The following is a 144,179-nucleotide window of genomic DNA, read 5'->3' on the forward strand; positions in this document are numbered from 1 at the left end:
CCCCACATTCAGTTATTTGACCCCATGTGAGGGCTTGAGATACCCCCCCCACCCCAGTTTAAGAAGCTTTGCCCCAGAGAACAAAGAAGCTCTTCCCTATTCTCCCCCTCTCCTGTCTTTGCCATCTTGGCCTTCTTAGGCCTTGCTCCCAACCCCTTGATTTCCCTGGCCTGGCAGTCTCATGTTTTTTCCTGGTCTCCCTGGCCTAGATTTCCTCCCCCTCTCTCCCAGACCTCAGCCCTGAGCTCTCAGTGGCAGGGCCCTGATCCCCCTGGCTGCCTCCCTCCTACAAGGAATCCCCCAAGGGACACCCCTTCTTGGTTCTCACCCAGTCTGCCTGCCGTATTAATTGCTAATCTCTCTCATTTTCTCCCCCTCTATCTGCTTGCCTAGCCTCGTCCTGAGCTCTCATATTAATCAGAAAGAAGGACAAATCCAGCATTTGCATGCTTAACTGTCCAGGCTCCCCGTATCAGTCATGAAAAACCACCCCCAGACAGGAATCCATTGCCAAGCAAAGATCCTCAGGGACTAGGAGCAAGGAAAAGGGCAGCGGGGAGATTCAACTCTCCCTCTTTCTTGATCTGGGGAAGCTATGTCACACATACAAATAGGTCACTGATACAGGAATCTATAAAGGGTCACGAGTCTAGAGAAGTGTCCAATGTAGAATAATGTTACAGATCTGAGAAACTGAGTCACACGTGTTTAATTTGGAAAACTTGCACTTGTGTGGATTCCAGATGCAGGAAACTCTCATCCTGGCCATTCTCCATAGCTAAGCTCTCAAATAGTACCTACTATGTGCTAGGTACTATTTTAAGCATTTTATGAATACTATCTCAGTTGAGCCTCATAACAGTCTTGGGAGGTAGATGCTACTATTATCCCCATTTTACAGTTGAGGAAACTGAGGCAAATAGGTTAAGTGACTTGGCTAAGGCTGGAAAACTGGTTAAGTGTTTGAAGGAGGATTTGAGCTCAGTTTTTCCTAACTCAGAGCTCACTCCACTGCACTACCTGCCATGCATGTCTAGTAACAGTTTATTGAGGCCGTTCTCCTTTTATATGGAAAGCTGAGGTCCCCACAAGGAGGATGCATACAGGTAAAAAATGGTAGCACCGGGACTCAAACCTATGGCTCCTCCCGGCTCCTGGTTTAGTATTCCTTCCTCTACTAGGAATTCTGGGTTGAGTCTGTGGTCCTGGGAAGGGTGGGAGTGTCTCACTCCCAAAGTTATTTATACGCTTGATAGGATCAGATCTCTAACCCATAAATACAGTCAGCCTGGACCAGCTCAGCCTCTCTGGGTGGGGTGGGCTAACCTGCTGTAATTAGTGGCAAGTCTGAATTAGAGGCTGTTTTTGCTTTGTGCTGTCCCACTCTGTGCCTCCTCTTCCCCTCAACCCCTCTACGGTTGCCTCATTCTTCATGGCTCTGTTCCAGTTCCCCTCCTTCATAAAGCCTTCCTTGGTCACGGACCCCTAATACAGTTAATGGGGGGAAGGGGAGAAGTTGCTGTCATAGGGTTTAAAGGGACCTTAAGATCCAGTTTGTAACTCCACCCCTCCCACCAACCCTCATATTACAAGCAGCAAATTATAGCTCAAACTATAGGTGACTTGTCTAAGGATTCAGAGGTAAATTTTGCTATTGTTCAGTTGTACCTAAGTTTCCTGGCCCCCATTTGATATTTTCTTGGCAAACATACAGGGGCCATTTCCTTCTCCAGCTCATTTTATAGATGGGGAAACTGAGGCAAACAGGATGAAGTGACTTGCGCTGGGTCATACAGCTAAGTGACTCCAGGCTCAGTAGTCTACCCACTGTACCACATAGCCCACAGAGATAATAAGTGGCAAAACTGGGATCTGAACTTTATTTCCCTAACTCCAAATTCCCCATTACTTTCACTGATTATTATTTTGTGTGACAAGACCGTAGACCCCTTATACATAGAGTCAACGGCTCTGAATTTGGAGACCAAAGCCCCCATCTCTCATTTGCTGCCCCTGTGATGCTCTGGAAACCTCAATTTCCACAAAATGAGAGGATTGGGCTGAGGTCCTTTCAGCTTCAGAGATCTGATCTCAGTCATTTCTGTAACCCCTATATGACAGGAGCTCAGTCAATCACCAATTGCCTGAATTTGAAAGAAATGTCAGTTATTGCCTGCAAGTATAGACTTGTTTTATTACTTTGCTGTGAAAGCTGCTTCAACACCTGTGGAAATTTGTGCATCAAATGCTGGAAATTCTGGAGTCTTTTAAATTAAACATCTCACTCTGTCCTTTCAGCCCACTCTTCACAGGGTTAGCAAACTTCTTTCTTTATCAAGAATGACAAAGGTTAGCCTCCAGTGTGCAAATTCTGAATTTGGGAAATCCTGATAAATGAGGCTCTTCTGCAGTATGGACTTATGGGGTTATCTCTCCCTTGCTGAGCTCACAGCACTTTATCCAGGTACCATGGAGAAGTGGAGAGGACACTGGGATTAGGCTCCCCAAACTGTCTTTATGATTCTAACCTAAGAGTCTAGAATTACAAAAGGGTAAGAAAAACTGGGATTCAGTGATTCTAGGTTCTTACGATTCTATTATTTTAAATCAGGATTTTAGTTTTTCTTTTTCTTTCTTTCTTTCTTTCTTTCTTTCTTTCTTTCTTTCTTTCTTTCTTTCTTTCTTTCTTTCTTTCTTTCTTTCTTTTCTTTCTTTCTTTTTAGAATTCCATGATTTTAAGAAACAAAGATTCTATGTTTGATTCTGTCATCCCTCCACTTTGGTGGAATTTGATCTAACATAGGAGTCCCTGCAAGAACCCAGGCTTCCCAGGTCCCAATAGAGACCACACACACACACACACACACACACACTTTCTCAAAATTATTCCCTCCAAAGGATGCTGCTCCAGTGGAAGATTTTTGGATCCTGGCCAGCCCCTCTCCTCTCCTCAGGGTGGATTTTCCCTCTCTCTCTTGCCTCCACCCAGGAAAAAGTGAGACAGGCAGAGAAATAAATGTGGGTCTGTTTTCACATGAGAATACCATTCCTTCCCCCCCTCCTCCCCTTGCTGCCCACAGCTTCAGCGTCTAATTGACATGAGCAGATGGTATTGTTTGGTGAAAAACTTGAGCAGGAGGGGAAAAAACTCGGCTTTTCAGGATAATGTAGATTAAAAGTTCACAAAAGCAGGAGCTGAATTTGAGGGTGGGAGACTGAGGGAAAATACCAAAGGCATCTTGGCAGGGGCTGTCTGGCCTGGGTTGGGAAAGGCCCAAGGGTGCCAGGACTAAAGCCTTCCACGTTTTCATGTCCCCTCTGCCACCTAATACCTTCAGGCCTGACAATGGACGCCACAGCCTCCAGCAAGGGGCTGAGAGCACATTCAGGGGGCACAGATGGGATTTCAGAGCAGGGCAGGAGCTCAAAGATCTCTTCTTATACTTCACTCCCCTCCACACTCTCCAGGTTCCAGAGACTGGCCTTCTGGCTGTTTCTTACAAGGGCTATCCATCAGGCCTGAAATGCAGCCCCTTGTCACCTCCACCTCCTGGAACTCGGAGCAACTTATAAACCTCAGTTTAAGGGTCTTTACTGATCTGTATACTGTCCTCAGCTGTTAGTGCTTACTGGCCAATTATTTATTGCATTGATTCTGAACCTGTTTCTTCTCTTTCATAAAGTATAGGCTCCTTGAAGGCAAGAATTATTTCATTTTTGTGTTTGTGACTCTTACCTGGTAGAAAATCTAGTACAGAGTACTCTAGTATAGGCACACAAGGAATGGCTGTTGAATGGAGGGAAAGTTATAAACTAATAGAATGATAGAACTTGAAAAGACCTTTGGATATGGAATATGAGAGCTGGAAAGACAATTAGAACCCAGGATGTCAGAGCTGGGAGGGTCCTTAGAAACCAGGAGGTCAGAGCTGGGAGGGCCCTTAGAACCCAGGATGTCAGAGATAATTAGAACATCTAATGAAGAATCTTAGAATAAAGAATCTCAGAGGTATCAGGGGCCTTAAAAGATATAGGGACAGAATGGAATGGAATTTTGATCACAGAATTCAAGAGTTGGATGGTCCCATAATTACAGAGGTTAGAATCAGAAGTGACTGGGTCATTTTGACCAGGTTTAGAGCTGAGGCTTTTGTCTTGACTTGAAACTCTTTCTTTGTACCAGGTGCGGACACAAAAATATCCATCTCGTCCTTGAGAGGAGTGGTGGCTCCTCTCCTATCGATTTAAGAGTGGGAACAGGACCTTTGCCCTCTGATTACCTGAAGGCTAGGGAGATGATTGATTGAGTCAAGGTTGTTGTACACCTCACTTTAAATATACCAGACAGATCTAAGGATTATAGAGTTGGTGAGAAAAAACGAGAATGGATAGAAACCAGAGGTTGGAGAGGTTTTACTTTCTAAGACCTGACTTGGATTACTGGGAAATAGGGAGGAGAGAGGGAAAGACAGACACAGAGACAAAGAGAGATAAAGGCAGATGGAAACAGAGAGACAAAGATAGAGAGAGACAGACACATACACAGAGAATGTGTGGAAAGTGTGAGACAGAGACAGAGAGAGACAGAGAGGGGCGAGAAAGAGACACAGAGGAGAAAGACAAAGAGGTAAAGACAGAGATAGAGGAAACAGAGCGAGACAGAGAGACAAATAGGGTATATGTGTATGAGAGACAGAGACAGAGACAGACAGGAAGAGAGATACCCACAGAGAGACAGAGAGGAGAGAATCTGCCTTTTCACATACTCTTCTCCAGAGTCTCAGAGATATCAGCCATGGAGAGATAGTGACTGATTCCTCTATAGAACACTCTATATCTGAACATAAATTATTAGCAGGAGAGGGACCCTTAGAATATTATTTACCAATATTTGAGCTAAGTCATTTCTATTCCACAGGTCTCAGGCCAGGTACTGCCTAAGTAAGCCCCAATGGGAGTTAAAGAACCCTGAGCATCAAACAAGAATGGCGTAAAGAAAGAGAATGAAAGAAGGATAGAGAGATAAAGAAAGAGACTGGGAGAGAGAAACAGACAGACAGACAGACAGACAGAGAGACAGAGAGACAGAGACAGAGATAGAGACAGACAGATGTTCAAAGGGACAGAGAGACAAAGACAGAGACAGAGGCAAAGAGACAGAGACATAGAGATAGAGAGGAGGAAGGGAAAGGAAGGCAGGGAGGGAGAGGGAGAGAGGCAGGAAGAAGGGAGAAACGAACTGACCAGATGGTGCAAAAATCTACCAGAGAGAGAGAGAGAGAGGCTGAAGGAGGCAAGAGTAAGCAGAGGGAGAAGGATCAAGGGAGGTGCTAGGGTGGAGTAAAGATCTGTTGTCAGAGGCTCTGGGTTCCAATCCGAGCTCTGCTTCTTACAGCCAGAGAAGACATTTTTCCCTTCGTACTTCAGTTCTGTCCTATGTACAATGAAAGGGTTGGAAGAGATGATTTCTCAGGTCCTTTTCTGCTCTAAATCCTCTGATCTGATGAGATGACATTAGCCACAAGCCAAAAGAGAGGCTTCTAGGAAGAGAGAAGAAAGGCTTTGGGGGAGAGAGAGAGAGATCAGCTGAGGCTCGAACTTGTGTGAAAGCCCTGTGTTCCTACAGCCTGATAAGCTGGGGAAATGAATTCTGATCCCTCCAAAACCCAACCCTGGAAAATTTGTGAGAGAAGGGTCTCCTTTTCAGGCAAATGGGAAATCCTCAGCGCTTCCTCCAGCCGCCCCGGTAATGCCAGGATGTCCCCAATCTGCTTTGAGGGATGGAGAGATTAAGAATAATAAAAAAAATTGCAATAAAATATGTGTGAAGGAGGGGGTAATTGTGGACAAATGCAGCATTCAAATTCATTTTTCAGCTCTTTTACACACCATTTCAATCTTATTTTCTGCTTGTTAATGAGATCTTGTTGCTTGGGCTGGGCAAAGCCTTCCAATATCAGGAAGTAATTGCACATAATTTTCTCTCCTACTAGTGATTTGCATCTGTTTTTTTTTTTTTTTTTTAAATTCTGGGCTCTTTAACACCTCCCCCTCCCCTGATCCCCCCCTCCTCAATTTCTTTATGACAAATCTCTCTCTCCTTCTTACATTTCTCTGGTCCAGCCCCACTCATTTTAAATGCTCATTATAAACATGGTGTTATCAATAGAAATAAACAAATAAAATCCTAAAAGCTAGAGGAGAAAGAGCTGGAGGGAGTCCCCGAGGCCTGGCCGAGAGATATATCCTTCTTGCAGTAGGTGGCTACTGTTCACTGGGAAGAGAACACCAGTGGGAGATTCTGAAGATCTGCCAGCTCCTAATTTTGCTCCTTACTAGCTGAGTGATCTTAGGGGGATTACTTTCCCTCTCTGGGCCCCCATTTCCTTCTCAGAAAAATGAGAGGAGGGAAGGAGATTATCTCTTAAGGTATCCTTCCAGCTGGAATATCTTCACAAGACTTCCACAAACCCATCTACTCTCAACCCAAGTCATTCATTACCTTCTGTGCTCAAAGTCTGCATCCATCATTGTTTGCTTTGTTATAGGTTTCTGTAGACACGGCTTTCCCCCGACTAAGTTATGAGTTCCTTGGAGAGAGGAACCATGTCTTATTTAACTTTGTATTTCCCTTGACACCTGGCATAATACATACACTATACAAAACAGATGATTAATAAATATTCATTGAACAAAAGAATAAATGAATAGCAGATCACATTTGTACAGTGCTTTAGGAGAAGCAAAGCATTTTCCCTACGAAAGTCCCTATGAAGCAGGTAGTACAGCTATTACCATTTTACAGATGAGAAAACTGAATCTCCAGTGTGAAATGACTTGCCCTGGGTTAGATGTAAGGATAAGAAAAACGATTTAAGATCAGATCTATTCCAACTCCATTCAACTTGATTCAACAAAAATTTACTAAGTACCTACTATGGGCAAGACACTGCTGGTTCTACTAGTTCAGAGCTCCTTCTACTGCTCTAAGAAATTTCTGTCTCTAAAGGAAGGAAGGAAGGAAGAAAAAAAGAAAGAAAGAAAGAAAGAAAAGAAGGAAGGAAGATAGAGAGAGAGAAAGAAAGAAAGAAAAAAGAAAGAGAAAGAGAGAAAGAGGGAAAGGAAGGAAGGAAGGAAGGGAACAACAGGAGAAGGAAGGGAAGAGAGAGGAAGAAAGGAAGAGAGGGAGGGAAGAATGAAGGGAGAGAAGAATGAGTGAATGAATGAAGGAGGGAAAGAAAGAAGGAAGGAAGGAAGAAGGGAATGAAAGAGGAAGGATAGAAGGGAAAAAAGGTAGGGGGAAGGGAGGAAAGAAGGAAGAGTGATCTAGAAGAAAAAGAAAGATGATAAAGGCAATGGTAAGAGGTAATGCAGATAGATTTTAGACAGTTTTATTGGTCAGATGATTTAATTCTGTGTCTACTAATCCAGTGGAAGGCGTCCTAGGCTGAGAATCTGGAGAGATGGGCTTGAGTCTTGCCTTAACCACTAATTCCCTATTTGACCTTAGGAATGTTAACTTTAACACTCTGGGCCTTGGTTGGGAATCACAGTATCTAGAAATTTCATTTTATAAAGTATCCCAATAAAGAACGTCAAATCCAGAAGCCTTAGAACAAAGAATATCAGGGCTAGAGAGTTCTTTGAACACAGACCATCTAAATTAGAAGGGATCTCAGAACAAGACTTTTACAATGAGGAGGGACCATAGAATAGCTAGAAATCTTTAGGGATCCTGATTTCCTTTTCTTTGGTGGAACTCTCTGTCCTTGGCAGGAGCCACATAATCAGTTCTCTATTGGAGAAGATGCTCAGTGTATGGCTCCCTGGGGTGCAGTCACACAAGCCCCCTTGTCTACCAAGGGGCTGTAGAGTGACTCAGACACTAGGAGCAATAAGACAGTGACGAGATGAATCTCTGCAGACCAAGTAATTGCTGTATTCTTGAGGGCTTCTCCTCTCTCCTGAAAACCATTGATACAAATGCCCACCGGACCAGACCCAAACCCTTAGAGAAAAGAAGACTTGGGCACGGGATGGGATGGGAGGCAATAGGATGACCCAGACTGCTTTCATTAGGTGAAGAGTCATGGTGTAGAATTTGGATTAGACCTTCTGCTTGACCAACAAAGGTAGAATCAGCAGCAATAAGATAGATAAGAGTTCCATATAAAGAAAAAATCCCTAACAGAGCTGTTCAACAGCAGAAAGCGATGGCTCAGGAGATACAAGGTTGCCCATAACTAGGAAGACTCCAGATGAACAGACTCTTATTAAGCACCTACTGTGTTGTGGGTGTAGTAATCTTGATGGTTTACTGACAAAAATAAGCAGATATTTATTAAGCACCTACTGTATGCTAGGGGTAGTAATCTTGATAGTTTACTAACAAAATTTGTCTTTTATTAAGGACCTACTGTGTGCTAGGTGCAGTGATCTCTTAAGGCTCACTATTAGAGATGATATAGAGAAAATTTCTGCTCTTACATGAAGGGCCAAGTAAACAATAACCTGGCTTCTGCATATGAGACTGAGAATCCATGAGCCATTGCTGGGCATTCTGAGCATTTCACTCCCCCATCCTTTAATCTTGTCTTTCATTATTTTCCCAATATGGTCTCTGCTCCACCTAGACCTGTTTATCTCTTTCCCTCCCACTCTGTGACAGGGGACTATTTCCTCCAGGTCTCTTCTCTTACTCTGGGGCATGATGTGTCCCCCAGAGTGCCTTGTTCTTGTAGGGATCCATCCCCCATTAGTTCTTGAGAATTTTGTTAATGTAAGAAACTCGAAATGCTTCTTGGAATCTTCAGTATTTAGAACTTTGCCCAGCACACAGTAGGTACTTACTAAATGCTTATGGACAGATGACTTTGTTCAGACTCAGTTTTCTCATCTATAAAATGGAGAGAATAATGCTTATACTCTCAACCTCACAGGGTTTTTATGAGAAGAATGCTTCACAAATCTTAAAATATGATGCCCGTTTGAGGAAATCCTTTGCTGCAGTAGAAGGCTCTCTGAAACTGTTATCAGGGGAACTGGGTATAAATCAAGGCTGTGCTGCTCATTAGTCATGTGACCTTGGACAACAGCTCTACACCTCAGTCTTTATAAAACAAGTGGGATGATTTTTTTGTAACTTGAGGGAGTGGAACATCAAAAGAAATGTCAGGGTCTAGGAATGTATTGCCTGGTTTTAGAAAATTTCTTTTGTTCTTTCTCTTTTTTCATTCTTTTTTTTTTTTTTTTTTTTTTTTTTTTTGCTGAGGCAATTGGGGTTAAGTGACTTGCCCAGGGTCACACAGTTAGGAAGTGTAAAGTGTCTGAGACCAGATTTGAACTCAGGTCCTCCTGACTTCAGGGCTGATGCTCCATCCACTTCGCCACCTAGCTGCCCCCCATTCTTTGTTTTTCAAGGCATGGCTTGCTGGATGGGTATGATATATTTGAAAATGGAAATATTTTTAAAGTAATGTGTTAGAATGAAGGATTTCTAGGTCTTTTTCAGAGTAAAGGCCATGGGTGTCTAATTAGAAGGAACAGGTCTGCGTTCTGATGGGAAAAAGAAAGTGGAGAAGAGTGTGGGGTAGGAGCAGCAAACTTCCTTCCACCACATCCCATGCTCTATCATCCTCTTCACCATCTCCTGAACAAGAAGGAAGACCTTTTTATCTTTAGGCAACAGGCAAGACTGGCTGCAGGGTTCTGGTGGAGATGATCAGCAGATCATCTGCTGATTTCCTAATTTCTTTTTTCTTCTGCAAGGCTGAAAAATACCCTCCCTATAGAAAATTAATTACCAGGATTGAAGTTGTTGGGGTTCTGGCCAAGACACCCAATCCTGGGGTAACTGGATAGGGCACTAGGGAAGTCACAAGGCCACAGATGGTCACTGCCAGACACAGCCTGTGCCCTCCTCCTTTTCATCCAGCTGAGGGACAAAGTAACTCCCTCCTGTTTGGTACATCACCATGGAACCTCTGCATGGGAAGGACCTCAGGGACCATCTAGTCCAATCTATATCTGAAGGAGGAATCCCATGTTGGACAGCTCTCATTGTTGAGAAATGTCGTCTGACAGAAAAGTTCCTCTCTGTAATTTGCCCTTCCCCATCCCCCTTTAGTTCTCTGGGGCCAGCACAAGTCCAACCATGAGAGCCCTTCCAATAACATGACTAGAAGACAGTATTAATGTTCCTCTCTCCCAAAACATTCACCTTGAATTTTCTTTCTCTACATTAAATATTCCTAGTTTTTTTCAGTGCTTACAATGTATGATCTCCATCCACTATCTTGATCACCTCCTTCTGGACTCTAGCCTGTCAAGGCCTTTTGTAAACTTTTGTAAAAGTTAGAACTGATGCTGGAGAGAGAGAGAAAGCGAGAGAGAGAGAGAGAGGGAGAGAGGGAGGAAGAGGAGAGAGAGAAAGAGAGGAAGAGAAGAGAGAGAGAGAGAGTGAGAGAGAGAGAGAGAGAACTGGGCTTAGTGCTACACGTCTATAATCTCAGCTAACGGGGAGGTTGAGATGGAAGATTTGAGCTTGAGAGTTCTAGAGTAAGCTAGAGAGAGCTAAGCCACTGGGTGTTCTGCACTAAGTTGAGCATCAATATGGTTATCCCCAGGAGCAGGAGGAGGGCATCAGTTGATTGTATAAGATGAGGTAATCCAACCTAGGTTGGAAATGGAGTGGATCAAAGGAAAGGAAAAAGCAAAGTAAAGCAAAGGAAGCAGAGGTAGCGGTAGGAAAGAGAGGAAGGAGGGAAAGAAGGAAGAGAGAATAGATTGGAAAAAAGAAACATAGAGTGGGACATGAGTTGATGCCATTCCCCTGGCTGAAGACCATACACCTACATCCCTGCCAGCATTGAGAACATCACTGTTAGATTTGCAGGTCTTCCTGATTCTAGGCCATCACTGTCTCCCCTATACACAAGTGCTTCAAAATTCCATTTCTCTGACTCACTGTTCATTCCCTCCTTATACTAAGGTCCAAAGGTTAAACTGGATGATCTCTAAGGTCTAAAAAGCTCTGATTTTCTTTGTTCTAAGGTCTCTTTCAGTTCATAAATTCTCTGTTCCAAGAGCCCTTCCAGCTCTGACATTCTCTGTTCTAAGGCTCTTCCCAGCTCTGACCTTCTATATTCTAAGGTTCCTCCTAGCCTTGATATTCTCTGTTCTAAGGACCCTTCCAGCTCCAAAATTCTCTGGTCTAAGGTTCTCCTAGGTCTAAAATTCTATGTTCCAAGGGCTTCCCCACTCCTCTCAGAAGAAAAACACTTCATTGATACTACTTACTGTTTTTAACAAACATTATCTAGACCACTAACAATCTTTCCTAAGGAGCAGAACCAATTTTCCCCCCAACCCCCTCCAACTCCTGGGTCTTTACAATCTGCTCTCACCCATCCTTATTGGAGTTTCTGTTGTGTCTATCCACCTACTTCTAAAGGTTAACTCAGCTGGTTAGTCCTCAGGGCTAATGAGTCCAAGGTCATGGGTTCAATCCCCACTGGGACCAATTAGCTTCCATCAGAAAAGCTTAGCTCTACAGGATATACCTCCTAATGTAAACCTTGAATCTTGGGGTGAGAGGTGTGACTGGCTTGGGGCAGCCTGGACATCCCCACTAGCTAGATGTAAAATCAAAGCACAGGCCCTGTGGCTGTCATGCCAAAAGTATCATTTTTTGATATAAAGAATGGAACAGGAATAAATACTCATTGCTCTAGATGAAGACCAGGAAATTATATTCCGGAGAATATTTCAAATATCACAATTGGAAAATCTGAAGTCTACTAAATTACAGGCACTAATGAAGAGGCACATGATTTATCCAGAATTATGGATAACTAAAAAAATTTAATATGACTTTGGAAGTCCTATTTTTAGGGAACAATAAGAGCAGTCTAAATATTAGTTAAGGTTGAGACTCTGGAGTTTTGGTTTCAGACAGACTGGAAGATCTTGTTTTTTACATTTTCCTTTTGCTGAAATGGAAATAAGTTTACATTTCCTGACTTCTAATCAGTTGATAACATGGGGAGGAGACTTGGGAGCATGGTGGATAACAGTGAAAAACCATGTGTAATTTAAAAAAATCTATTGCAATCCACAAAATATTCAAAGTAGCACTTATTTGTTATAATCTAAAATTGAAATCTAAGGGGGATACCCATCATTTAGAGAATGGCTGAACAAATAACTTTATGGGTATGATGAAAGACTATTGCGTTATAAGAAATGATAAATGAAATGGTTTCAGAAAAACATGGTAAGACTTATATGAACGGATGCAAAAGGAAGTAAACAAGACCAGGAGAACGATTAATGCAGTAACACTATAAAGACAACTTAAGACTTAGGAAATGTGATCAATTCAGTGGCTAACCACAATTCCAAAGAACTGATGATAAAGAATACCAATCATCTCCTGGCAGAGAGGCGATGGACTACAGGGATAGAATAAGACAAATTTTCAGTTGCAATTAATATGTGAATTACTTATACTCAATTGTTACATGGTATAGACCATGTAACAGTTTTATTTACATGGTATAGGCTATGTAACAGCTTTATTTACATGGTATAGACCATGTAACAATTTTTATTTGTTGAGGAAAAGTCATGTAAGGAGGGTAAGACATTAAAAGCCAAAAAAAAGGAGCAAAAAAAGAAGCATCAATGAAACTATTCAAAATACACAGAAAAGAGAAAAGGAAGAAGTTCAAGAGGGAACATAGACTAGGAGAACAGAATTGTTGGTACTACTGTGTTAAATTTAATCCTTAAAACCAAATTTCACATAGAATTCATGGTGTGTACAGAAAAGTTTCTGTTTATTGATGCTTATAAACTGCAAAATAAATAAAAAAAAATAGAGAGAAAAAATTGCCTTGGAAACTCAAGAAATGACTGATAACCCAATATGGATTTAGAAGATGCTTTAAAATCACCTGTACCAACCTCTCACTTTCACCATCTAAAGCAATCCTAACTTGTGTCTAGGACAGGTCATCCCCCAGGAGCAAAGTTCAGGGTCCCACTCCCCCATTCAGGCAACCAATCAACATTTCCAATGGGATAATTCCAAAAGGCAAGATTAGGATAAAGCTCCAGTTTTATGGACCTTTGTTGTATCGTCCCCTGGAAATAAGATAGCTTGCACCAGGCTTATTTGTTACTGCAGACCACGGGTAAGTATAAAAGGTTCTAGTCTTAGACCCCCAACAACAAACAACATTCTACGAACAACATAGGGATGATTCCATCACCAAATGATGCCCTCATTAGGCCTTCTTTTCGTTGGCTGACTATTTAGGAAATCAAATAGAGCAGCACAAAATAAAACTGGTTCTTTGGTAAGGACCATGTGAGTAGGCTGGGCCAGAGGAATGGGCTCCTAATGAGACCTGGATTCAATTCATTCTAAACGTTTGCTGCTTGGTACCTGGCTGATAGGAAGCACCAACAAGTACAGAAACTTTCTCCATGTGAAAACTAAGAAAAAGTAAGAAGAGACTAGGAGACAGCTGTCAACACCACAACCAGACACAACTTACAGCATCAAAAGCTACAGGTCTACATAAGAACACACGGTCTTCATTTCCTGAAACTGCCCAAGGACTGGGCAGACTCTGTCCATCTCATCCCTCAATAAGACCTTTAAATAGGTAGGAAGGTGAGAAGAAAGGTTTTTATATAGTGTCTACTATATGCCAGACATTGTGTTAAGTCTTTCTTCAAATATTATCCCATTTAATCCTCATATCAACCCTGGGAAATTGGTGCTATATTATCCCCATTTTACAGATGGGGACCGAGGCAAACCATGGTTAAAAACTTGCCCAGGGTCGCCCATCCATTTGTTTCCACCAATCAACAGCATCTCTGTCTCATTAGGAGGTACCTTGCACCAATGATGTTGTCCAAGTATGATCTCTTCTTTTCTAAATGGAATAAGAGTCCTGGGAAAAATGAGAAACGACATAGGAATGATGGTACATACCTGGGGAGACAGTCCACTGCTGACAGCATTCATGTGGTTAGTGGGGGCCGCTGGGTTCATGAAGCTGTCAGAATAGCTGGAGAAGCTGTGGCGGGCCCCATAGGCAGAGCTGGTGTCCGCGGCAGCGGCGGCTGCAGCAAGACCCCCCTGGTGCATGGTGGACGGTGGGAGGGGCTGGGGCCTGTGTACGGTGCTTCCTCCATCTGCCAAGAGACCAGGGAGATGCCTTAGAATTATGAGACCAAAGCACGTTAGGGGTGGAAGGGGCCTTGGAAAGTATAGTGCTAGAGCTGGGAGGGCTCTTAGAACATAAGATGTCGGAGCTGGGAGGGCCTTAGAAAACAAGATGTCAGAGCTGGGAGGACCATTAGAACATAGTTTGTTAGAGATGAGAGGTGATTAAAGAACTCAGGTTTTTAAAGGAGGAAGTTTCTTAAAGATAATCTAATTCAATTACTTTATACTGAAGAAAATTGAATCCCATAGGGGGATCAGTAAATTATCTGAGGTAACAGAGTACACACCAGAGCTGAGATTCAGTTCAGGCCTTCTAACTCCAAACCAGTAGAGCCCCAGCTACGGAAAGGCAAGCCGCCTTTCCTAAGCAGACTTAACAAATTCTCATGAATCCAAAGCCACTGTGTGAATGAGATCCTCATACATATCTCAACTCAAATGGATTTAATAAACCAGAAGCTTTATTTTTCTTGCACCTGCTGTAGATTTGGGAGACTAAATGGTGCAGACAAATTGTCCCGACCTTCTCATCCCGGCCCCCCTTCTCCAGGATGGCCCAAGCTGTGTCTGTCCACAATGCCAAATTCCCAGATGAGAAATGTTTCTGTCAGGTCCCCTGAGCACTGGGCTGCTCTCTGCCAAAGAGCTAGATGCCCTGGAAACATCTGGAGGCTGGGCCAGGCCTTTAACACTTCTTCCTTGGAGTGGTTTGGCCCTGTGTGGCCACAGCTGCTGTTTGACGTCATGGTTCCGGGACAAGATCTGCTGCAGCAGGTGCTGGGTCCTGGGGGATCTAAGGGAGGAGAAGGGGGGAGCACAGGAGGAAGACCAGAAGAAGATGGGAAAAGGGTACTTGATAACTCCTGGGCTCCAACTCACCTTGGGAAATGGTGGTACTGGAGTAGGTGGAGTCCGGCAGTTGATACGGTGGGATCGTGGGCATGCCCGTGGGTGGGAAGCCTCCAGGGAGAAGGTGGTTAAATGCTGCAAGTTGATTGGCACCTGCCTGCTTGCGCCACCGTGCCCTACGGTTACTGAACCACACCTGGGAGGGAGAGAAGGGACAGAGAAGGGAGGGGGACAGAGGATGAGATGTGAGTGTTAAGGAACTTGCTCCCACTTCCACCTCTCAACTTTTCTCAGGATCCTGGACACCGGGCTAACATTAGCTGGTAACCAGAGAAAAACAGCCCACTTTACTTATTGGCCATCCAGAAGCTCTGGCATGGAGATGCTAATATTTACGTCGCCCTTTGTGGTCATCAATAATTAGTCAGCGTGCATTTATTAAATACTTATTATGTGCTAGGCACTGGCAAATAGAAATAAACTGGCACCAGTTCTTGCCTTCAATAAATTTTCATTCTATCATGTGAGTAGGCAGTCACACATATAAATATATTTTAAATCAACTTTTATAGGCAAAATAATTTTGGTCAGAAGGCTCTAGAGTCTGGAGCAAGAAGGAAAGCATCACTAAGGAAACAACATTTGAGATGAATTTTGAAGATGAACTATAGGAAGGGAAAGGGAGAGAGGGAGGAAGGGACAGAGAGAGGAGAGGGAGATGAGAATGAAGAGAGAAAGAAGGAAGAGAGGAAAGATAAAGGAAAAAGATAAAAGGAGAAGAAGAAGGAAAAGAGAAAGAGAAAGAGGAGAGGGGAGAAAAGAGAAAGGGGACAGAGAAGGAAGAGAAAAGAAAAGGAAAGAGATGAGAGAAAAGAAAGAGGGAAGAGAGAAAGGGAAAAAAGAGAGATAAAGAAGAAAAAGAGAGAAGAGAGGGAGAGAGAGAATGAGAGAAGAGAAGGAGGGAGAGAGAAGAATGAAGAGAGGGGAGAGAGAAGAAAAAAGGAGAGGGAAAAGGAGAGAGGTACAGAGGGAAGGAGGGAGGAAGAAATGAATGGTGGGAGAGAGAGAAAGTAGAGAGAGAAGGGAGAGGGAGAGGGTTGAAGAGGGAGAGAAATAGAGGAAGAGAGAAAAGAGTGATAGAAGAGTGAGCAAGACAGAGAGAAAGAAAGCGAAAAGGAGAGAAAGAAACAAAAAAAGAAAAAAGAAAGAAAGGGATAGAGAAGTATGAGGGCTAGCTAGTGGTGGTGGGAGATGGAAAGTGGAAAGTCAAGTGTGAGGAAGAGCAACGTCAATCAATCAATCAATTAATTCTTACAATCTCATTAGGTATTTGTTGGTTGATTGAGGACTAAGCTGATCAGTTTGACGGGACTCAGGAGTGCTTGAGGGATAGTGATGGATTCTAAGGAAAGGTAGGCCAGAGCCAAAGCTAGTTATAAAGTGCTCTCCATCTTTTATTTTATTTCTAGGACCATAGAATTTGGATATGGAATAAACCTTAAAAATAATTTCACCTTTTTCTCATTTTATCAGTAAGAATATTGAGCTTCCAGAAGGAGAAGTAAACTGCTTGTCATCACACATTTACCAAAATAGCAGAAGCAAGGTTTGAATTCAGGTACCCTGATTCCACATCCTCTCTTGTGAATTAGGTGGTAGGAATATCATCACCCCCATTTTAAGGAGAAGGAAACTGAAGCCCAGAGAGGTTCCCCAGCTAACTGGTTGAAGAGCCAATCCTGGAATCCATTGTTTCAGACTTCAGTTAATAGCCCTTTCCAAGACCCTATGTGGGGTGGCTTCCCTCCCCCTTCCCTCCCCACCACTATCACTCCCCATCATAACAAGAAAATTACATTTGGGGACACACTGGGTTGGTTCAAGTTGATCCATTTGCACTAATGAAAAAAATTACTCATATATCTTGTCCAATAGCTGGGCCAGGAAGAAGTATTGACAGAGAAACAGAGGAAGAGTAGCGTGATGATGTGGAAAAAGCAAAGTCAAAGTCATGGTCTTAGAAAGTCAAAACAAGCAAGGCCCTTAGAATTTGAACTGTCAGAACTGGGAGGGCCTTTAGAACCCAGGATGTCAGGGCTGGGAGAGCCCTTAGAACCCCGGATGTCAGAGCTGTAAGAGTTCTCAGAACACGGACTGTCAGGACTGGGAGGGCTCTTAGAATAAAGAATGCATCTACTCACCCTCTAGGATTCCTTCTATTTTTTAACCTATAAACCTATGACCCTTTATCAAAGCTGGACTTTTGGAATTACCTAAATTCCCTCTCACTCCTTTCCTCCCTTTGAGGACCTTTTGTCACACAGCTAGTAAGTGACTGAGCCAATACTGGACCCAAAGTCCCTTGATTTTAAGTCCTGTGTCCCCTCTGTTCTAGCTTGTTAGTGAAACTTCCCCCGGAGGGTTAGTCACCTGTACTAGGTGAACTACATCCATGCAAAATCCTTCCGGGAGGTACGAGGTTATAGCAGCACCCCAGCTTTGGAGTGGGATGTTTTGTCTAACTCCCTTCACTTTTCAGATGAGAAAACTGAGTCTTAGGTGACTTCCTCAATGTCACACAGTTAGTCTGAGATCTCAAAGGCGCCCCGCTGTCCCCTTCCATGTGCCCTTGAGAGGACATGATGGACTGACTGGTCCTCAACTTTCTTCCTTCTACTGAGTGGGGAAACCCCTTCCAGCCCTATGCTCCCCCACCTATCCCAGGGCCCTAGTTTAGGGTTCCCCACTGATCCCCTGTATTTATTTTTTCTCCCTTGTGGAGGGAGGAGCAGGATAAGCTTTTGAGCCAGCTGAAAGAGCAGCTGCTGGTGAGACCCGATTAGGTTTCACATCCAAGGCAGAGGGCGTCAGGAGCCAGCTCCAGAGTGCAAGCCAGGCAGGCAGAGGCCATGCTCTCCCCTCCCCCAGCTTCCCACGGCCCGGAGGCCCCTTGGAATGGTTCTGGGGGGGGGAAGAATTGGGCTAGACAGGCAGTGCCTGGGCAAGACCAGGCCAGCACCTGCAGCCAGCGTCCCTGGCTAGCTTGGGATTCCAACTGAACCACTGACCACAATCCTGGGTGGGGCCTCTGCTTCTCCATAGGAAAAATGGGCAGAAGCTCACCCTGTCCCCCCCAGGAGAGGGTAAGGAGAAGTGGGATCATTTCACCTTTGAACTGATAAGTATCTTCCCCTTTGCATTAATAAATACTTTAGGTATTTTGCTTTCTGTCCTTCAAGGGTCTACCACAATGATTCATTCCCCAGAAAGTCTTTCTTTCTCCCCTAGAATGGAAGGTAGTTCTTATTTGATCTTAAAATATCTAATGTATATATGGATGTGTGTGTGTGTGTGTGTGTACATATATAAGTGTGTATATATATAATCTTCAAATTCCCTATTTCTCTGTCTCTTTCTCTCTCTGCCTCTCTCATTCCCCCCCCCCCGCCCTTTCCCTTTCTCTGTATTTATCTCCCTGTATTTATTTCTCTCTTTCCCCTTCCCTTTCCGTCTCTTTCTTGTTCCTTCTCTGTCTTCCTGTCTCTTTCTGTCACTCTCTCTCTTTCTTCATCTTTCTCTCTCCCTGTTCCATCACTGTCTTTCTCTCTCCATCTCTCTTCCTCCCCCCCCCCCTCCACATTCACACATACACAAACACACATGACTCATACTTGGGGCCTGGCATGGTGCTGTAAACAAAGAATTAGATCAGGAAGACCTGGCTGTCAATAAAATTCTGCTACTCGCTTTTCCTATCTCTGTGACTGGAAGTTGTCTAACTAAGACTCTGGGTCCAGTCCCTTGTTTTACAGCTGAGGAAACTTGAGGCCCAGGGGGTTTACGACTTGTCTAAGCTCATATGGTAACAAGTATCTCTCAACATATGTGAGAATAATAACAATGAACGGAACCAGTTTGGGGAGCAGGCTGGAATTATGTCTAAAGAATTATGAAATTTTGTATGCTTTTTGACCCAGAAGTATCACCGTTAGGTCTGTTTCCCAAGGTGATCAGGAAAAAAGGAAAAGAGCCATGTTCTAAAATACTTATAGCAGCTCCCTTTGTGGTGGCAAAGAACTGGAAATTGAGGAGATGCTTGTCAACTGGGGAAAGGCTGAACAAGTTGGGGTACATGAATGTCATGGATACTATTGTTCCATAAGAAATAATGAGCAGGATGCTTTAGAAGAAACCCGGACAGATTTAGATGAACTGATTCAAAGTGAGGTGAGCAGAACCAGGAGAACAATGTACACACTAACGGCAACATTGTATAGAGATCAACTATAAGTGACTTAGCTTTTGCGGCAATAGTGATGCTGATGAAAAATATTATCCAACTCCACAGAAAGAACTGATGCCTGAACACAGATCAAAGCATATTATTTTGCACTTTCTTTTTTCCTCCCTTTAGATCTGTGTCTTTTTTCACAACATGACTGTTATGGTAATAAATGAATGAATGAAAAACAAGCAAATAAATAAAAGATGGAGTTGCAAAGACTGAAAACTTCTCTAAAACTGTTTTTTTTTAAATAGAGAAGCTTGAACAGAGAGAAAACCAAGTCCTAGAGTTGAGAGGACAGAGAAAACTCCCATTTTATATATGATGAAGCAAGAGTGCAAGGGGGAAATGACTTTTTTTTTTAGCTCTTTTCCTTTTTTTTCCTTCCATATTTCTTTTTCCTCTACTATTTCCTCCTTTTCTCTATTCTTTTTTCTTTTTCTTTTATCTCCTTCCCCCTGTACTTGACAATTTACAATCCACACATCATTTATTAAGCACTTACTGCATGCAAAACACTGTAGCTAGCATTCAGGGAGAAATGAAGTTGACTTAAAGACAAGGTCCTAATTCTCCTGGATCTCCAATATATCCAGCATGACATATTGTGTTAGTCCCGGCATCAGGAAGACTTGGATTCAAATCCCAGTTCTATCACTTTACTACCTGTGTGATCTTAGTCAAGTCACTTTCCCTTGCTGAAGCTAGTTACTTATTTGTAAAATAATGGGACTGGACTAGGATTTTTTGATTCTGTCTAGCTTTAAATCTGTAAGACTATGGCTTTTTGCCATGGAGAGGGAAAGGACAGAAGGCCTCATGAGGGAAAGATGCCCTAAGATACCAGATGTTAGGTGGAGGCTGCAGAATGATAGAGCAAGAAAGGGCCAGAGTCAGGGAGGATGCTAATGGCATCTTATTTTAAGCAATTATTCTTTCTAACCGATAGTTATGCTCAATTGTTTCTGCTAGGCTAAAGAAGTCAAATAAAGCCAACAAGTCTCTTAGTAAACATGATGCACTGTGCTAAGGGCTGGGGATACAAAGAATGGCAAAAGACAATCCCCGTTCCCAAGGAACTCGCAGTCCAACAGAAGAGACAAGAGACCAAAAACTATTAGCAAATGAGATAGAGTTAGGACAAATTGGAGGAAATCAAAATGGGAAGACACTAAAATTGAAGAGGAGTGGGAAAAGCTTCTTGCAAAAGTTTAGACTTTAATGGAGACCTGAAGGAAACCAGGAAGCAAAGATGAGGAATTTGTGGTAGGGAAGACAGTCAAGAGATGGAGTACTGGGTGAACAGAACAACAGAGAGGTCAGCGTCTCTGTATTGTAGAGTATATGTGGGTGGGGTGGAAAGTAAAGTGTAAATATTATTGATGCCCTGGGAATAGAGTCTGATTGCCTCACCCTAATTACAGCTCTGCCTCTTACATATTCTTGTGTGAATAATAAGATATCTCAGTTAATAATAGGAGGTCATGTTTCTATGATGCTTTAAGGGTTACAAACTATCTTCCCCAAAGCTCTGTGAAATGAGTATTGTAGTGAATACTCTGGGTAATGCAAATAACAGTATTCCTGTTCTACAAATGAGGAAACCCAGGCTCGGGAGAGAGACTGGGACACCTCCGCATTCATATGGGAGTAAGTGTCAGAGGCCGGGTGCAAGGACACTTGTCCTGATTCAAAGAATAGCCTTCATTCGACCAACCCATGCTGCTTTGCAATAATCATGAATGATAACTAGTTATATGATAAATGTACAATAATATATGATAAATATAGAATATAATTGATTATCACAATTAATGATAACAAAAAGTATAAATAGAATGCTTGGACCAGAGCCAATAGGCCCTTCTATCTATATTCACCAGGTCTGTTTCCTTGTCATCCTAGGGAGGATGACAGAGTACTTGCTTACTGTGTACAGTCCAAAGGGCAGAATTCAGGGCAGGGGTTGAGGCAGGGGGGAGCAAGGTAGTTAGAGGGAGCTAGTTTAGGTTTAATATAAAGAAGAGCTTCTTAATAATCAGGGGTACCCAACAATCAGATGGCCCATTTTGTTAAATACTAAGCTCTCCATCACTTGGATATAGGCAGCTAGCTAGCTGGTAAGCTCTTCACTGAAATCTTTTTTTTCCTTACTAAGCTGTGTGATCCTGAACAAATCACTTGATCTCTGACTCGGTTTTCTCATTTGTAAAATGGGAATAATAATAGCATCTACCTCTTGGAGTTATTGGGAGGATAAAAAAAGAGATGTTTGTAAAGTGCTTTGTGAACCATAAAAACACTATACAAATGGGAGTGGCTAGAGGGTGCAGTGGCTAGAGTACCAGCCCTGGAGTCAGGAAGACCTGAATTCAAATCTTGCCTCACATTTAACATTTGCTAGCTGTGTGACTCTGGACAAGTCACTTAACCCTAATTGCCTAAAAAAAAAAGATGTAAATGCGAATTATTACTGTTACTATATATTACATATCCAGTGTTATATGCTCAGATACAGGCTAGTACCTTTCAAGGAAGCTGCTGAGGAGTTTATTGCACTAGGGGAGTCAGTCCTTCTGTCAGTCCGTGCTCCAACATACTTGACTAACTGACTTCGGCTCTGACATTCCTGGTTCTAAGGGTCCTCCCCTCTCTGAAGTTTTCTGATTCCCATTCCTTCCCTTGATCTTCTCCCTAAGCCTCTCTGAAGTCTCAGCCCAGAACAATGATACCTAAATTGGCACCCACCCCTGCCCCGACCTGGCCCCTAGCGCTTAGGTCATCCCGTCAGCCTTTGTAAAAACCCAAGCTTTCATCAATAATTGTTAGGGTTTCTGGGAATTTTGCTTTAGAAACTCCAATACAATGAATTCCAGCGAGGAATTCATTTGTGGAAAGAAGTGCATTCTGGGAATCTACTAGCCATTTAAAATATAAGTGCGTTCCACTTTAAGCAAATGCATTTAAGAAAATGATCCGGCCTTAAATAGGGAATTCCATAACGTATTTGGGAACACAAGACCACAGACCTACAAACAGAAGGCATCTGAGAGGCCATCTCGCCCCCATCCTATTTTATAAATGTATATACTGAGGTCCAGCTGGATTAAGGCTGTAAATGAAAATGGGATTTGGTTTATAAAAGTTGTTTGGGAACTTGGATGGCTATTAAGCAAATCAAATTACCGCCACAAGCTGTTGTCTGCTATTGTTGATCAATCAATTAATCAATCGACAAGTGTTTATTAAGCACCTACTCTGTGACCGGAATAAGAATGGTATTTCTTCATGCTCAGCTAAGCACATGAGAGCAGTTCACATTGGCTTGGGATCAGATCAATCCCAAGAGTCTGTGTTTCACAGGGAAACACAGAGAGACATCCAGCCGGCCACTCAGGACACGGCTAGGTTATTGTCCTTCAGGGAAAGTACATGCTGGGCAGTCCCCTGAGAAAATAAAAATTAAACCCCCTCCCTAGAGAAAACTACCATTACAGCTAACATTAGGAAGCTCCTCCTCCCTGCCCCCACCTCTTCTCCTCCCCTCCTCCTTCCTCCACTTCCCACAGGTGGGTCAGGCTTCCTGCTGAGGGTAGGCATCCTTTTATTGGCAGATCAGCCAAATCGAGGGGAAAGACCATGTAATGTGGGGCCGGCTTCAAAGGGAGGCCGCTCCTGCTGGGGCGTGGGTCAGGTCTGGCCAGCCCTCGAGGAGCCCCTTGTGAAAGGATCTCATTACCCCTTGGGAGGGGACTCCCACTGACCTGGAGGGAAAGGGCGGGCGGGTGGAGGGGGGAAGGAATGACATATCTGCTAGTGTAGGTGAGACTAATCACAGTTGGAGTTTCTTAGAACGGGGCTAAGTATCCCCCTAGAACATTAGAACCCTGGAAACTTAGAATCATAAAAATCTAGAGAAACAGAGGATCTTGGAATCACAGACAGCACTGGATGGTAGGATTTTAATCATCAAGCAGAGTCAGGACGACTGCTCCAGTGGCTCCCTTTTGCTAAAAGAATAAAATACAAACTCCTATCTTTGGTCTCTGCAATCCTCCAGCTCTCCTTCTCAGGTTCAGAGCCAATCTCCTTTGTGAATTCTCTGGACAAATTGTTTTTCTTGCTGTTTTCTATAGACACTATCCTACCTCTATGCCTTTGCACAAGCTGTGCCTTTCTGCTTGGAACACTCTCCCTCTCCTATCTCCACCTCAAAAAGTCCCTATTTTCTTTCAAAGATCAGCCCGAGGACCCCCTCTTCCAGGAGTCTTCTGATTCTTAGTCACTTCACTGGAAATTGGTTTGTATCTAATATTAAATTTTCCCTTTGTGTGTATTCCTTTCCTCTAACCTTGAGGGCAAAGCCACACTTAGTAGCTATGTGATTTTAGGCCAACTCCTGTCTGCCTCAGTTTCCTTATCTGTAAAATGGGAATAATAATAGTACTTCCCCCCCCAGGTTGTGGTGAAGATAAAATTCTATAATATTTGCAAAGCAAACATTAAAGCTCTCTCTATAGATACTAGATGTTGTTATTGTTATTATTATATATTATTTCTATGTAATATAATATATTATGTTTTTTGTAATATATTGTAATCATTATTAGTAGTAGAATGTTGGGCAGCTAAGTGGCTTGGTGGATGGAGTGCCAGACCTGGAGTCGGGTGATCAAATTTAGCCTCAGAAATTTCCTGGACATGTCACTTGATTTCTGTCTGCCTCAATTTCCTTATCTGTGAAATGGGGATAAAAATAGTACCTGCCTCCTAGGTTGTAATGAGGATAAAATTCTATCATATTCACAAAGTTCTTTGCAAATATTAAAGCTCTCTCAATAAATGCTAGTGTTATTGTTATTATTAAATGTTATATTATTTCTATGTAATATAACATTATGTTTTTGTAATCTACCTACCCATCTAATCTAATACTGATTATAATTATATAGTTATAATAATATCATAATTATATAATATAGATAGAACACAATATAATTACATCATTAGTATAATAGAAGGTTGGGAATCGAGGTGGGCTCAATGTTTAGAGTGCCAGGCCTGGAATCAAGAAGACCTGAGTCCAAATTTAGCCTCTGAAACTTCCCTGACTGTGTGACCCTGGATGAGTCACTTAATCTGATTTGCCTCAGTTTCCGTATCTGTAAAACAGACGAGAAAAGGAAATGGCAAACCCATTCCGGCATCTCTGCCAAGAAAACCTCAAATGGAGTCACGGAGAATTGGACAAGACTGAACAACCCCAAAGAATGCCGAGTCCTTGAAGAAGAAAGTGAATTTGCTTTTCTGACACATAGTGTGTATTTAATAAGTGCTTGCTGAACAAGTAAATAGAATTCCAAACTGAGGGACTTGGAAGAACACTGAAGGCACTTTTTGTAGGTCCTGGACTCCTTTCAGAATCAAGCAGGGAAAGCCTGTGGACCTCTTCTCAGAATGAGGCTTTTAAATGCATTAAATAAAATCCAGAGGATGACAAAGGAAGCCGATTCTATTAAAACACAGCAATCAAACCCCGAGCAGCAACAAATCCCCGGAGCCCAGGTGAGGGATTTTTGATCTTGTCCAACACCTGCAATTTACACGTCAGGCAGTTTTTAGTGCCTTGCCTCGGGGTACTCAAATAGTTGCTCCCTAAGGAGCAAACCCCAGGTTTTCTGCCTGTATAGCCAGTCCTGTTTCCTCCCATCACAATAGAAGCTTCAAATCATATAATCTCATTGTCGATTGATTTTACTGAATGTTTCCCCCTCTCCTTCCTCCTTTTCTTTTAGACATTCTCTGGCTGCTAGACATGTAAAAATAGAAGCTATCAATGAAAATCTGTGTGAAAAAATCTCATTGACTGAATGTGGATTGAAGCAGAGTATTTTCACTGTCTGCTTTTTCTTTCTCGTGGTTTTTTTCCCTTTTGGTCTGATTTTCTTGCACGGCATGATAAATATGAAAATATATTTAAAAGGATTGCACGTGTTTAACCTGTATCAGATTATTTGCCGTCTTGGGGAAAGGAGGAGGTAAGGAGAAAAATTGGCAATATAAAAACTTACAAAAATGAATGTTGAAAACTATCTTTATATGTATGTGGAAGAATAAAATGCTATTGAGGGAGGAAAAAAAGAAAAAAAAAAGATCCCATCATCCTAGATTCTCAGAGTTGGGACCAGGGAGATTGCACTTTCTCAGCGCAGGAAATCTCTTCTCTAGCATCCTTGACAGGTGGTCACCCAAACTCTGCCCCATACTGGTATATTGGGGAGCCTCTATGTCCCATGGTCCCTTCCCTTCACCCCCCTTTACCCCAGAACTTGATTGACACATGTTGTCGGCTCCCACAAGCCAATAAAAGATCCCCTCTGATAGCCAGAAAATTTTACAAGGGGCGGCAAGGCTTAAAAGTGGTGGGAAGCACTGGAGGCTGCCAGGAGGCTGGGATGAGAAAGCCTCGTGGAATGTGCCCTGGAGAACAGCTGCTTGGAGGCTTCTGGCTGCTGAGTCCCAGGGGCCCGCCAAGGGCTAAGGGGTGGAGGGAGGCGGGGTAGGGGGCCTCTGGCGACTCAGATATCACACTTTGGGGATGGGGGTGGGAGTGAGGGTTGTGATATGTTTTCTCCTTTCCCAGTTGGACTCCTCTCCAAAAGCAAAAAAGTGTCCTTCAGAAGGAACTGGAAAACCATGGATAAGGAAACTGATTTCTCCTCCTGAGTGACTTGTCCCATAACTTCTCTAGGAAAACCGTGTAATATAATGGAAAGAGCCCTGAACTTGGAGTCAGGAGCCTGAGTTCCCATCCTAGCTGTGCCGTGAATTTGCTGTGTATTGGATCAACTCAAACAACTTCTCTGAGCCAAATGGGGAACAATAATCACGCTACCTATTTCCCAAAGTTGTCTAGTGAGATGTCTACCATCTCCACCCAAGTCAACCTTCCCTGACTTCTCAAGGAAGCTCACTTTGACTCCCCTCATCCAACTCTGAAAACTCCGTGAGTCCATGTTCTTTCAGCACTTAGACATACTTACTTAGATCTTACTATATTGTTCTCCACATCTTTCCCAAATTTGGTTTATATAAACTTGGTAGTTGACACTTTATCATTTTTGAGTGCAAAACTCTATTTAGTTCCTTTCAAAGAGATTTCATTTTAGGGGGTAGTTTCTATTTAGCCATAGGTTTTATTTAGACCAGAGGGTTTTTGTGTGAGGTCTGTGGACGTTTAAAAATATTTTTATAACTGTATTTCAGTAATGTTAGTTTCTTTGACAATCCTATGCATTTCATTTGATGCATTTTAAAGTGTTATACCGAGAAAGGGTTCTACACGCTGTCTGACTGGCAAAGGGGCTCGTGGCGCCCACACACGCGCACACACATATATGAAAAACCCTTGATTTAGATCACTATACCACATGTTGTAGGTGTGAATCCTAATTTTCCCTGACTTAGAATAAATTTGAACCGTCTTTGAACACCTCCCACAGAGGCTCATCCAGGGTGCAGACATAGAGCAGCCCAGTCCCTAGTGCTGACAGTTTTGACATTCGAACTTACTTTGTCAGATCATTTGATTTCTGAGTCTGATTTTTCCCATTCATAGAATGGTACAGAGGAAAGAGTATCAGGCTTGGAATCATAAAACTCACCTTCCTGAGTTCAAATCTGGCCTTAGAGAATTATTAACTATGTGACCTGGGCAAGTCATTTTACCCTGTTTGTCTCAGTTTCCTTTTCTGTAAAATGAACTGGAGAACTAATGGCAAAATATTCCAGTCTCTGCCAAGAAAACTCCATATGGGAACGCAAAGAGTTGTACACAATTGAAAATGACTGAACTACTACCAAACCAGAGTCCCTTTCAGCTTGGACATTCCATTGGGTGTGCTAAAAAAAATTAGCTCTAGCTCTAATATTCTACAATCTAAACTTCCTTCCTTCCTTCTTTCTCTTCCTCTTTTTCTCCTTCCCTTCCTCCCTCCCTTTCTCTCTTTCTCCTTCTTTTCTTCCTTCTTTCTCCTTCCTTCCTTCCTTCCTTCCTTCCTTCCTTCCTTCCTTCCTTCCTTCCTTCCTTCCTTCCTTCCTTCCTTCCTTCCTTTCTTTCTTTCTTTCTTTCTTTCTTTCTTTCTTTCTTTCTTTTTTTATTTTCTTTCTTTCTTTCCCTTCCTTCCTCATTTTCCCTGCTTCTCTCTCTCTCTCTCTCTCTCTCTCTCTCTCTCTCTCTCTCTCTCTGTTTCTCTCTCTCTCTCTCTCTCTCTCTGTCTCTGTCTCTTTGTCTCTCTCTGTCTCTCTCTGTTTCTCTCTCTCTCTCTCTCTCTCTCTCTCTCTTTCTGTTGCTCTGTCTCTGTCTCTTTGTCTCTCTCTGTCTCTCTCTGTTTCTCTCTCTCTTTCTCTGTCTCTGTCTCTGTCTCTCTCTCCTAAATTATCACATCTTTTTGGAGTCTCAGAGCTGAGAAAAGATTATAGAGGGTAACTGGTTCAGTTCCCTGCTCATTACAAGAAACCATGATAGCGTTCCAAAAGAGTTCTTGGGGCAGCTAGGTGGTACACCAGCCTTGAAATCAGTAGGACCTGGGTTCAAATCTGGCCTGAGACACATAACACTTCCTATCTGTGTGACCCTGGGCAAGTCACTTAACCCCAATTGCCTCAGCCAAAAAACAAACAAAACACAAAGGCATTCCTGTCCCCATGTCCCCCTTGTCTCTAACCTTCCGGGACCGGGCTCATCCAGTTTTTGACTCTGGAGAAGGCTGGGCATAGAAATGTAGGGTTGGGGCTATATAATTGATCATCCAGTGATGATCCACAGTTCCTCAAACAGCACACTTTGTCTCCATGGGATTTGCATTTGGTCATTCTCCATATCTGGAATATTTTGACTTTGAGCTTGCCTGGCATCCTTGGAGACTCAAGTCAAACCCCAGTTTCTGGAGGGGGTCTTTCTCAGTCCTTCTGCCTGTGAGTCTCTTCCTCCTAAGATTTCTTTCCATCTGCTCTCTATTTATCTTGTTTATAAACATCTTGTCTCCCGTATTCGAATGTAACCTACTTGAGGGCAGGGACTTTGCTTTTGCTTCTCTTTGTATCTCAACCTACACAGTGCCTGATACAAATGATGCTTAATTAATGACTATTGATTTAACTCATTTGAGGATACTTCCTTGGAGACCCTTGATGGACCTGCCCTCTCTTTGGGGTCTCTGCTATCCCCACTAAGGAATTCTTTGTTTTAATTTAATTTTTTTTCAATTAATAAAAAGTATTTTTTCTTTCCCCTCCTACTTCTACTCCTCCACTGGAAAAGAAAAAAAGAACACTTGTAACAAATATGAGTCAAACAAAATATCTTCCCTCGTTGGTCATGTCCAAGAAATATATGTCTCAAGTTCATCCGTCTCTGTCAGGATCCCCCTAAGCAGTTCTTCATCTCTCTCTGCCACATACACATATGACTATCTCCCCATCAGCCCCTGATGCTGGTCTGACACCCCCCTCCCCATACACACAAGGACACATCCATTGCGGAGGTGGGGCCAATAGCTGGAGTTCCCCCAAAGGGCCATTTATCATGACTTTGTCCTAAGGCGGCGCCCCACCCCACCCCCTTCTTCTACTTGGCTTTCCTAGCAAGGTCCCGGGAGATGCAACTTCACACACTTTTCACGTGGAGAATCTGCAGGCCTTGCAGAATGTGATATCTTAGCCCAGGAAGGAAGATTAAGTGATCCCCTTCCATCCCCTCCTCCCAGCACTCCTCTCTGGGCCATATGGTGCAGGTCCTGCGTCCTCCCTTCCCTCTCTTATCCATATTCCCTTCCATCCTCTCGAAGGTTCTTAGGGCTCTGTCCTGTCTTGGTGACCACTGAATCAGAGATGTGGAAGGTGCTAGGACACCCTCTCATTTTACATATGGGGAAACTAAGGTCCGGGGGAGGGACTTGGCCAAGATCACTTTGCTTATAAGTAGAGAAGGTGGGGATTTGGATCCGACTTTAGCGGCTGGTACCGACCGGTGATTTTTCTCCATGTTAGTCTATGTTTTCTACCCACAACTCCTGTTCCCCAAGTATTGGGCAGAACATTGTGTGCCCTTTCCCTCACTGAACACACAGATGCATAAATGAGTGATAATTTGGTATAGCAGATAGAATTTGGGATCAAGAAGACTGAGACTTAGACCCTGAATCTAATGTTGACTTATCCCCAGGAAAATTCCTTCTCCATTCCTAACCTTAGTTTCTTCATCTGTAAAAAATATACTGGATGGTCTCCGAGGTCCTTTCTAGCTCTTGACTATGAATCAGAGATTGCTCGGGCACCAATGATCCCATGACCCAAGACTTATTCCCTGTGCCCACAGTGAGACTTGCTCCAACCTTCGCTTCCCACAGAAGCTGCACCTGGCCCCGGACATCCCCCCTCCATCACAAGACCCACTTTCTCTCTGGGAAGGCCCATCCCTCCCTTACTTGGACCCGGGCCTCTGTCAGCTTGGTCCTCTGGGCCAGCTCCTCTCGGGTGTAGATATCGGGGTAGTGGGTTCTCTCAAAAGCCTTCTCCAGCTCCTCCAGCTGCTCGGCCGTGAAGGTGGTCCGGCTGCGGCGCTGCTTCCGCTTCAGGGGGAGGTCAGGTTCAGACTCCACGTCAGAGCCTTCATCCAGCCGGTTTCCTGGTGGGGAGAGAGGAGAACAAAGGGGCTTAGGGCTAAGAAATCAGAGCCAGACCAGAGAGGGCCAGGGGTACCTCTGTCACCACCCAGAGGGGGTCCACACTTGCTCCCGCAGTCTGTGTCCAGCAGAAGTCCATTCTGGGAGGCTGGTAGGGTTTGGGGAACATCCAGTGAGGTAAGAGTCAGTGAACCTGAGTTCAAGTTTGGACTTTGTGACAGATTACCGGCATGAACTTGAATGAGTCATTCAAGGACATTGAACTATAAAATCTCAAAGGTCCCTTCTGTACTTTAATGTCGTTCCCAGCCCTACTGGCCTTCTGTTCCCAGGTCTCTTCCAATTTTAAATTCTACATTCTAAAGCTCCTTCAAACTCTTGATTTGAATCTTAACTATTACTTATTACCTTGGACAAGGCATTTGCAGTATCTGAGCCTCAGTTTTCATATATGTAAAATGTGGAGGTGGGATACATAAAACATTCTTTTCTAAGGCCCTTTTTCAGATCTGACATTCTCTGTCCTCAGGCAGCTTCCAGGCTGTGATATCCTGTGTTCTAAGGGACCTCCCAGCTCTGACATCCTGGGTTCTAAGGGCCCTCCCAGCGCTGAGAGTCCTAGATTCAAATTCTCTCAGACATTGATTAGCTTTGTGACCCTGGACAAATCTTTTCTATTTCATTTGTAAAATGAAGGGTTTGCATTTGGTGGCCTCTGATCGACATTCCATGTTCCCTTTTAGCTTTAACATTTTATGTTCTAGCTTGCCTTGATCCTCTCCAGTTCTTAAAAATGCCACGACTCTGGAAAAACTTGTATGTAGCATAATCCAAAAAACATCCTATCTCACCTAACTTCAAAAGCTACCTCAAAAGCTAACGGAGCAAAGATTTGTGGAGATGATCGTTGTTGGTCCCCCCAATTCTCTCCATTGTGGGGATGGGGCCAGGGGAAGATGGTAGCTCTACATCTTCTGTAGAACTGGGTCATGTTCTTGGTTCAGTTTTGCTTAATTGTCAATTTTTTTTGCCAGGGGAGGGGGAATGTTGGGATATGACAGTGGGATGTTAAAAAAAAAGATATAACATCCTAGTTTGTTTTGAAATATTAAAATGTGTGTTTATGGGCCCCTGGGTGTGAGGATCAAGTGTTCTGGGCTCTTGGCAAAGCAGTATGTGTTTGTGTAAGAGGGCTGGCACCCCTAGGAATCGTGGGAGAATCTGGGATGGGGTAGATTGAGCCAGGGAGGGGCCAGATCGCCTCCTTAAGGCATTGACCATAAATCCTTCTGCATGATTCTTGAGCTGGCCCAGTGAAAGAGGCCCAAGAAGGCTGACAGCCAGCTCATCTCCTGCTTGTGGACAGGACTATCAAGTGTCAGGTTAAGAATCTCCTCTTCCTCCCCCTCCCGGTTCTCCTCCTCCTTCTCCAGACCTCAGACCCTGGGAGCTCCCAGAAAAGGTCAGGCCAAACTCCTCAGCTGCTGGAGGGTGAGGAGGCTGCTCTGGCTCGGCCGTTTTCCCCAGCTACTGTTCTGGCTGTCTACCCGGCCATCAATCTCGCCCAGTTTTCCTGGCACTGACCCGAAGCAAGCTCCAGCTGGGTCTTCCCTTAGCCCATGCCCTAGACCCATTCTCAGAGTGGGATGTGTTCAACCCACGCTTTAGGAACCTTCCACCACAGAGAAGGAGCAGGAAAAGAAAGGAAGAATGAAGCCTTTTTTTCCTACCATTTTCTTTTTTCTCTCTTCTATTTTTTATTTCAGTTCTTTCCCTCATAGTGTCACCAACCTATCTTCCTTCCTTCTTTTCTCCCTCTCCTTCCTTCATCTCTCTCCCTCCTTCATTCCTTTCTCTTTCACCTCTCTTTCTCCCTTCCTGCTCCCTCCCTTCCTCCTCCCTCCCTCCCCTCCCTCCCTCCCTTCCTTCCTTCCTTCCTTCCTTCCTTTCCTTCTTTCCTTTTTTTTCCCTAGAGTGTTAAGATTAAGGTTATATTTACTCAGGAAAGCATCTGTGGGAGTGCTGAATCTTAAATGAAGCATTGTTTAAATTAAAGAGAGACCGGAAGAAGAATATTAAAGATGGACAGGAAGAAGAAGCCAGGGACTCCTCTCAGAAGCAGGAATAGATTTGGGGAGGCTCTGTTCTCTGCCCTTAACCCCTCCCCAGAGAGAAGGGAGCCCATCTAGAGGACAGAGTATATTTGGAGAAGAGTGAGAACTAAGTTTGACCACGTAGGCAAAGCCTTGAACATGAAGCTGAAGACTTCTGACTCAATCTTAGAGGCAAAAGGAAACGATTTGAGGTTTCTGAGCCATGGACGCAGCCAGGTTCTGAGTCCGCTTCAATTTCCCCATCTTTTCAAAACAAGGTCCTCAAGTCCCTTCAGACCTAAGAAGATTCTGGTAAGATGAATAGAAAAAGAGAGACAAGGAATTGAGTGCTGGAAAGGGCCTTTGAGGTCATTGAGCCCTAATCCTCTCATTTACTGAGACCTATTGAGAGTACATTTCTTATCCAAGGTCACACATGCACTATAAGTAGCAGAGCTAGGACTCAGAGTGGGCTTTCTGCCTCACTTTCTAGCTGTGTGATCTTGGGCAAGTTATTGAAGGTTGTCTCAAGGGCCTCAGTTTCCTTATCTGTACAATGAGAGCAGCGAGGCACAATGGGAGAGGCCCTCGGGGCCCTGTGTCTGGGCTCAGGTCCGGCTGGGATTCCTGCCTGTGTGATCTGGGAGACACTTGACATCCTGGATCATGGCTTCCCCAACTACAAAATGAGGGAGTGGGAAAAGATATTCCATTCTGTTTCTCTGCCCTGAGGTTGAGCGGAAGCTTCCCCCTGCCTTCCCTTTGGCTCGGGCTCCCGCTGCTCCATTTTCACCTTTGAAAAAAGAGCCGGTTCCCCCAAAAAAACCTTAGGGGTGGACGTCCCTACGTCCCTCCCGGTTTCTTCTTGTTCCATGATGAGTAAGCAGTGCCATGATGGGGGAGGGGAGTAATTAGTTGCTACTTCCTGATTGGTTGGGGGAAGATACCCAATCAATTCGGGATTTTCCTGTCCCTTCCAAAGAAGCAGTGAGGAGAAAGACTCTCTCATCCCTGCCCCCAGGCCTCTTCTCCTGCACACTGTCTCCCTGTGTCCAAAAGCGAGCCGCTGGGGAGATCCAGGACTGGGGTCTCCCTCGCTCCTTCCCGCCATGTTGGGTCCCTCCGGATGTGCAGGCCCTCCTGGCCTGGGCTGGGGGCCAGATCCTCCTGACACAGTCAGGGGGCTACAGCTGGCGTCCCCCGGTCAGGAGGCTGGGAGCCAAAGAAAGCTAATCCCCGGGATTAGTTCCCTGGATATTGGTAACACTGACAACACAGCTTTAATTTCCTGATTCAGGATTCCTGACATAGACTGGGGATGATAGGGAGAGGGAAGAGGCCTTGAGATGGCACTGGAGGGAGGAAGGAGGGGGGCCCGGAGAAGAGAAAAGGACAGGGATTTTCTCTCTCTGCCCTTCTTCCCTTGACAATCTCATTCATTCCTGGGGCTTCAGACACTGGCTGGATGCAGATGTGGCTGCCATCTATAACACTGAGCTTTGGAGCTCTGGGACCCTTCCCAAGACTCCTTCTTGCCTCTGTGGCACCTCCAACCGAGCACGTCCCCACTGGCACTTTCCCTCTGCTTTCCTGTTCTTCCTTCTAGCCTCATTGGGGGGGGGGAATCCATGGCACCATATTCACCAGGTCTCTCCTGTTCGGTCTTGGGATGGCCACTCTTTCTTCTCACATCCAATTACCAGGACTTAATGGTTTCCTCTCTGCTCTAGCTCAAACCTCCATCCCTTCCGGAGGGGTGGGCCTTCTTCTCAGAATATGACAATCACTTCCTAGGGTCTTTCCCCTTCAAATCTCTCCCTCCTCCAATTCATCTTTTACATCATTACCCAAATAATTTTCTTCAGAGATATCAACTCTTCAAAGGCTCCCTATTGCTTTGAGGGTAGAATTCAAAGCCTTTCTCTGATTTCAAGGCCTTCTGCCATCTGGCAACATCTAGCATTTCCTGTCTTATCTCAAAAGCTCATGGATCTATAGTAGGGAGAGAGAGAGACAGAGACAGAGACAAAGAGACAGACAGAGAGAGAGAGAGACAAAGACAGAGAGAGACAAAGACAGAGAGAGACAGAGACAAAGAGACAGAGAGAGACAGAGAGACAGAGACAGATAGAGAGACAGAGAGAGAGAGACAGACAGAGAGAGACAGAGAGAGAGATAGAGAGACAGAGAGTGAGACAGAGACAGAGATACAGACACAGAGACACACAAAGAGAGAAAGACCTCAGTTTCTGATTGCAATGATTACAGAGATTCTGTCTCCGGCTTCATGAGCTTCTACTTTTTACAATAAGAGCTCCCATTTTAATGACAGAAAGGGAAACTGAGGCTCAGAGAAAAACAATGGCTAGACCAGCTTCATGGAAGCAAAGCTGAGGCTTGAACCCAGGTCTTCTGGTACTTACTTCCCCCTTGTCTGTACTTCTACCACTTTAGATCTCGATAAGATGAGGCAGCTAGTAGAGTCAGAAAAACCAGAATTCAAATCTGGCCTCAGACACACTGTGTGATCCTAGGCAAATCACTTAATCTTGATTTGCTTCAAAAAAATATAGTTTTCATTTTGGAAGGCAATATGTTAAAGCAGAAATAGCATTTGTCCTGGAAATAGGAGCCCTGGGTTCATATCCTACTCTGATGCTTCCTGGCTCTGTAATCCTGGATGAGAGAAAATCTTAAAGGATCATGGATTTCAATTCATAAACCATATGTCACTGAGCAAGTCACTTAACTGCTTCTTCATCTGTAAAATGGGAATAATAATAATAGAACCCAGCTCCCAAGCTCGTTTCTAAGGATAAATGACATAATATAGGTAAAGCACTTTGCAAACCTTAAGGCTTTTAAAAATGCTAACTATTATAGATTTAGAGCAGAAGAAATCTCCAGAAACCATCTGATATGTAGCTGCCCCAGGGAAGTCAGATGAAGGGGTTGAGGCCAAAAATCTGTAAGGGGGAGAGGGATTGTTACTCAATTCTTAGGTTCCGGCACCCTTTTCTCTTTCTGAGAGGGACCTTAGAGACATCAGGTCCGGTGCCTTATTTTACAGATGGGGAAAATGAGGTCTAGTAAGTGAGGCGATGACTCAGATCATCAGTCAGCAGAAGAGACTGGGATTTGACGGAAGGAATCACACAGTGTCCATGAAGCATCTCTTAGTGGAGGATAGTCTATTTTCTCAGGGCCTTTCCTTCTCTGGGACTCAATTTTCTCTTCTATGAAATGGGAGGATTGTGACTTTTGCTGCCTGTGTCCCAGGCTACTATGAGATCAGAATCGAAGGCTGGGATTAGGGGAAGGTGTTTGAGTGTGAGCTGTGGCTGGTGGGAAGGGGGGGGCAGCCAAGGAGGGGCACAGCCATGGCTCAACAGGGGCCTGGAGCAAAAGGGCTCAGAAATGGCCTGCGCCCCCCTCCCTGCTCCGGCCCGGGCCCATCCCCCTCCTCCCAGGGCTCCTGGTAGCCTCTTAGCCTCGGAGTTAAATTAATCAACAGGATTAGGGGGAATCGGCCACAGTGAAGCCCCGAAGATGAAGCTGAGCCCTTGACGCTCCTCGAGGACCCGCTGCCTCTACGTGTGAAGCACCCAGAGGCTGGCCGTGGGGATGTGCAGGCGGCAGCGGCGTGGGAGCGCATTCATTAAAGCCCACTCTGGACGGGAGGGGAGAGGGAGGGGGAGCCGGGCAGTAGTGAGCCTGGGGCAGCCCCCCCATCCTCCTTCCCCCGAGACCTCACTTCTCATCCCTCAGCCCTCTCTGCCTGTCTCTGTCTCTGTCTCTGTCTCTGTCTCTGTCTCTGTCTCTGTGTCTCTCTGTCTGTCTGTCTGTCTCTGTGTCTGTCTGTGTCTCTCTCTGTCTGTCTCTGTCTCTGTCTATGTCTCTGTGTCTCTGTCTGTCTGTCTCTGTGTCTGTCTGTGTCTCTGTGTCTCTATCTTTGTGTGTGTCTCTTTTTCTGTGTGTCTGTGTCTCTGTCTCCGTCTCTATCTGTTTGTGTCTCTGTGTCCCTCTCTGTCTGTCTGTGTCTCTCTCTGTGTGTGTCTCTGTCTGTGTGTGTCTCTGCGTCTCTGTGTCCCTGTCTCTGTGTCCCTGTCTGTGTCTCTGTCTCTGTTTGTGTCTCTGTCTGTGTGTGTCTGTGTGTTTCTGTGCCCCTGTCTGTGTCTGTGTCCCTGTCTCTGTTTCTGTCTGTCTGTGTATCTGTTTGTTTGTGTCTCTGTGTGTGTCTGTCTCTGTGTCTCTTTCTGTCTCTCTGTGTCTCTGTATCCCTGTCTATCTGTCTCTGTGTCTCTGTTTCTGTCTCTCTGGCTCTGTCTATCTGTCTGTGTCCCCGTCTCTGTCTGTGTCTCTGTGTCTCTCTCTGTCTGTCTGTCTCTGCGTCTCTGTCTGTGTCTATGTCTGTCTCTGTCTCCATCCAATTCCTCCATCCTTTAATTTTTTCCCAAACAAGCCAAGCCAGAGACAAGGGTGCTTAGGAGCAGGGTGGGCGAGGAGAGCGGAGGGGGCCGGCCGTTCTGGGAAGGACTTCAGTCCGGCTGCTCCCAGCCTCCCATTGCAAGGCTAAGAAGCTGAGGTGCCCGAAATGATGCCGACACTAAGTGTGAGAATAACGACAAACTTCTCCCTCTCAAGTTCTTGGGCTCGAAATATTTCAAAGGCAACATCACTGCCATTTTCAAGCCTCCTTTTGGGGAAAAGAAGAAAAAGGGGGAGGAAGCAGTCCAGAAAAATAGAGAAAATTCAGTGAAATAGGATGAACTCATTTCACATATAGGGAAACTGAGTCCAGAAAAACAGAGAAAATTCAGTGAAATAGGATGATCCCATTTCACAGATAGGGAAATTGAGTCCAGAAAAATAGAGAAAATTCAGTGAGACTCAACTCCAGGTGGCAACAGAACATATTACTGGGGCTTAGACTTGCAAAGCAATGGGGATGACTGGGAGGTCCCTAAGAAGGGACAGCTACAGGCCATAATGAGATATTGGAGTTGTCTTCTCTCCCACATGCACCCAGTGAACCCTTGGCTTTTTAGGATGCCCAAGCTTCTCCCAAATGCCAAAGAGCCCCTTAGCCCCTTATCTCTGGGACTTTCTGTAATTTCCAGGATTACTAAAAGCTGTCCAGAAAAGAGGCGGCTAGATGGCCCAGTGATGGAATGCCTACCCTGAGGGAGTGAGGAAGACCCAAATTCAAATGTGATCTCAGGCACTTCTTAGCTGTGTGACCCTGAGTAAGTCACTCAGCCCTATTATCTGTAAAATGATCTGGGAAAGGAAATCGTGGACCACCAGCGTCTTTGCCAAGAAAACCCCAAATGGGATCCCAGAGTCAGACCTGAGGGAAATGGCTCCACAACAAAAGCCAGAATAGGGAACTGGCATCTATAGCCTTGGGATTGAGTCTTATTTCTTCATTTAATACAAGTGTGAAAGTCTCTTCCCTTCAGGGCCTCAGTCCCTTCATCTGCCAAATGGGAATCGTCACCCTCCCAACGGCTGCTGCACAGTGGTTTTATGGGTAGTAAATCAGCACATTAATGAACTAGGGGTCATGGTTTGTGAGGGACCCACACGACGGGCCGACCGAGACCCAGAGGAAGCGAGTGACGTCCAAGGTCATCATCAGCAGGTTGAAAGACTTGCTAGGATCATTGCTCTTGGAGCACCTGGCCTGGGGGTTTCATTTCGGAGCCCCCTTCCTCTCCCCAACATCTGGAGAGCCCCTCCATCCCTCTGCCTCCCTCTCCCTCTTATTACAGTTAACTCGGGCCCTGGTGTGGAGCTGTTGTGGCAGAGAAGCGAATCGCATAATAGTTGATATGCGTTTTAATCAAGTAATTCGGGCCTAGTGCAATGATGGGGAGAGTGGGCAGGGTGTCCCTGAATACCAAGCAGCCCGGGGAGCGGGGCTAGAAAAATAGAAAAATCATTTTGAGCTCAGCTGGGGACCGAGTGCTCTGCGCAGCCCTCTCGCCGGGGCCTTCAGAGATGCGCTTTGCAGGGGTGATTTTTTTCAGACGCCAAATTGGTCAACTGTAACCAAAGCTCAGCTCTCTGTAATGCCCCTGATGGACCTTACAACTTGGGAATCAACAGGAACAATAAGCCTGAGGAGGGGGAAGAGAAGAGGGAGCGCAATGGCGGCGGTGGGGGCAAAGGTGGGAGCGGTCGGGGCGGGGAGGGCCCCGGGGAGCCCTCAGTGCCGGAGAAGGGCCTTCCTCAGGTTGGGGAGAGGGATGGATGGCAGACACCGGCCCCGGTGGCAATAGCTCCGGTTACATGGCACTGGTTGCCAGACAAAGGACCTTCCTCACAATGCCCCCTTCCTGGAGGAAGGAGAGCCGGAACGGGTTATTATCCCCATTTCATAGATGAAGAAACTGAGATTCACCACTGTTGCCCAAAGCCCCAAAGCTGGTAAATGTGAGAACTCAGTTTCAAACCTAGGACCTCCCTAGTTCTTTCTTCTCCTGGGTTTGTGGCCAGTTGTCTCCTCCTCTCTTTGCTTCTCTTGTCCCCTTGCCCGATTTGAAGCGCAGGTGGAGGTCACCTCAATGCAGCAATTTAACAAACCTTTGTTAGGTGGCTCCTCTGTGCCAGCTACTGGGCTAAGTGCTGAGGGCACAGAGCTTGTCCTCTCGTAGCATCACCCTCTGGGAGCAGCTCGGGGCTTGCCCTTCCCATGGCGACGCCCCCTTCCCAGGGCTCCTAGTTCTAGCTTAGCTTGCTTTGGCAATGGTGCCGTTTCTTTGAATTCATGGGGAGCTCCCTCATTTGACTGTAAGCTCCCAAAGGCGGGGCCAGGCTCTGTTCTCTACCGTGCAAAACATTCATTATCTATAGGACTTTGCAGAAGGTCACAAATTGGGGAGTGGGGGGATTGGGGGTGAGGAAGCTTCCCATCTGTAAGATAAAGAATAAACAGTGGTGTCTAATGGACAAAACAAGAGTTCAGAGGGCCCCCCAGCTTCGATAATCAGCTTCTAAGGTCCTTTCCAGCTCAGATTATTTTATGGTTCCTTTCCAACATTAACTTGTGTTCTAAGAATCCTCCCAGCTCTGACCTCCTGGGTTCTAAGAACCCTCCCAGCTCTGACCTCCTGGGTTCTAAGAACCCTCCCTGCTCTAATTTAGAAGATGATATGAGTAAATAAATGCAGCTTCCAGAGGCTATTTCTATGGAGGATTCAGAGGCAGTGCCCATGAACCAAGGAGACTTCCTGAGGTCTACTGAGGCCTCAAACCAGCCTCCTGAGGGAAATGGATCCTCCCTAGGAAGAGGAGGTTGGATTCTGGGTCCTCTTCTCCCTGACCACTAGTTTCTCTAACTCCCTTCAACAAACTGTGAAGACAATAGTAGCTGATTTTCACTTAAGTTTTCATTAGAATTTACATTTATTATCTCATTTGGACCTTACAACAGGAAAGGGCAATAGATATTCCCATTTTATAGATGAGGACATTGAGAACCAGAAGCTTAAATGAGTCAGCCCAGAAACTAAGTATTGGGAAGTAGGATTTGCATCCACGCTCTGACATCCTGTGTTCTAAGAAATCTTCCTCCAGATTCAGCTCTTTTTTCTTTCCTTTTTTGGGGGTGTGTGTGTGAGGCAATTGGGATTAAGTGACTTGCCCAAAGTCACATAGGAAGTATCCATGGCCGGATTTGAACTTGGGTCCTCTATCCACTGCCCCTGGAGATTCAGCATTTTAAAAAATCACCCCATGGTACCATTTGAGGATCTGGCCATAAGCTGGCACCTGAGGCAACTCCGGTGTTGCTGCTCTTTCCCTCTTCGCCGGGCCTTCCCGCCTCCCCTTACCAGACTAGACACTGAGGATGGTGGGATGCTGTCTTCAGAATCCAGATCCTTCTCTCCAGGAGCATCCCAGAGGAAGCCCGAGGGGGCCCTTCTTGGCTCCTTCCTATGACCTAGACCTCAGCAGATGGAATATCCATCAATTCAGCAGTCCCGGCTTCCCTGGCTGCATTCCTGCTGCCTTTTCTTGCCCTTCTCCTCTTCCCGTGGGCTCCCCCTCCGCCTTCATCTTTCCTGGATTCCATTTGGACTTTTAATGGACCCACAGGAGTTGCGATCCATCCTGAATGGAGTGGACATTTGTGCAATCTGTCTAAAGCTCCCACTCTGTCCATTGCCTGGCATTCAATGCCTTCCACAGTCTGAACCTTTCACATTTTTCCAACTTCACTTCCCACTGCTCTTCCGACCTGCTTTTCGATCCATTAAAAGTGTCATGTCATTTTCCCTCCTTGGAATGACCTCTACCCTCCCCCTCCCTATCCAAATTCTATTCATTTTTCAAGGCCCATCTGGGGTCCCACATCTTTTCCTGACTGGAAGAGTTAGTTCTCTCCAACCTTGGTCACTTACTAGCTATGCAATTCTGGATGAGACATTTGCTTCCCTCAGCCTCAGTTTTCTCCATCAGGGAAATGGGAATAATGATAGCACCTCACAGAATTGACAGGAACAAATATGATAATATATATAAATTGTGCTTATCAGCAAACCATAAAGCACAATATAAAAATATTGGGGTTTAGGGCTCAGTTTGCAGATAATACAGAACAGGGAGTCGGCAGTAGCTGTCTGGCTCTGAATCTTATACATTGTAGAGAATTTTTCAAAAATTCTGCTTCAGATATGGTTCCTTGCGGGTCTGGAGAGCTTAAGAGGCTTCCTAAGATCAGCCAGAGATAAGAAGTACAGACTAGCCTTGAACCCGGCCTTCTGGCTGCAGGCCACAGTTTTTGCCTCCCCTCTGCCCAGTCTGGGGAAGGGGACTAAGGAAAGGAAAGCTAGCCCGAGGGAGCTGGAAGAAGGGAAGGACAGACCCCAAATAGAAAGAACAAAGGATTAAAAAAAAAGAAGAAGAAGCCAGCTTGAATGGAGGGGATTGAAAGAAAGCAAGATATCAGTGGGCTCTGGGGCCTAGCTGGGGCTCTGTCCCACCTCGCACAAAACCTCAGGGCCTTTGGTAGCCCCGCTCACTCTGATGCTGGCAGCCACCCTAGGGGGCCAAGTGGGGCTGAATGCTGAGCTGACAGCCCCTGCGCCTACAACTGTGATCTCAATAAAGTCCCCAACGTCAGCGCTTCAGTCCCGCTCTTGCGGAAGGGACGCCTTGAATATTAAAACCGGGAGCCGGGACCCAGAGAATAGGCGTGGGATGGGGGAGGAGGGCCGAAGAGCAGGACACAGATGGGCAGGGAGAAGGCCCAGTGGGGCCTCCAGCTAAGGGAGACCTGTTCTTGACAGGGTCATTAAGCAACTGGATGTACTGACAATAGCCATGGAGGGACCGACGATCACAGCTGGAAGGGACCTTAAAGATCATCTTAGGTAGGCTCCTTCAGGAAACTGAGGCACAGAGGGGAAGGGACGAGGACCATGTTTCACAAAGAGATCATCTCTCAGGCTTTCTCCAAGTGTGTGCTCTGAGAAGGCTGAAGGAGGGAGGGGGCTGGGGCCAGTGGGGAGAGGAGAGGGAAGGGCTTCCTGGGAATGGGGAATGGGCTACCCGTTCTCAGCCCTCTTACTCAGGCCCCAGATCTACGGTAACAGCATCCCATTTATGTAGCAATTAAGGCAGTTATAAAGCACTTTCCTGCCATGGGTTCAGTATATGATTCCTGCTGTTAATAGCTCAACGTACCAATAAATTGTGTCTTTGAATTCTGAACTGATTTTTCTAAGTTCCCCCAGTTGATAAGCCAGGATTCCAACTCAGGACTCTGGATACAACAACCCTTGATTCAAGCTTTGCCATCTGCTTATTTGGGAGCAGCCCCCCAATACAGTGTCTGATGCAGTCAGAACAAAGATAAAATCGGGGCGGGGGTCCTGCCTTCAAGGTTCTTACATTACACTGGAGAGAGATAATAAAACAGCTAAGAATATCCCCAATACACAGAGGAGGGAATCAACACTGATAACTAAAGAAACATATAAGACCATTATGCTCTCTTGGATATATAACCAAAAATTTCATGAAGTCACAAAAAGGATCTAAGAGTCAGAAGGGACTTGAGAAGGTCCCACGTAGTCCAAGCCAAACACCAAAGTTGTTGCTGTTGTTTGTCCTTCCTAACATGGGGGTGGTGATGTCATGACGTGCGAGCGAATTAGATTTAATGAGGGAGGGTCCATGCAAGGTCAACTGCCTCACTTTCTCCTCCAGAGCCGTCTGGATCCAGTGTCCAGTAACCTCCACTACAGCATAATATACAGATGGCTCTGCAACCTCTGCTTGAAAACCTTTGAAATGAAGTCTTCTCTCTCCTCTGGTTAAAGGGCTCCCAAGTGCCTCCCAATGCCTTTCTTCATAGAAACTGGACTCAGCTCGCTCTGCTTTGCATCTGCTACTCTGCTTGGGTTCAAATCCACAGAACAATATGCTTCTAAGCCGGCTGTCCTCTGTATTGTGTCTCCTCTATTAGATTTTAAGCTCTTTGAAGGCCCTCGAGCTTATCCTAATGCCTGGCACATAGTAGGCACTTAATAAATTAATAATTATTATATAATATTTATATTTATGTATATTATATATTTATGCATATAATATATGTAATAATAAATTAATAATTTATTGGATTGGATAGATAAAGGATACTCTCCAATTTGTCAATGTCTTTCTTAAATCATGGTGCCCCCAACTGAATACAAATCTCTAAATGAGGTCTGATAAGGGTGAAATATAAAGTGACTACTATGTGTCAGACATCAAGTTTAAATCAATCTTTTACCATTTTTACTCCAATCCTTCTGGTTCTGCAGAAGATATCAAATTCTCTCCTTCATAGGACAACCCTTCAAATAGTTGAAGACATTCTCATGAGTCTTCTCTTCTCCAGATGGACCTTCTTAATGGTCCTTTCCTGGAAATGTCCAATTTGTCAATGTCTTTATTAAATTATGGTGTCTCCAACTGAATACAAATCTCTCAATGAGGTCTGATAAGGGTGGAATGTAGAATGACTATCTCTTCCCTATCTTGGAAGCTATGTCCATCAAGGCAGCCCAAGGTTACTGGGATTTTTCTTTTCACTGCTTTATTACAGTATTTGCTCATTGAGTTAGTAGGCCACTCAAACTCCAGGTATTTTAGGACACCTATTGGCTAATCATGTCCCCTCTGCCCCCCTCATCTTTTACTTGTAAAGTTGATTTTTTTCCTATCTAAGTGTAATATTAATGTTTATTATGATGGAATTTCAACTGGTTTTGGCTTAGTCCTATGCTCTATCCAATCAAAATTCCATTGGAAATATGTCATAGAGATTACCTTGGGCTCTCATAGAGTACAAGGCTTGGTAGGTCCAACTAGAATAGAAATATGTTAAGTTAAACTCAATAAAACCTATGTTTTGTGGGAAAAAAATCCATTGATCCTGATTCTATCATTGAGTGTATTAGCAGTCCTTTCCAGACTTATATCATCTGCAAGTTTGATGAGCATATTATCTCTGCATTTTTCCAAATTATTGATTAAAAAAGGATAAAACACAGTTGCTTTTCATATCTCTTTGAGAACCCATTTGGAGTTTGGTTTGTAGTTGTAGTTTGTAGTTTGCCATCTCTTTCTGCAGCTCATTTTACAATGAGGAAACTGAGGTAAACAGAATGAAATGATTTGTCCAGGATCATATAGCCAGGAAGTATCTGAAGCCAGATTTGAACTGAGGAAGATGAATGTTCCTGACTCTAGGATTGACACTCTGTGTAAGACATTGCCATCTAACTTTCCAGAAAACAACGCAAGGTTTTCCACAGGGAAACATCCTGATACATTGATATAGGTCCCCTATTCTCTAAACTTAGCTATCTGACCAGTTCTGAATCCTGTTGATTTTATTCTCATTTAACCTATATCTCTCCCCTTTCTTCACAAAAATAGTAAGAAATATTTTATCAAGCTTTGCTAAAATCCAGGAAAATGCTATTGATGACATTTCCCTCATCTACTAAGGGCAGCTGGTAGGACAGAGGATTGAATACCTGGTCTAGAATCAGAAAGAACTTAATTCATACCCAACCTCATACTTAGTCATGTGAGTCTGAGTAAATCATTTACCCTCTATTTGCCTCAATTTCCCCAAAAGTATAATGGGGACAGTAACAACACCTGCCTCCCAATGTTGTTGTGAAGACCAAATGAGAAAATATTTGTAAAGTTCTTAACATAATGCCTGGTATACAATAGGCACAATATAACTGCTTATTCCCTTCTCTATTAATTTAGTTATCTTCCCCATTGAAAAAGATTTGTCACTACTTCCATTTCTTCATGTTCACCAACCATCCCTTTAATAACATATTCTAGAATTTCCCCTCAAACTGAAGTCAAGCTCACTCGTTGGAACTTGGAAGACTTTGTCTTTTTCCCTTTCTGAAAAATTGTGACAAAGTTTGCTCTTCTCTAATCTGGTGGCACTTTTCAATCTTCTATGATCTTTAAAATATCAGTAATTGGTAGCTTAGCATCACATCTGCCACTTCTTTCTAGACAGAGGATGTAGTTCATTTGGGTTGAATGGAACTCAAAATGAACATATGAGTGCTCAAATAGAATGCTGGCCTGGGGACAGGAAGATTCATCTTCTTGCTCAGACACTTACTATCTGTGTGATCCTGAGCAAGTCACTTCAACCTGTTTGCCCCAGTTTCCTCACTTGTAAAATAAGCTAGAAAAAGAAATGGCAAACTACTGCATTACCTCTGCCAAGAAAACCCAAAATGGGGTCAGAAAGAATTGGATATAACTGAAAAATGACTGAAGAGCAAAATATGTTGAGTACCCATTCCCTGTTAATTGCTTTTGTGCTGTCATTTCCAGAGCAAAGACCATTCTCCCTGGCAGAGAAAACAAAAATTGGACTATTCTATTGTCAATTATTACTGTCCTGTCTACACTATTCAAAAGTCCTATCTTTGTTTTGATTTTTCTCTTCTTCTCAATGTTGCTGAAAAATAAAACCAAACCAAAGTATTTCCATCTTTCCTGGAATGACTTAGTCTATTGCATTTTAATGCATGTGAACCTACATATCTTCCCTCCAAAGTCCTTGAAATCTATGTTCCCCAAATCTAGGATTTATGTCAGACTGACTGAATTTCCTCCCCTCTTTCACAATCTCTAGGAAGTGGTTACTTCTCTCCTGAAATTCCTGTCATTTCCACCCCAGAAACGAATTCTTTCCTTTGAATGAGAATCAGATCCAGAATAAATTCTTCACATTCTTGGTTATTCCACTTTTTAAAGGATTAAATTTTCCTAAGGCAAGTCAAAATTATTTATTAGCTATTCTGCTTTTGAGTGAGAAAAAGAGAAAGAGAGAGACAGAGAGAGAGAGAGAGAGAGAGAGAGAGAGAGAGAGAGAGAGAGAGGAGAGAGACAGAGAGAGAGAGAGAGAGAGAGAGAGAGAGAGAGAGAGAGAGAGAGAGAGAAAGAGAAGAGAAAGAAAGAGAAAGAGAGAGAGAAAGAGAGAGAGAGAGAGATCTAGACAATATCTGTATAGCTGAATTCTCTCCATTACTACCAAATAGCTTCTGTGTGGGTCTTGTGATTTATTTTCCAAACTCATCAGCTATTTAGTCTTTCTGTCCAGGTGGTCTGTAGCATACTCCAATTACAAAATCACTTTTGTTTATTCCTCCATTGATCTTCATGCAAATATTCTGTTATACTTCCTCCCTTGGTTCTGTGATTTCTTTCCAAGAGAATATTTTCTTAATAGACAATTTAAAATCATGATACAGCCATGGACTTTATTCTACTAAGTTTCAGAGATACCTGTGAGATCAAATTTGTCTCTTTGAGTTAGGACTTCTAATTCCTCTTGTTTCGTTGTATACATAACTTGCTTTTGTAAATGGAAACTTTGGACATTTGTGTATAGATATTTGAGGACACAAGTTTTACTGTTGGTTCCTTTCTTGTATTTTATATCCTGTGAACCTCTGGATATTTCCACTTAATTTATTCTCCTTTAGGTAACTGTTCTCTTAATGGCATCTACCTTTCAGTATAAATACACAGATAGCCATCTCCTTCCTCTACCTTTTTAGTTTAAAATACTTGTGATTAGATTTGCAAGATGCTTTTTTTTTTTTTTTTACCAGCCTTTATTAGGTATATTCCATCCCTGGTCCGAACTACAAACCCCCCCTCTCAGACACAAACTCCTTAACAAGCTCTTCACTTTTCAAATCACTTTTTCTCTTCCCAATCCCTCGTCTTCAAGGGGAGATTGTTGTTGTTATTATTCATCCTTTATTCTTAAAGAAAACTAATGACATAAGTGTGATGTCTTAAATTGAACAAAAATTGGATTTGAGTGAGGCAGAATTGCACAATGCTCTCCCCTCCAGAGTCCTCAGTGGGTGATTAAGAAGAAAACACAATCTTGCCCTTATTGTCTTATTTTTTTTTTTTTTTTTTTTTTTGTTGCTCAAGATACCATAATCTTTGGCAATACTTTTCAGGTCCCTTTTGGCAGAATCATTTGTCCTAACATGAATCACTGGGAGAGGGTAACTGTCATACTTTTTGATAAGGCTTGGAATGTTTTCTGCTGCGTCTTGGAAATATGCCCAGGGAAAATAACAGAACCACCTATTATTATTGTCAGATCAACAAATAGCTGCCTGAGTACTCCAAATACCAAACCACCAACTTTTTTCTTCCTCTGACCCTTTCTGGATTCAAACATAGAACAAACACTTCTGAAAAGAATTACAAATGGTTAACAACTATATTAAAGATAGTTCCAAATTACCAATAATAGAAAAAATGCAAATCAAAACCATCCTAAGTTTGACCTTACACCTAGCAAATTGGCAGATGACAAAAGAGGGAAACATCCTTATCGGAGGGCCGGTAGGTTGGTAGGTTCTCTAGTACATTTTTGGTGGACTTGTGAATTGGTCTAAAAATTTTGAAAAACAATTTGAAATTATACTAAAACAGTGACAAAGTGACAAAAAATTAGATCTTTTTATTCAGAAACTCTACTGTGTCATGGAGGTCAAATGAAACTAAAGGGCTCATATAAACCGAAATATTCACAGATATATTTTTTATGGTAGCAAAAATCTAGAAACAAGGGAGGCTCCCGGCAATTATTAGGAAGGCTAAATAATTTGTGATTGTAGAAAGGATGAATATGAAAGATACAGAAGAATTATATGACGTGAGATGAATGATATGACTTTTATATAATATTGATGGGAGGGATGAGATATGACTTGATGCAACAAGAAGTAATTAGAACCAGGAAAATAAGATATATAATGAATGCAATTCATTACCCTTCATTGAAGTGGTAGGGAACTATGTGTGTAGAATATTGCATATACTATGAGGCTTTGTAGATATCTTGTCAAGTTTTGCTTATTTTTTTCCCTCTTTTAATTTTTTTCTTTCATTTTGAGGCATTTAAGTGATTTGCCCAGGATCACACAGCTAGTAAATATTTGAGACTGGATTTAAACTCAGGTTCTTTTGACTCCAGGGCCAGTGAATTCACTGTATCACCACCTGGACTCCCTTTTAAATATTTCTTGCAAGAGATGACTTATTGGTTAGAGAAGAAGGCATAAATTAAAAATGAATAAGATATAAAACAAAGATCAATAAACATAAGGTAATTTAAAAAACAATTAAGGAGATAAGGAAAGCTTCTTCTTCCCTTTCTTCTTTTTCCCCTCCTCCTCTTCCTCTTTCTCCTCTTCCTCCTCCTTCTTTGCAGTCGGCATGATCTGATCTTTGAAGGAAGCTATGTATTCTAAAGGGCAAAAGTCATTCCAGGAATGGGGGAAAGACTATTCAAGTCAAATTGAGTTACTTTCTAGTAACTCCGACATAGAGTAGGAGAAAATAGGCTGAAGCCAGACTACAAAAAGGATTTAGGTGCAAAGCTGAGGCAATAGGGAGCCACTGAATATTCTTGAGCAGAGAGGGGTCCGGTAAAAACTATGCTTTGGGAAAGTGACTGTGGTAGGGGTGTGGAAGAGAGAGAAGAGATTGCTTCTTCTACCTTTCCATAATGTCTGGAAAATCAGCCATTAAATACAACCCTACCAGCCATGCTCGCCTTTCCTCTCCCGTCACTTAAATAGGTAATACCAAGTGTTGACACCTGAGGTGCCCTCCCCTTCTCACCCCCTATCCCTAACTTCCTGGGGGCAAAGATGGGGTGTCTTCTATCAGACTCTCCAGGCAGCTTTCTCTCCTTAGTCACTAGAGACACACACTAAGAGGACACTCCAGTGGTGACCAAGTCAATGGCTGAGATGACCTCCAAAGCTCCCGACCCATGGGGACATGACTATTTGTAAGGCCGCAGTATTTCCACTGGGCAATAGAGGGCACTGGTTTCACAGGTTGAGGGGAGGCAAATATGGAGGAAGCAGGGACGAGGTCAATATTGTTTGGAATTATGCCGGATTGTTGTGCCCATGGTCTAAAGTCACCTTCCAAACTAATCTGGCCATAAACCACTTTGGGGCCTGGGATGTACTGATGGAGGATGTCAGGGAGAATGGGGAGAAGCAGGGATTGAGCCATAGTGTGTTAGGGGAGGGAGGAAAGGGCTCATTACCACAGGAGGTGGAGGAAGTGGGAGTGGGGTGAACGGAATTGCTCTGAAGTTCAGGGTGCAGGATGTTACTTTAGAGCCCTTTAGGTCCCTAGCTCTCATTCAAGCCCATTCAAGGGCAAAGTTTACCCTGAGAATCCTCCGGTCTGCCTATCCATCCAGAGCTTCTCTTTGCCTTCCATCCCTCTTGGCCATCTGGCCATTCATATTAAATCAAAACAGCAAGTATTAGGTGCTAAGTCCCCAGGGCTGTACTTGATACATGACTATGGCTGTGTCTCTACTTCAATAAATCTCTGTTTTCTCCTCTGGAAAGTTTTTTCTTATCCCCTTAGTTATTCGTTTGTTTTTTTAATTACCTTATTTTTATTGATGATCTTTGTTTTATATTGTATTCATTTTTAATTTATGCCTTTTCCTTCCTTAACCAAAGTCATCCCTTGCAAGAAATATTTAAAAGGGAGCTAGGGGGCAGCTAGGTGGCACAGTGGATAGAGCACCAGCCCTGAAGTTAGGAGGATCCGAGTTCAAATCTGACCTAGACATTTAATATTTCCTGGCTATGTAAGTCACTTAACCCCAATTGCTTCAGAAAAAAAAAAGGAACCAGGTGGTGGTACAGTGAATTGACCACTGGCTCTGGAGTCAAAAGGACCTGAGTTTAAATCCAGTTTTAAACATTTACTAGATGTGTGACCCTGAGCATAATAATAACTTCCCTACTTTCCTCAGAATGCATTTATGAGGATCGAATTGAAAATAGATATGAAAGCCCTTTAAAAACCCTATAAGAACATAAAGATTATTGTTATTATTGTTACGGGATCATTTTCTCTCTTACAAGGAGGAGCAAAGACTTGGCCCCAGTCACACAGCCCAAAGTAGCAGAGATGGGAATTTAACCCAGACGCCCAATCTTATATCTCATATTATCTGCTGTCATTATCATCAAAATTGCACATAACTCATGAGAATATCATAAGTATTATAGATTTAGAGCCGGGAGGGCCCTTAGAACATAGGATGTCATATTTAACATATATTGGATTACTTGCAATCTAGTGGAGGGGGTGGAGGAAGGGGAGGAAAATTTGGAATACAAGGTTTTGCAGGGGTCAGTGTTGAAAAATGATCCATGCATATGTTTTGAAAATAAAAAGCATTTTTAATAATAAAAAAGAACATAGGATGTCAGACTTGTGAGTGCCCTGTTGAAAGTTATGCATCCATATGTTTTGAAAATAAAAAGCTTTAATAAAAAAAGAACATAAGATGTCAGAGTTGTAAGGGCCCTTAGAACATAAAATGCCAGCGTTTGGACAGGAAAGGTGAGATGATTCTTAGAAGATAAAATTATCAGAGCTGAGAAGGATCTAGAACACAGAATATCATTGCTAAGAGAGACTCAACGAACAACCACTTCATTTTCTTGGTGAAGAGACCAGCCTGTCTAATGGCAAAGGACACATGTTCTTGCCTTCCAGAAGCTGCCCTGCCTGAGTCCTGAGAAGGGCACCTGGGTTCCCATGGCAGGAGAACAGCAAAGAATGAGGAATACAGCAAAAGTCAGTGCTGTGAGGAAGCTGACCATTTGTTTCTGTGTAAGCCCACGGAAGCCTCCCTGAATGAAATTCCCATAGAAATTATCCTTATCCTATTGTCTCCCCTCTGGCCTCTTCAGAACTGCAGGAATCTTCATTACTGGGAGCAGAGACAAGGAAATAAAGTTTGGGAGGAGGGGAGGAGAGAGGAAGGTTGTGATGGGGGTGGTTCCCTATCTGGGAAAAGGGTTTCATGGAGCCTCCCTGACCCTGTGCTATAATTCAAATCAATTTATGGGATCACCAAATGTCAGAGTTGGGAGGGGCCTTCGAACATGGAATATCACAGCTGGAAAGGACTTAAGATCATGAAATATTGGAGCTGGAAGAAACAGAAAGACAGGCAGAAAGAGAGACAGAGACAGAGGCAGAGAGACAGTCAGAGGTAGAAAGACAATACTGGGAGAGAGACAGAAAATACAGCTTCACTGATAAGAGCGTACCCTCTTCTAGTAACAAGTCCAGTCAGTGGCTGTTCCAGTGAAAGCTGGGTATTTTAGCTTTGCTTTGTTTTTTTGGATTAGCCAGCTGCCACCTTACTGGAAGAAAGGACCGGGGAGTCTAGGCCAGTTTTGATGGAAATGTTTAGGAGATCCAGAGTGTGAAATATATAGCCCCAGAAGACATGCCCGAGAGTGTTTCAATGTAAATCACAGGCCAAACATCCATATATGGTTCAAAACTTGGGTTTGGGTCACCCCTTCTTGTCCTACAAATCAAAACACTGTTTTTCATTTTTAAGGGCAATAAAAGAGAAATGTCTTCTAATGAAAAGAGTATGCTGCTGGAAATCCAGTGACCTGGGATCAGAAGGTCCTTGCCTTGTCACTAAGTCACAGTCACTTGTCTAATCAGTTAACTCATCTAAAAAGAAAAAGGATTGGAGCAGGTATGTTCTATGAGTCCTCCCAGTTCTGACATGTTATGTTCTAAGGGTCCTCTTAACTCTGACATTCTGGGTTCTAAGATCCCTCCTGGCTTTGATATTCTGTGTTCTAAAGGCCTTTTCTGGGTCTGATATCCCATGTTCTAAGCCCCCTCTCAGCTCTGACATCCTGGGTTCTAAGGGTTCTCCCAGCTCTGACATTCTCTCCTAAGGTCCCTCTCAACTCTGACATTCTATGGCACCGTGTTCTGTATCCTGTCATATTGCTACACAATCGGCCATTGATTTCTGTCTCCTGTCACCAAGGGATACCTTTCAAACCATATTTCTCTAGCTCCCTCTTCCCTTTCCCATGCTCCTCCTTCTCCTGTCACCCTCGTCTGCCCCTTGCCTTATTCCTCTGCACAGCCCTCCCTAGTCAATCTCTGTGTAAGCCGGCCCTCTTCCAGCTGGCCCCTGTCAGGTCTGTTCCTCAGCAAGGCCAGCCCATAGTGGAAGGTGGTGGAAAAAATGTGGACAAATTTCTGATTTGCAACACTCTGGGAAAGAGTTTATTGCCATTGTTTGCAAGTCGATGTATAAATAAAGCCCCACGAAGACTGCAAGGAGAGACCAATGAAAAGCAGAAAACGAGAAATTTTATGGCCCTAAGTAGCATAGGCTAATGGTGATTTTTGAGTCACTGGACCATGGTAGTTACTTAGCTAAATGATTGCTGTGAAGCTGGGCAAGAAGGCTTATTTCTTAATTACTGTTACACATTATGTCAGGCTGATGTAGCAAACCCAGCCTTGGGCCTGAAAAAGTTAGCCCATAACCACTGAAGGGCTGAGCCAGGGCTTGGTGTCAGGCAGAAGGCCGGTTTCTGGGGTGGAGGCGATGAGAAATGGAGCAGGGCTGCCTCTTGAGCTCTCAGAAAGAAGGAACATCATCCAGGGCTTCCCAGAAGAAAGGAAGGGCCTGTTCTTGCTTCTAACCTACTACCCACTGCAGACAGCAAAAACACCGGAGGATGAACCAGTATTACCGTCATGGTGAGAGGCAGCTTGGTATTTCAGATTCAAACCCTTTACAACAGAGACTGTGAGAGCTGGGCAAGGCCTTAGAACATGGGATGTCAGAGTTGGGACATATCTTAGAACATGGAACTCAGAGACAGAAAGTATCTTAGAACACAGAATTCAGAGACAGAAAATATCTTAGACACAGAATTCATGACACAAAGTATCTCAGAACACAGAATTCAGAGAGAAAAATTATCTTAGAACACAGACTTCATGGACAGAAAGTATCTTAGAACACAGAATTCAGAGACAAAGTATCTTAGAACAGATAATATTAGAGGACTAATATTATAGAATAATAATAATATGGAAAGGACTGTAAAACAGAATTCAGAGACAGAAAGTATCTTAGAACACATAATATTAGAGGACTAATATTATAGAATAATAATAATATGGAAAGAACTGTAAAACAGAATTTAGAGGCAGAAGACATTTCAGAACATAGAGTATCAAAGCTGAAATAGAGCAGAGTTTACTGAATTGAACACTGGCCAAAACAAAAACATTAGGGCTGTGGGGGAAACAGACACAGTCAATCACATACTACTAGTTGACTTATGAATTGGTTCAGCCATTCTGAAAAATAATTTGAAACTATGGCCAAAAGAAACTGTACCAACCCTTTGACCTACTGATACTACCATAACATCTATACCCCGAAGAGATCAAAGAAAGGAGAAAAAGGAAACATACATTCAAAGATACTGATAGCAGTGTTTTTTGTGTGATAGCAAAGAAATGGAAACTCAAAGGGAGGGCCATTGCTTGGGGAATGACTGAATAAATTATGGCATACAAATGCTCTAGAACACTATTGGGTATGAGAAATAATGAAGATGGTAGTGTCAGAAAAACCCAGGAAGACTCGAATGAACTGATACAGAATGACATGGGAAGAGCAAAGAACGATTTATGCAATGACAACAGTATTGTAAAGAAAAACAAGTTTGAAAGACTTAAGAACTTTACTATCTGACTATGATTCCAGAAGACTGATGATGAAGCACGTGACTGACTACATCTTGAAAAGAGAGGGTGGGATAAATAAGCAGAATGAGATGTTTTCATACACATCTAATACAGGAGTTTGATTAACTATGTGTATTTGTTACCCGGGTTTTGTTCTTCTTTTCCATTGGAGGTGAGAGGTAAGTGAATGCTTGCGAGTTGAAAAATATACTTTAAATTACATAATTTAAATACTTTAAATTTATGTGTTCAGTATTTCTCGGTCCTCACCATTCCAAACTAATGGCCTTTTCTATGTCATGGAGCAACTTCTTTACCCATGATTACATTGGTGTGGTCTTTCTTTCTGTGCAACTGTATCCTTTCAAGGTTACTTGGCCAAATGGTTATCTGTGAAATAGTTGGTCCATCATCCATGAAAATAACAACGGTCACCAACGTGCATGTGGTGCCTTTGGGTTTACAAAGTGTTTTCTATCCTTTACTTCCACTGACCCTAACAATAAAGCTGTGAGTTAATGCTATCGTCATTTTTATAGTTATGGAGACTGGACAAGTGTAGTGGCCCAAAACCCACAGCTGGCAAGTGTTAGAAGTGGGCTTTGAATCTAGCCAAGTCTCTCCTGATGGGACAAGCCAGAGCAAGTGGGATACCTTGCATACCCCTTAGGGGTCTGTCTCTCTCCTCTTTCCATTCCATCCCCTTTATTCTGGCTTCCTATGTAGGTTTGACCTTTCTAAGGACTTAACTCTAGCTCTGTGATCTTTCTTAGTAGATGTCAAAGTTGTCTGTATCTTGAGTATTTTCTTGGGAGAGGGAAGGGAAGGCTTGCAGAAAAAGAAAACAAACATGGCCCTCCCATTGATCACAATCAGTAGGCAGAGCATTTAACTGTGGGGGCCAGAAGATACTGGCTGCTGCCAATAGACTTAAGGAATACACCAATCTCTTTCTTTCACTCAGAAGATGCCTCTAAGCAAACAAATAGAGCAAGAAGAAGCTCGGCATAATGATAGAGGGCTGGATTGGGAATTAGAATACCCAAGTTAATAAATCTGACTCAGACATCAACTACATGGCCTGGGTACATAACATCTCCAGTCTCAATTTGGTTTTTTTTTTTTACCTGTAAAATGGAGGTAATAATGGCATGCACTTCACAGAATTGCTGTGAGAATCAAATGGGATAATATTATGGAAAGTGTTTTGTGAACTTTAATGAGCTATATAAGTGTTAGCTATTTTTTTTTGCTGAGGCAATTGGGGTTAAATGACTTGCCCAGGGTCACACAGATAGGAAGTGTTAAGTGTTTGAGATCAAATTTGAACTCAGATCCTCCTGACTTCAAGGCTGGGGCTCTATCTACTACAAGAATTAGCTATTCCTGTATTAGCTATTTTTATAATTATTATGAAATCAGAGAAAGTCCAACCAGACTATATATTACCAATTACATTCACAAAAGGGAAAGCATTAGAGCCAGGTGACATCTTGTTATACAAGGACAGTATACCATACTAGGAGGAAGCATCTTCATGGATAATTTTTCTTATGCTCCTTTTGTCCATGACCATGCATTGGGAAAATCTTATGTTTGCTATTGGAAGGCTTGTGCATGAAGAACATTGAAGGGTTTGGGCAATGGTTCTCTGACAAAAGCTTAGCAGTGTCAATATCCTTGGTACGTTTTCTGAACTTTGTAGTGAGAATCATGGGACCCTGACACCTTTTATCAAGTTGATTTTAAGGATAAGATCGACACCTGTCTCACATTTCCAGCCTTGAGTCTGTATAGTTGCCATATTTCTGGGGACATGTTTATGTCATAATGAGTCATATTATAACAAGGGTTTACTATATTTGGGTGTTTGTGGTTTTGCTTTGTCAAGTCAACAAAACTCTTGAGGAGAATTTTTAGAAGTGACCTATAGAACTCTTTTAGCAATTCATTAATTCAACAGACACTCAGAAGCTGGTGCTTCCACAGAAACACAGACACCAGACACTTCTAAATCTTCAAGTATTTGACACTTGAGTTTTCAGCTTGATCTTTGTACCCCTATAGTCATTCCTGTGCCTTTTGAGTGTTTTTCATCTTGCTCTCCCATCATCTCCCACCTTTGTACATTCTCATTAGCTAGCCCTCCATCTGTGGTATCTCCTTCTTTCATATCCATTGTAAGGAGATTCTTCTCTTCCTTCTAACTCAGGTGATTCTTTTTCCATGAAGCCTAGACTGTTATCCTTTTCTATTCCCTCAATTAAAGTTGATTTCTCCCTCTTCCATTTTGTTTGGAGCATTGTATTTTCTTTTTCGTCCTCTTTCTATTCTTCTGTGCATAATCTTTTTTATTTGTGGATATGTGCTAGATTGGAAGCTCCCTAAGGGCAAGAACAGCATGATTTTTTTCATTAGTGAATTATAGTACATTGCCTATAGTAAGTGCTTGCTACATGTCTGTTGAATACAACTACATGAAATGCAAGAACCAGCTTCGTGGCTCAGTGGATGAAATATTAGGCCTAGAGTCAGGAAGATTCTTCTTCAAACCTGATCTCAGAGGTGATCCTGGTCAACTTACAAAATCCTACTTGCCTCAGTTTCTCTCCTGTAAAATGAGTTGGAGAAAGAAATGGTAATTCCCTCAACTACCTTTGCTAAGAAAGCCCCAAATGTGGTCAGGAAGGGCCATATGTGACTGAAATGACTCAACAATAAAAATGTCTGTTAAATATAATTGAATCAATCACCCTGAAAGTCAGGTTTGAAGGGAAATTGGTGAAACTGAGGAGAGAGAAAGAAGAAGGGGGGAATGATAAGAAGTATGAGGAAAAAGTAGAAGAGGAGGAAGAACAAGTGGAAAGGCAATGTGATCTCTTTGAAAGTAGGAACTATTTTCTTATTTTAGCTTTGCATAATGTTTTACATATAGTCATTGGTTTAGAAAATATGTATTGAATTGAAAGAAGGTTACATATATATGTGTGTGTATATATATATCATATATATATATATGTTATATATATGAGGTCAAACAAATGTGGAGAAGAGAAAGGAAAAAGAAATAAGTCACAGAAAATGGATGGAGAAGTAGAAGAAAGGGGTGTTCAGAGAGAAGAAATAAGTTTTAAGGCATTCAAAGTGCTTTACAAGCATTATATTTTGATTTTGACAAATGTCAACATTGTAGGGGTCCTGAGAACAAATATCAGAATCCAGAATGTCAGAGATAGAAGCAACTTTACAACATAGAACAGCTAACCTAAGAGGGTCATTAGAACATAAATATCAGATGCAGAGGTCTAAAGAACAAAAGATGCCAAAACTTAGAATGTTCCAAGTAGAATGAAACTTGGAACACAGAAAGACAGAGCTGAAAGCCTTAGGGCTTAGAGTGTTAGAGCAGGAAGAGTTTTTAGAACTAGAAATGTCAGAGTTATGATGTACTTTAGATCACTGAATGCCGAGGTTTCAGGCACAGCATGACAGAGATGGGGGAGCCCTAAGAATACAGAATGTTAGAACATAAGAAATCAAAGAAACTTGAGAATATAAAATTATCAGGCCTAAAGAGAACCTTGTTCTCTTTTTAAATTTTCTTTATTTTCTTTTCTTTTAATGTATTTGTTCTCTTTTTCTCATTCAGACTATTTTTTTCATTTTGCAAATGGAGATACTTAGTGAGGTGACTTGCCAAGTCTATCTCCATTCTCTATAGCTTTTTTAGTTGAGAGCCCCTCTCAACAATGAAAAGTTTCACAAAACATTCCCTGTCCCCACCATGATAAGATTTTCCTAGAGCTAAATGAAGACCAAAATGAGAATGTTCTGTGTACACACGGGCTCTTGGGCTTCTTGCAATAACCCTGTAGACTCTCCAGGAATCCTTGGCCCACAGCATAAAAACCACTGATCTAGATTATATATGGATGGGAAGGTCCCTGGCCTTGATTGGCAGGGCCTGGCTGATCTTGGAAATAGTGAGGATTCTTTCAAAACTTGAGGAGAAAAGGAAGGTTGAGGAGAAATAGAGGTTGCAGAGGGTAGGAGAAAGAGAGAGAAGGAGGACAGAGATAGAGAGTCACACAGACAGAAAGAAACAGAGACAGAGAGAGGTATAGAGAGCAAAAGAGTGAGCGAGAGTGAGACAGATAGATGGAGAGACAGACCGAGAGACCAATAGAGAGACAGATAGAGACAAAGACAGAGAGACAGAGAGAGGAGAGAGAGAGAGAGAGAGAGAGAGAGAGAGAGAGAGAGAGAGAGAAAGAAGCATTTTGTTCAACTTTAAGATTCATTTGCCTCCAAGAGAACTGGACAGTCTCCAGCACTTTTGAGGTAGGAAGCTGGGTAAGATTGGAGCCTTTATTGGATGCATCAGGTTCCCGTTACATGTCAGGGGATAAATCATAAACAAATGGCCAACATTTACATTTCTGAAGTTGCTTCCAGGCTCCCCTTCCCCCACTCCATTTAAAGGTACATCATCTTAAGTAGTGCCTGATGGGAAGAGGAGCCAGGTGGTTCCATCAGAATATAGGACACCCTTTTTACCTCTCCAGCCCCCTCCTCCCAATCTCCACCCCAGAACCCTCCCTCCCTCTGGGTCCCTGGAGCAAGGCCAGCCAGAGGTTTCCCGTGTGAGTTGGTTGGCTTCAGTGGAAGCCCCTGAGGGCTGCCAATCTGGGCCTTGACTCAACAGGTTTCCTGAATTAGGATGTGGGAGCCCTGGCCCAATGGAGAGGCAAGAGGGTGGAGGGATGCTGAAGAAGGAGACTAGATTTCAGGGTTGTGCAGACTCCATTGCTGTTTCAGCCCAAACTATAGGCTACATTGTTGGGAGAAGAAATATGCTAAAACTTCTGGGCCTTCAACTGAAGGAGGATTATGGGGAATGATGTCAAACAATAGACCCAAGAATAAGTCTATGAGTGACCTTTCCTGATCTACATAGTTTTAGAAATCTGAGTATTATTTAGGCAAAGGAAGTTTCATTTTGGTAGAATGAGAGTTGGGTTTGGAGGCAGAGAATTTGAAATAGAGTCACAATTCTGTTGCTCTTGATGTGGCCTTGGACAAAACCTATCCTTTCTGAGACTCAAGTTTCTCATTTATAAAAGGAAAGTTTTGGTCTCCAAGGTTGCTCCAGCTCCAAATCTGGGATCCTGTAACCTGGGATCTTGTGAGCCCTTCCATTTCTAAATCCATCATCTATATTTATCTGGAACTCTCTGGATCAGGTCTGTGAGACCCTTTTTATTCTCCCACTTCTGACTTACCCCCTTCCCTATCTCTCCTACCTGCAACCAAGCTTTTGACCTTGAACCACTGAGCAAGTTCCCATTCTGTTCCATCCCAAGGCCTCCAGGGCCTTCTCTTTTCGATTACTCTTCTTGCCCAACTGAAATCTGGGGTTACTATCCTCTAACAAAGACTTTGATCCATTCTGCTGACAACAGAACCTCCCTTAAGCTGGGTCCCACCCTACTAAGATTCCCTGGGGAAAAGGAATGCTTTGAACATTCTTAAACTCCCAACATTTGTCATCAAAAGTCTCAGGGTATGGGAGAAAATCTCCATCTCCTCAAAGCTAGAGCAACATTGCCTTGAATGCCTGGACTGAGAGAAGACATGGATTCTGGACTCAGCTCTGGCGATTTGAGCTTGGACAAATTACCTTCCTAGGTCTCAATTTTCCCAATCTAAAAATTAGATATTAAAACAGAAAATAAAAAACATTTTCTGTGCTTTCTTTTAAAAATTCCTAAATGCTTCGTTCCCTGATCCAATTAGCTTCATCTAGTGAAAAGTTTGCTGGAATTGGAATAAAGAAAACCTGCGTCTCAGAGATTCCATTAGTTAGGTTTATATTCCAAGCAGGTCATTAATAAAGCAAAGATTCCGTAGACCTAAAAATATTTATAGTCATAATTGCATAACAGCAAAAAATCAGAAACAAAGTAACTGCCCATTAACAGGGGAACAAGTAAACAAGTTGAGGTCCATGAATGTAATAGAATATTACTGTGCAATAATGTGTGCAGAAACAACAAATATGATAAATACAGAGAAGCACAGAAGACTCATGAACTGATGCAGAGTGAAGTAAGCAAAACCAAGAAAACAACGTACACAATGATTACAACAATGTAAATGGCAAGAATAGCGGTTACAAAATAATGGAAAGTAAGTGTTACAAAATTACAAAGAACAAACATGATCTCAAAGAAAATGAAAAGTTATCTCCCTCCATTCCTTTGTAAAGGTAGTGTGGATCCATAGGAACATGATATATATTGTTGAATTTTAAAATGTATTAATCAGTTTTGCTAAGAAAGAAAAAAAAATGTTTTTTTTCTGATTTTCTAAATTTTTTTTTTGTCCTATTGGATGGTTCTCTGGGAGGAGGAGAAAAAAGAGGAAGGTTACAGGGGGAAATTGAAGTGATCCAAAACCAAAAGATATCAACATTTTATTTTTATTTATTAAAAAGAAAAACCTTAGCTTTAGTCCTTATTGAGCCACTTACCAGTTGTGTGACCCTGGGCAAGCCATTTCCCCTGTCTCTTTAGTTTCTGTATCTGAAAATCTGAGGCTAAGAATCCGAACATTTCTTATTATCCAATGTTATAAAAACCCAAAATGTTTTGTACAATTAAAGCCAATGGAAATGGGAGCATTTATTATCATCCCTAAGTACTAGCAGATCTTGATGAGGGACATCAAGTAGAGCTAAAACTACAAGTTAAGTTTAGAGAGGGAGTAGTGCTGAAGGAGAGGGGAGCTCAAAATTTTTCACACCATGTCCAGATTTTCTCCCTTAGGCAGTTCCTTAAGAACTATAGGGGACAGGGGCAGCTAAGTGGTGCAGTAGATAGAGCATCGGGCCCTGGTGTCAAAATTGATCTCAGACACTTGACATGTTCTAGCTGTGTGACCCTGGGTAAGTCACTTAACCCTGATTGCCTCCCCCAAAATAAACAGACTAAAGAATTACATGGGTTGAGGGTACTGAATATCACACCAAGAATAGAAGGGGCAAGGGGCTACAAAAATGATAACAATAATAACTGACATTTATATAGCATCTTTTCAGTTGGCAGATTCCTTTGTATAATCTCAATTGAGCCGTGACCAAAATCTTGTGAGATAGGAATCTATAAGTATCGTAATTCCCATTTTACAGATAAAGAAACTGAATCTCCCAAAGGGTGACTTCTATCAGAAGTCAAGTGTCTAAGTGCCATCTTAAGAATACTCCAGCCCTATCCTGCTCCCCTAGCATGCCTGTCCTTGATATGTCAGTCCCTCCTCCATCCATATTCCTCCTTTGCGAACCCCTCCCCCTCATACACACATTGTCTCTCTCTCCTTCCCTCCCTCTGTTCTTCCCTCCCTCTCTCCCTGTATGTTTGTTTCTCCCTCTTTCCCCCTCTTCTCTTTCCTTCCCTCCCTCTATCCCTGCCTCGCTTCCTCCCTGTCTGTTTGTTCTCCCCCTTTCCCTCTTTTCTCTGTCTCTCCCTTCCTCTCTCTTTCCTTCTCTCCCTCCCTCCCTGTCTGTCTGTTCCTCCCTCCTTCCCTCTCTCCCCTCTCTCGCCCTCCTTCCCTCCCTTCTTCTATCCTTTTTTCCTTCCTTTCCTCCCTTCCTTCTCTCTTTCTCTCCCTCTTTCCCCTCTCTCTTTCTCTCTCTCCCCCCACCCCTTCTCACACACACATACGCCCTGCCCAGGGCCCTTAAGGGAAATGGCACAGGTTTTTACCAGACCATCTTGAGTCTGGACATGTTGGGAGAGGAAACCCAAAACAGATAAATGTGGAAAGACTTAGGAAGCAGGAGAGACCAAGGAAACCATCGGACTCTGGCCAACATACTGAGTCACTGTTTGCTGAAGGTTACCTAAGATGTGCTCCAACAAGAAACAGCCTCAACCTTTCCTCCATTCACAAACACACACCCTGTCCACACCAGGCTCAGTGAAATGGCTTTGGAGGTAAAAGGGGACTCATTGACCTTGGTTTCAAGAAACCTGAATTCTCATCTTGGATCTGATGTTGCTCTGCTGTAAGACCGAGCAAATCATTGCTCCTCTCCAGGCCTCACTTTGCTTGCCTACATTATGGGGAGGGAACGTTGGACTTCTTAATAGGAGTTCTCAATTTTTTGCTTTCAACCTATAGCTTTCAATAAACTTTCCCTAAGGTTACCCTTTTCAATATGAAAGGAAATAAATTTTAAAGCTTGCCACTCACAAACATAATAAAAAAGAGACTGAGAAAAGGACTGAGAATCCCGTCCTATAAATAAGCTATTATAATCAGAATGAAAGCCTTTCCAGTAAAATCATATATTTATCTACCAAATATTTCTTGTAACCACTTGACAAGGTTCTTGTAACCTCTGAGTATAAGGTATAAGGAATATAAGACTCCTTCTAATATTTTATGTTCTAAAGTTCTTTCCAATTCCAACATTCCATATGCAAAGGTTCCTTCCAGCGCCGACATTCTGTGTTCTAAGACCTGTCCCAGCTGACATTCTGTGTTCTAAGGACCCTCCCCCAAAAATGTTATGCTCTTTTTTTTCTTTTAAAGTATTTTATTTCCCCCATCCTTAGTTACATATCAAGAAAAATTTTAGCATTCATTCTTACAAGATTCTGAGTTCCAAATTTCTCTCCCTCCTCTGAAGATAGTAGACAGTTTGATATAATTTATTCACTAATATATATTTTAAAGTCTTACTACCTCTGATATTTGGTGTTCTAAGGTATCACTCTTTAAGAATTGTTAATCATGAAGTTGAGTGGAAAAGGAGAAACTACTTAAAATGGGTCAGGCAGATTAATGAAGACTGATGATGAAAAATGTTGCCCACCTCTATATAGAAGGGCGATGGATCAAACAGGCAGAATGACACATTTTTGGACATGTCGAGTATGGGAATTTCTTTTGCTTGACTGCATTTGTTGCAAAGGTTTTATTTGTCTTTTTTTTCCAGTGGAAAAGAAGAGGTAGGAGAGAAGGAAAAAAACAAATGTCTGTTAATTGGGAAAAAATAAAATTGAATTTTAAAAGATGGAAGTCCAATCTTCATTGAGAGGTCAATTCCCAGTTCCACTCCTCATGACTCATTTGACATTGGGCAGGACCTCAGACTGTTTACTCCCCTAAATGGGGAGGGGAGAGTTGGACCACTTGATTTCCAAGGTTCTTCCAACTGGAAGTTCTCTGATTTGAAGACATAGCTATTGTCTCTAGATCTGGAGGCCAAAGTCTTTCCTTATAGAGTTGTAAATCAAGCTACTGAGTCTACCAAAGTGGAGAGAGGGGAGGATGAGTTCTGTTTATGAAGTTTTGTGAGGAGGTGGGTTTTTTCTTTCTTTTGGCTGAGGCAATTGGGATTAAGTGACTTGCTCAGAATCACACAACTAGGAAGTGCTGAGTGTCTGAGATCAGATTTGAACTCAGATCTTCCTGACCTCAGGGCTGGTGCTAGGAGGTAGGTTTTCTCCATGATTATTCAAATCCTTCTGACTGCATCCTAGCCAATTTCCATGAGAAGGTTCTTCTCTCCTGTGATCAGTGTTCCCTTTCTATTGACTAGAGTATGAGGATTCAGCCTCCTTCTAGATCCAAACTTCATTATGGGTGCCATGTCATTTTCAGAAGCTCTCCTGTTAATAGGATAATGAATCCAATTTTTCTAGCACTTTAAGATGTACAGAGGGCTTTCCTCCTCGCAATAATCCTGAGAAGTCAGAGTGCAAGTGTTATCAAACCAATTTTTTTTTTTAGAGCTATAGAGACTAGGGCTTTGTAAAAGGGAAGATGATCTGCTTAAGAATGTCAGATCTTGGAGTGAAACTCAGGTATCTGGAGTTCAATGACAATGTTCTTTCTATGAACAATGCTTCCATTCACAGTCATACCAAAACAAGACTCTGGACTCTTAGGAGTGAGAGGGATCTTAGTCTAACCTGTTCATGTTACAGAGGAAGAAACTGAGGCTCAAAGAAATGAAGGAACTGGCCTAAAATCAAACATCAGGCAAAGTATTGAAATGTCAGAGAGCCCTTAAGACACAGAATGGAGAGCTAGGAGGGCCCTTAGAATAAGGTATCAGAGCTGGAGAGGAAGGACTCTTAGAACATTGGATGTCAAAGCTGGGAGGGTCCTTAGGACATGGATGTCAGAGTTGGGAGGACACTATCTCAAAGCTTGGAGGATCCTTAGAACAGAGTTACAGAGCTGGGGAGGACCCTAGAACACAGAATGTCAGAGCTGGGGAAGATTCTAGAATATGGAATGTCAGAAATGAGTGGGCCCTTAGAGCAGAGAATGTCAGAACTAGAAGGGGTCTTAGAACATGGAATATTAGAGTTAAAAGGCATTTGGATGATCATACAGTAATAGATCTTAATCTATTTTATGTCATGGTCCCTTTTGGCAATTTGGTGACTCCAGACTCTTCTCAGAGCAATGTTTTTTAAATGTGAAATAAAACTACTACAAAAGAAACCTATTATATTGAAATAAAGAAACCTATTATATTGACATATTGTCATCAACCACATATCTCTCCGTTATCTTTTGCGTGAATTGAGATTTCAGAGACTCATGTATTTCTTAATCATGTAACCTCATCACAAGAATTTTGTTAAAAAATTGGATTTTAGTTTTAGAAGTTTGGGATCACTAAAAAAGCAAGGTACCGAGGCGAAAACAAATATAGCTATCAAAATCTTTTAACGAAAAAATGAGTTTTCAGAGCCTTATCTAGTCCAGCCTCCTTATTTGAAGAATCAGAGGCACAGAGAAGGTTCTCAAGCTGTTTAAAGTCAGGTCAATAGGAAGCACCTAAGCTGGACACAAACCCAGCTCCTCATCTCTCCATTTAGACCTCTCAAAACAGGCACATTTCTTCTACTTTTGCCCCGTTCTGGGCCCCATCACCACCTGCCTATGTTTTTAACCAGGTGAGTCTGTGGGGAAACTCAATCCTGCTTTCATTTTCTCTCATTTGCCCAAAGCATATTTGCTAAGAACACTTTGAGGGTTCAGATGCCTTGGGATCCTTATTTATAAAACAAAACAAAACAACCACCCGAAAAAACCCTCTCCCCCCAAGCCTTTGATCTAGGTGGAAGACTGCCATACCACAAGGAAAAGGGAGCCTTTACCAAGGGCCTTGCCCTTCCCTGTGACTAGCTGGTTGACTGGTTCCCTTAGCCCCATTCTCAGCTCCACTCTTCTACCTCATTCCCATTCTGTGTGAACTACCAGAGTAGACCCAACCTTCTCTGACAATTTTGGAAACTCAAAATAATGGAATGGAGCTTCCCGACTCAATTACAAGGGTGCCCACTCTAAGGGTCACTATAAAATGAGAGAAGCTAGTAAAGGAAGGTGTTTTTCCTACTGCAGGATTGGGTCTGGCAGTACCTTAGATCTTAAAACAGATTAGCTTAAGCTAAGGGTTGGGTAGAAATGCAAAAGGATTCTGGAAAGGGAAGCTGAGAGTTCTAGGATGTAACTCAATATCCAAGTGGATATGGATCTTTTTCTCACCTCCCTGGCTCAGTTTCTTCTCATAGTAGTAGAAAAAGGAGTGAATATGGAAGCAGCAAAGTAGAAGAAATTGGGGACTCTTCATTCAAATCCTGGCTCTACTAAGAGAATTGACTGCGTGACTTTTTGGACAAGTCACAGAAACACAGAATTTGAGATTTAGAAGACTCTATAGTCCAGGCCATATGTGAAGGGAACCCCTTATATTCACACCCTCAACTAATGATCATCCAGCCTCCGTGGAGGATGGAGCTCACACCTCTTCAGGCAACCAACCCTACTTTGGGACAGATTTCTTTATTAGGAAACATCAAGTGTAAGATTGCTTCTCCACATCTCCCACTCTTTTCTCCTGGGTCTTTCCTCTGGGTCAACAAAAAAGTCTAATCTGTCTTCCAGATGTCAATCCTTCAAATACTTGAAGGCTGTTATCATGAGGGAAGCCTCACTAAACACACTTCAACTGATCAAAGTCCTGAGCTCTCTGAGCAAAGGACATCAGGAGCCTTTTTCTATTTCTGGAGACCATACTTTTACTTCTTGAGACTTTAGTGTTTTCTTCCTAAAATTAAGGTTTAACTAGATGATTTCTAAAAATCATTTTCTTTTCCTACTCCTAATCTCTAAAGAACTCTCTTGGTGGAGGAACTAGTAATAGCCCACTTTCATATTCCAGATTATGCTATAGTTGTATATGCTTTCAGCTATCTCACAGAGAGAAAGCAAATCTCATGGATTCTAATCCCTTTCCTTCAAGGTTCAGGTTGAACCAATGAGCTTATTGAGAGGCCTGTGCCCTCAGTGGTAGCTATATTTGGGGCCTGGGGCATGAAGCCCACTCTTCATGTCTTTGTTCAAGCCATCTTCTATTGCGGGAATGAAGCCCCAACACCATGACCATCTGTTGAAGTCTGCTTTATTTAAAACTATGGGCTACCCACTCTATGAAGCCTTCCCTGGAACCTTCCTCACCCTCATGCCATCGTTATATTGCATATCACAGGATGTAAGCAGTTAGAAGAGCCTTAAAGATCATTTAGTCTAATCCCATCATTTGCCCAAAGTTGAACAGTTAGTCAGTAACAGAGTTGGGGTTTAAACTGGGATGCCTTTTCTTCAAATGTAAAGATCTTCTCATTGTCCCCAGGGCAGCTTTGAAATATTCCCACCTCAACCCTTAACTCCCCTACCAATTGATTCCCAAGCTCCTTGAGGATAGAGACTATTTCCCTTATATTGCCCCTCGTGACACTGCAGGGCCTAACAGATAACAAACATATCTTGCAGAATTCAAGTCAATATTTTGCTATTTCCTCAGTGTGAAGAAGGGAATGGTTTCTTTTGGCTGATGACATCTAGTCTAACCCACTCATTTTACGGAAGAGGAAATTGAGGACCAAAGAAATTAAGGAACTTAGGCAAAGAGATCACATTTGAGATACCCTCAAAAATTCATAGAACATCAAAATGCAAAAAACCTCGAAGCGGATAGGATCAATTCAGGGTCATGCAGGGAGAAGACATTTTTTGACTTGACTTGTCTCTTCCCATGAATCTCTGGCATTCTTTTCCCTCAAAAAATTCAATAGAGGTCAAGGAGATAGAAATAAACATCCTGATGGACAAGTGATCTTCTCTCCCTTGGCCTCAGTTCCCTTTGTAATAAGGGGAGAGGATTGGTCCAGATGGCCTTCTAGCGCCTCCTTTTCAAGCTATGCCATTGACTTTTCTATTCTAACCAGTCCTGCTTCTATGGATCCTTTAGGGACTATTTCAGAAGCTACTTCTTGCTTAAAGCCTTCCCTCGATCCATCACTCTAGCTGCAAGTGACTTCTTTTAGTCACCTTATAATTTTGTGCTTCTCAAACAGGATTTTCACATTCTACTTTATGTTATGAGTACTCATATACATGTCTTATTCCCCCCTGAGGACAATCAGCTCAAGGGATGACTTGATGTAAGTGAAAGGACATAAGTCTAGGGCTCAAGATTGGATCGGAGGCCCATCCTCCAGCATCCTAGAGACCCTCGTCTATGTCATTTTCCAATTATAGAATTTCCCATCCATATATAATCATGATTGCACTTTCTACTCAAATAATGATTGCCTACTACCTCAAATAGTCAATTGAATTGAATCTTATAAATAGCAAAGTGCTATGTTGAAGCTAATTATAATGTTGTTATTATTAATTAATATTGTTATTTGCCTAGGCTATAAGTTCCTTGAGGGACTGAGGCATATTGTCAGTCGATACACATTAAATACCTACTATGTGCAAAAGCACCATGCCAAATATTGAGGATATAAATAAATAATAATTTTTAAAAGAAGGTTCCTGTTCTTAGAGAAGTCACAATCAAATTGAGGGGGAGAGGTGGGAGAAAATCATAGACAAAAGGAACCTGAAAAAAAGAGTCAGGTGTAGAAGGTATGAATGCTGAAGAAGGCCAAAGAGGGAATGAATAAATGGCAGGTGTAAGCACCCTTGTTAAAAAAAAAAAGAGTTTCTGGGAGGACCCTCATCCAGAGGGGCAGAGGATGCTGACCGAGTGTGAGTACCAAGGCACTTTTCTATTCTTATAACACAGAGCCAGGAACTTTTGTTGAATGACTGACTGCTGGGGATCTCTAAATCTGACTCCATCACAAAGTCATTATGTGATGTTGGCTTGAGTCATGTAGTTTTTCCAACTCTCAATTTCCTCATTTAAAAAAATAAACAGATTATATTATAAAATGGTGGTCATCAAAATCATGTGGTACTGCCTAAGAAAAGGAATAGTGGATCAGTAAGAAGTTAGGCACACAAGATACAAAAGAGAAAGGGGAATCATAGACCTAGAGCCAGAATGAACCACTTGGTTGAACCCATTGTTTTATAAATGAGGAAACAAGTGTAGAGAGGGAAAATTACTTATTCAGTCATACATGCGTGGCAACAGCATAGATGGAATTTAAATCCAGGCCTTCTGAGTCAAATTCAATGTTTTTCCTCCTAAAGATTCTGCTTCTGGGCCTCAGGTTCCCCTTTGGTATCCTTTCTGCTTAATGTGGGAGGATTGGACAAGATCAACTCTAAAACCCCTTCTACCTGTAATATTCTAAATTCTAGGGTCTTCTTTTTTACTAAGAATCAATGTTTATCCCTAAGTTCTGGACTCCTATAATGGCACATAGATAGAGCTCAGGCCCGGAGACAGGAAGATTCATCTTCGAGAGTTCAAATCTGGCCTCAGACACTTACTAGCTTTGTGACCCTTGGTAATTCACTTAACCCTGCCTCAGTTTCCTCATCTATCAAATGAGCTGGAGAAGGAAATGGCAAACCACTCTAGTATCTTTGCCAAGAAAACCTCAAATGGAGTCACAAAAAAATCAGACGTGGCTGGATAACAACAAATCTCTAAGCTGCAATGGTCTATGTTCTAAGGGTTTTTCTACCCTTTCATACTTTATATTCTAAGTTCCCTCAAAATTCTGACATCCTGAGTTCTAAGTCTCCTCCCTGCTCTGATATCCTGGGTTCTAAGGGCCCTCCCAGCTTTGATATCTTGTGTTCTTAGGGTCCTCCTAGCTCTGACATTCTGCGTTCTAGGTCTCTTCCAGGCATTGTGCTAAGCTGTGAGGCACAAAAACAAAGATAAAACCTGTCTTGCCCTTTGAGAAGTCTATATTCTACTAGACATTTCATGTGCTAAGAGCCCAGTCAGCTGTAATAATAGAATTTAGATAGGAATATAAGCAAAGAGACCAGACTTTGCATACCAAAATGAAAAAGGAAAATCAGAGCAGAAAAGAGACTTAGAACTCAGGCCGTCACAAGTTTGACAAATATTATTCCATGACTGGGTAGAATATAAAAACAATAAAACTTCCCCTGCCAGGTCATCAATTAGTTACACAGTCATTGAACCCTTCCTCCTCCTCATTCTCCTTTGATTCAGACTACCTTAGGGCAAATTGCTGAGATAAGAGTTGTACCACATTGTCCTAGAGTTAATTCCTTGGAGTTTGGACAGTTGAGCTGGGCTTTTAAGTCCAAGCCTCCCACTGCAGGGGAAGATTTTGGTATTGACAGTCTGGAATACCTGCCCCTCTCACATCTTCTCCAAGTGCTGCCTTTAGATAGATAATCCTATCTAGAAGGATATAGGAAACAAGTCTGATATTTAGAATGGTTGTAGAGGCCTTAGAACACAGGATGTCAGAGCTGGGAGGACCCTTAGAACTCAGGAGGTCAGAGCTGGGAGGGCCCTTAGAACACAGGATGTCGGAGCTGGGAGGGCCCTTAGAACACGGGATATCAAGGCTGGGAGGGCCCTTAGAACCTCATAAAACATTAAAAGGAATCTCTGGGCCTTGTGTTTCCAAACAAGCAAAAGGTATCCTCCATGTGCTGAGGCCCATCATTAGGGGACACTGCTATCATCGCACTCCCTTATCCAGACTCTAAGGAGCCCACTAAAGCAAAACAGGGATGGCTAAATCTTGTTCCTGGTTGGAGACTGAAATAAACTTGGTCATCTTAGTCCCTAAACCTAGGTTCTCTCACGGGAGAGAGTCTCTCCCACACTGGGACCATCTCCTCTCTCCTCTAAACCATCCTTTATATGCTCTCAGGTTCATTTCCTTTTGTGTAGACCAACAGTCCAACATAAATTTGATTAAAAATCTTTGGGTCAAAAATCTCCACTGTTTCCTTTTGCCTAAGTAGCATTTAAACTCTCAATGTGAGTCTGGATGCCCATGATCTGGAGTCCTTTACCTTTTCTGCTTTGCCTTCTATTACTTCCCCCTCTGTACTTTATGCTCTAAGCCAATCTGGGTTCCTCTTTATACTCCTAAACTTTCCTGGGCCTTCTCCTTCATTCCCATCTTGAATCCTCTCCCATGCTTTAAAGAACAATTCGGAGGCCATCTCCTCCAGGAAGGCCTCTTTGCTTTCCCCCTCTTTGCCCATTCTCCTTCCCCCCATCCACCCCATCTTTCTCTCTCTCTGTCTCTCTCTCTTTCCAGATCTGGTACTATGTGTACCACTAAAATGCACTCACCAAATAATGATGCATATTATTGTTATCTATTTAATCACCCTGCCCTCTGATTGGGCTGGAACCTCCATGAAGGCAGCCATTATATTTTATCAGGCAAGCAGGTGGTTCTGTGGCTAGGATGCTGGACCCTCGGGTCTGGAACACCTTCCTCAAACACTTAGTAGCTCCGTGTCCCTGGTTCTTGTCCCAGTTCCACTGTGAATTACCCTCAATCTCAGACAAGTAACTTCAATCATTAAATCAGTGTATCAAGCACCTACTATATGTCAGAAAACTGCTAGAAGCTGGAGTTTTTATTCTCCTTCTCTTGCATAGACAGACAATGAAGGAAGCTGCACTAAATTATCTCCAAAGTTCTTTCTATCCCTGGTCACAACTTCTTGTTCTTGTCCCTTTCCCTTCTGCCTCTGACCCACCGCAGAGATCCTCTTTCCTGATTTTCAGGGCACAGGCAAGCTCTCCTCCAAGCTTTGAGGTTGAAATTCTATTGATTATTAGTTCTGCTCTAGTCCACATCGTACAGTTTGTTGGTCCTGAGTCTGAGACAAACTATTTTATATCTCTCAGCCTCAGTCTTTCTCATCAGGAAAATGGGGAAAATTAAGGTACCTTCTCTACAACCTAAGATCTTAGATTAGCAATATAAAATGGAGTTGCATAAAGAATCTTCTTGCTGTATCCTGCTGCCTATATGGAAATGTTTGGATTTTTTTGTATTTAAATTCAGAATAAAAAAATTAAAACCCACAAAATATAGAGTCATAGAAAGTCCTGTGTGCACTGAGAGGAGACAGGATTTGCCCAGAGTCTCAAAGCTAGATCTGGGGCTCCGGTCTTCCTGTCAGACACTCAGCCAGCCAGTAGCACCGATGTCCACCAGCATCCCAAACACAGGGGAATAAAACGTAATTGGAAAATATTGAACGAAAAACTTTCAAATACAACAGAACATAAATAATGTTGCTATGTGGTTTTCTAAGTCAATATGGGGCTTTCCCTGCCCCCACTCCCTTCCTTTCCTTTGCAGCCACGTGTTCCCCAGCACACACGCTTTAGCCGGAGAGTTGGGTTGCCGGGGTTTGCCCCAACCCTCTGCTTTTTCACTCAGGACCATCTCTGGCTGGTTTGTTTATAACCCTGCCCTCCCAACTTAGGGCAGCTCTCCAGGGGTACCGGGGGCTTTTGAAAGTGCTAAGTACAGGTTACAGAGGTCAAAAGTCACAGAGCTCCCCTTGGGGGAAGTTCGGCTCTAGTCATCCATGAAATAGCAACTGTTCTGTTCAGAAGAGGGGGAGGGGATGGGATTTTTAAAATTATAATGATTCTCCATTGACCTCCCAACCCACTCCCCCCTCCTAAGTAGTCTTGGCTCCAGCCTTGATAAACAGGACCCCATCTGGATTTCTAGTCTCTGTGCTTGTCCCTTCTCACTCTCTCAAGCCAATAGATCCATCCTAGAGCCCGAATGATGGGGAAAGACCTCAAGGAGGGGGAGATGTGTGAAGGGGAAGGAGCCCAACCTGGATCACTGAGGGAATCCTTCTTCCTTCCCAGCTTCCAAAAGGAAGGGGAGAGAAACCCAAAGAACAAGACAGGGAAACTCAAACTACTTCTAAAAAGGAAAATCAGGGAGCTAGCTCCTCCCCAGTTTCAGTTCCGCTCTCAATAGCTAAGGTTGAAAAGAAACATTCCACAAGAGTTTGAGGACTCAGCCCCAAGACAGAGCCATAAGTGACAGAATGCTAGAAAATCAGAGCTGGAGGGGCCATTCAACACAGGCTATCAGAGCTGGGAGGGTCCTTAGAACCCAGAATATTAGAGGTGGGAGGATTTTTAGAACACAGGATGTCACAGGTGGGAGGGATCTTAGAACAGAACATCAGAATTGAAAAGAATTGTGATGGCGCACAGAATGTTGAAACTGGAAGAGACCTTAGAATATATTACATGAGGGATGGAAGGAACCTTAGAACATAGAATGTTAGAAGTGACAGGGACTTTAGTCTAACTTCAACTCATTTTTCAGAGGGAGGACATTAAGGCCTGGGTAGGTAAATGGGCAGGGAGAAAGGAACCAAAATTCCTTTTTAAAGGAAACGGGGGTAAATTGCTTCACGTTCGGGGAGGAAATTGAAGTGGAGGGGTCCCCCCCGGGGGGGGAAGCGGAGCACAGAAAAAGTGTTTGTAGAAAGAAAAAAAAGACGGGACAACCCAAAAAAGGGAGCCCAAAGGAAAAGGAAATTGGAAAAGGGGCCCAATCCCAAGAAAGAACAGAGGAAGAAGGGAGAAAAAGCAAGGAGAAATGGAAGGAAGGAATGGTTTGGGGAAAATTTTCAGCCAAAGAAGGAGAGAAAGAAAAAGAACAAGACAGGGGAAACAAACGGAAAGGGGGGAGCGGAAATAGAGAATGTAAGGGAAAAGAACAAATAAAGAGGAGGAAGAAACAGAGAAGAAGACAGAAGCAGAAAAGAAGGGAGGAAAAATTCAAAACAGGCACAGAGCAGAGACCAGAAGATGGAGAAAGAACAGGTAGAGGAAAAAGAAGACAGAAATAAAGAAAAAAGGAGACAGAGGAAAGGGAAGAGACAGAATAAAAAAGAAGGAAAGAAAAAAATGAGAATGAAGGGACACACACAGAAGAGACAGGGAAAGGAAGGAGGAGAGAAAAAAAAAAACAGAATGTGAAAAAAAAAAGACCAACAAAAACAAAAAAGAAAAGAAAAAGAACAGAAATAAGGGAAGGAAGAATATTAGTAAGGGAAAAAAAGGGCTACACAAAAGGAAAAAAAGAGAAGAGAAAGGAAAAAGAAACAAGGAGGGAAAAAGACACAGGGAGGGAAAAGAAAAAGGGAAGGGGGAAATGGAAAAATTTTGTAAGGAGAGAGACACACAGAGAAGGGAAAGGGGGAAAAGGGGAAAAGAAAGAGAACAGAGAAGAAGTGGAAAAAAAAGCAAAATACAAAAAGACGGGGAAAAAACAAAATTTTTTGGGGAAAAAGAACACAAAAGAGAAAAAGAGAGAAAGGGGGAGGAAGGAAAGGAGGGAGAGAAGGACAAAAAAAGAGAGGAGAGGGAAAAGGAGGGAAAGAAAAGAGATAATTTGGAAAAAGAGAACAGGGATCCAAAGAAAGAAGAGAGGACAGAGGGAGAAAACAGAGACACACACAGAGAGATAGAATGTATGTGTGAGAGAGAAAAATAGAGACAGAGACACAGAGACACACAGACAGACAGGGAGAGAGAAGTAGAGAGACAGAGAAAGAGACAGAGACAGAGAATGTGCGTGAGAGAAAAAAGAGACAGAGAGATACAAGACAGAGACGGATAAGTAGGGTGATGTGTATTTATGGGGGGGCACAGCCCCGACCACGGGCACCCCTAGCGCAGCTGTGGCCATCTCCCTGCCACTGAACCATATGGCCAATCCCTCCCCCCTCCGCGGCTCCCACCCCCCAATCTGTCCCTCCCCCTGCCCCCCCGCCCCGCCCTTCTTCCCCAGCAATGCCCATCCCGGCCTTCCTCAAAGACCCAGGGTGCCTCCAGGACGGCCGGGTCTCTGATGTGCAGCATATGGAGCCAGTGAGGCCCATAGGCCGGAGGAGGATGGAGAAGAGAGGGCGATCCAGCTCGGGGCTGGGGGGAGGAGGGAGGAGGCAGGTCAGGGAGGGGGTGGGGCAGGGGGAGGAGGGCGCATTAAAAAAAAAAACCTACAGAATCCCCACTGATTATTCCTCCCCCTGCAGATGTACATTAATGCAGGAGAAGGGGGGACAGATCCTTTGGTTGGAAAAGAGAGGAGCAGGGCCGCGATTTCTTTTTAACACGCCGTTGTCTGGCTTGATCTTGTCACTCTGAAGAGGGCCATTGAAAGGTATTCAGGCCTCAGCCTGGGGGGGACAATAGGCCCCAGTATATAAACTGACTGTTCAGTTGCCTGCAGCTTTTGACTGTCTTTGTTTTCGATTCTCTTAATAAACTTTTGGGAAGAGTTCATCAATCCACTTCAATGGCTGATGTTCTCATTCTCAGAGGGGACAGGAAAATAGCAGAAGGGCCGGCTTCTTCTTCTTTTTAAAGGGGGCCTTTTGAAGGGGGAGGAGGAGGAGAGAGCAAGGAGGCTGTCGATCCCCCCACTTAAAACATACCCACACACAAACCCCCTAAAAGGGAGCCCAGACAAAACCCCCATTCATCAGGGGCCCCTGAAATCGACCAGTTGGGCTCGGCTGGCAGCTTTCGGAGGCCCGGCCAAAGCTGGGCTTTAGAGCTTTGGGGAGATTGGGGAGAAAAGAGGAGTCGGCTGAATGGGAGAGTCCCGGCCCTGCCTGCTGGGAGCCGGCCGTGCAAAGTCAATCCTGGCTTCCCTTTAACCCCAAGATTAAACCCAAGAGCACAGGACTTGGAGCCGGGAGGGGCTCTGGGGTATTCTCGGGTATAACCCAGAGCGTCGGGGCCTCAGAGCATAGAATGTTGGGACACCGAATGCGTGTGTGCTGGGAGGGAAGCCAGAACATCCTGTACCCCAGCCCGAGGGGCTTAGAGTAGAATAGTGAAGATCTGCACAGCCACTGGCAAAGCTGGGAGGGAAAGGGATCTCCAAGTACAGAAGATGAAAACGTAAGAATTAGAAAGGGCCTTAGAAAATGGGCAGAAAAACATGGTGTTTAACGAGCATTGTTGAGGTAAGCACAGAATGTTGGATATTAGCACTGAAAGAGACTTTGTTGGAATATGGATTGTGAGATCTGAAAAGGGCCACAGAGCAGAGAATGTTAGAACCCGGAGGATCCTTAGAACCCAGGAGGTCAGAGCTGGGAGGACCCTTAGAACCCAGGAGGTCAGAGCTGGGAGGACCCTTAGGACCCAGAGTGTCAGAGCTGGGAGGACCCTTAGAACCCAGGAGGTCAGAGCTGGGAGGGTCCTTAGAACCTGGGATGTCAGAGGTGAGAAGGACCTTAGAACTTGGAAGGTCAGAGTGGGGAGGGATGTCACCTAATCCAACCCTTTCAGTTACACTGAAGTAGGGGCCCTAAGCTCCCAAGAGATGAAGTATTTGTTGCTTAATTAGAGCTAAGTAAAAGTTTGTTGACTGACTGACTGACCAACTGTCTTGCCCAAGGTGATCCAGCGAATTCATTTGCTTGTAAAATTTTGTGACTCAATAGGATCAAATCTCAACTTCAGCTTCACCTCAGTGAGGAAAAAAGACGGAGAGCAGTAACGGAGGGCCAGAAGACTCAGGCTGCCTTTAGCCGGCACTAGCCATTCCCCGGAGCCCTGGTTTCATGGCCTCGGAGCCTGCCTCTCCCTGTCGTGAGGAGATTGGAAATGCAGGTGGCTCAGGCCCTCTGCAGATGAAGGTGCCTAATTAGCATGCTATCAATATGCAAACAAGTGCCAAACTGGCTTTTAATCAAATTTCCATTTGGGTGCCAGGCGCTGGAGGAGGGGGAGGTAATGAGTGGGGAGGGCTGGGATGGGAGCTGGAAGGGCCCAGGAGGAGGATGGGGGAGAGTCCCCCACGCACCCTTGGGCTCTGAGACAGTGAGCCGGCCTCCCGGGGGCTGCCCCGGGCCTGGACACTGGCCCGGGGCCCAGCAGAGGCCCAGAGAACCTCGGGCTGATGGCTCCGGGCCCCGATGGCGCTGAGCATTTTCAGAGCTGTCAGCTGAAGTTTGGCTGGCCTGTGCTAATGCATTTGACTCGGAAATCTCAACTTGACCGGGAACCCTCCTTCTGATTTAAAACAAACTCATTAAACTTGTCAACACTCATTAGGCCTGTAAAACGCTGAACTGCAGCCACTTGGGACAGAAGACTGTGTGTGTGTGTGTGTGTGTGTGTGTGTGTGTGTGTGTGTGTTGGGGCTGAAACACATTAAATAGAATTCAGAGGAGAAAACAGGCAGGAGAGAGACAAATATGGCCCCAGAGAGACTGGCCTTGGGGAGAGGTGGGAGAGGAGGGAATGGGGAGAAGGGCTCGCTCTTCCTTCTGAGGGAGGGGGGGTGACCCCCCTGAAAGGTGCCCAGGCTGGGGAGAGGCCGGGGCTTCCGTGTGTCACTATGGCAGGGAACCATCACGATAAAGCACATTTTTTATAACACCAGTTTAAGGTTTGCCAAGTACCTATAGGCTGCCTCATTCAGTCCTTAGAATAACACTGGGAGAAAATGGACTCAGTGACATTCAGGGACCTGGCCAGGATCACCCGCCACAGGGAACAGGAGTCAGAATCACAGAAGCATCAGAGAACACGATCTGCCCGGGTCTCCCTGATCCTGGGCCAGTCACCTGATCCCGGGCTGCCTTTCGAGTAGTCAGGGCCTCAGGGTAGCAGGACTCGGAGATGAGGGGGAGCAGAGAAGGAATAAGGGATTAGGACTATTGAGGGAAGGAATAGTGTGGGGTTTGGGATGAACCCTGGGTATTCTGGGTGTGGTCCTTGTGATGCAGCCCTGGGATAGGGAGGGGTGAAGGCGGGGAAACAAGAGCCTAAGGAAGCTTTATAAAGGGATGGTGAGTGGGAGTGGGGAGGGGAGTTTGGGGGATGATGAGGTGGTATAGTGAGAAGAGCTCTCTGTTAAACTGAAGGCAGAAGACCTGGTTCTAGACACTGTGTGGCTAGTGTGGGATAAGTCATCATCACTCTATGCACCTCAGTTTCCTTATCTGTAAAATGATTGGGTTTGATGATGGTCACTTCTAGCTCTGACATCCTCGGTTCTCAGGGCCCTCCCAGCTCCAACATCCTGGGTTCTAAGGCCCTTTCCAGCTCTGACATTCTGGGTTCTAAGGGCCCTCCCAGCTCTGGCCTCCTGGGTTCTAAGGGCCCTCCCAGCTCTGACATCCTGGGTTCTAAGGCCCTTTCCAGCTCTGACATCCCAGGTTCTAAGGGCCCTCCCAGCTCTGACATTCTGGGTTCTAAGGAACCTCCCAGCTCTGACATCCTGGGTTCTGTCTTAATTCTAGTCTATTCTGACAGTCCAAGAGTCTGCTGCTGCTTCTTTAGCATGCATGCTCTTACTGTGGAAGAACATGATAAAATTCTTAGTGCTCTTTCTTCACAATCAGCCTGTGAAGGAGAGTACATGTATAAATAGAAATAACCCATGTAAAAACTAATGGTTATGGGACTCTATCAAAGGAGCCAAAGCCAAATGAGAATGTTGGTTTAGAATTGATGATTCCAAATACCCATTTTAGAGACTGAGAAAACTAAGGCCCAAGGAGGGAAGGATTTTGGCAAGGTTCTACAAATAATAAGTGACAGAGCTGAGATTCAAACGAAGAAACTCATCCAAGCAAAGCTAATTCTCCTCCTGGGTCAATTCTGAGGGGAGAAAAAAGTGCCTTGTGAGCCTTGGTAAACAATACAAAGAATGATTTCACTTTATCTAGTGCCTTTTCTGGGTCCACATCTTTCATTTCATCAGTTGAAGGAACTCCCACAATAGAAACTCCCTTTACTGATGCAAGAGGCCACATTTCTGCAACTTATTGTCCTTAAAATTGTCTGGGGGCCACTGAAAGATTTAAAAACTTCCTGATTGATCCCATATTCAGTACTATATATTTTAATAATAACAACTAATATTGAAATAGCCCTGGCTATATTCCAGACTCTGTGCTGAACTCTTTACAATTATTATCTCATTTGATTCTCCCAGCAGTCCTAAAAGGTACTATTATTATCCCCATTTTACAGATTAAGGAACTGAGGTAAATGGAGTTTTAAGTGATATGCCCAGGGTCACACAGCTAATAAGTGTCTGAGGCAGGCCTTTCTCACTCAGGTTATTCTGTGTCACTTCCTTGTTAAGTCAGTACTTGAAGTATTAATTTCCCTCTATATGGCATTTTAAGGCTTATAAGTCACTCTGGCTGGACAGTCTGTTCTCATTCTCCCAACAGCCTTATCAGATCAGGCATTAGGAACTTACTTTAAGGAAACTGAGGCTCAGAGAAAAAGAACATTTTGTCCAAAGTCACACGGAGGATAATCCCCCCAGATTTTCCAGGCTCCAAGGCCATTGAGGACAGTCAGGGGGCCTAGAAGATGAAGCTTCTGATCTGAAGGCAGAAATTCTAAATTCAAATCTGACATCAGATATGTCCTAGCAGTGTGATCCCTGAACAAGTCACTTATTCTGTTTGCCTCAAGTTCCTCATCTGTCAAATGAGCTGGAGAAGGAAATGGCAATCAGACTCCAGTATCTCTGCCAAGAAAAACTTCATCGGGGTCATGAAGAATCGACTGAACAACAAAGCCATTGCTGCTTTACACTGTGAATCTTGTCACTTATAGACCATCTCTCATATCTGGATAGCAGCATTTTAACACCTTCCAAAGCATGAAGAGATCTTCATTAAATTCAACAGTTCCTTAAATAAGGAACCATTATGAAATGCATTGACAATGGAACCCTTAAAATCATTTTTTAAAAATTCTAATCAACAACATAAATAGATGTACATCTTAATTATTAGAGCACTAATCGAAAGAATGCAATATATCATTGGGAAGGAGAAAGGAATAAACACTTATATAGGGCCTACTAACTTCCAGGCACTATAAATATTGTCTCATTTGATTCTTACAACAATCCTGAAGAGCAAGTTTTGCTAATATCTCCCTTTTTTGGCTGAGGAAACTGAGGCAGACAAAGATTATATAAAGGTTATATGTTCCTAGAGTCACACAATTGATAAATGTCTGAGGTAAGATCTGAATTTAGGTCTTCCTAACTCCAGTCCATTGGAGTTGCCTTAGTTGATTTGATTTTTCTTTTTACAACAGATTTATTCTCTCCTCTCCCCCACAGCCCTCGCACAGCCTTGTGTGTGTGTGTGTGTGTGTGTGTGTGTGTATTCATGTATACTTTCATGCATCTATTTATTCACTATTTCATGTATGTGTGTATATATGTACATATGTATTTTTGCTTTAACCAGCCTGCTCTGCTGCTCAACAGCAGAGTCTCCAATTCCCATCGCACCTTGTCAGGGAGATGGCACACTATGGCTGGAAGCTGTCCTGGATTGCTGGCTCCTGCTCAGCTGCTAACTCACTTCCCTCAGTCTAGGGTCAGTTTCTTCATCTTTAAAATAAAGAAATCAGACGAAATTGTCTCTATGGTACCTTTCAGTTCTAATATTCTAAGGCCCTGACAATTCTCCCCCTCACCCAGGGCTATGAAGTTTTTTTATTTAAAAGCCCACAAAACAAAGTTTTTGTTTTTACTATAGTCCGGCCCTCCAACAGTCTGAGGGACAGTGACCTGGCCCCCTATTTCAAAAGTTTGAAGACTAAGGCCTCTTCTCACTGTTCTGTGTTCTCATGTCCCTCCCAGCTCCAATGTTCCATATTCTAAGATTCCTTTCAATTTAAACATTCTTAGTTTTCATATTCCCCCCAGCTCTGGCTTTTTATTTTTTAAGGTCCTTCCAAGCTTTGGCAATATGTATTCTAAGGTCCTTCTAAGCTCCATCATTCTGTGTTCTCACGTCCCTCCTAGATCTGCCTTTTGTCATTCTAAAGGCTCTCCCAGTGTTCATATTCTCAGGCCACTCCCAGCTTTGTCATTCTCTGGCTCTGTGTCCTAAGTTGCTACCTCCCCTAAGTATAAGGTATAAGGAAGGAAGAAGGGGTTTTGTCATGATCTAGCTAGATCTGCATTGGTTCTGGGTTGCTGTCCTTGTCTTCCCTGATTTGGGGCAGCTCTCTCCCATGGATCTGGTCTGAAGCCCTTCCCCCACAGCTCTGTCTTTCCCCCTACATGTTCAAGGGACCCTCCCCTTCTTCAATCTCACCCCTAAACTCTGGTCAAGGCTAGGAAAAGGGGGCAGTGAGCCTTGTAAGAAACTTTCTTCCTATTGAGAATTTCATTAACTGCCCAGTGTCCTCTCCCCTGAGCACCCGGATCTTAAGCTGGCGAGGGGGAAGGTCACATTCAGTCCAGCTTGATGGCTGGGGAGAAACTGGGGAGTTTTCTTTTTCAGACTCGCCACTTCTCCAGTCTCCCTATTGTTGCCACTCTCCCAGGCTGCTCAGATTAATCTGTTCTTATTTGCAATCTGGCAGAAGAAAGATTCACATCCTAGAGGGCTTGGTGTTGTCTTGCTGTGAGGACCAGGGGCCTGAGATGCTAAGATCACATGTGTTTGCTGTCTCCTGACGCTGCTACTTACGTCTTTTATCATTCAATATTGCACATGTTTATGTACGGGGCTGAGAGGAGCTGAGAAGGTTGTTTGTTCATATCTGACCCTTTATGACCCAGTTTAGTGTTTGTTTTTTTTAGGCAAAGATACTTAAGTGGTTTTGCCATTTCTTTCTCCAGCTCATTTTACAGATGAGGAAATGGAGGCAAATAGGGAGAAGTGACTCGCCCAAGGTCACACAGCTACTAAATGTCTGTGGATAGAGTTGAACTCAGGTTTCCCTGAACCCAAACCTGGAGCTCTGTCCACTGTGCCCTTGGAAATAAGAAATCTGAGTTCTAATCCCATCTCTGCCAATTACAGGTGTATGGCTTTGGGCCTACCATGCCATTTCTCTAGATCTCCAATTCCTCAGCTGTACTATGAGGGCATTGAAAGAGATAATATCTAATCTTTCCCAGACCTAATGGTCCACACTCTAAGGTTCCTTTCAGGACTAAGAGTTTATGTTCTACAATTCTTCCGAGCTCTGATATTCTTTGATTTAAGATCCTTCCCAGCTCTTACTTGATCCTTCCGAGGTCTCACATTCTATGTCCTAAAATTCAGCTTCAGGGACTTAATAACTGTGTCACCCTGAGCAAGTGATAATCTCTTTCTGCCTCAGTTTCCTCAACTGCAAAATAGAGATAATAATAACATTCCCCCTCCTAGGGTTGTTGTGAGGATCAAATGATATATTTATAAAGGTCTTGGCACTGGGCCTGGCATATAACCTGGCCCTAAATAAATGCTTATTCCCTTCCCTTGTCTTCTGTGGTTCCTCACATCTCTAACATTCTATGTTCTCATGGTTTTGCTAGCCCTGACATTCTGCATTCTAAGGGCCTTCCCATCTCTGACATTCCGTGTTCTAACAGTCTTCCCAACCCTTATATTATCTGTTCTAAAGACCCTCCCAGCTCTGAGATCCCGTGTTCTAAGATCTCTCCCAGCTCTGACTTTGTCTTCTAAGGGCCCTCCAATTCTAACATTCTAGGTTCTAATGATCTTCCCAACTCTTATATTATCTGTTCTAAGAGCTCTTGCAGCTCTGACATTCTGTGTTCTAAGAGCTTTCCCAGCTCTAACATTCCATGTTTTAAAGACCCTCCCAGCTCCAACATCCTGGGTTCTAAGGGCCCTCCCAGCTTTGACCTCCTGAGTTCTAAGGGCCCTCCCGGCTCTGACTTTCTATCTTCTAAAGGCCTTCCTTGCAGCTCTGACATATTTATTATATTCTAACAGCAAGTGTTCCAAGGTCCTTCCTTGGCATAAAATTCTAGGTTCCAATTAGGGTAAACATTGAATTCTCCAGATATAGTCTAACTTCTTAAGCTATTCTAACATTCCACATGGTAAAGTCCTTCTAGTTCTAATGTTCTACATCCCTCTCAACTCTAAAATTTGATGTTCCTATTTTACCTCCCAAGTTTCCTTCCTCCGCAAAGAGGAGCTAGGATATTTAGAGGCTTGAAACAATAATAAGATCCCCACTGATAAATGCAGTTAAGCCAGGGTTTTCTGATGAAAATACCTTCTAAAATCTTCCCCCCTCCCCCCTTTTTCCCCCTCCCTTTGCCTTTCCCTTGTCCATAGCCCACATACCGTCCAAAAAACTACACATTTTATGGACAAAATGCCGAGGGGGCAGCTAAGAGTTGAAATGACCCCAGGCCGGTTTAGTTACCTCCTGGAGCTGCCTTCTATGGGGTTTTATTAATATTCCCGCTGGGTGGGGAGGAGGGAGTGTTTGCTGGGGAGTCTATCTGGCTAGCCGCCTGCCTATTCCTGGCTCCTGTTTTTGTCTTTATTGGTTTACTTAGGTGTTAATCCCTGAACAATTGGGCTGGCCTGACCAGAGAGTCTTGGCCCTATTCTTGTTTACATCTCATTAAAGGGTCTAAAATGGCACTTCCCCTTTCAAACCCTCTTGCTTTTGAGATCCTGGGTCCAGCCCTGGCCCTTTGAAGCCACTACCCAGGAAAGCCCCCAAGGTTTGCAACTGGGCAGGTGCAGGAAGGGGGAGAGGGCCTTACAGAGCCTTCCCGGATAGAGGGCCTTCCTCAGTCCAGTCAGGAGAGAGAGAGTGTGTGAGTGTGTGTGTGTGTGTATGTGTGTGTGTGTGTGTGTGTGTGTGTGTGAGTGTGTGTGTGAGTATGTGAGTGTGTGTGTATGTGTGAGTGTGTGTGTGAATGTATGTGTGTTAGTGAGTGTGAGTGTGAATGAGTGTGTACGTGTGTGCACTAGAAAAAAGATCTGGGGGAGGGATATGGTGGTCACCAAGGCAAAGGCGTCCAACCAAAGAAATTCCATCTTAGTGTGGGAGGAAATTCAGAAGACAAGAGGACAGACAAATAGCTGGGAGACAGAGTGATGGGCTCCCTTGTGGGGATAGAAGGACCCCAAGACTTGTGCTTCATTACAGGAAAGGTTAGCAGAACAACTGAGAATTGTTATTAAATGTTAAATTTCTAGAAGGCAAGGAGCATATTTCATTAGAATTCGAAGAATTAAAGTCCAGTCTTGTCTTTTCTGTCACTGATTCTGTGATCCTGGACAGCTCACTTCTGTCTTCTCCCATTTCCACCCTGCTCTTCTACCAAATCTTCTACCCACCTTAGTTTCCTCCTTGTAAAACGAAGTTTAACTGGATGATTTCCAAGAGTCCTTTTGGTGCTGACATTTTCTATTTCAACATTGTCTTTTAAAACTGCTTCTGGCTCTAACATCTTCTAGCCTATCATTCTATCTTCGAACTCCTCTTCTAATTTTGGCATTTTATGTTCTTAGGTTCTACATTTATGTTCTAGGTTCTAACATCCTATGTGTTGTGGAAAGTTCCTTTATTTTCTAATCTATATTTCAAGACTCCTTCCAGCTCTGATATTCTATATTTTAAGGCCCCTCCCAGCTCTGACATTCTGTATTCTACAAGTCTCTCTCAGCTCTGATTTCTCTGTTCTAAGGGCTCTGCCAGCTCTGACATTTTGTCTTCTAAGGCTCCTCTTAGCTCTGACATTCTCTTCAGGGCCCTGCTAGCTCTAATATTCTATGTTCTAAGATCTCCCCCAGATCTGACATCCTCTATTCTAAGGAGCCCTCCCAGCTCTAACATTCTATGTTCTAATGTGCCTTTGGCTCTAATGTTCTAAGAAGACAGTTTTGATATCAGATACAAATCAGAAAAGTGGGGCTCCGATTCATACTGTACAATTAACCATTTGTGGGATCTTAGGGAAATTTGTTAACATCCCTGAATGTTTCCACATATGTGAAATGAGGAAGTTGGAATTAAATTTCTAAATTCTCTTTTCTCTTTAAATATGACCTCTCCTCTGTCCCTTCCTAACTCTATTTCCCCCTTCCCCCCCAGCCCCAGCTCCCAGAACCTTTCCCCCTTCTATGACTCCAAGTCCCATTCAGCTCCAAGAGTCTATAGATTCTATATTAATCTTTGGGTTTCCTGCTCCAGGAAACGATTCTAAAGGGAGAGCTTTACCTCCTCTTCAATGTCCCTCTAGGGAAAGCATCCACAGTTCCATTTTTTCCTAAACAATTGTAGCACAGAGAATCTCCAGGATCCCACAGCAAGCCAAGGATTGAGCTTGAAATAAGGCCCCAGTGACCTCTTCCCAGCCGGCAGGGTCTCTATTAGAGCAGGCAGCCAAGAGCTACTCATTCAGATTTAAAGCCAGGAGGGAGCTTTAGAGATCTTTTAGTCCAAACCCCACGGGCCATCACATAATAGAAAGAAGGGAAAAGGAAGAGAAGAGGGATCATTTGCCACCAGATAAGCAATAGGCCCTTATCTCTAAAGTCCATTAACAGTGCCCCGGGGCTCCGATCCTAGAACTGGAGGAAAGCATCAGACCCTCTTCCCACTGCTGATGGAGATAGGAGATTGTAGGCTCACCTCAGATCTGGACTGACTGGGGAGGACAGAGGACAGCACTTGTGGGTCTACACCTTATCCTGCCTTTAGGGAAGAATGAACTTTCCTTTATACGTCTTCTTAGATAATATTCCCGTCCCTCCCCGCACCTAGACACAGAATTCAGAATTGGAAAGAGCCAATGGCCACCATCTGGTTTAATATTTTATTTCACTGAGAAGTAAACTGAGTTCCAGTGAAAGAAATTACTTGTCCAAAGTCATACAATTACTTAGTGGTAAAGCTCAGGGGAAAATGTAGGTGCTCCAGCTCTACCATCCTTTCACTTTAGTTTACAGGGGACTGGATCTAAATTTCCTTTCAAGACTTTGAAGGGATCTTGTCTTCTCAATGGGTAAAAGAGGAATGGAAGGGAGAGAGAGGATTTGGAACTCAATTTTTAAAAGACAGCTAAAAATAAAGGATTTTTTTTTTTTTTGTGGGAGGAGACTCTAAAGGGATAAAAGGGGAACTCTCTCCATATTGTCTCAAGGATGTGCCTTTGGCAAAGCAAAGCAAGGCAATAAGCATTTATTAAGCTCCTACTGTATGCCAGGAATTTCTAAATTAATTTGTGGGATCTTGGACCAAAAGAATGATAGAATGTTAGATATGAAAGAGATTTTAAATACTATCTATTCTACACCCCCTCCCGCTGTTTCACAGATTGGGAAATTGAGGCCCAGAGAAATTAGAATGACTTATCCAAGATCATACAGCTAAATCACTGTCTCTTTGGTGAGAAAAGGAATCCCTCAGAAACAGGAATGAGAATTTTCCTCTATGACTTGATAGTCTAAAGCAAGGCCAGAATTACATAGTAATTGGAGGCATCATATCAACATCATCACCATCTGCAGTATCTGACAGTTTTCTAAGCTTTCTTATATGGTGTGACTGTTGAGAAACTCTCATCTGCCATTCTTAGCTATGTGACCTTGCACAAGTCATTTTGCCTCATTTTCTTTATCTGTACTGAGGATTATAGTATTTGTGTTACCTACCTCAAGAAGTGATTTTGAGAAAAATGCTTTGAGAATTCTAAGCACTACATGGATATGAACTATTATTGCTAACCACAGATCACTATTGTGGTGATTAGAATAATCTTCAAGAATAAAGCAAAGGAACAAAGAGGGAACTTCGGAGAGGTGTTTTGTTTTGTTTTGCTAGGTGGGAGGGGGAAGCCTTCGGTGAGTTCTGAATTCTCTCCACTTAGCCCTTCTGCCCCAAACAAAACTAGTTTTATAGTTTATAAAATTCGTGCACAACTATTATCTCATTTAATCTTCACAAGGCAGACTAGAGATTATTGTTCCTATTTGACATAAGAGGAAACTGAGATCCAGAGAAGAAAATTCTGTAATTGGAGAATGGTAGAATTATAGAACAATGCTTCCCAAAGCACTTGTTGTGACATGGGTTCTTTAGGATTTTTTCCCCGTCTTTAACTTTTTTTTCCCTTAAAGGAATTATCTTTTGAGGGAAAATACTTTTAAAAAGCCACAAAAGAAGTTAATTTTTACAATGATTTTTAAGAAACTCACTACCCGGGTGACGTTCAGGAAGTCTCTTAACTTTTAAGCAAGGACTTCTCTGTGACTTACTGACAGTTTTATTCATATGAAATACCAGATCCTTCCATTATTGCTTTGCTTTCTTACAAAAGAAAAAAAAAATGGATAGAGTGCGGGGTGTGGAGTCCGGAAAATCCGGAGTTTAAATTTGGCCTTAGAGACTAGCTGGGCAAGTCACTTAGCGCTGTCTGCCTCAGTTTCCTTAATTGAAAAAAAAAATGAGCCGGAAAAGGAAATGGCAAACCAGCCCGATGTCTTTGCTAAGAGAACTCCAAAACGAGCAAACAAGACAATTAAAGTAAAAAAATAAATCACCACTTAAAGCTATTTTCCGAAGGTTACACAAGAGAATCTTAGACCGTAGGAGGAACCTAAACTAGAAAGGATTTTACAACGGAAAGTCCAAGTTGGAAGGGACGTGAGGACATAGACTGTCAAAGAGATGAGACGGACTTTAGTAGATAGAACGTCGAAGTTGGTTGGGAGGGTAGGACGCGGAGCGTTAAGAATTGGGACGAATCTAGAATCTAGAATGTCGGACTTGAGACGGACTTCAGATCGTAGAAGTCAAAACGGGAAGGGACTTCGGAACACAGAAGCTTAGAGCCGGGAAAGACACTGCAACGGTCAGTCAACTAATATTTATTAAGTGTCTTCAATAAAGAGCTGAAAGAGATCGATTCTCTCCTTTTACAGATAAAGAAACTGAGGTCCAGAGATGGGAAAGTGGCTTCCCATCCCCGAGGTCTTTCCCTAGCACCCGTGCGACTGCGGCGGGGTCAGGGTCGCCGGCTTTCCCTCGGCTCCCCTTCCCGATCGCGATCCTCCCGTCCCCTCCCCCCGCCCCGGGTCCCCGAAGTGTCCACCTCTTGACTTTATCCACTAAGTCAATAGTTTCGTAGCGTCTCTCCTCCCCCACCCCTTTCCCCCTCCCCGTCCCCTCCCCCCGGCCTGAGCGGGGAGCGCCCCGCGTCGCCTCCCGGTTTTCTTCTTGGGATAATGGGGTTTTTTTGTTGTCTAATCAGCCTCCTGAGGGGCCGGGAGGCCGGCAGAACTTCCCCGGCGCTTGTCGGCGAAACTGAAAACGGGATTAGACAGAGGCCGCTGCACACTCCATAGTTAGGCGCGAACAAGCATTCGGCTTTGGAGGGCCTCAGTCGGCCAGGGCCACTTCATCTTTCAAGTTGTTTGTATTTCTAAAGTGGCCACTGAGGCGCGAGGGCGGGGCGGGGGGAGGGGGAGCGGGGGGGAGGAGGGGAGTGCCGAGGGCGAGGGGGCTCACAAAACTGAGGGGGGGAGGGGCGGGGGAGGCTGGGGGAAGGGCGGGGGGAGGAGAAGCCGGAGCCCCGGGTACTGAGGGGGAGGGAAGGAGGGAGCCTCGGGCCCGGGAGCCCAGGCCAGGGATCCGCTTAGGAGTTTGTGGGGGGACGGAGCGAAGGAAGCAGACTGAAAAACCACAGATTGGAGGCCACAAATATTTCTGAACGACCCAGAGAGGTCCGGAGACCGACAAGGAGAACATCGGGGTTGGGGCCTTGGGATGACCCAGCGGAGGTCCTTAGAACACGGGATATTAACCGAGTATAGTCCTAGACCGTGGAACGGTAGAAATGAACCGAGGGACCTGCAGCCATTGAATGAATGGCAGAGCTGAGAGGGCCCTTAGCAAGCAGCTGAAACTTCCTCGCTCGATAAAAGGGAAAGGAGATGCCCCAGGGTCAGGTACTTTGCTCCAGGTCACAGATTAAGCTCGCGAGGAAGTGGCCCGCTTCTTAGTGGAACCTGGGGCTCCGGACTCCGAAGCATTAGCGTTTCCCTCTTTAAACCTCCTTCCGGGGTGTGAGGGCATGGGCAGCCAGGGGACAGGCTGTGAGGGGAGGGCTAAGAGCAGTTGGAAACCTTGTCCTATCCGCAGCCTCTCCTGTTTTCTAAATGTGATCTCAGTGATGGTTGATTCTTGCCTGGAGAGTTCCTGGCGTTGAACCCCAAGGGAGATACTTTGGCCTGTGTGTGAAAGGGGGTGCTTCTTAGGCACATCTCCCCTCCGCATCCCTAGCTCGGCCAATGAGCGGGGAGGCTCCGGATGGGGACCAGGGAGCCCCCGGGAAAGAGCCCTGCTTGGTCACAAGACTCGGGTTCAAGTTCCATCTTGAACTCCGCGGCGGCGCTAAGAAAGGAACCCATGACGTGATATTATGCGTCTTACTTCACAGCTCAGAGTCTCAGTATTGCCATCTATAAAATGGGGGTATTAAGATTTTTGCTCTACCTTACAGGATAGTTAAGCTAAAAAACGATCAATTAAAAGGCCCGATCAAGCTTGAAGCGCTAGGAACCTTGCACTTCGGGAGAAAAAACTCCATGGAATGACCAATTAATACTACCTGGAGGTCTGGATCTTTTTTGTGGGTATATGTGGGGTGGGGGAGCTGTCAAGCTCCCTACCTAACCTCCCAGGCTTCCGCCCAGAGAGCCTCAGTAGTCTCTCGAAGCAGGTGAGGTGAGGAGCAATTCTTCAAGCCCTACCGAACCTAGGCCGAAAAATCTGCGCTGGTTCCCAAAAACTGGAGTTGGGCCCCAACTTACCCCAGAGAGAGGGGAGGGACTCAGGCAGGCTCTAGGCTGGGCCTTGAGGGAAAAGATTTGCCTGCCCAAGGTTCCAGGAAACAAGAGAGGGGGAAGGAAAAGATGTTTTCGGTGACTTTACCGAAATCTCCTGTTTATTTACCCCCTTTGGGCTACCGTGGCCCAGGACAGGGGCTGAAGGGTCAGGGACACTCCAAGTTTAAACATAGACTCTGCACTGTGTGAGACGCTGGGGTGATACTTGTACTTGGGGATGTAGTCTGAGAGTTTAGCGGTGGGAGGGAGTGGGGAGAATGGGACTCGGACCTCCCTCTCCCTGCTTAGCTCACTTAAATCACTAGAGCCAGGCCTTGGGGACCACAAAGAGCTCTTCTCTCAGGAGCCTCTTTGGAAAGACATGCTCCTGCCCACTTCTCTTCCTCCCCCCCATTTTCTCTCATTTTTCCTAGTTACTGGCTTCAGCCCCCAAATCTCCCCTCCTTTGGCACCCCCAGGCCTGCTGTTTGGTAGGTGCTGTTTGCCCCCTACTTTTCCTCTGCCCATACCCGGCCCTACAAGTAGTTCCACAGAAACCGATGGGGATCGGGAGTGTAACAAACCCTAGCACACGGGACCACCGCAACAGAGGGGAAAATATCAGGACCGCACAAATCAGCAGAAAGGTTACAGGACACAACAACAACAAAATCCACACGGAAATACAACAGACAAAAAACAACAGAGTGGGAAACAAACACAAAGGGAGACAAATAATTCCCAGCATCCAAACACAAAATAAAGGTGCGCGCTGGCACACACGCACTTCTCCAAAGTAATTTCCGTTCTCTGTCTTGAGCTTGGAGAGTCACTCCAGAGTAGCATTAAAGAGGACTCTGGGAGAAATCGAGGGGTTCCCCCTGCCTCCTCCATCATAGCTTCCCTTGAGTCCCAAACACAGCCTCATCTCCCTTGGCCTGGTGGAAACTAGGAGCGGATGAATTATTAATTTGATTCGAGAGTCCAATCCCCCAAATAAAATGGATAATTCGCCCACTTCTATTTCATCCAGGTCTATTTGTCCCCTTTCTTTCTTCTCCCCTCCCGCCGGGGGATCCCTAAAACCTCAAATCTGAATGGCTTTGAGATCTTTGGAATGGAAAGAAGGCAGTAGTGGGGCAGCAGAGGAGTTTCCCAAACTTGCCCCCTCCACTCTGCTTTTTGAGGGGAGGAAGGGAAGGGGATGGGAGGTGAATCTTGCCTGGGCCTTAGAGACTCCGGGAGAGTTCAGACCAGGGTTTTCAGAATGTTTCTTGAGCCCTCCCGCTTCCCCACTCCATCCCCCCCCCCTTTTTTTTTGTTGGGAAGGAAGGTCCAGTGTCTCTTTGATCTGCGATCTTTCGGCGCCTCAGACAAAGAGAGCACTGAAGGCGAAAGCCCCCTGGGTGCCTCTAGTACTCGGCCCCTCCTCCCCCAGGCACCTCGGACCCCAGGCTGGAAGGACCCCGACCAACAGTGCTCTCCGGGGTCAAGCGGAGGGCTTCCTTCCAATTTTAGTCAACCCTAAACACACACATATACACAGTATCTAGAAGGACCCAGGAGAAAGAACAATACTCCGGGGTGGGTGTGAGGAAGAGGGGTAGCAGGACCGACAACTAATGCTTACTCATAAAGTAACCCTCAAACTCTACCCAGGGTATGCTCTGTGCCTCCTTCCTTCGAGGGAGGCTTTGCTGTAGAGGTCTGGCCTCCCAAATCCCGCCTCTGGGAAAGGCAACGAGGATGAGGAGGATCCAAGACGGCTCCTTTCCCTCTTCACTTTTGGACAATCTGCCACCAGGCCCACTCCCTTCTCTGTGTAGCAGGGGGCCCTCAGAGGGTTGACAATCCTCTCCAGAGATCAGGCTTTTCTCTCTCCTTTGTGATGTGGAGCTTCCTTTTAGTTCTCCTTGGAGGAGGATCTCTCTGAAATACACCTGGTACAGATGAGGTGGGGGGAGGGAGAGAGTCTACAACCTGGATTCCAATTTACCACCCTTGTTTGGGCACTTGGCTGATGTGACGCTGTTCTGGCCGGCCCAGTTTGGGGAAAGCGGAACCTCCCAAAGAAAAGGAAAGGATATTCCTGAGCAAGTCAGGTTACCACCCCCCCTTCTAAGATTGTTTCTTCCCAGCTATTTCCATGTCCTAAATTCTTTCTCAACACTAACGTTCTATATTCTAAGCCCTTTCCACCAGCTCTGACAGTCTAGGTTCCAAGGACCTTTCCAGCTCCATCATCGGTTTTTAGGGCTCTTTCGGCTGCAACGCCCATATTCTTAAGGTCCCTTCCAGAGTTTTAGTCTGGATAAAGGGGAACCGGTGGATCTGTCTGTCAGGAAGACGTCCTGAGTTCTATTTCTGCCCTTTCCCCTCACGTACTGCTCTCTAGCCCTTTGGGATCAGTGACTTCCCGAGCCGAAGGCTTGGGGACGCTGATCCACGCTCCCTATCTCCCAGAGGGACAAGGGCATTGCACTTTCAGTCAAAACCAAAACCAGACCAAACCAAACCCCGGAAAATGACAAGTGAGACTGCCGAAGCGACTCTTGGATCCGGGAAAGGTAAGAGGTGACATGTGGTCAGTCTTTAAGCCTCCCTTCCCTCCTTTTATCCCCCCCCCCCCCCCCCCCATCCCCACCGACAGTCTGTTTATTTATTGAATGAACCAGCTCCCCCGACTCCATCCCCAGCCACCACTACCCCAGCCCCGGGAGACGTTGAGGACCATCCCCTTCTCAGCTCATTCATCCTAAGGCCAGAACTAGCGAAGCAAGTAATCGGAGCGCCTCAGATGTCCGCGCCCGCCCCGCCAGCCAGAGCGAGGCTCTAATTAATAGCCCGCGATCCCTGCGAGCCGTCGGGCCGTGCGGTAATATGATGAACTCCCTTTGTGCGCGTGTCACCGAAAATGTTTCTGATAAGGGGAAGCAAAGCGAGGATCAAAAGGCCTCGCTCCCCGGCTTCCTCCGGTCCTGCCGCCACTCTCCCTTTGCTCCTCTGCTCTGCTCTTCTCTCCTGTCCTCTCCTGTCCCCCCTTCTCCTCTCCTCCTCTCCCTGCTCTTTTCCTCTCTCTCTCTCTCTCTCTCTCTCTCTCTCTCTCTCTCTCTCTCTCTCTCTCTCTCTCTCTTCACGATCTCCATGTATCGTTATCCCTATCTCTTTGTGCTTCTTCTATCTAAGCTTCTTCCCGCATTTCCAAGTCTTTCGGGGCTTTGCTTTCTCTCTATCTCACGACTTTTGTCCCCGTCTTTCTGGCTTTCTGCTTTCTTGCTTTTTTCTACTGGGTTCTCGCCTGGCTTTCTAAGGTTCTTGCTCACTGTATCTATTTATTTCGCTCTCTCTGTGCGTCTCCCTTTTGGGGGCCCGTTGAACTCCACCGTTCGGCTGAAGCAATGAGCTCACTGGCAGGTTCCCTAAGTCCGGGTCGCTGCCCAGAGATCTGGAGCCACTGACTTAAAACAGCTCCCGGCCTACTGACCGAGAACACACTCGGGCCCACGCGGGCACAACGTCACAATTCGGACAGTTCCGGGGTGACACACTTCGGTGAGTCAGTACCGCCCCGGAGTCTTGCGTACTGCCCTGCGGACACATTTTGTACAACCACAGAATAGAAAGGACAGCCGTCTCCCCAAGGAAATACACGTTGTGTGGGTCTGGTCCCCAGGGGAGCAACGATGGGGCAGTGGAGGACACGAATAGTAACAGAAATAATAGTGACAATGACGGTAGTTTCCTTTCTATAGCGCTTTGAGGTTTCCAAAGGGGGGAGCGCATACATTCGAGGAGTTCAATAAAATACACAGATCTCAGCCCCACCCCTGTAGCTCCCTCTAGTGATTCCCAGCTCGTGGGCTGGAGCTGGGGTCCAGAGATGCCCCTGTTACCTTTGCGGGAACACAAGATACCGGGGTTTCCAGCCTCTACTAGGGACACCTGACGGCTCCAGTATCCGCCTCTTTGACCCCTTGGTCTGGGACTGAGGGGGAGGAGGGGAAGGATCTGCTCCCCCCCTTCCCTGTTTTCAATCCCTTCCTCTTTCCCCTGAGTCCTCCTCCCCTCCCTTCCTCCTCTTGTCCCTCACCCCCTTCTCCCTACCCCCTTCTCCTGTCTCCCCCTGACCCTTGACCTGCCTCTCCCTCTCCTTCTTTGTTTGAAGTTCAGGAGAGAACTTTCCAATAGCAGCCATTCTCCCCTACCCCCCCCCCCCCAACCTCGGCCAGCCTTAGGTCACCGTTCTGCCTTGATTCGATTTGGGAGCTCCTTCCCCCCTGGCTCGACCCTAGCCCGGGCTCACAGCCTCCGGAACAACCCAAGGAAATACTGACCCCGCTTACACCTTTTTTCTCCCCCCAGCCAAAATAGTCTCGAAAGGTTTTTTTTTTTGGGGGGGGGGGGAGGCAGAATGGGGGAGGGGAATGCACGAAGAAAGCGGAAGCTGAAAGGGAGAGTGGCTACATTAAATACCCGATTTCCAAATTTAAAGAGAAGAAACACACCCCGACACAAGCACTACGTGCAAATGCTAACCTTACTGCCTTTTTGAAAATAAGGAACTTATTACTGAAGGACCTTAAATGGAGGGATTTAAATCCTCGTTAAAGACAGATATAGGGCTAAGATCTTTGGGATGGAGCAGACAAGAGACCTCTCACTAAATAGTAGCTTTGGAATTCTCCCCTAAAGTCCTCCGGAACTCGAATATTCTATATTCGAAGGGCTATCCCTATATCCCTTCAAACTCTGATATACTCTGTTCTAAGTCACTTCCCAGCTCAAACAGTCTATGTTCTAATATCTCTTCTAGTTCTGACATTTTATGTTCTAAGTTCTCTTCAAGTCCCAACATTCTGTGGTTCTAAGATTCTATTGATCTCTTTTCTTTTCTTTCTTTTTTTTAACCAATGCTTTCTTAGGAATGCCTGGAATGCTATCCCCCTCCTCCCCTTTACCCATCCTTCAAGGCTCAACGCACGTCCCACAATCTTTGTGAAGTCTTCTCTTTGCACCTCAGACAAGTCAGTTTTTAAACCTTAAGAATAATAAATCGCAACACTACTTATACGAGCTTTTGGGGAGGGGTGTGTGTTCCAAAGCCCTCTCCTACCCAACCGATGTTCTCAAACTTCCTGCTGTGAGTGGGGCAGAGCAGGGATTATTATCTCCCTTTTACAGATGAGGAAAAGTACTTTGCATGTTCTACTCCTCTTGCATTGATGATGGTTTCTGACTCCCCTGATTATTTGTTATTCCCCCCCCCCCAGTCTTATTTTCCCAATGAAGATAGTGAATTCCTTGCGTTCTCAAGGAATGGTTTTTAAAAAATTATCCTCGTATCTCTAGGACCAGCTGGACCAAATAATAGGTGTACAATGAACAGACATATTCTTTTGGATGCTGGTGATAGAACTTTGGGGAAGAAATATCATAAGAGAATCTTTGTTTGCTTCCTCTCTCTCTCTCTCTCTCTCTCTCTCTCTCTCTCTCTCTCTCTCTCTCTCTTCCCATCCTCCCCCTTCCCTCTCTCCATACCTATACAGAAATATTTCCAGTGGCAACTATCATATTCACAAAGACATAGCGTGTGTTTTTTTCCAAGGCCAAATAATCACCTTATCGCTTTAAGGCTAGTGTTATATGTGCTTTTAAATCCTTCCATGTAAATTCCACTGAAAATTTGGAAAGCTGAGGCAGGGGAGGGGAAAGGGAAGGGGGAGGGGGGGAGGTTAATCCGGGTTTAACGCTATGATGCAGTCACAGGACCAGGGTTAGCCTGATTGTGTTATCTCTCCCCAACATTTGAGGCTCCCATATTTCACCCAGCCAAATAGCTGCGAGAGAAGTGCAGATGGTGGCAGTCGGCCCGCCTCAGGAAAATATGTTATTAATATCTAAATAACTTCCCAATACTGTCTGGTAAATCTCCCCTTCACCATTCCAAATGATGAATTCGTTTGAAGTCTTCCCCCTGTCTCATCTTTTCAATGTCTCTCTCTCTCGATCTTCCTCCTTTTCTTAACCAGGCTTATTTCAAACTGGTAAATATCTAATTCCTTTAACCACTGGGCCAATTGCCCAAGTCTCTTATGTACAATGCCTGGAAAACCTCCGTGTTTGGAAATGTCTTGAGGTGGACACACAGCAGATTGGTCTCCATTTGGTAATGCTTAGGAGAGGTGACTTCAGGACGAACCAGGAAGCCAAATTCAGGATATAATTCTTTCTTTCTTTCTTTCTTTCTTTCTTTCTTTCTTTCTTTCTTTCTTTCTTTCTTTCTTTCTTTCTTTCTTTCTTTCTTTCTTTCTTTCTTTCTTTCTTTCTTTCTTCCTTCCTTCCTTCTTTCCTTCCTTCCTTCCTTCCTTCCTTCCTTCCTTCCTTCCTTCCTTCCTTCCTTCCTTCCTTCCTTCCTTCCTTCCTTCCTTCAACAGTAAATTCCTAGTAAAGTATAGCCTCTTTTTAATTCATTGCACTTCTTTGGGCCTCAGTTTCCTCCTTTGTAAAATCAAGTCAATGAATAGGCAACCTCTCAGATCCCTTCCAGCTATGACATTCCATGTGCTCTTTCAACATAGACAGCCTCTATCCAAAGATCTCTTTCAGCTCTGACATTTTCTATCCTGATGTTTCTTCCAGCTCTGACATTGGGTTCTAAGGCTCTCCCAGCTTTGGTAGTCCGGGTTCTAATATTCCTTCCAGCTTGGATGTTCTATGTTCTAAGGAATTCAAGGAGGTCCTTTCTAGTTCTGATAGTCTTATGGTTTATCCTGGACATTCTGGAAATCCCTGAAATGTATCTCCTCCTTCTCCTTCAGTACTTCCCCCTTCCAGGCTCCCCTTAGGAGCACCGGGTTGGGCTACCCTGCCCTCTCCTGGGTGGATAATTACTCTCCCCTCCCCTGCTTTCCCTTGTTTAAAGTTTGCTTTTTAAAATGTCTTGTATTCGATTATGCCATTCATTCTCCCTCCAACCTTATCTCCTTCTGTCTCTTCTCTCCTTCCCGTCACACTTGATTTAGGAGAGAGTTTATCTTGCAAACATTTGCCTACTTTGTTTATTTACACCAGGTTCTGAGGCTACTAGCTAGTGAAAGCCTGTGTTTGCCTTTGTAATTGTTATCTCCCTTTATTGTTGTATTGCATTTGTCTCAGCTTCGTGTTCTGCTTTTTTTTGGGAGGGGGGACGGGGGAGGGGGTTTGTCAGCACCGGGTGTTCTAACTCTGTGGAAATGGCCTTCTCTGTTGGGACTTTCTCACTCCCCTCAACCTTCCTTCTCCAGAACCATCATCGCTCCTCTCTCTCTCTCTCTCTCTCATCCTCTCTCCCCCCACCCCTCTCTAGCCCCACTGAATATGCACGGAGGAGCCCAGGCGAAAGCCAGCGAATTGCCTGACACCCTCCTATCTTTCTCCTGGCCCCCATTATGCGAAGTTGATCCTTCTCTGAACAGGCACAAATCCAGCCTGGTCTCTGTTTGATTAGATTGCCAACCGGGGTAATCCTTTGATTTGGTGAAGTGTCAATTACCTCTCTTAAAACACACATTTACCGAGGAGGGAACTTGTTGGTTTAAATCAATGCAGATGGCTTCTGATAAATTGACTATCAGCTAGCACCCCACCCCCAACCTGCTTAGGCTCCCTTCCTCTCCTTGTTTTCTCTTCGATCACCCCCCCAACACACACACACACACACACACACACACACACACAGGCAAGCACACACTTCTTTCCCTCCCACCTTCCTCTCACTAGTCCAGTAAACAATGCCACTCCCAGGTGTGAAGCCGAAAATGCGGCGGGGGCCGAGAGGAGCTGCTCCCCCTTCCCCTATTCACTCGCTCCCCCGGAGCCTAATTAAATTTGGCAGGTCCTTGTACGCACAATCAAAACAGCTTCCTCCAGTGTAGCAAGCCACAGAAAACCGCATTAGCAGACTCGGCCAAATTAAATTGTTGCTACCTCCTCTTTTCAAGTGTCTAAATAGACCTTCTTCCCTCCCGCCGCTACTTCCCCACTCCCGTACTACACCTGTAAATTCATCAGCCCCCTTCCGCCCGCTTAAAAATAAAGAAGAAGAAAATAAAAAAGGAAAACAAAGAGACACGACCTGGATCCGCCCACACACACTGCCCTAGACCCGTCCTGGGCCACCCGGAGCCCCGGCCGCTTCCTCTCCAAGGCCTCTTGACTCCAAAAGAAACATTTCGGGAGTGGGTTTTTAAGATTTGAGGGTCAAGGGGGAAGACAGATTTTCTTCGGGGTTTGGCCGAAATGGTTTCAAGCACCCACGCCGAGTTTCTCTCCTAGCTCTGCTTTCTAGCTCCGACCCTGATAGTTTCAACTATGACTTGGTCAGTTTCAGTGTTGACCTCCAGTTTCAGCTCTCTCTCTCTCTCTCTCTCTCTCTCTCTCTCTCTCTCTCTCTCTCTCTCTCTCTCTCCTATGTATTGTTTTCGGTCTCACTCTTCTTCCAGTCCCACTAGTTTCTTCAGCTTGGGTTCCCTTCCCTCGGTTCTTTCCAACTTGTTCTCAAAGTCTGTCCTTCCCGGAATCAAAGGAGGGAAACTTTCTTTCCTTCTTCATAAACGGCTATTGGGCCCTTTCCTCCCTTCTCGGCTCCCGAGACTGGGGTAAAGGGGGGACAGGACTAGGGTGGGGAGGAGAAAGGAGGAAGAGTCGAGAAGGACAAAGAGTTGCCCATCTTCGTTCCCAGGTGAGGAAGACAGCGCGGACTAGAATCTGGGATCCTAGGCGGCTGTAATAATATCAGCAGCTCGGATAGTAAGTAATAACTCAGTCTCAGCAAGGCTAAGAGTAGAAAAGAAGAGGAGGGGAAGAAAGAGGGAGAGAGAGGGAGGGGAAGAGAAAGAGAGAGCGAGAGAGACAGACAGAAAGAGACAGAGAGACAGACAGGGAGAGACAAAGAGAGACCGAGACTATGAATGAGGAAAAAAGAGAAAATGGGGGAAAAAGAGAATGAGAGAAAGGAGAGAGAAGGAGGGAGAGAGAGAAAGAGGGAGAGAGAGAGAGAGAGAGAGAGAGAGAGAGAGAGAGAGAGAGAGAAGGAATACGAACGGCTCATGAATATCAGCCCAAGGCAAGCAGGAGTGAGCTGTTCAAAGATGAAAGTGCAGAGAAATAAAAGCCCAATTTAATCTGCTTTAAAACCCTTCGACTTAACGTTTGTGCTTCAAACTCTGAGAGTGAGGACTGATTGCGGATAAATAGTTTCTTACCATGCCTCGAAGCTATTACACCCCTCTCCAACACAGTTCCCTATTCAGCAGCCCCACTTTTCATTACCAGCTCTAATAAGTCTTAGCATTATTAAATGCCAAGCAGACGATAGAAAGAAACCAGCGCAGGGAGGAATCTCTCCTTAGCTCTTAAAGAGGAGAGCTCTTAAGCCCCTTCTTTGTCGACTCCCCGCGAGGAGAGGAGCAACCCCCCGAGAGGGCATTTGTCACAAGAGAAGCCCAAACAAAGTTGTGGCTGTCTTCCACCCCCTATCCCCGAGCCCTCCACGCACCCCCGGTGCCCTAGCTCTCCTTTCCGTCCGGGGCTTCTCCCCTCCGCCGTGGCCAAATCGGGAAGGCCGTAGGTTTGGGATTGAACCTTAAGGCTGACTGTGGGAGGGGGGACCCCCAAAAGGGCCTGATCTGACGGGGTTCAGAAATAAAGGCTTGCAAATCTGGTCCACGCGCCGGGAGCTCTGGCTACGTCCAAACTCACTCACCCACTCAGAGTCAAGGCACCCGCCCCCAGACACTCGGATACACTCCGTTGCACAGCTCCGGCCTCACACTTGCTCCTTTCGTTAGGAGGACAATTTATTCGGGATTTGAGTCATCCCCACGGAATCGCCTGCGTTTCTTTCCAGATCCTTTCTCTCTCAAGCGTAACAGAAAGGCAGGATCCATGGTCCTCCTCAAACTCGGGATAAATGGGCTCCGTTCTCCCCTCCTCCCCCCGATCCCGGGCAACCTTTACTTTCCCCGTAGCAAACCGAACTCCTCATAGGTCTCTCGGGGGCAACCTCTGTCTAACGAAGGCGCTTCGGCAGTCCGGGTTTGAGGCCGCTGCGGGCCAAGAGACCACTGGCTCCCTTCCCTGCTTGCCAGTCCCTGTTTTGGGCCCTTTGCCCGTTCCCGCGCCCCGCGGAGAAGCGAAATCTCGGTACTCGGCGGAGGCTTCCCTTCTGTGCCACCGACTCCGAGGCCCTCAAACTTGCTACCTGAGAACGAGAGAGGCCGTCCGGATTTCTAGCAGCTCTCTCTCCCCGCGGACAGTTCCCTTTGCTGGGACTTCAAAAGATCCCTTTCCGTAGCCAGATTCTCAAACTGGGAAGATTTGCCTCATATACGGAGGAGTAAGGGAAAGTGGAGGGGAAAGGGATTTTATTTTGGCTCAGGGTGGGGACTTTTTTCCACCAGCCAGAAGTACAAAATTGTGTGTGTGTGTTTTAAACGCAGAAACACGTATTATTCTCACCTCCGCTCTATCGCCCGGAAAACAAACAAACCAAAAAATCTCACAACAAAACCTCCAAAGTCCACAGCCGACCCTTAGAGACAGAGTGTGCCCCGGCTCTCCCTTGATGCAAAATTTCGCTGTGTCCGGGGCCTCAGGCCGGCGCCCGAGGGGCCTTAGAATATTCCCCGGCACTCGGAGCAGCGGGGAGCGGCCGAATAACTTAGCTCCCTTTCTTTGCCTCCTCCCCGGCCCTTTGTCCAAGAGCAGCGCGGCTGCTCGCACGTTTTTGAATGTCAATAGCCCGCCCCTTCCCCCGCTCCCCTCCCCAGGACTCGGGCCCTTTCCCTCCGTTCCCTAGTCGCCCTCCTTCTTGTACTGGGGCTGCCTTTGTGGGGCAGGATCTGGGCTCGGGAGGCGGCAACAAGCCAGGGGGCTTTGTCTCTGAAGTTCATCTTCAAGGTTGGGAGGAAGAGTCAACAACGGGGCTGATGTGTTGGGGGCGGTTAAGGGAGAAAGGGACTGCTCAAAACAAACGACTGATCGAAGAGTTTCAAAGTTTTCTCCCTAACTCCTTTCTCTGCCTTCCTCAAAGTCTCGCAGCAGCAACGCGCGCACACACACGTACACACACACACACACACACACACACACAAAATTCGGAATTGCCTTCTGCCTTCTTTTATTTTTTCTGCCAATTCCTTCGTACCTCTTCCGATCTCTACTTTTCTATTCATCATTTCCACCACCTCTCTCCCCACACGCTCTAGTCTCACTTACTATCACAGTCCCCTCTCTGCCGGGAAGTAGAGTCAGGGATCCGACAGCCACTCTCTGCTTCCTACCCCCTCAAATTCAAGATTGGTTTTCGGTGAGCACGCCCACCAAGAAAATCGCCCCCAAATCCCGCGCGGGCCCAGACCCCGAGAAACCGACCGCGGAACTTGGAGTCGGCGCGTCTGTTTCTAACAATCAAGGGTCCGGAGCGAGGAGAGCGGAGTCTGGGCCGGGCCAGGCAGGCCCGTGGGCCTGTTCTCCGGCCATGCCCGAGGCTCGAGACTACCGGGATGCTACTTTTCCCCTCATCCCATGACAGGGCCGGAAACTTCGGAACTAGTCGTTTTAGCTTCTTCTCTTGCCGTGGGCCCGCCCCAAACCGGCTTCTTCCCGGGGGAGGGGAGACCCGGGCTTTTCCCCACCCCCTACCCCCAGGCAGGCCCGCGATCTCTCAGCTCGGCCCCGGCCAGAATGAGGTACCGGATTCCCCCGCGTTCTCTAATTGATATTGATTGCACCGATCACTCAACTGTCAGGAGGAGTTTCAAGGGACCGTTTAGGGAGCAGTAGAAAAAGCTGTCGAACAAATTCATTTAGGGAGCCGCGATACGCCCCCCACCCCCCCTCCGGCTGCCCTCCCCTAACCCTCCTCTCGCCTCCAGTTTCCTATAAATAATTGATCGAGACCCAACTCCCCGCGAACAGGCTAACGCCTTCCTGCACTCACGGCGGGGAAGAGGGTTAGAAGGGAGACCTGACTGACCCCCTACTTCTCCGGATTGGGGGCGGGAGGAGCTTCCCAAAGCTCTCTGCAAACATCACTTCCTTCCGAATCCCTGCACTTCACTCCGCTGAGAAAACAGACTATAATAGGAGGTAATACAATGACGATATAGAGACATACCCTTGCCTTCATTCATTTACTACAACGGCCAGAAATAATAGCAATAACGTGATGCGTGTTTGGGGAGGAGGAGAGAGAGCGAGAGAGCCCGCTTTTCCAGATCCGAATACATTCGTCCTCCCCTCCCTCCGAGAATCTCTGCCCTGTACAATCCGGTTGCTTTAGCCCTAATCTCTCGATAAGAATCCAGCCCTTCTTAGCGCTTTGGGGATACAAAGCGCTTTATATCCATCGGCCATATCTAGCTTTTGTAGAGCCTTTGCAAATTTGTAGGACTCTCTTTTCACATAATCTTAAAAGTTGGATAATGCAAGTAAGCCCTTTTACGGACAAGGAAGCCAGACTCAGAGGGGGTAGACTTGGCCGTGGTCACACAGCAAGCATCCGAGGACAGGTATATTCACTTCCAAGTCCAAGGCTCTACCCCACTACACCGATCTTGCCGAGCTTATTCATTTAGCTCCTTAGATCTTTTCAATAGTTTTGTAAGGAGGACAGGACAAATTCTCTAATACCCATTTTCCGGGTAAAGAGAATGAGGTTCTAAGACGGCAAGTGATTTGCCTGGGTTTACTAGGCAAATTATGGCTGTGGTAAGACTTGAACTCAGGTGTCCTGATTCCCAGGTTAAGACGGGGTGCCTCTTTCAAAGTAGACAAACAACTCTCTCTCTCTCTCTCTCTGTCTCTCTCTCTCTCTCTCTCTCTCTCTCTCTCTCTCTCTGAGGACGCAGAGGCCCCGGGAGGCCTTTCTCTACCTTTGTCGCCCAGGATGCCGTCGATGCTGTGTTTCGCCTTCTTCTCCCCGTCCTCCTCTTTCTTGTCGCACTCATCCTCTTCCTCTTTCTTCCCGAATTTGATTCTGAGCACACGGCTAATCGAACTCACTAAACCTCAGAAATTCAAAGGCAAAAGAGAAAGTATAAGCTGTGGAGAAAGTAAAGCTTTCCCTCCCATCCCCACCTCCCATCCCCACCAGGAGCCTGGCCCCTCCAGCTTTGGGGAAGGAGCGGCACTGGCAGCTGCTCGCCCACAAGTGTCCCAGCGCAACTTGCACCCGCTGAGAAAGTCATCGCACTCAAATACACAACTTACCCACAGGGATATCCACGGATACACCCCCAGGTGCCCCCCATAGCTTCCCAGTCTGGTATATAGCGCTAACGTTCACATGCATTAAGAACCCACATTTACAGTCATTCACAAACATGTTTCTATACATCTATTCACACACTCAAACATACACACACTGCTCTTTTATACAGACGCATCTTTAGGCACATGCTCCTAAACACGCAATAAATATCTGTATCTTTACACACTTGCACACACTTATGCACAAACATCTCCACATACTTATGCCTGCATTTGTGCACACATCTAAATGAACCCCCTCCTTCTCCAATCCTAAGCTGTTCCTAATCAAACACAGTTAAGCCACCGTTGCACCCGGAACCGGCACCCTAGTTTGTGCCAGCACCAGCACCATCCCGGAACCAAGGCCCTGGCCTTGGCTCTGAAACTCATTCTGGTGTCTGGATCCCAGACGAGCGCCATGAAATGCGGGCTAGGTTAAGAGTGCAGAGGGGAAGGCCAGAGCCGGGGGGCCCAAGAGATGAAATCGGGAGGCTGTGACCCTTGCATGCTGGAGCCCGCCTAGAGCCTGAAGTACAGTGGGGCCCGAGGCTGAGCAGGGCAGCGTTTGGGTGAGGGAACCAAGATTCCGGCACTTCTGAGAACAAGTTTATCCTGGTCAATTTCCTGTCAACTAGTAGCTGAGCGCCATCACAACTTTCTTCCCTTACTAAATTCAGTTTGTTATTTAATAAAAGCTTTTGCATTTGGGTCCCTTTCCTCTGTCTCTCTCCATTCTGTTTCTTTATTCATCATCTTTAGTTCTTTTAGCATTTTTGTCCCCTTTTTCTTTCTTACTGTCTTCGTTTTCCTTTTCAAACTCTTTTTATCCTTTCTCAGAGCTTGTTGGTACAATTTTGTTACTTATTCATGCTTTCTTTTTTCCTTTACGAATACACCCTGTTTCTCTCTACCTTCCCTTTCCTTTCTCACAGAATTACTTTCTCCTTGCATGTTCTATCCTGCTCTTCTCCCCCTCCCCATATATTCCTCACCTGACTCCTTCTGACAGGGACATTCTGGAAATAGAGGGCAAAGGACCCTAGATGGTTCAGCTGGTACCTCCAGGAGACTACATTTCTCCTGTTTGTGAGGCTCCCAGCCCAGCCTGCTCAGTTGCCTTCTCACCTGAGGGAACCGTGCTGCGATCACAGTGTCCATCCTTGAGCAACCGATCCCGGATTTCCCAGCTGAACATCCCGGGGTTTTCTCTTTTGTATTCCTCTATTTTCTTTTCCACGTCTGGAGTGGCTACCTGCTTTAGTGAGGGAATGTGGGAGTAGGACAGGGGAAAAGAGTAGCAAAGGAAAGGGGGGAGGAGAGAAATCACTTTCAATATAAACCTAAAATTGAGGCACTCAGATTATGAGATTGCCAACAAATCCTAGACAGGAGAGAGAGGCAGTGACCCCAGTCCTTAGATAAGCTGAGCTGGGAGGGACTTTAAGGGAGCCTTCTTATTTCCCAGAAGGAGAAATGGAGGTCCAGAGAGGACAGCCATTTACCCAATGTGACAGTGGAATTAGTCACAAAAATAAGACTTGGAACTCAGTTTTCACAATTATGAGTCGCCGCTTTTTCTATTAAGTCATAGGCTGGGCAAAAAAGAATCAGTCAAGAAAATCTGGGTTCCTATTTAATCTGTATCTCTTACTAGTAGCAGTACTGCTGGACCAGTGATTTGACCTCTTTCAGTCTCGGTTTTCTCAACTGTAAAATGGGGCAATACCCTAACACTTGCTCTACCTACCTCACAGGGATGTTATAAGGGAAAGTCTTGAAAATTATAAAGTGTCAAATAAATACATAGGAATTGTTTGTTATTGTTATTAAGCTAAGAAAGTTCTCAGTAGCAGCCTGAAGACAGGGGGTGAAGTGAAAGATGGAAAGGGGAAGCCAATATGAAGAGACCCTGATAGCTCTCAAAACCTGGCCAAGACCAGGGAGAAGATAAATGTTGGGTTATTCCCTCCAGGTCCCAGGAGGAAATAGCCAACCTGTAGAGGATGGAGGTAGCCTTTTGCAGTCAAGGAGTTGTCTTCAGACAAGGGTCTCTAGGAAGGTTACTCATGCTTTTCCAGCAATGTCTACCGGGCATTCAAAAGCCTGGGTAATCCTGACAAATTATCCTCAATTATCAGATAGTGAAGGAAGGAAGTGGACTTTCAGAATAAGGATGCTTATGAATTATCTAAATATTTGAGGAGATTGTGGACTTAGGGGTTTGAGGAAGTGGAGATCTGGCCTTCATTTCCCTGAAGTGGGGTAAGGGAGCCAGTATAGACTTTCCCACTTTTATCAAACTCTCTCTTACAGATAGGATATTGGAGATGGTGTATGTTCTTGGGGGATGATACTCCTCTCCATCAGCATCTCTATATAACTTCTCCTGACTTGGTGTTTCAGGAACATATGACCTTCAGGTCTTGTATCTGGAACTAGGTTCCCTCCGCTTTCGGAGGATGGCGGTTGAGGAACTTAGGACTCCCAAGGACACTCACCCTGGGTTTGCTGCCCCCGATGGCCCCAGGCCGGATGGAGCCAGTCTCCTGGTAGCGGCATAGGATTTTGGAAACACAGCCGTGGGAGACGCGGAGCTGGCGAGAGATGACGCAGGGTCGGATGCCGTGGTGGGCCATTTCCACGATCTTGTGACGAATGTGGTTGGGTAGGGGCCTGCCGTTGATGAAGACCCCGCCAAGTTGATTCACCCGGCCCTGGCCCAGTGGGGTGGATACTGTGGGGAAGGTGGAAAGAGAGGAGAATCAGAAAAGAATGGGAGAAGTCCATTACAAAGGTGGAAGGAGAGTATTTTAGGGTGCAGCTATTCCCTTGGTTCCTAGAGCAGGCGACCGCCCATTTAGCAACGAAAGTGTTCCCTGTCAAATCTGGAAGCCGCTTCGCTTCGTTCCCTGTCCTTAGTGGGACCCAGCCCTCTGCCCTCTCCAGCCGCCGCATCTGGAGCTTTACAGGTTCACTTTCGAAGGTGAAAAAGGTAGCGGTTGTGCAAAAAGGGGGGAAGTACCTCATATTTCCCCAATTTCACTACATGACCCTCTGTATCTACGGGCCAGGAGTGTGTGTGTGTGTGTGTGTGTGTGTGTGAAGAACGCAGGTAGAAAAAATCGAATTCAGCTATAGAAGGAAAGGGCCGGTGGTGGCGGCGGTACTAGGGTGGGGTGGAGTGGGTGGGGATCTCCTTAGACCAGCTAAAGGACCCGGTGAAAGGCCCTAGACTCTCTTCCCCTTCCTCGCCGGTCCTCGATCCACCCTCACATCAAACCCACTATGCCGAGAACTGAGGATCCCTGTCTCGGATTTGGTTGACCCGGAACAACTCAGAGACAAAGCCAATTGTTTTTGTTTGTTTGTTTTTGTTTTTGAGCAGGGAGAACGCCAGTCACGATACCCGGATCCAAAGGACCCCAAAGGAACCTTCCGTTCCAAATCGGGAGGTCTGAACAAACCCCTTTGGTCGTGCGAGGGCTGAGGGAGTTAAGTAGCCCGTACTTGGTAGGGACAACGTTGTTGTCCAGACTTCCTGTGGGCCAAGCAAACCTCCGAAAGGAAGAGCCAGGAGGAGGAGGAGGCCGGGAGATCGTAGTATATCGCGATAGCCAGCGGCCTCCGCTAGGGTTTCCCCAGAAGGGGCAGCCAGGGCCAGGCCTGGACCGCTGGGGCCTGCCTCCTCCCCCTGATTCGCTGTCCGAGGATTTATTTCGTTGTAGGTCAGCCTCGGGTTGAGGGAGGCGGGGGTGGGTGCGTTGGAAGGGGTTCGTGGGGTCAGACTTTCTGGATTCCCCGAAACGTTTCTCTGCCCTTGCTCTGGCTTAGAAAACCCCACCGGCCTACGGGACTGCCCTAGGGCCCGGGCTGTGCCGGGGAGAGCAGGAGCAGAGCTTCCCGTTCCCGGCACCAAAACCCCACACCGGACTTCGGCTGTGCGTTTGGGGTGTGTGCGCGCGCCACTGGGGGCTCCTTAACCGAGCTCCGGCTGCGCCGCTGGCACCCCTTTCTCCCAGAAGGTGTGCCGGGAAGGGGGGGGGCTGCTCTAATCCGGACCCGAGCCCCCAGTGTGGGGACTGCATTGCCGCGGAAATCTAGCAGATTAATACAATTTCACAGCCGCCCGGATGGAGGAAGCTGGCTGCATAATTGGAAGGCAAGGAGGGAGTGGGGGCGAGAAGGAGGGGGAGAGTAGGCTCGGGCTGCAGCACCGTCTCCCCCTTCCCCCGTGCTCCCCCTCCCCTCCCTTCAGCCCCCACTCTTTGCCAAAGTCGGTGTCTGCAGCTACCTCCGCATTTAATCAGCCATCCCGCGCCGCCGCGGCGGAGTCACCCGGCCTCCGCGGCCCGCTATGCCATTAGCGGACGAGAGCTCTCGAGTGGCCAACTTTATATTCAAGAGCCTCTCCAGCGGCCGCCACTTCTGCCTTGTCTGTATTCTCCGGCATGGTGTGCAAATATTGTCCTAATCCTCCGAGCCGTCCTCGCGCCGTCTGCTTCCCCGGCATCGCTAGAGCAAGGCACTCCACCAAATCCCCCCGGCGTGAAGGTTTTCCCGCCTGCGTGGCTTCCCACCACTTTCTCTCGCGCACTTGATCACGGAAACACTCGCTGGCTCTCGTCTCCTTCGGGGACGGGGCCGCCGCCTCTCTCCCCAGACCTCGGGCGGGCTGCCCGGCTCATTCCTCCTGCCCAGCCCCCTTTCCCCCCCTAGTCCAGCGATTCTCTTCCTCCTCCTCGGGCACCCGGCGCCTTCACAAAATCTTAAAAAATTCACGTTTCGGCGGGCTTGGGGCTCAAACCGGGACCCTCGAAACACTTCCGCGAGACACCCCTATTCCCAGAATCTTCCTGATGTTCGTTTTCACTGACAAGTTTAACTTCTTTTAATTAGCTAAAATCACACACACACACACACACACACACACACACACACACACACCCCTCTTGACTGGATGTAGGCGCTTTACCGTGCCTTCCCTTTGCAATTTTGATTTTCGGGGGAAACTTTGGGGAACAAATTCTTTACTCCTCTTTCTCTATGTAACCACCGTCTCTCGTTCAAGGAGATAAGGGCGACGGGGACCGGGGGAGAAAGGGGGGAGAAGCGGCGTCTCTCTGAAAACCCGAGAGTTTGGGAGTCCGGTGGAAAAGTTTTAAAATGAAATCCTTCTCCTTTCGTATAGTTTTGGGAGCAGGCCCAGAAAGGAGATTTTTCTAGGATTAATTTCCATTGGGGGAAAAAGTATCGAAGTCACTATCCTTACGATACATTCATCCGAATATTCGTTGTGGATAATCCCCTAAAATAAAATGTTTCGTAAAAGAATCTTCGTGGCTAAAATTTAAATCGAAAACCGACACAGAGCCGGGTTGGCCGGGTCTGCTGAGGGCGGGGAACGTTTCAGGGAAAGTAAGTGAAATTGGATAAGGAGGTGAAATTCACCAGCTGCTGAACCTTGCTAAGGTCGGGGACCGGGAAAAAAAGTCTTAGGAGAGGGGGGGAGTTGAAGCAGGAAGAATCAAGGAAATTGAAAGTGGAGATCCTGGAAAGTTCTTGACCCAGGACTTCCTGGATGGAGGAGTGGAAGATCTTCTCCAGTGCCTGGAAGTCTGGGGCCACCTGCTCTCTGCTGCTCAGGGTGTCCCTTTGAGAAGTTTCTTCCCTGAGAGGGAGGGAAGGGTGGCTGCCAGAAAGAAGCCGAAGAGAATAGAACGTTGTTTTATTTCCAGGGGAAATGGTCTGAGGGTGTTCTGTCCTGGAGCTGGTCTACATTTGGTAGTGTGGGAGAGCTGCCATTCTTAAATGCAGGGACAGGTCCGGAGTCCTCAGAAATCCTTCCTGTCTTCTTTCTCACTGTGAGCCTTTTCTTCCTGCCTCTCCTTTCTCCTTTTTAAAACCTTCTCCACCCCCACACTTTCTTCCTCCCACCCCACCCCCGGCTGCAGTCAAACGCGTCCAGAAGCTGGGAAACCGGGAGGGGGGGGGGGTGGGGGTGGGGGTGGTAAGGAAGTTAAAACAAACAAATCCGACCCAAGTCTCCCTTCGTCCCCCTCCGCCAGAAGTTGTGCGGGCAGAACTGGGGAGGCAGAACTGGAAGCCGGCGCTGTAGAGATGGGGGAGGAGGAGGGGTGGGAATTCTGCCCCCAGCCCAGAAAAGCAAGGTTTCGCATAGGGCTAAAGTTTCGAGCTGAGGTGTGAAACGGATTTTGGGTTTTATTTCTTTCTTCTTCTCTTCTCTTCTCTTCTTCTCTCTTCTTCTCTTCTCTTCTTCTCTTCTTCTCTTCTTCTCTTCTTTCTTCCTCTCTCTCTCTCTCTCTCTCTTCTTCTCTCTTCTCTCTTCTCTCTCTCTCTCTCTCTTCTGTCTGTTCTTCCTGTTTCTTTTTCTCTTCCTTCCCACGCCTCTTTCTTTCTGATACCCACCCCAACAGCAACACAATCCTTTCTCTTCCAAGAAGGGGTGATTGAAGGAGGAGGAAGGTGTCTAGTTGGTTTGGGGGTGTGAGTGGGAGGAGAAGGGAGGTTATATAGGGAGACTTTTGGAGAGAAGGGGAGTAAAGAGGGAGGGAGAGTGATCATCTACGTAAGTTGTTTAAAGTACTTTACTTCTTGGAGGAGGAAGAAGAGGAGGAGGAGAGAGAAGAAGAGGAGGAGGAGGAGGAGGTGGTGGTGGTGGTGGTGGAGGAGGAGGAGGAGGAGGAGGAGGAGGAGGAGAGAAGCAGTGGTGACTGGGATCTGATAGGCTCTGACTTTTTCTTTTATTCATGAGGAGGAAAGGGGGCCCGGCGGAAGGGACCGAAGGGCCAATAGTGAAAAGAAATGTACAAGGAATATATCTGTATTTTAAAACCCGCGGTCCGGCCTTGTCTGGGGAGAAACAGAACTGCTTGTTAAAACCCGGGTGAAAGTAGTTGGGGCAGAGAAGAAAAGGTGAGGGCATCGAGGGGCCTGCAGAAGATAGCCAAACTTTGTCCCAGTATCTTTCTCGATGAATGGATTAGGTCCACAGAGGGTCCCCCCCAAAGGAGTGGCAGCGGCGGAGCTCACCACCAGTTCAAAGGAATGCGCACTTCTCTCCTCCCTCTCTTGCTTTCCGGGGATCTCGGTGCCGTCCCTCCAACCCCTTCCCTACGTGCCCTCTCTTCCCATCAAAATCGAGGGGCAGGGGGCCCGTTTGTGGCCAAATCTCGTTCTCTCACTCGGTCTCCTCTCCTCCTTTTTCAGGGCACCGGCCAGCCAGGTCAAGAAATTAAGAGAATTAAAAGGGGAAGCGTTTTGGGGAGAATTTTCTGCACTGTCTTCGGACAGTGTCTCCTCCTCATCTGCCAGGGCCTGTCCCAAGTCCACAGTGCCACCTGCTATAGCTTCCAGGAGGAGTAGGGAGTGGGGTCCTAAGATTTGTATTTAGGGCCAGTTTTTGAATGAGCGAGTCTCCTTCCCGTTTGCCTGGAGCCCTCCTCGGACCCTTCCCCTTAATTCTCACCCCGCTCCCTCCCCTCCTTCACCCCCCTTCATCACCAGAAATCTGCAGTCCTACCTAAATCGAGCTCCCCAGCCTAAACCTCCTCTGCGGGCTCCTGCCAGCATGCCCTCAGCAGGTGGGCGCATCTTTCCGGGCCGGGGGGGGGACCGTCAGCCAGCTCACCGAGCAGCTAGTCGGGACCCCGAATATCGGGGACCGAGAGTCGGGAACGAGGTGGGGGGGTGGATGAAGAGTGGAGGGACCTGGGCAAGGACACGAAGGGTGAAGGTGGGACTGCCCGAGACTTGCCAGGTGTAAGGGAATGAATCCTGCTCTCGAGGTGAGTGCCGAGATGGAGGAGACACCGGGGGTCCTCGGACCCTTGGTCCAGCAGAGCAAAGTGACCGGAAGTCCGATTCAGAAGGGAATCTGGGGAGGGGAGACTGGGGGGGGGGGAACGCCCTCCCAGCGGGGCAGGACGCCAGGGCTGCTGGCCTTTTGTTTAACTCCCCCCCCAAACGGAGCTCGGGCTCTAGCCTGGAGACAAAATACAATAAAATGAACCCAGCCTCCAAACTTTGTCCCCTTCTACCATCTTCCCAGGCCGGAAGAAGGTCGTCCTTCAGCCGGGGTCTGCCAGTATCTAGAGGTGAGCAGGCCAAAGCTTTTGCTTACACTTCCTTTTTTTTCCTTCCCCCTCACCTGCAAACTCTTTTTATAAACTCAACGTTTCATCTCTGTACAAGTCCCTCCCCTCTCCAATCCCCACTCCCAGTCTGGCAAAACTCTCCTCCTGAAACCTCCCCGGGGTCATCAGAAAGGCGCAGGGCGCCCCGGAGACCGAGGCAAGGTAGGGAAGCGGCAAGACGACCCCAAATTCGGGCCCTCGGCCTTCCTGGGCTCCACAAGACTTTGCCTTTCCGGCCGGCCAGCCCAACCTCCTTTAAACCTGCACTGAAAATCCCATTGGGAAAAAACAAAACACAGACAAACAAAAAACCAAACACAGCCCTGTCCAAGAAATAGAAAAATGGGAGCGGGGAGAAATGACTAGACGGCCTCAGAGGTCCAACTCCCTGAAATTCTCGCCACTCCACTCCCTAAACTGAGGAGACACCGGGGAAGAAAAGAAAATCAGCCTGAGCCTGTAAGCATATACCTGCATGTGCCCAGGGCCAGAAGAAAAGTGAATGCCGAGAAGAGAGAGACAGAGAGACAGAATGAGAGACAGACTCGGACAGACAGACAGACACGGAAAGATACAGAGACACAGAGACGGAGAGACAGGGAGACAGAGACACAGAGACAGAGACGGAGAGACAGGGAGACAGGGAGACAGAGACAACAAGAGACCGAAACTGAGAGATACAGAGAGCCAGAGCCAGAGAGAGGAGAGAGGAGGGGGGGCGGTACCAAGGGTTCTTTCGCCTTATTAGTACACTCAGTTCTTCCCCTAATATGCACTGAGCCCTTCCTCCAAGCAAGATTCCCGAGTCTTGGGCTTATTCCGGGAGGTGTAGAAGCCGGGAAAGTGAGACCGCAGAGCCAATCTGAAACACTGCATTTTTCCCTAGTCCCTAGACATCTTTTGCAAAATTCCCCCAAGCCCTGAGCCCAGCTGGAAGTCCCCAGTCGCTCCAGAGGGAGGCGCAATTCAGTCCGGATTTGTAGTATTTAGATTTGAAAGGGACTTTTGTGAGAGATTATTTTATTTTATTGTTTTATATAAGGGAACCTTAAAGGGTCACCTAGCCCAGTCACCTTAATAAACAGATGAATAAACTGAGGCCCAAGGATTTTAAAAGACTTGCCTAGCGTAACCCAGGGAGTAAGTGGCAGAGTGATGCGTGCTGATTTCTTTGTCTCCTCTATGGCCCCCGTCTCACAGTTCTGGGGCAGGATCTCATTCGAGGGAGGACCAGTAACAGAACCCACAGTCAGGGTATTCGTATGTGAGTTTGGGGGAGGGGATGGACCACACCAGGAGTATAGACGAAAAGCCTGGAGACCTAGGCTCTGGGGACAGACTCCAGCTGGGGGTGGGTGCTAGGTGGGAGAAGAATAGAGGGAGGCAGCACTGGGAGCCAGAGCTCCAGGGTCCTTCCGCTAGGCTGGAACAGGATTTAAAGAATTTACCATCCAAGCGGCCCTTCTGGTTATTGCTTGAGAGTTGTCCTATGGCAAGAAGCTAAGGACCCTATGGTCCACCTAGGCCAAAGTCACTGCTATTTGATGGCAAAGTCAAGAATCAGCAAATAGCCAGGCTACTTCTCTTCCTCTCTCAGCTCCAGCCCCTTCCTTCTTATTTATCTTTTCTTATGAATCACAGGTTCAGAGTGTGGAAAACTTGGAGCTCTTGAGGAGCCTCAAGGGCCTTACCTCCTCATTTTTCAAAAGCAGAAACTGAGGCTCAGGAAATTTCAATAATCTGTCACACCAGTAATAAGAGACCGAGGGGGATTTCAGAGCTGGAAGTCACCTCAGAGGTCGCCTCATCAGACCTGTTACAGGTTAGGGGGAACTGAAGCTTAAAGTCATGGTGTAGAGTAACGTTTAGAACCCAGACCTTCAAATGACAAATTCAACCAGGAAGCATTTATTAGGCTCCTACTAGGTGCTAAGAGCCGCTATTCCGGGCTTTTCTCAGCCCACTTTGTTACCTCTTCCGTGTCCAGAGTCCAAACACACACACTCAAACGGCGTCCCCCACACTCCGCCCTTATCAGAATTAAAAGGAAAAGCTTGGAACGGGGATTGGGAATCACCGGGAGCTGATATGGCTCCCCAATCTCCCCGAGTGAACGGGGCCACATTCTGGTCCTTTCTCGCCGGGCCAGCCTCTCGGGGCGAAGGACTGCGTGGAGGAGTTGCCTTCCTCCCCGGCCCCACGCAGATGAATTCCTTCAGAAGGTGCAGAGCGGCCTGAACCGTGGCAGGGGACTAGCCCTCCTTTCCCTTGCGCCCCACTCCCAAGTCACCTTTTCTCCAACGCGGCCCACGGCAAAGCGAGGCCATTGAAGTCTTTCAGTTAGTGTTGGGATGTTTTTGGAGGGGGTGACGATTTCGCAGGTCAGAGGCTGGTCGGCTCCGCGGGCCAGGAGGATGGGGGGCGCGGATGAGAAGGGAGAGCACAGAGGCGGGGGACCGGGGTGGGCAGGGGATTGTCGGGCGGAATGAGCGTGGCGGTTCACTCCTGTTGGAGGCCAATTTCACAAATAATATTTGCAACAATTAAGCAGTGTGCAGGATGAAATGGCGATTTCACATCCAGGCCGCGGGTGGGGGGGGGGTGGGTGGCTGGAGTGGGGGAGGGAGGGATTTACCTGTTAATTGAAAGAGGGAGGAGCTTAGCCCGGGCTTCCCCCAACCCCGGACTTCTCCTCCCCTATCTTCAGCTGACTCAGTCCCTCTGTCTGTCCGTCTGTCTGGCTCTCCCTCTTTCTGTCTCGGTTTCTCTGAGTCTTGTCTGTTTCTCATCCACTTCTCACTTTGTGTCTTTGTCTATTTCCCGGCTTCTATCTTTGCTCCTGGGTCTGCCTTCTTGTCTCTGGACTTCTCCCGGGCTTTGTCTTTAATTTCATTTTTCCTCGGTGTCTATCTTCTTTTTCTGTCTAGCTCTGTTTCTGTTATTTTTCTTTCTCTTTTTCTCCCCCTTTGACTTCCTTCCCTCTGTTTGTCGACTCTATCATCCATTAAAACAAACATCATTCAAATGACAGACCCGCCCGCCCTCCCTGCAAAAATAAAATAAAATAAGACAATTCCTGTTAATTGAGGGGATCCAATGGAGTTAAAAGAGTAGCCTCTGACCTCCCTCTTCCATGCCTTTATATATGTCATAGTAAGGTATCTTTTCCGTTGATATTTGGTTTGGATAAAAAAAAAAATTAGTTAGAGAAATCAACCTCAGCACTCCCTTCTCCCTTTCTTGGGATAGGAACAGTGCTGGAGTTGGAGAGAAGATCGGAGAAAGAAAGGGATTGGAGAAGAAGGCAAAGGTTTCATGAGAGGGACAGTGTTTATAGAAAGGAACCAGTTTGGGGGACTTGGAGAAAGGTAAGGCTTGAGGAGAGAGGAGAGACAGGAGGAGAGAGGTTTGGGAAAATCTGGAAAGACACACTGCTTAGGGTAGATGACAGAAAAATGAAATTTTAGGGGAGGACTGGAAGAAGGAAGGAGTGTGGATGTGCGTGTGTAGGTGTACGAGTTCTTTCAGATCTAGGGAGTGGCCAGAGGGGCAACGTTTAAGCTTTGGATTAAGGAACCTTTGAAGCTGTTGGAATTGTCCAGGAAAAGTAAGGTCGGGGAATCCACTGGTTCCCCTCCCCCACTATCATGATCCAAAAAACTGCTTTCTGCCCTCCCACTTCCACCCTAGTATTTACCCATAACTATCATCCTTTTAAGGATAATTTAAAAAAATATTATAGTGGTTTCCAAATAAAATTTCCCAAATCCAGTTAAAAAAAAAAAAAAAAGCCAGCATCCCAGCTCAGTCCAGCTACAAGAGACTTTACAGAAGGAAATGAAGGAGGCGATTTCTTGGAATAGGATTCTAGATCTTGAAACTGGAAGTTCCAGAGATCACCAGAGATGACTTATTCTAGTCCCACTTTACAGATGGGACAACTGTAGTCCACAGTGTGGACTTCCAAGACATAAACCCAGAAGAAACCACAGAAGAAATGAGTAAACTTAGTTTTCCACTCTATCCCTTTTGTCCTTTCTTTTGTCCCTCTACTCCCCCCTCCCATGGATTGTTTTAAAGTGTGAGGATGAATTATGACCAGGGAGAGCAGGCTATCTCGAAACAGACCTTCGATGATTACCAAGAGCAGCTGCTGAAAAAAAAAAAAAAAAGATAGGCCTGCTCTTTTGAGTAGAACTCTCCCAGTAATCAGTATTTTCTTTTAAGGTGATTAACCAACACATCTCCCTTTAAAAAAGGTGATAAATCCATTCTGGAAACCAGAAAGTTTACTTTCGAAAGGGCCTTTGCATTTTCAAATGATCAGACTAGACTTTTTTCAACTACAGGAGCAGAACACCATTTTCTATACTCCACCATACACAATGATTTTGCCTTCATATATTTTATGAGACAGAAGCAAGAAGTAGGTGAGAATGGGGAGGAGAGGAAAATGACAGAGGGATGAACAAAGGAAAGCCTCAAGGAGACTAACTCCCCAGTCCCGAGGCAGGAATTTTTCTGTGAGAGAGTTTAAAAGGCACCCTGAAAATGAACACATTTTTGGCAACCCCAAATCCAATTTTTTTAACCACTAGAGCTATTCCACGAGTGACCTTGAAATGTAGGCTCAGAACTGAATAGGAAGGAGACACTCTGGGAGATTGGTTTTCTTTAAATAGAGAACTCTTCCCCTCCACTATTCTTTAGAATAGTGAATATTCTAAGTAATAATAATTAAGTTGCTTTCAGTGAGCTTAAAATGAATTTATACCCCAATACTTTTATTTCACCTACTTGTACCATATATGGTCTGCAGAGTTGCAGAAAGACTCTGCTCTATCTCTTGAGTAAAGAACTTGAGTTCAAATACTGCCCTGATTACCTCCTGCCTGCATATTCTTGGATAACTCAATTGTAAAATGACATTGGACCAGGTAGCCTCGAATGTTCCCCTCCTCCCAGTCCTTATTTTCTGCCATCCTTCCTCCATCAAAGAAGAAATACAGTAATTCCCCCCGGCTCCTTGAAGTGATGATCCTGTCCCATCCAGCCTGAGATGCTTGGGAGGAATCGTGGGAATTGGAAAGTGATACTGTGCTTTGTTTGGTGGTGGTGGGTGGTCTCTGTATTTTATTTTTACCTGGACTCATATGTATGAATATATATCTATATATCTGTTTAATAGTGTTTGTGTCCCCATTTTTTTTGGCAGATACTGCAATGGTTTGCCATTTTCTTCTCCTGCTCATTTTACAGATGAGAAAACTGAGGCAAACGGAATGAAGTGACTTGCCAAGGATCACAAAGCCAGTGAGTGTCTGAGACTGTATTTGAACTCATGAAACCGTCCTCCTGCCTTCGGGTTCAGTGCTCCGTGCACTTTGGCGCCATCTAGCTGCGATAACCAAAAATTCCATTGGCAAATTATAAATGCATTGGACCAATAAGTTTAGCTAAATGTGTGCATTAGACTAGCGATATGTGCCTGTGAATCCCCGAGTCATTTTATATTTCTTTCAGTATTTACTCACTCGAGCACATATTGTTCCCTACCAGAAGGATCTGAGTTCTGGTCTTTGGCTGCTGGCGTTTAGCAGGTGCTTGTTGAATTAGACTGAATGTGGAAAAACAGAGTGGGACAGTGCACAGAAAGACAGAAAGTCCTGCCTTTGGCATATGCTAGAACGGTGACCCAGGGGACATCACTTTGTCTCCGTCTGCTTCAGTTTCCTCACCTGCTAATATTATCACCACCTCCCAGGGATTTTGTGAGGATCAAATATTTGTAAAACACTTAACAAGTGCCTGGCACATAGTAGGTGCTTCATAAATGCTTGTTTCCTTTCTATGTATCATTATATATCATGGATTTAGAGCAAAAGGGGATTTCAGAGATTTTTATTCCACTCCCCTACCCCCTATTTTACAGATGAAGAAAGTGGATCATAAATGATGACTGTGATAGAAAGATGGGGACTTTGATCCTGTCCCATGATGCTGTTTTTCATATATGTATGTGTGTCTCTATGTGTACTGAGATGTATGTACTCTTCAAGCTGGTAGTATAAGCCCTTATGTATACCTGAGATTTATTTATCTCATATGGTTCTAGGTTCAATACCTGACGCATAGTAGGAGCTTAAAAATGTCAACTGAATGAATGAATGAACACAAATAAAATGCAAAAATAAACATGTGATGAAGGTATATGCATCTGCCGAATGAATGAATAAACGAGTGTGTGTGATGGAGCCATGTGCCTTTGCACTAGGGTTGGACCATGGGAATTTCTTTTTGGAAGGACCCTGTCTGCAGTGCGGGGGATAAATTTTCTTGGGAGCTCCCGGCTCCCTAAACAAAAGACCGAGTGTCAAAGCATGTGGCTATCTTCCCTGGGCCTCCTCGGATCAGCTCTCCAAGTTCGATTTGCACCAGGTCCAGTATTAATAGGATGTAAACTGCATCCTTGGACAATTACCTTATCAAAGCATGACATCTCTGGAATGGGCAAAGTATTTTCATTAAACAAACCAAAGTAAGGAGGCCAGGCCCACTGGTGGCTAGCAGCTCTGGGCTTCCAAAGAAAACGAACAATCGCAGACTTGTTTCTCATCCCCAGCCCAGCTGCGTTAAGGGCTTCAAGAAAATAAAACATTGTTTCCCAAGAGTTCTAGACCTTTTTTGCTTTGGGGTGCTTGGGGGAGATAGTCTTGCTGCAGTAGTATGGAGTCTCTTCTGGCCCTCTTCTAACAGCCCTCCCAGCCCTGACATCCTGTGTTCTAAGGGCCCTCCCAGCCCTGACATCCTGTGTTCTAAGGACCCTCCCAGCTGTGACATCCTGTGTTCTAAGGGCCCTCCCAGCTCTGACCTCCTGGGTTCTAAGAGCCCTCTCAGCTCTGACATTCTGTGTTCTAAGAACTTCCTAGCTCTGACATCTTGAGTTCTAAAGGCCCTTCCAGCTTTGGCATTCTTTGTTCTAAGACTCCTCCCATTTCTGACATTCTGTCCTAAGAATCCTTCTAGCTCTGACATATTATGTTCTAAAGTATCTTTAATTATGATTACTAGAAAGTAGTCATTTATGGTATCCACATAAGGGGTATTCAACAAATATCTGGGAATTATTGAATTAACACAAAATAAAAAGTGCATTGTTCTTGGAATCAGAAGGCAGAGAAGTATATTCAAATCTCAGGCTGGACACATGTTAATTTTGTGTCTATATACATGTTGATTAGCCTCTTGAAAGCCTCCCTCAGTTTCCTCCTCTGTTTAACAGGAAGAATAACACCACCTTTGGTTTTCATGAATAAATCACTTTGTGAAATTTGAAGCATATAGAACCAAAAGAAGCTCAGGGAAATGCAGTGACTTTCTTATGCCCATATAAGCATCAAAAGCAGAATTTGAACCCGTATCCTTTGGAGCCTAAGCTAACACTTTCTTTATCATATTACATTGAATTACAAGCTATATTTCTTGAGTCTAGAGGCTAACTTTGAGTCAGGAGGATCTGAGTTCAAGTCCATGCCCAGATATTTACTAGCTACATGACTCAGCATATTATATCTTCTCTTTGACTTATTTTTCTCATCTGTAAAGTAGAGATGGTAATAGTACCTACCTTCTTTTTTTTATAGTGAGTGAAAGTTTAATGAAGAAACATAGATAAGAATTATATCAATTATAAATCTAATATCTATGAAAGACTAAATTTGCCTCACAAATTGTAGCACTGAGGTGATGGATTCTGGATGCAAAATGAGATGCTCTTTTGCTAGAAATGGATGATGCAGAAATTTGTTTTAAGTAACTCAGAGCTTACTTGACTTTTTTTTTTTTTGGCATTTGAAATATGAAGTTTATTTATTTATTTTTATTTATTATAATAACTTTTTATTGACAGAGCCCATGCCTGGGTAATTTTTTTACATTATCCCTTGCACTCACTTTTGTTCTGATTTTTCCCCTCTCTCCCTCACCTCCTCCCCTATATGGCAAGCAGTCCTATATATGCTAAATAGGTCACAGTATATCCTAGATACAATATATGTGTAGCACCTACCTTCTAAAGTCACTGATGAGCATATGAGATAATATTTGTAAAGTATTTTGCAAATTTTTAAATTATTATTTTTATTATTAATTTTTTACTTTATTATTAATTATTAATTGTTTCACTCTACTCCGAGAAGCATTTATTAAGCACTTACTATATTCTAGGCACTGTGGTAGATCCTAGGGATACAGAGACAAAATTGGACAGATCCTCTTCTATAGGAGCCCATATTCTAGTGGGTGCACAGACTCCATATGTACAGAATTGATGAAAGGTAACCTTAATAGCAGCCGAAAGGACACAGAAAGTCTTTTTGCCAGAAGCGTTTGCGCTGTCTTGAAAGAAGCCATTCTGTCAGTCAATCAACAAATATTTATGAAGTACCTACTATGTGCAAGCATTATGGTAAGCCCTGGGGTGTGCAAAGGAAAGCAAAAGCTAATCCCTACCTTGTAATGGAGGAAATGCTATGTGTTATATGTGTTTCCAAATCATACGAGCATACAATCACAAGTGTGTGTAATATAGCTCTTCAATCAAGACCCCTTGATTTCCTTAGTCTCTGATGAGAACTTTCTGCTAATGCAGATGGCTGACTCTCTGGTGAGTGAAGATTCTGGAGATAATGGAGGGCGCCAGCAGCGGGCAGCATTGGATCTGGGGATCACAGAGTAATTGTAGGGGTGGGAGATAGACCTGGGAGGCCCCTTGTAAAGTGCCCTGTGCTGAGTCTGGAATAGAGCTGGGGACTTTAAGGACTGGCAGTGAGGAAGGGGAAAATGATAGCCACAGGGGAGGGGGAGGGCCAGGGTCTTCTTCATTAGGTGAGAGCCAGTTGGTTTATGGCATTATTAGACAAACTCTTCCCAGAAGGTTGTGTGTATATGGAAGGATTCTGGCTGAGGAGGGCAGAAAAGACTCCCTTGGAAGCCTTTTTTTTTTTTTTTTTTTTACCAGGAGGTGGATGTCAGAAGATGGTGGGTCTGGGGGTGGGGCGGGCACCGAGGAGCCACTCTTGAGGCGGTCGGCCTTCATTGAAATGTATGGGATTGGAGGGGAGCTGGGCTGAGTATTTGTCTAGGTGAATTACAAGCACAATCCCCATTTCCCAGAGGGAGCAGTTGGTTCATATTTATACATTTAGTCTTACAGGTGTAAAATAGGTTTCCTTTATGCTTATATAATAATTTTTCATTTGAATTTCAAGGCTTTATTCCCTTCTTTGGATTCAAGTCTTCCACCTGAACCTGATTCTCTCCATCACCATTAATTCCTTCATCATAAAAATGAATTTCATTTAATTCTCTATACTAGCAGCCAGAGCAGATCAAAAAGGGGCATTTGCAGAAGTTTTCCTCCCCTCCTTCCCCTATCACCCTGTTAAAAAAAAATCACCTAATATCTCCCCCCCTTTCCCCCTCCCCCATATACCTCCAAATGCTGAGTTTGGGAAAAATGGAGCAAGGATCAGGATCGTTTCTTTATTAAGTCTGAGAAGCTGGGAAGCTCTACATTGCTCCTGGCCACACCACTGATTTTCCTTGTGGGATCTTGGATAAGTCATTTCCACACAGTTTTCTCCTTGAAAATGAGGTCCCTAAGATACTGTCTTTCCCACAGGGAGATTCTAGGATGCTTAAGGGGTAATTGCATATAGATATATGGGTATAAGTGAATACAGATGTGTGTGTATATATACATATATATTATATATATATATACATATGTGTTTACCAGATCTGTCATTTCATCCAAAGAAAGAAACTTAATCAGTGTAGAAATGTATCTTCTCAATGATTTTGAGATTTAAAAACTTATTTTGACACACTCTCTAAGTCTGTGTGTGTATGTTTGGAGATATACACCTGTATTTTGTGCATGTATATCCACATGCAATGCAAGTCATCAGTGATCAATTATTAAGTACTTAATATATACCTGGCATTCTACTAATCCATAGTACCATGTGCCATACCATGGGAGCTGGGAAAGGGTACAGTATGGTGGGGTACAGTATGGATATTATACCAGACCAGACCAAACCAGATTATATTATATGAGAGGCAGAATATTCCAGCAGATGGAGTTGGTGTGAGGAAGATCTTAATTCTTGTCCGTCTGACACACACTTGTTCTGTACTCTGGAGCCTGGGTGTGTCACCTAATCTCCCAACATCCTGAACAACTCTTTATGATACTTGTCACAAAAGAAGAGTTCCTTATCTTTATTGGTGGAGGGATAAGTGTGCGAAAGGCGATAGACCTCAAATCCAGAAAGACGGAGCCGTTGTGGGAATTTGGTTTCCTGTACTGTGCATTTTTGTTATGAGAGAGAGAGAGAGAGAGAGAGACAGATTGTTCAGCCCTTTCAGCCATGGAAGAGTCTTAGTCATGACCCCATCAGGGATTCTCTTGAGAAAGATACTGAAATGGTTTGCAATTTCCTTCTCAAACTCATTTTACAAATGAGGAAACTGAGGCAAATAGTGTAAAATGACTTATATAGGAGTTTCCAACACTTGTGAAATCAAAAGTCTGGGCTAAAAATAATATATATATACTATCTATCTGTCTGTCTAGCCACTTGTCATATCAATCAACCATCCGTCTATTCATCCATCTGTTTATATCTGTTGCTCTATTCATCTATCATCTTTCTACCATCTATTATCTGTCTCCCCATCTACCTATCATCCATCCATCCATCCATCCATCCATCTATCTATCTACTATCTATCTCTATCCATCTTTCTACCTATCATTTATCCTTCTATTTTTTATCCATCTATGGAACTTTCTGTGGTAGCCACATCTGACACATAAATGGTTTCTGGATACATCCATTGCAATGAGCTATATTTTAGTAGATAAATCCTAGTTACTTGTGATTACACAGCTAATATTCACAAAAGGTAGAATTTGAACCCAGTCTTTCTGACAGCAGATTTAACGAAGATAACTCCACATCTTTGTCCTGGATAATGTTTCTAACTCATTTCATTGTAGGATGCTAGGCAGTCAACAAGAATTTATTAAGCACCTACAATGTACTTCTAAGTTCTCTGAGTTATTTTTGCCTCTTCAATTGTGAGCTCGGGTTCTACTGAACTGTAGCTATCCAGTTCCTTTTGTGGCCAGTGATGTTGAATAGGGTTAAAGTGTCCTTGGTGGCTGTGAAACAGTTTTTCTTTCTGTGTGAGATCCAGTGATCCAAGATGGGCTTTGAACTGAACTCTTTCCCTTTGTTAGCTTCCTATTCTAATCTCTCTCTCTCTCTCTCTCTCTCTCTCTCTCTCTCTCTCTCTCTCTCTCTCACACACACACACACACACACACACACATACACATACACAAGGGCACTCATATCCCCTTAGGTACAGTTGAACACTAGCCATTAGAATTTAAGGGAATTTTAAAATTCTAACTTAAAATATGCTTTTTATAAATTGTTTTTAATATGTAATAGGGGAGAGAAATATATATATTATATATGAAATTTCATTAAATAAATACATTTCTTAATTTAGTCAAATAGCAATTTTGACAGCCATATTGGAAAAAGAAAGGCAGTTTGTTGGGTTGAGAAGTCAGGGGGGTAAGAGGCTCATCTGGAAGTGGGTTCAAAGTAATTTTCCTTGTCTTTTTCTCTCCTCTCGACTAGCAGAGTGTGGGGTAGGAGCAGAGAAAGGCTCGTTCTCCCTCGTTCTCCAGGTACAGAGAAGAGGAAAGGGACAGCACACTATGGAGAAGATAGAAAGGATTGCTTGCCAGCCTCAGCCCCAGCCCCAGTCCTGCTGCAGCTGTTTCATATAACCAAGGTTGGGTCTATACTCCACTATGGCTTTTCACACTAATGGATTTCTCCTTAGAGATATAGGAGAAAACCAGATTTGAATAGAAAACTCTCTGGGATTTGACATTTCTTTATTTCATAATATAGAAATACAAGACCTCACCTTATGTGTATATGTAACATGTACATGGAGCCATGTGTAATATAAAAATTTATGGGGATGTATGTGCCTCTTTTTCTTGCACAGAAAGCATCTTGCTCTTTCTGACCTGTGTGACCTTCAGAACTCAGTTCAAATGCTGCCTTCTGCTGGAGGTCTTTCCTGGACTGGTCTGCCCTTTGGAGACTCCCTTCTAGCTTGTTTATACCTCCATTGTTTGAGAGTTCAAATCCAGCTGGAGACCCTATGTTTGTCCTTGAGAACTCCTGTCTGCCTCAGTTTCCTGCTCTGTAAAATGAACTAGAGAAGGAATGGAAAACCATTTCAGAATCTTTGTCCAGAGAACCCCAAATGGGGTCATGACAAAAACTCTTACATGGCTGAAAGGACTGAACAATCTCTCTCTCATTACAAAAATGCACAGTACAGCAAAGCGAATTCCCATAATGGCTCTGTCCAAAAATGTAGGTCTCCTTCTGGATTTGATAGGAGGTGGACGGCACACTTCATCTTCATTTCTCTAGGATCATGGTCTGTCATTGTGCCAGTCAGAATTCTAGACTTTCAAAATTGTTTCGATTGTGATCTTGGGTAAATTGTTCTCCTTGTCTAATTCTCTTCATCGGAGGCTGCCCAGTTTCCTATGGAGAAACAATATCCCATCACATTCATATACTACAGTTTGCTTAATCACTCCACGATAGGTGGGTACCCTTCAGTGACCAATTTGCAATTCTACAACAGTATACCCATAATTCTCTTTTCCAGAAGCCATCCTTCCCCTACACTGTCATTTTCCTCTTTTGTCATCTTTGTCAGCCTTTTGGGGGAGGAGGTGACTAGGAAGATTAGAATGTCAGGAATATGTTCTGTCAAGCATTAGAGATGCAAGGGTTCAAATCCTCCTTCAGATACTTAGAAGCTGTGTGACCCTAGGCAAGATACTTAATTTCTCTGATAAAGTTTCCTCATCTATAAAATAGGAGAATGAAATGTGGAAGCATCTAAGGTCCCTTTTAGTTCAAAACTCTATTATTAGAGGGGTTTTTTTTGTTTGTTTTTTTGAGGGTTTTTTAAAAATACAAAATACTAATCCATTGGAGAGACTGTGGAGTTAGCCACTGGAAGTATTTGGATTGCATAGACAGGGAAAACAACATGGTTTTCAGTACCATTAATTTACTTATTTTACTTACTTTATTTAAGATCAGAATGGTAATGTTCTTCACCCCATCTCTTCCCCCAATCCTCCTCCAAAGGACCAAGACTTCCTCCTGGATCATCCCAGTCTCTATATCCACTTTTCAGGCTCGTATTATCTGATGGGGTTAGTGGCCCTGGGGACACTGTCCATCCTGGAAGATGCTCTCAAAGAAGCTGGACTCTCAAAACTCATTCCAGCCATCCTAAAGCAGCCTGGGTAATGAGCCGAGTGTCTCTTTGCCACCAAACGCTGCTGACAGCTGATTAGCAGGCGAGGACTCTCCAAAGATTTCTTTACATATATTAGGTTAGCAAAGGCTTTGAAAAACTTTTGTAGCAATTGAGCCCCGAAAAGATTTTTTTCTGTTCTTCTTTCTTTTCTCCCCAGCCCAGGGGAGGGGAGAAGTTGTATTGAATGCCTTGAAATTTAGATAATAAACTTCATTATTTTGTCTTTGCCAAAGAGCCATTTGTCAAGGGACATGGGGCAAATGCTGTCTTAGCTGTGTGACCTGGGTAAATCAGTTGCCCTCTCTGGGATTCTGTGGGACTCAAGACCCCTTTTTACTTTTAAAAATGATTGAGCACCCCAAAGAGCTTTTGTTAATGTAGGTTATATCTATTTATATATACCTTATTAGGCTTAAAAGTCTTAGCATTATCATGAAAATCATTTTGATTGCATGGACCTCCTGAAAGATTGGGGGGAGCATGGTACCCATCTTTTTGGTAAGTGCAGATTCAGGTAATTTCTAAATCCCTTACAATTCTCCCATGTTCCCATGCAGAATTTCTTTTAGCCTTAACATTTTATTTTCTTTTTTTTAAATTAATGCTTTTTATTTACAAAACAGATGCACGGGTAATTTTTCAATATTGACCCTTGTGAAACCTTTTGTTCCAAATTTCCCCTCTGCCCTCACCCTCTCCCCTAGATGGCAGGTAGTTCAATACATGTTAAATATATCATTCTATTTTCTAAAGTGTCTTCCAGTTCTAAAAACAATAATAATATAATAGCCCATATTTTTCTAGGATTGGGGAAGTACTAGGGATATTTAGGGGGCAATAAGGTCCTGTAAACACACAGTGTGAGAGATGGAAGGGATATCCAGTCCAGTGACATGGGTACCTAATGTGTAAGATATCTGCCACATCCTTCAAGGCCCAACACAGGAGGCATCCACACCCAGGATGCCTTTCTCCACATCTCCTGGTCTCACACAATCTTCCTCTGTCAATTCTGTATCTCTCAAACCACTTGGGTTCCATCTCTGTGAAGTGATCATATTATAATTTGTATTTTAATTAGGTGACACAGCACAAAGCGCATTGGGTCTAGAATCAGAAAAATATGAGTTCAAATCTGCTTTTGCACATTTTCTAGCTGACTGATCCTGGGCAAGTCATGTAAGCTTTCTCTCAGCTTCAGTTTCCTTATCTGTAAAATGAGGATATTAATGTCAATAAAACCTACTGCCCAACGCTGCTGTGAGGACTTTGTAAAGCACTTTGGAAACCTTGAAATGTGCTATGGAAGCTAGTTGTTGTTGCTTGTGTACCAGAAGTGAATGTTCTCAAGGGTGGAAGAGGCTAATTTTCATCTTTGTCTTTGGGCCAAGCACAAAGGTTCTCCATGGAGCAGGTGCAGAATAATTGTTGGTGCTACTGAAAAGACTCTTCCTGAGCTCTCTGGACCTGAGACTTCTCTAGGTTCCATCAATGCTCCTTCAGTTACTCCTTCGTTGTCAGTGTTCAGTTAAGAGGTAATGGTGCTCCAGGAAGGTTCTCCCCAGGGCAATATGGTCTCACCTTCTGTGACCACCATTCCTGGGATAGTTGCCTTGGTCTGAAGTATTGCTGGATGTTCAGGTAGATTGTTCTGTGCATGGAAAGCCCTTAGACCAGAGAATGTTAGATTTGAGAGGCCCCTTAGAACCCAGGATGTCAGCGCTGGGAGGGCCCTTAGAACCCAGGAGGTCAGTGCTGGGAGGGCCCTTAGAACCCAGGAGGTCAGCGCTGGGAGGGCCCTTAGAACCCAGGAGGTCGGAGCTGGGAGGGCCCTTAGAACCCAGGATGTCAGAGCTAGAAAGGCCTTTAGAACATAGAATGTCAGAGCTGGGAGGGCCCTTAGAACATGGGATGTCAGAGCTGGGAAGGCCCTTAGAACATGGGATGTCAGGGCTGGGAGGGCCCTTAGAACATGGGATGTCAGGGCTGGGAGGGTCCTTAGAACATGGGATTTCAGGGCTGGGAGGGCCCTTAGAACATGGGATGTCAGGGCTGGGAGGGCCCTTAGGATATAGAATGTTATAGTTTGAAGGAGCCTTAAAGGCCATCTAAGTACAAGACTCTCCTTTGACAAGAAAAAGTTGAGACCCCGAGACAGGATGTTGCCAAAGCTCAGGAAGTTATTAAGTGGTGAAGGCATAACTTGAACAAAGATTTATTAAACACCTACTATGTGCTTGGCACAGCACTAAGTGCTGGGGAAACCAATAGATACTGAAAGACGGCAGGGGGCCCCATTCTGCCTTCACCCCTGAGCCCCAGAGTAGTTGTCTCACTGCCTTGTATGGTTCTTCTGGGTCTAAAGGCCTGGAATTTCCCTATGAGCTGCTGGGTCCCCCCTGTGCTGAGGCAGTGATGTGAAACCCTCTCTGAGACCTTTTCCCTCCCTTAACCAATTTGTAATTAATGGCTTGTGGAAGCCCCTCTCCCCCCTGCTTTTGCCAGAGACCTGTAAAACCTGTATGAGGAGCTCCAATTAGCTACGAGCAGCTCACCCAGGGACCCTCCCTGGCTCTTTGGCAAGGCTGGCTTCATGCAGGCAGGAGCTTTGTGCCTTTGTTTGCTGGTTCTCTGTTGAGGGGGGACCTCATCCCCCGACCCCTGGGGCCAGCTCCATTCCTACGGGACCATCATTTGAGCTATTTCTAGGTTGTAATTTGGGGGTTGTTGAGGCTGAGATTGGGTTTACTAGACTGGAGCTGGGGGAGGAATGGGGGGAGGGAGGCCAACGAAGGGGAGAAGAAACAAGGCCCTCCAGGGGGCCTCTATTTCCCCTTCCTCATTCTCCACGTGGAGCCCTGATAACAGCAAATTGAAAAGTTCAGTAGGGGAAAGAAATGGGGTTTTAGGAAAATAGGGAAAAAAGGAGTCAGGTTGCCTCGGAAGGCTCCACTGGAGCCTTGGACAGCAATTCCAGGCCTAACTCTGCCTGATTTGTTGAGGAACTTAATGAAGTCACTTCCTTTTCTTCCTCCATAAAATGAAGTTATTATGATCCCTAAGAACTCTCCCAGCTCTCTCTGACCTCCTGGGTTCTAAGGGCCCCCCCAGCCCTGACCTCCTGAGTTCTAAGGGCCCTCCCAGCTCTGACATCCTCTGTTCTAAGGGTCCTTCCAGCTCTGACCTCCTGGGTTCTAAGGGTCCTCCCAGCTCTGACCTCCTGGGTTTTAAGGGCCCTTCCAGCTTTGACATTACATGTTCTAAGGCCCTTCCCAGCTCTGACATCTTGGGTTCTAAGACCCCTCCCAGCTCTACGTGTCTTTCAGTACAAACATTTTTTGTTCTAAGTCTGTTTAATGCATCAGGGTTCTTGCTCTTTCTGTCCTCTTGTTTCAGGCCCAGCAGAGGCCTTTGTCTCCTAGGCTTTCCCAACTCAGCAGAGGAGACAGGGCATTTGTATGCAGAGAACAAGATTTAAGCAAATCCCAACCTTGGAATCAGCGTGTTCCAGAATCCTGGGGACCTTGAACCTTCCAGAGTGGCAGCATTTAAAAAAATTCCAGCACTCTCTGAATCTGTCTAGTTCAACAGCCTCATTTCCATTTCATTTTTAAGTTGCATTGATAATTTTTCCTTTCCTTGCTTTTTTTCTTTAACATCAATATCATTTTTTCCAATACCTCTACCTCCCTCCCCATGTCCCCACTCCCATGTAGCCCTCCTTTCCAAACAGCTCATTTTACAGATAAGGAAAGGGAAACCTAAAGAAATTAAATGGCTTGCCTAAGGTGACACGGATAGAAGAGTAAGTTAGCCGAGCTGGGAGTCGAAGCTGAGCCTCCTGAGTTCAGCCCTGTTGCCCAATACTCTGCCGCTACCCTTTCCCTATGTTACCATAAAGGAACAACATCCCTCCGGGCAACAGGGAGAGGAACTTGCTGGTTTTAAACATATGCCCAATTATAAAAAGTCATCTAAGAAAGTGCCCAGGGACGCTGTCCCTCCCTGATCCTTCACATCCCATGAAGCCGCTCACCTGGTCTGCCCTTTTGGGCCCACTCTGATGGAGCAGGGAACAGGGTGGGGGTGGGTGTCCAGCAGGGCCCTGTGAAGGGTCGATCTGCTCCCTGTGGGCTCCCAGGTGGAGAGTGGGCTGTCCTGCCTTACTTCTTGGAAAAGGCCCAATTCTTTAACCAAAGAACTGTAGTCCACAGAGGCCCCGGCAGCCCTAGGAGCCAGCACACCCTGGGGGATTCCTGAGAGTTTCCAGGCTCTGGCGGACATGCTGACTGTGGCAGAAAGAAATTCTCCTACTTCATATACTTTCCATCCAGATAGATCAGGGGTTTGAAGTCAGCTCTGAAATGGAAGACAATCTAGTTACTAATGCACCATAAAGTACAATAAATATTCCGCTGACAGGCTCTGAACCCAGGAAACAATTCAAAAACACTTTTAAAAAAACCCTGAAAAAGTCAGTGTCTCATTTGGTGAGATTTCATTAAAAAGGGAAATTAAGCCAGACTGTCTTCCCTACCATCTCCCCCCGTACTTTCATTTTAGGTCAAGGTCTTCTTCCGTGCGGTTATTTAATCTTAAATTTTAAAATCTTGATGTCAGAAACGATTTGGAGAAAAATCTCTTCATAAGATCATAAAGCCATTGGCTTGGAGGGGCAAGGCAGGTCTCAAGGGCTCTTAACCTGGGGCCTGTGAACTTGTTTTTAAAAAAGTACTTTTGATTCTTTTATTTAAATAATATATAAAATGTGATTGTCTCTGTAAAACATACAGCGCGGTGTCTGGGGCACAGCAGCTACTGTTTACATGTTTATTTCTTTCCCCTTTCCCTTCCTTTGAATTCCAACATAATTGATTTCTTTAGTAATTCTGTGTGATTTTATTTTTTTATGGATTTAAAACCTGATCATCATGTATTAAAGGCTCCATCGCCAGACTACCAAAGGCTCTACAAAAACGCTGAGAATCTCTGATTCTAGAGCAAACGATCAACTTTATTAAGCACCTACTGTGCGTTTCATAAATGTATCAGGCACCGTGTTAGGCACTTGGGATACAAGGATTGCTAATCACTAGGGTTGGGAGTGGGACTCCTTTGGGAGAGGAAGGCTTCCCGGGTTACAGAATGGCTTGTCCAGAGTCACCCCGGGGCTTAAGCCACAGAATCAGGCCATTGGATCCAAGCGACCCCAACAGAGGCCTTCTCAGCGCCATCTGAGCTGATATTCCGTTTCTTTCTTGTCCAAGTCTACCAACCCCCTCCAGCGGTAGGTTGGACCCCCACCACGTACACTCATATTTTCAAAATGTTCTTTTTCATTAAATCTGGGAGTTGATAGGGAGGAAATAAATGACCCGGCTACTTATATTAATTTTTTAAAAAATCATATAGTTCAATTTCCTTTGGAAGAAGTAGAATCTGCCAGGGAGGTGTGGGCTCTCAAACGTCTGCTGCATTTGAATGTTTGGTCTCGATAGGAGATAGGGACCCCGTGTGGAAAATTGTCTTTATCACCCCAATATGGAAAGGAAAGTTAGCGGCCATGCTCGGCATACCAATCGGGCAGCCAACCCTTATCGTAATCCCGAGAGCCTTCCCCCTGCACCATCACCTCTGTTATTGCAGGCAAAAGTCTAACTATCTTCCCTGCTGTAAGGAGCCAGATAGCCGAGGAGACGGGCTGGCGCAGCGGGCATAATAGGAGCTGAAAATTGCTCCCAAATAAAGTTTCTGAGGAATTAACTTCTGAAGGGCAGAAGGCAGCATGAGGCAAGTGTGGTGGGCTGACTGGAGGAGGAGGCTAGCCAGGGAGCGCTTGGGGCCTGAGGGACTTCTGTACCTCAGGAGAGGGGGCAGGCTTCCAAGAAGCCCAGGGAGCCCATGGGGGCCAGGGAGGGGGAGCTATGGAACATCTAAAAATAGCTGGGGCTCTGCCCAGTTTGCTGGAGGCTGGTTTCCAGCTCCTGATCACTGAGTAACTGGGGGCTGTCTTTGGCTGGGGGTGGGGGAGTGGAGGGAAAGTAGAGAACAGCTCATCTGCAGCATTGACTCCATTTTTATTTTTGCTTTTCTTGATGCCTTTCAGTCGACTCTGTCTCTCTGTGTCTGTCTTTGTGTCTGTCTATTGTCTGTCTCTCTTTCTCCGTCTCTGTATCTTTCTCTGCCTGTCTCTTTCTCTCTCTCTCTGTCTTTTTCTCTGTCTGTCTCTCTCTGTGTCTTTGTGTCTATTGTCTGTCTCTCTCTCTCTATCTCTCTTTGTCTTTGTCTCTTTCTCTCTCTGTCTATCTTTTTCTCTCTCTGTCTCTCTGTGTCTGTCTATTGTCTGTCTGTCTGTCTCTCTCCCTGTCTCTGTCTCTCTATCTCTCTCTGTCTCTTTGTCTCTTTATCTCTTTCTTTCTGTCTCTGTCTCTTTCTCTCTCTGTCTCTCTGTCTCTGTCTCTGCCTCTCTCCTGGCTTTCTTTGAAAATAGCTGACCAGTATTTTCATCTCCATCATCTATATTTCCTAGGGAAAGTGGTAAATTGCATTCCTGTATTTATTCTATCTCTTCCCTGTGTCTGTCTCCATGTCTCTCTCATTTTCTCAAAAGTTCCTTATGACTTAGATTAATATGTGTCTTAAACAAGATCATCTATAGACCCTATCTTTCTTTCTGTCACAATCCTTCAGCCTATCACTTTAATAGAACTTTCTGTACAACGAAGAAAAGACGTAATATATGGGGAAGTTAAGTCCATGGGGAGAGAGTCAGTAAAGAGCAGCATGATGGGAACAGAACATGAGAACATTTTCCTCAGAACACACACAGACACATAGACACATGTTTTGTTGATGTTTTTAAATTGGTTCTTCTCAATTATACTCTCCCCCCCAAATCCCTCATCATCCTCAGATGTCATTAAAACAAATACGTTGGCCCTGTCTGACAAGTATGCCTCTTTCTGCACCTGTGGACCACCACCTCTCTGTTGAGAAACAAGGGGTAATCACTCTTTGCTTTCAAGCCTTTGAAGTCACAACTGGTCACTGCATTATTGATCAGAATTCTGACGACTTCAGCAACAACAAGATTGTGTGATGATCAGCTATGATAGACTTGGTTCTTCTCAGCAATTCAGTGATCCAAGGCAATCTCAATAAATGTTGGATAGAAAAGGCCATCTGCCTCCAGAGAGACCTATAGAGACCGAATGTGGATCAATGCACACTATTTTTACTCCTCCCCCTTTTTCTTCTTTTTCTCATTTTTTTCCTTTTGTTCTTATTTTTCTCTTCAACCCGACTCAGGTGGAAATATGTAAAAAAAAGAATATACATGTATAACCTGAAAAAAATAAAATAAAAAAAGAATTCTGATGTCTTTCAAGGTTATTTTCTTTTATATTGTCATAGCTAGTATGCATATTGTTTTCTCAATTCTGCTCATGCAGATCTGCATAAATTCATGAAGTCCTCCCGAATCCCTCTGAATTCTTTCTATTTATTATTGCTCATGGCACAATAAAAACCTGTCCAATATATTCCTAAATTTGTTCAGCCTTTCACCGATGGGTGGCACCTACTTTCCTTCTAGCTCTTTGCTGGAGATCTGTTACTGTCATCTGAGAAGCATCCATTGGTGCTAGTGGATGATGGTAGTAGGAGACACACTCTGGGGGAGAAGGATGCAGAGAGACAATCAACGGAGGAAGGAGGAAGCTGACAGGGTTAGCCCTGCTACATCCAAAGGAGAGACAGACCACCGGAAGGAAGATAAAGCTTTAACTTGATCAGGTTGCCTGCAGCTGAGGTGAAATGTGAAATACCCAATTAGCCACATAAGAAACTGCTTTGTGTTCCAGCACTGCTGGAGGCAGCTAGGGGATGCATAGGGGATAGAGCCATGAGCTTAGGGTCATCGAGATCCAAGTTCAAGTCCTACTTGTATGACCCAGGACTAAATCTGTTGACCTCTACCTCTCTCAGTTTTCTTATCTGTAAAATGGGGATGATATTTCCCAGGGATGTAGTAAGGAGCAAATAAGATATTTGCAAAGTGCCTAGCACAGTGGCTGCTGATATAGATAATGTAATTCCTTCCTTATAACAAAGTTTAGACATTAGCCATCCAGATAATTATACTTCTAATTATCAATTAAGTTACTGAGTCTTGTGTAGGTTATTCTTTTGATCCATACTATGATTTAGACTATACTTTTAAAAAATGGTTATCATTGCTCTCTATATAAGATTAAAACAACCTATTCTATACTTGATTAATACGGCACATTGAATTATTTATTTCCTACTTTCCTCTTTTTGCAGAGAGTCTAGACTTGAATCAAATAGTGATATTATCCTCTGGAGTCTGAAGTGAAGATTCAGTGAGCTGATGAGCATTAGAAAGGGGAGTCTAATATCTCTAATTATAACTTAGTCTTCAAAACACAGTAACTGGTACAGTACATGGAAGAGCAGCCATCCAAGCCCTAATGAACCCCAGCCAAGTGGTGCCTCTATTTTAGATGACATATATATATATAAACTTTCCATTTGTCTTTGACTTCATTGATTAGCCAGTGAGTCAATCAGCTGGTCAATAAACATGGGTATATTCTTAGTAGTTAATTTTCTTGATCATAGAGTATGTACATTTTTAATGATTTTTAAAAGGCATAACAGTTGGCATGGGTTGAGAGTTAGGTACAAACTTGGAAAGTAAGTGTCCTTCCAAGAGAACCCTCCATCTGAGACAAAATCTGTGTGATGATCCATGGGAATATACATTATAATACCTATCTATTTATCCATCTATCTATCTATGCATCTTCCTTCCTTCCTTCCTTCCTTCCTTCCTTCCTTCCTTCCTTCCTTCCTTCCTTCCTTCCTTCCTTTCTTTCTTTCTTTCTTTCTTTCTTTCTTTCTTTCTTTCTTTCTTTCTTTCTTTCTTTCTTTCTTTCTTTCTTTCTTTCTTTCTTCTTTCTTTTTTCTATCTATCTATCTATAGATACAGATAGGTAGCTGTATATATTTATGCTATTATAGAGGAAGAAGGAACCTTAAAACATATATTTGTATTTATTATATGTAATGGGTTACATATAATATATTTGTGTGTATATATATGTATATGCTATTATAGATCAAGAAGAAATCTTAAAATATAGGAAGCTAAAAAAAAAAAAGAATGTCAGAACTGAAAGAGACATTAAAACATAGACAGAATCAGGAGGGGCCTTAGAACATAGAATGTCAGAACTGGGAAGGATCTTAGCGCATTTAACACTGTTACCTAAAAGGTTAGAGCTGAAAGTGACTTTATATCATAGAATGTGGTTACACATGTATCACTTTACTGGGGCTATCTTTCACTCTCCTCCACCCTCCCAACCCCTACCCTGTGATTATGTGGTTTAAAAATTTACCTTTTGGAGCTCTGTTTCTACAATTATTGGTCATGAGCCCCCACTATTATGCTATCTATTAATAGTCAGCCAGGAGATACAATTAAAGAAAAGTCTTGAACAAAAGGCATTTACTAAGATGGCATTGTAACAAAAGTAGCTAATAAAACATGAAATCTCCTACGAATATGTGGAGCACCTGTGAGAAAAGTGGGAACAAACTTGAAGTGAGTATAAAATGGAGCATGTATGAAGGCAACTCAGTTTTTAATACAGCAGGATCCTAAGGTCCTTCCTGGATTTTGTAAAGTCCTTTCCTGAGGACTTGATCCTCAATTACCAGGGCTAGTTCTTCCTTGAATTTATAGTTATCTCTTTTCCGATAAGAATTATAATTCTTGAAGCTGCTTCTGGTCTCCAGTGTCTCTTTGTGTCTTTGTCAGTGTGAAGAGTGGATCTGTTTCTTGAATTCTTGTTCGATCTCTTATTTCCTTATTCTATCAAATTGATCAGATCATGGAGAGAAAAATCCCCAATCCCCAAGACACAGAGGTTATACTCTACAAAAATGCTTCTAGTCTTATAAAGGTTACTTGTGTATGTGGTCAATCATTTTCTAGCTAACAGCCATAATTCCATTTAATTCAGTCAAAGAATTTGTTCACTCTTCATAAATGGAAGTTTTTAAAGTTAGTTAACATCTCATTATCAGTCTCTTACTTTCTGTGATTAGATCCTGGGCTTCTTGGGTTTCCTGGTCAGGGGGTTTTGGCAAAAGACCAAATCTCTGATGAAAAGAATGTTTGAGTCACCTGAGAACACAGCTGAAGCCGTGTAAAATCCATCCATCCTACTCTCATCTCTGCTGATCTCCCGTCTCACATCTCCAGTCGCCTTTCAGACAAGTCCAACTGGATGTCCAGTACACACCCCCACCCCTCTCTCGTATACATCTTAAACTCAACATGCCCATTATCTTTAGTCCAACCTCTTTGGCCTTCCTAACTTCCCTGTTGCTCTTGGGGACACAACCAGGTTTACAACCTAGGGGGCAATTCTCAACCCTTCTCTATGTTTTACCTTCCTCCCTCCAGAGCCAATCTTTTTGTCAGGACCTGTTAATTTTGGCTTTGTGAGAGTTCTTCAATGCACCCCCTTCTCTCCCCTAACTTTGCTACCACTCTGATATAGGCTCTCATCATCTTATGATTGGATTACTGCAATAACATGCTCGTAGTTCTGCTTGCCTCAAGTTTTTTCCCACTCCAGTTACTAAAGTGATTTTTTTCCAAAAGTGAAGGTTCATTCATGTCACCGCCACATTAACTCAGTATACTCCAGTGCTTCTCTACTATCTCTAGGATCAAATACAAAGTGTTCTACAGAGTACCTCCCGTCCTAGCCCCCTCCCATCTCTCCAGTCTTCTCATTACTTACTCCCCAACATTTGTTCCTTAATCCAGTGTCACTGCTTCTCTAGCTCTGACCTGGGTTCTAAGGGTCCTCCCAGCTCTGACATCCTGAGTTCTAAGGGCCCTTGGAAGAAATACTAAGAGGGGTTAGAAAAGGCTTCCTATAGAAGATGAAATTTTAATTAGATTTAAAGGAAGACAGGAAGACAAAGATAAAGGACACTATTCCAGACTTGAGAGACAGCCAGGAACCAAGACAGGTGAATACCTTATCAAAGGATACAGAATGTCAGAGCTGGGAGGACCCTTAGAACCCAGGATGTCAGAGCTGGGAGGACCCTTAGAACCCAGGATGTCAGAGCTGAGAGGGCTCTTAGAACATGGGATGTCAGAGCTGTGAAGGCCTTTAGAACAAAGAATGGCAGAGTTAGGAGGGACTTTAGAAGACAGAATGTCAGAGCTGAGAAAACCCTTAGAATATGGAATGTGACAGTTGGGAGGGATCTTAGAACATGGAATGCCAAAACCAGGAGGGATTTTTAATCAGAATGTTGGAGCTCGAAGGGACCTTAGAACCTAGAAAGCTATTCCATAGAACATCAGAACTAAGGTGGGTTTTAGAATGTGAAGTTTCAGAAAGGACTTTTGAACTCTTGATCTCTATCCCTCTCACTATGATAGAGGATGAAAGCGAGAACCCTGGCCGAAGTGATTTGCCTAAAGGCACGAAGCCAGTCGGGGACAGCAAGGTCTCCCCGGCAGTCCGGGGGTGACGGCTACCAGGCCTAGACATCCGAGCCAGCCTCCCCTCGCACTGAGGAACAGAAGTCTGCATGAGGGAGAGTGATTCTGGTGATCTCCACGGCAGGAGAGAGAGAGTATTTCCCAGGAATAATTGGGCACTAATGCCATTATACCTCACATTTCATACTTCCCACTTCCCCAGGGCACTCCCTTGGAGGATCTCAAAGCCCTTTACATGACAATGCCTCCGTTAACTCCTAAATCCTCCCCAGCCTGCTGGGAGAGAGGTGGGTGGTATGGGGTGGATGCTTAGGAATTAACCTCAATTATTTTCCTCTGATTCAGACTGAACTGAGCTCTTAGAGCCTGTGGTTTCTCTAGCTCCCAGTCAGATGGTTTCTCACTGTAGTCCAGCTCTCCAAGTTGGGAGCAAAGTACAGAGGTGGCCGGTGAACCCCAGACGGCCTCGCTGGTAGGGCAGGCCCCAGGACTCTTGGGAGTTCAACCCTTGTCTTGTAGTCTTTTGGAGTGACCTCGAGCCATCTCTGAGCTTCCATCTAAAAACCTGCAGCTCGTTAGTTTAAGGTGCCCTTGAGGCTGCTGCTGGGGATTTAGTCCCAAGGGGACTGGTTGACTTTGCTTTGTTCCCCAGAAACAGCTGACTGATCCACAGACAGTGACAGAGGGATTGGGGATGACTCAAGGCAATCCCTCACCACTCTGGAGAGCAACTTCTTCTACTCCACTTTAGTAATCTCTTTCAGATCCTCCTGGGGTTTGAGAGGCCTTGGGAGAGACCGGCTTCCCTTTAAGCCTAGACTATGGCAATAGTCACCTGGTGAGCATCCCTGTCAGTGCCCTACTCAGCCATCAAAGGGACAGTCCTCAACCACAGGGAACCCCTACTCAGTAACTTGTAAATAAACTTCAGGAGCTCTCTGGTACCTCCAAGATCAAGTAGGAAATCCTGTGTTTGGGGTTCACAATCCTCCCTGGCCTGCCACTCCCCAGTCTCCAGTCGTTTTATACTTACACTCTACCAAGTACTTTCTGATTTGGAAACACCTGCTTATTGTTCCTAGACACGCATCTCTCAACTCGGGACAGTTTTCATTGGCTGTCTCTCTCCATTTCTGTCAGTCTTTCTGTCTCTGTCTGTCTGTCTCTTCTCTCTCTGTTTCTCTTCTCCCATTTTCTCTTTACTCTTTCTTATATTCTTTTTCTCTTTGTCTCTCCCTCTCTTCCTCCTTCTTTATGTTTCTTTCTTTCTTTCTTTCTTTCTTTCTTTCTTTCTTTCTTTCTTTCTTGCTTTCTTGCTTTCTTGCTTTCTTGCTTTCTTGCTTTCTTTCTGTCTCTGTCCTCTGCCTCTCTGTCCCCTCTCGTCTCTCTGTCTCTGTCTGTCTGTCTGTCTGTCTGTCTCTGTGTGTGTGTGTGTCATTTTCCCTTTCTCTGTGTCTCTCTCTCTTCATTTCCATCTTTTAACCTCCTTGAGCTCCTTCAAGTCCTAGTTAAAATCCTCTCTTCTACTGGAAGCCTTTTTTGATTCCCATTAATTCTGTTGATTCCTCTGTTGATTATTTTTAATTACTTATCTATAGCTTATTTGTATGTAGTTATTTGACTGTTATCTTCCCTATTAGCTTAGGAGCTTCTGGAGAGCAGAGACTGCCCTTTACCCCTCTCCATATCCCTTACACTCTTAATAAACAGTACCTGACACATAGTAGGTGTTTCATGAATTGACTTTGTGATTGCTATTGATAAGGCATGAGGACTGTTTTTTCCCCTCAGCTATGGAATAATGGAAAGAATATTGAATCTGGGTCAAAGGAGTTCCAGATCTTTACTTTACTAGCCATGTGACCTTGGATGAAGTAATTTAATTCTAAAAATTCACTTTCCTCATCTAGAAAATGAGTGCATTGGACTAAATGATCTCTAATGGCTTTGCTAGTTCCCAGTCCTAGGATTGTATGAAGCAGCAGGATGTGGCTGATTGAGACAGGGCTAAATGTGGCCTCAGACACACTTTAGCTTTCCAACTCTGTCTCCTCAATTACCAAGTGAGAGTAATAATATCCATCATAGTTGCTGCTTATTCTAATTGGGAGACTCAAAGGAGAGAAGGCACATAAAAGTTCCCTTTGCTAGGGGATATGCCAGTTCTTAATCTGGCAAGGAGAGCTCACTCCAGAGCTGGGAGAGATCTTCTAAGTCATTAACCTTCTACCTGCTCTTCTCACAGATGAGGAAATAAGCCCAGAGCACTGAAGAGACTTTATTCAAGGTAAGAAATGTCAGAGGCAGAATTTGGATGAATAGTAGTCCTTTGAGTTCAGAGTCAATTGTCTCTGAGATAAGAAAACTTTTTTAAAACATGCAATTCTTCTAAACATTTTCCCACATTTTTCATGCTGCACAAGAAAAATCAGATCAAAAAGGGGAAAAGTGAGAAAGAAAAAAAGCAAGCAAACAACAACAAAAAAGGTAAAAAAATCATATTGTGATCCACATTCAGTCCCCAGTAGTCCTCTCTCTGGGTGCGGATGGCTCTTTCCATCCCAAGTTTATTGTTGAAAAGAGCTGTGTCCATCAGAATAGATCTTCACATAATCTTCTTGTTGCTGTGTACGGTGTTATGTTCATTCTATCACTTCACTTAGCATCAGTTCATGCAAGTCTCTGTAGGATTTTCTGAAATCAGCCTGCTGATCAGTTCTTATAGAACAATAATATTCTATAACATGCATATACCATAACTTATTCAGTCATTCCTCAAATGATAAATATTCACTGACTTTCTGGTTCCTTGCCACTACAAAAAGGGCTGCTACGAATATTTTTGCACGTGTAGGTCCTTTTCCCTTTATTATGAGCAATAAGAGATTTTAGTCAAATTAGACAGAACCAATGTTTTACTTGGAGTCAAGAGATCTGGATTAAATCCCAGATCTTTTTTTTTAATACTATTTCTGCGACTGTGGAAACAGTGCTTCCTCTCAGCCTCAGTTTCCTCCTTTGCTAAATTTGGATAAAATGAGGCTTCTGGCATCCCAAGGCTCTGAGTCTTCCCCAAAGCTGTGTAGCCCAGTGGTCAGGGCTGTTCTGTGCCACAAGGGAGGAGTGAAGTTGACCCCTGAGCGTGTCTCCGTGGTGTCCAGTTTGTAGTTTCCCAGGCTACTCTCCAAAGGCAGAGACGTTCTTGAGGGTTGGGGTGAAGGAGAGTTGAGTTTCATGTTTCTCTTTTGTTTCCTGCCTCAGATGACCCTGGGATTTTGTTTGTGTGTGAAGATGGGCTGATTCTGTGGTTTGGGGAAGAATCATTTCCCGATTTTTATCCAGGAGCACAATTAGAGAGCTCAGGTTTCAAGCCCAAGGCAGCTGTGAGCCAGCAGGGAGAGGAGGGTGATGGGTGGTGATGAGGAGGGGGAGGAGTACTCAGGGAAGAATCCCCAGCCTCTTCCTCCTCCCAATCCTCAAAGGCTCCAGAGAGGGAAGAGACCATTGAGATCATTCATCTAGTTCTATCATCCTCATCTCATAGATGCAAAAACTAAGGGGAAATGATTTATCCAACGTTACAGGTAGGGAGCAACAGAACTCACCGATCTGACCACTCTTGCTTATGAACCTTCAGTGGTTCCCTATTATCTCTAGGATAAAGTGTATACTACTCCATTTGCATTTAGCCTTCATAGTCAGGCTACAATCTAAGTGAAATTTTATAATTTCACTTGGAATTCTCACCTAGAGTCCTTGATTCCCCATCAGTTCTCTTTCTAGTATGCCGTGCTGTCTCTGGGGCAACATGTCTTGCCTAGGTCAAAGTCACTTCATTGCTCCAGCCCTCAGTTATAACACCTGCAAAATGGGAGGCCAATTCAAGGTTTGCCTCCCTCAGAGGAATGCTGTGAGGAAATGGAGGTTTTGGAAAAGAAAGGAATGAAATAGAAAAACTGCAATACACAACAATTGCCTGTCATCATCGTTATCATCATCATCATCATCACCACGACCACCACCACTATCATCATCATTATCACCATGACCATCATCCTCGTCATCAACATCATCATCATCATCATCATCATCATCATCATCATCATCATCATCTTCATTATTATTATCTCCATCATCACCATCATCTTCATCATCATCATTATCATCATCTCCATCACCACCACCACCACCATCTTCCTCCTCCTCCTCCTCCTTCTTATCACCACTACAATCATCATCTGTATTACCCTCCTCATCCTCATAATTAACTGGATTTCAGTTAAGACACCTTTCCGGATGGATGACCCAGATCCCCTGAAGGCCTTGGAAGGAATTACACTTCCCACTCTCACTTTTCTTCCTTCTTCCCTTCCTTTCCTGGTCTGCCTCTTTGTCTCCCCTTCCTCTGGCTGCCCTTCTCTCTCTGTCTCTCCTTAGCTCTCTGTGACTTTCTCCATATGTAGATCTTGCATTCCCTCTGATTCTCCCCTTCCAGACCTCTCTCCCTGCCTCTTTCTGTGTTTTTTTTCCTCACCCTCTTTATCTCTCTCTTGTCTTGTCTCTCCTCTGTCTCTCCCTGTCACATCTCTGTCCCATATGGTGTTTCCCCCTCTTTTTATGTTTCTGTTCTTCTCTCAGAGTCTCTCTCCTCTCTCTACCTCCTCCTCTCTACCTCTCTCCATTTCTCTGGACCTTTTCAGTATCTCTCCTGTTCTCTGAACTCTCCTTTCCTGTTTCTCCCTCCCTTCTTTTTTCACCCTCCTGTGCCCACTCCCATTTCCCTTCTGTCTGAGACTCGGTCTTTTTCTTTCTCCTCTTTCTTTTTACAAAGATCCGTTTGTCTGGGAGCCTGTGTTGGCTCCCAACCCTGGCCTGATCCTAATCTTCTCAGCAGACTGTCCGAAATGTAATTTGTGAACATGTCTCCTTCCTTCGTTTCAGCCTTGTGCTCTGCAGTCTGCCCGCTCCCTGCTCAGACCCCAAGCATCCCAGGGCTGTTTGGGGCCAGGAGGGTGTGTTTTGTTTTGTCTCTTTCTACACTGGGGGTGTCTGTACCAGCCCAATTTCTCCATCAGTGTGGAGACTGGCCAGGGAAGCATTGGGCATTTTAACTGAGCTTCACTTGAATTTCTGTAAGCAGCTAATGCAGTGGGAGAGCTCCTGTCCCAGTAGCCCCTCCAATATCCAACCCTGACATCACCACCAGGAATAGCTGCTGCCTTGCAGCTCCTAAATCAGAGATCCTTACAACCCTAAACGTTTGCATCTCTATATAATAACCACTTCAGCTAAACCAACCAAAAACTTAACCGACCTTTATTAGTCACCTTTTTTTGGAACATAGATTAGTCCTATGATCCTAGTCTAACGGGGCAGGAGAAAGGAATATATATTTATATAGTGTCTACTATGTGCCACTATACTAAGTGATGTACAAATTTTATCTCATTTGCTCCTCACAACAACCTTGTGAGGTAGGAGCTATTATTATCCCTATTTTACAGATGAGGAAACTGAGGCAAACAGATTAAATGACTTGCCCATGATCATGCAACTAATAAATGTTTGGGTACAAACCAGATTAAAATACAATTTGGACATATTTAATAATAAATAAAAAAGTTTGTTGTTTTAGCCATTTTTTTCAGTCGTGCCTGATGATCCCATTTGCAATTTTGTTATCAAAAACAATGGGTTCATTTGTCATTTCTTTCTTTAGCTCATTTCACAGATGAAGAAACTGAGATAAATAGAGCCAGGTGACTTGACCAGAGTCATACAACTAATAAGTGTCTGAGATAGAATTTGAACTCGGGTAGGGGAGTCTTTCTGACTCCAAGCCCAATGCTTTATACATTGAGTCACCTAGCTGCCCCCCCCAAAATAACAAAAACCCCACAAATAAAAATACAATAAAACTAATAATAATAATGCAACATAATAATTATATTATAATAATAATTTTAAAACTAAATCAATATGTAGCTTGCAGGGATCCTCATGTATGATTTAGTTCTCCATCCCCTTTCTATTTGAATTTGTTACCACTGGCATAGTGGATAGGACATGGACTTGCAGTTGATAAAAAAATATTTCTTAAGCACCTACTGTAGTGCTAGACACTATGGTGAGTGCTGGTGATAAAAGAAAGATAAGACAAACAAAAAGCCCCCCCACCCCCACCAAAAAAAAAAGGAAAGAGAAAATGTCTAAAGTTCAAAATTTTCACCAGATAATTACTATATGTGTAGGTGACCCTGTGTGATGCTGGGTAATTGCTTCTCAGTGACTCAGTTTCTTTATCTGTAAAATTGGTGGAGGGGAGGTCAAACTTGGTGGTTTCTAAGGTTCCTCCTAGCTCTAAATCTCTAATTGCAAGGGGAAAAGACCTCAGACATTTGGAAGCAAGTAAGAGTCAGAGGAGTGAGGCAGCTCTGGCCCAGCTGCTCTCTTTGTCCTTTTCCACATATGGAAGGTTGCAGAGTTGCATGATCTGTAGGTGGGAGTTTCCAGATAGATTCTTTAGTTTAACCTGTATTTAATTTTACAGGAAGTGATCTGAGGTCATATAGAGAATAAGTGTCATAAACAAGATTTAGACCGTTCCCTAAAATTCAAATTTTAGGCTTTTCCCTTGTAGTACATTCTCCTAATATTCCAGGAAGAAGGTGAGGGAGTGTTAAATATTCATTTAATAAAATTAATTTTATATAATAATAACAATAATAACTAACTTGAACAGAGCACAAAACAATACAATTCAATGCAATGTATTTATACATTAATAACATACATAAATTAATAATTTATAACCATTTTATAGCTCATAAAAACAAGGTAATTGTATTTCTACTCCTTATATAACTGGAATGGACCCAGTTATTTACCTGCTGCCCCACCCTGACCATATTTACCTTTGTTTCCCCAGAGTTTGCTCTGTGTCTACAACATGTCATTTTTTTTCTTGCTTGTTTGAAAGGAATGTCTTTAAAAATATAATGGCAAGGGTTATTGATATAATGATTTACATATAATAATCATAATTAACATTTAAATAGCACATACTATGTGAGGGTACTATCCTAAGTCCTTCTTATAAATATTGTCTCATTTGAGCCTCACAACAAACCTAAGATGTGCTAAGAGGGAGGGGCTATGTTTGCCCCCACTTTGGGTAGAAACTGAGGTAAACAGAGATTAAGTGGCTTGCCCAGGATCACCCAGCTAGTCAGTGTCTAAAGCTGGATTTGAATTCAAGGCTTTCTGACTCTAGGCTCTGTGCTCTTTCTATTGCACTATCCAATTGCCTCCATCACTTTGGTAGCTCTGTGGGGAGTCAATTAGGAAGTAATTGCAATTGTCTAACTGAGAAATGATCAAGGGCTCTTCTAGGGTCATGGTCTGGTCCATGGAGTCAAGGGGAAAGGTGTGAGGTGTATTATGGCCTTGCCTTCATACCACTTATTACTTCAATTACTAAGGGGAGGGGTTCCACGAAAGAGGCAATTTCTCTCAGTTCCTTCCCAGCCACATAAGGATTTATGCCCATTTACCAAATGTGGAAACCCAGGGTCAGGGAGAAGTTATGATTTGCCCAACATCACAGAACTGGTTAGTCTCAGAGTCTGAGACACTGAGCCCCAAACCAATGACCTCACCAAGCTCCTCCTGGAGGGAAATAAAGTTAAATCCCAGCTTCTGATTCAAGACTGAGGTGTGGAAAAGGTAAATGGGCATAAGTCTGGCTCTGGCTTCCCCAGTTTGTTGGTGTGAAGATAAAAAGGGATGTTAAGTAGGAAATAGTTTTTCAAGAATATGTCTGCTGCAAGAAATTAGAATGTGAGCTCCCTGAGGTCAAGAACTATCTGCGTTTTTATTTACATTTATTTCTGAATGTATAATTTGCCTCTCAGCACTTTGCCTGGCACAAAATAAATACTAGAGGCTTCCTGACCTGACTTGGGTGATGGCTGTCATGGTTAATGATCTAGAACCCTTTTCTGAAGGAGCTGAGTGATGGGCAGGGTTCAGAAGACCAGAGTTCCCATGACTTTGCAGAACACATAGGGAAAAGCTTTTCTGAGGGGATTTGTTCCTTTGCCCAGCATTTCTAGGTTGATCCAAACTCCTAAATCCAGCACATCAGAGCTTCCTCGCTGGGTTGGTGGACAGATGCTGCCACCTTGTGGGCTTTATTATGAATAGATTCCCCTCCAAGGAGAGGTACACAAATTCTTTTTTAGGGTGGGAGGTGGGGTTTGAGGTATGGTAGTTCCTTGTCCTTCCTTAAATATTGTGAAGCTGGTCTTTTGTCCCAACCAGGACCCTCTTCATCCTATCTACCCCCTCCTCCTACCCCGTATTCAATCAAACTGTTTTCAGGAAAGAATCACGGAAAATGTAAAAGTTGTGGGTCAGGACAGAAAAGGTCTGTGCTAAAAGGGAGAGTGGAATCTAAAATGTTAAAGCTGGAAGGGACCTGTCAGAGTTGGAAGGAGCTAGGACACAATACAGGAACCGACATAGGAGAGAATGTTAGGGCTGGGAGGGAGCTGAGAACCCAGGAGGTCAGAGCTGAGAGGGCCCTTAGAACCCAGGATGTCAGAGCTGGGAGGGCCCTTAGAACCCAGGAGGTCAGAGCTGGGAGGGCCCTTAGAACCCAGGAGGTCAGAGCTGGGAGGGCCCTTAGAACCCAGGAGGTCAGAGCTGGGAGGGCCCTTAGAACCCAGGAGGTCAGAGCTGGGAGGGCCCTTAGAACCCAGGAGGTCAGAGCTGGGAGGGCCCTTAGAACCCGGGAGGTCAACGAATCCAACCATTTTGGAGAGTAGTTTGGAACTATGCTCAAAAGTTATCAAACTGGCATACCCTTTGATCCAGAGTTTAACGGGATTTAAACCCAAAGAGATTATAAAGAAGGAAAGGACCCATGTAAAATGTTTGTAGCCCTTTTTGTGTGGTAGGAACTGGAAACTGAATGGTCCATCAAGAATGGCTGAATAAATTTGGTATATAAAATTATGAATATTACTGTTCTGTAAGAAATGACCAACAGGATATTTCAGAAAGGCCTGAGAGATTAAAGAACTGATGTAAAAATGAGAACCAGGAGATCATTATATACTTCAACAACAATTAGATGATATTGTCCTTGGATCAGGGCCATCCTAGCAACAAGATCAACCAAATATTTCTAATGGAGCAGTAATGAACTGAACTAACTATACCCAGAAAAGAACTCTGGGAGATGACTAAAAAACCATTACTTGAATTTTGTCCCTTATTTATGCACACCTATCTTTGATTTCTTCAGTTAATTGAAAAATTAGAGTTATTTCTTTGTACAAAAAAACGGTTTTTCTGTATACTTATTTGTATCTAAGAATTTTTATATTTAACATCTACGGTCATCCTTCCATTTAGGGAGGGGTGGGGGGGTAAGAGGTGAAAAATTAACAAGAGGTTTAAAT

General features: G+C 44.6%; 1 protein-coding gene across 1 annotated transcript; it reads right to left on the minus strand.

Annotated features, from left to right (window-relative positions):
- Window positions 1-4,921: 4,921 nt before the first annotated feature.
- PAX7 (paired box 7) lies at window positions 4,922-109,161 on the minus strand. Its single transcript, XM_031961545.1, has 11 exons — window positions 109,091-109,161; window positions 107,115-107,218; window positions 105,106-105,420; window positions 104,049-104,284; window positions 103,477-103,544; window positions 102,676-102,890; window positions 101,172-101,300; window positions 29,867-30,066; window positions 15,125-15,290; window positions 13,986-14,211; window positions 4,922-4,937 (listed from the first exon to the last, which is right to left on the minus strand). Exons 1-11 carry the CDS (start codon window positions 109,159-109,161, stop codon window positions 4,922-4,924), a joined length of 1,746 nt encoding a protein of 581 aa, XP_031817405.1.
- Window positions 109,162-144,179: the final 35,018 nt, after the last annotated feature.

This window comes from Sarcophilus harrisii, chromosome 3 (genome assembly GCF_902635505.1).
Source record: "Sarcophilus harrisii chromosome 3, mSarHar1.11, whole genome shotgun sequence".
Taxonomy (NCBI): domain Eukaryota; kingdom Metazoa; phylum Chordata; class Mammalia; order Dasyuromorphia; family Dasyuridae; genus Sarcophilus; species Sarcophilus harrisii.

Coding starts and splice junctions, on each gene's coding strand:
- PAX7 (XM_031961545.1), bottom strand. CDS start 109,161: ATGCGCCCACCTGCTGAGGGCATGCTGGCAGGAGCCCGCAGAGGAGGT. Junction 107,219..109,090: donor GGCTGGGGAGCTCGATTTAG/GTAGGACTGCAG, acceptor CCTCCCTCTCAG/GGAAGAAACTTCTCAAAGGG. Junction 104,285..105,105: donor CCTGGCTCTTCCTTTCGGAG/GTTTGCTTGGCC, acceptor CCTTCCCCACAG/TATCCACCCCACTGGGCCAG.